The sequence below is a fragment of the Chiloscyllium plagiosum genome, unplaced genomic scaffold (assembly GCF_037043375.1).
Source record: "Chiloscyllium plagiosum isolate Xiang-an unplaced genomic scaffold, Cpla_swu_hap1 HiC_scaffold_7, whole genome shotgun sequence".
NCBI lineage: Eukaryota > Metazoa > Chordata > Chondrichthyes > Orectolobiformes > Hemiscylliidae > Chiloscyllium > Chiloscyllium plagiosum.
Genome location: NW_028270145.1, coordinates 98,911,646 through 99,055,824, shown reverse-complemented (window position 1 = coordinate 99,055,824; position 144,179 = coordinate 98,911,646). Strand labels below are relative to the sequence as shown.

The 144,179-nt window shown below is 42.1% G+C and overlaps 1 protein-coding gene and 1 long non-coding RNA gene across 3 annotated transcripts in view; both read left to right on the top strand.

Annotated features, from left to right (window-relative positions):
- Positions 1 to 28,702: 28,702 nt before the first annotated feature.
- Positions 28,703 to 91,523, top strand: mrasa (muscle RAS oncogene homolog a). Of its 2 annotated transcripts, XM_043694239.2 has the most exons (7): positions 28,703 to 29,232; positions 34,758 to 34,899; positions 47,651 to 47,855; positions 70,619 to 70,772; positions 82,192 to 82,291; positions 85,646 to 85,725; positions 88,279 to 91,523. In XM_043694239.2, exons 3-7 carry the CDS (start codon positions 47,663 to 47,665, stop codon positions 88,373 to 88,375), a joined length of 624 nt encoding a protein of 207 aa, XP_043550174.1. In that variant the 5' UTR covers positions 28,703 to 29,232; positions 34,758 to 34,899; positions 47,651 to 47,662; the 3' UTR covers positions 88,376 to 91,523. The 2 variants fall into 2 exon arrangements, with proteins under 2 accessions (XP_043550174.1, XP_043550173.1); XM_043694238.2 differs by lacking the exon at positions 34,758 to 34,899 and having other exon boundaries at positions 28,708 to 29,232.
- Positions 91,524 to 127,891: 36,368 nt separating this feature from the next.
- Positions 127,892 to 144,179, top strand: part of LOC148149672 (uncharacterized) — a 24,600-nt gene continuing 8,312 nt past the window's right edge. Inside the window, exon 1 of the long non-coding RNA XR_015757555.1 lies at positions 127,892 to 127,921. This is a non-coding gene — a long non-coding RNA (uncharacterized LOC148149672). The remainder of the gene's footprint in view (positions 127,922 to 144,179) is intronic.

Sequence of the window (144,179 nt, the reverse complement as noted above, 5' to 3'; positions counted from 1 at the left end):
ATGCTTACTCATTCTAGCATAAACTTTCTATTATAAGAGTTTGCCCACAACTGGTGTTTAACCAGTCTACAGTTATCTGGTTTACCCTTCTCTTCTCCCTTGAGTAAATGTGTTCCATCAATTACTCTGCAGCTCCATGACCTAATATATTTAAAAGTTGTTTAAAACAATGTAGTCATAAGTATTCATAGCTCTTCAATGACTCCTTCCAACAACCAAGATGGTATGCAATGCATACCCAGAAATCTGTCAATTTTAAGTGGTTTGGTTCCACATTTAGAGTCATAGAGATGTACAGCAGAGTAACTTGTTGCCTGGTAGACAATAAGAAAATAAACTTACTCTGGAAGGTGTCTGCAAAACTCCGTCTATCTAATTATTATATATGGTCTACAGTGGGGACATATATCTCTCAGTAATTTCTACTCATTCTGAGGAGAAATATCTTCACCCAGAGAATAGTGAAATTGTGGAATTTGCTGCCATAGAATGTAATTGAAGCCAATACATTGAATATTTCACAAAGGAGATAGCCATAGTTCTTTGTGCTGAACGATCAAATGGATATGGGTTGAAAACAGGAACAGGGTACTGAATTGGATTATCTGCCATGATTATATTGAATGGTAGAGCAGGCTCAAAGGGCGGAATGGTCTACTCTTGCTCCAATTTTATATGCTTTTTCACAGAATCAGTGCAGAACTGCTGATGTCCTATCTATCATCATATATATAGCTACTTCATCACTCTGCATTGAGTTTGGCTTTTTTTTATTGAAAAGTAAATCATTTCTGGGGTTAGACTTGTCATCTACCATTGAGTAAAGTGTGGCCTCCTTGATCAATCCAACATCAACCATGAAAGGACATCACACTAATATAAGCTCCAATATAATATATGAATAAAGATTATTGTAGTATAATTCCTCTATTATTAAATGTCCAAGTCTCAAGCAGGTCAAATATATTTGTTATCCAGTTTTAGATAGAGTCATAGAGATGTACAGCATGGAAACAGACATTTCAGTCCAACCCATCCATGTCGACCAGATATCCCAACCCAATCTAGTCCCACCTGCCAGCACCCGGACCATATCCCTCCAAACCCTTCCTATTCATAGACCCATCCAAATGCCTTTTAAATATTACAATTGTACCAGCTTCCACCACTTCCTCTGGCAGCTCATTCCATACACATACCACCCTCTGTGTGAAAAAGCTGTCCCGTAAGTCTCTTTTATATCTTTTCCCTCTTAACCTAAACCTATGCCCTCTAGTTCTGGACTCCCCCAACCCAGGGAAAAGACTTTGTCTATTTATCCTATTTATGCCCCTCATAATTTAATAAACCTCTATAAGGTCACCCCTTAGCCTCCGACGCTCCAGGGAAAACAGCCCTAACCTGTTCAGCCTCTCCCTATAGCTCTAATCCTCCAAACCTGGCAACATCCTTATAAATCTTTTCTTAACCCTTTCAAGTTTCACAACATCTTTCCGATAGGAAGGAGACCAGAATTGCATGCAATATTCCAGCAGTGGCCAAACCAATGTCCTGAACAGCCGAAACATTACCTCTCAATTCCTGTACTCAATACTCTGACCAATAAAGGAAAGCATACCAAATGCCTTTTTCACTATCCTGTCTACCTGCGACTCCACTTTCAAGGAGCTATGAACCTGCACTCCAAGGTCTCTTTATTCAGCAACACTCCCTGGGACCTTACCATTAAGTGTATAAGTCCTGCTAAGATTTACTTTCCCAAAATGCAGCACCTCACATTTGCAGTTGATAAATTCTGCTTCTGAGGATCTGAGCACATAATCTATTCTTTTGACTTTGATGTGATTCTACAGTATGAGGTGTGGTGTCATTCAGATCATTTGCTGAATGCCAGATATTTCATTCACAACAGTGAATATCAAAGATCCTGATGGGCTACACTTTAGTCCTGAGGATCTGATTGCCTCAGTCGGTTCCTTGTTTCTCAATGATCAAGTTTTGACATGAAACGACACCTTTTTTTCCTAATCTATTCTCAGTGCTCAACTTTGATGTTGTGGATTGATTGGTCTTGCGCCGTTTCTCTGAACTGTCTCCAAGACCTGAACTTTTTGAATAAGATAATTCTTTGAAAAGGTTCATGCTGAGCAGTATTGATCTCCATTCAATTTGATGATTCACACAGTTGTTGAGTGGAGAAACAATTAGTCTTGAATGAGGTTTCAATGGAACCAAAGATGACATACCTGTCCTCTGATATTTAGTTCAATGAGGGCAGAGCAGTAGATGTGATCTATATGGACTTCAGTAAGGCGTTCGACAAGGATCCCCATGGGAGACTGATTAGCAAGGTTAGATCTCATGGAATACAGGGAGAACTAGCCATTTGGATACAGAACTGGCTCAAAAGTAGAAGACAGAGGGTGGTGCTGGAGGGTTGTTTTTCAGACTGGAGGCCTGTGATCAGTGGAGTGCCACAAGGATCGCTGCTGGGCCCTCTACTTTTTGTCATTTACATAAATGATTTGGATGCGAGCGTAAGAGGTACAGTTAGTAAGTTTGCAGATGACACCAAAATAAGAGGTATAGTGGACAGCGAAGAGGGTTACCTCAGATTACAACAGGAACTGGACCAGATGGGCCAATGGGCTGAGAAGTGGCAAATGGAGTTTAATTCAGATAAATGTGAGGTGCTGCATTTTGGGAAAGCAAATCTTAGCAGGACTTATACACTTAATGGTAAGGTCCTAAGGAGTGTTGCTGAACAAAGAGACCTTGGAAAGATATTGTGAAACTTGAAAGGTTCAGAAAAGATTTGCAAGGATGTTGCCAAGATTGGTGGATCAGAGCTACAGGGAGAGGCTGAACAGGCTGGGGCTGTTTTCCCTGGAGTGTCGGGGGCTGAGGGGTGACCTTATAGGGGTTTACAAAATTATGAGGGGCATGGATAGCCTAAATAGACAAAACCTTTTCCCTGGGATCGGGGAGTCCAGAACGAGAGGACATAGGTTTAGGGTGAGAGGAGAAAGATATAAAAGAGACCTAAGGGGCAACTTTTTCACGCAGAGGGTGGTACGTGTATGGAATGAACTGCCAGAGGATGTGGTGGAGGCTGGTACAATTGCAACATTTAAGAGTCATTTGGATGGGTATATGAATAGGAAGGGTGCGGAGGGATGTGGGCCAGGTGCTGGCAGGTGGGACTAGATTGGGTTGGGATATCTGGTCGGCATGAACGGGTTGGACTGAAGGGTCTGTTTCCATGCTGTACATCTCTATGACTCTATGACTCTAAGTGGGTTCATAACCAGAAGATGCAACTTTTTGACAGTGTTGGTATCAGTGAATACGAGCAGTGGTATGGAATCAAATTCCAGTTCTCACTGAAGAAGCAAATAGTTTTCAAAAATAAGTGAGATAAAACATGGAACATAGAACATTATAGTGCAGTACAGACCCTTTGGCCCTCGATGTTTCACTGACTTGTGAAACCAATCTGAAGCCCACTTAACCGACACTATTCCATCATCATCCATATATTTATCATGGATGATCATTTAAATGCCCTTAAAGTTAGCAAGTCTATTACTGCTGAAGGCAGGGCAATCCATGCCCTTACTACTCTCTGAGTAAAGAACCTACCTCTGACATCTGTCCTATATCTATCACCCCTCAATTTAAAGCTACCACTTTAATAATATGACCACTTTAAGAAGTCAGACATTCAGTCAGCATCTACCTTCAGTTCAGTTGAGGGCTCATGGCCACTTTTTCAGGGTAACAGGACAGTAAATGCAGTGGTGTCAATGACAACCACATTTTTAAAATAACATTTTCAGAAGATTCTGTGGTCTGAAAACCAATTCCTTTCACATCGTTCAGCCTCTCATCTCACCATCAGGAATTCCAGTCAGTTCATCTGGAATTTACAGAATTTCCCATCAAAATATTGTGGTTTCAAGCCTTCAGCATATTCTCCTGGTGTCAGGAACATAGCAATAGCTAGAAGGAAACTTCATTCGCTCATTGCGTGGATTTCTGATTTCAGTTCCTCTTGCTTAGGATGAGTGACTTCAATTATGTGGAGAGACTGACGGAATGGGGGATTCTGTATTCCTCCAGAATATTCAGGGAAATTTAATAGAATTATGTGGGATCATGATAAGTGTAAATAAGAAGAATATTTCTTCTTATCCTTCACTGGCGGAGAGGGCTAGTAACCAATGGGAACAGATTTAAGGCAATTATCTAAAGGATTAGAGGGCAGAGTATGGGGGATTTTTAATGCAGTGTTTTGCCATGAATTTGAAAGCACTGTCTAATGGGCCAATAGGAAAAGATTCAAAGTGTTTTCCAAAAGGGAACTAAATAAATATACGAAAATGTTTTAAAATGTTTGAGAAAACACAAGTGATGTAGGATTAATCAGTTAGAACTTTCTGAAAGCCAGCATAGATACAAATTTGCCATCTCCTGTGCTGTATCATTTCCTGTATATATATTACTGAATAAATTGCTGGATTATCTTAATTACAAATAGATGGGCTAATTTAAATCCCTTTTTAATGACTATCATAGATTTAAGATACAATCATGCTTTTCATTGTAAGACATATATAATCACCTGTTAAGAATGAAATAAAGGTAATTTGGTGCTTATATGTGGAAATGAATTGATGGAAAAGCTATTAAGATAAATACTAAGTACTTGACAGGTCAATAATTTGCTGATACTTAGGCGCCAAGAACCACATTTAAACATCTGTCTAGATTCCAAAAACCTTTCCCTTAATAGTCCAGTTATCATGTGTTATCTGCTGAGCCCCTTGTTTTTGGAATTTGTCAATGAAAGAGACCACAATCAATTAGACATCAACATTATTACAACAGTTAAACAAATGAGTACACCTAATAACTAAATGTACTCCAGAAATTATTCAAAGTCAACCCATAATCACAATGTAAATCTTAGCTTCTATCTTTATCTATGTCCTGAATTTTGTTAATACATGTTGGGCTGAATTTTGACCAAGAAAATTGGTGAGTTTGGGTCAGATAAAAGGGTTAAAATCTGAAAAATCTGTTTCTGACAAAAACCGACCTAAAATTAACTGAGACCATAATTTAGGCAGGAGTCAAAGGAACTGGGTTGAAACTTTAAATATCATAATGATGCTGGAAGCATCAGATCCCTTCAGGTTTTCAACCTGTTATGGTCAATATTCAATTTTCATCACATAGCTTTAACCCTGAGCCTTCCATGGACATAAGAATGGTTTTAAAAGGTTCACTGCTGGCCTAAAATGACTGCTTTGATCACCTGACAAATCCAGGTGATCAACTCCACTTTGAAATGAACTAACAACATAGATACTAGAATTTGAAAAAGAACAACATACTAACACCAGCCTTGACATCAGAAAGAGAGAAGGCAACATGGATTGATACCAGCGAAGAAACTGAAAGTTCTCTCTCCCTTTCTATCTCAATCACCAAAATCAGCATCAGTTTGCCTGAAGATGCAACCTTCAGTTTTTGACACTGCTGTGGAAACAGGACAACAGTTCAACAATTGCTCTTTTAACTTTTCATTCTCATAGACCAATCAAGACTTAATAACTGCAATTGCATTTGCATTAACCTTCCAGTCTGTACTAGACACCAATGCACTCAACAAACTGTCTTGTTTATTTTTGTATGTTCATTACATGTGTTCATGTGTATTTACTTTCCAGTTTTTTGAGGAAAGTTGTAATTCATAAAAGTCCACTGTTTCACTTATGAAACCTTGGAATTGGCTCGCCTTCATTTTTGATCTGGTTATCTAAGTTTAACTGAAGTGGGACACCCACGTGCTATAAGAAAATGTAACAAGACTGACTGAGAGGGAGTTTAAAAAGGAAGGAAGCCAACCTTGCTTGTTTGTAACACGTTATCTAACTGTTGACTTTATTGAAGCAAGGATTTAGTGGATTCATGTGGCATTCACACCAATCTTCCACAGCAAAATCCCTGCATGAGAAACCTGCATGGTTGGGCACCCCTGCAAAACATTCTTCCACCCTGCTCCCCCACTTCTGGGCTTCGATTCTCCCACTCTAGGTTTGGGAGCTGCTCTTCCCAAGACTGCAAGAAACTACAGAGTCACGAACACAGACCCAGCACATCACACAAACTAGCCGTCCAGCCATTGACTCCATCTATACTCCCCACTGCCTCAGGAAAGCAGCCAACATAATCAAAGATCCCTCCCACCCCAGTTATACCCTCTTCCACCCTCTTCCATCAGACAGAAAATATAAAAGTTTGCACTCACGTAACATTAGATTCAAGAACAGCTTCTTCCCTGCTGTTATCAGACTTTTGAACCGACCTCTCAAAGTTAATGTTGATCTTTCTCTGCAGCTTCTCTGTACCTGTATCATTGTATTTTGGACTTTGCTCTCAGGGGAGGGGGGTGGGGGTGGTGTGGTAGACGGTCACTCAGTGGTTAGCAGTGCTGCCTTACAGCGCCAGGGACCCGGCTTCGATTCCAGCCTTGGGTGAGTCTCTGTGTGAAGTTTGCACGTTCTCCCCGTGTCTGCGTGGGTTTCCTCTGGGTGCTCCAGTTTCCTCCCACAGTCCAAAGATGAGCAAGTTAGATGAATTGACCATGCTAAATTGTCTATAATATTCAGGGATGCATAGGTTAGGTGCATTAGTCAGGGGTAAATGTAGGGTAATGGGTCTGGGTGGGATACCCTTTGAAGGGGCAGTGTGGACTTGTCGGGTCAAAGGACTTGTTTCCACGCTGTACAAATTCTAATTCTCCTACCCTGATGCACATTGTGTAGCATGATCTACCAGTACAGCATGCAAAACAACACTGTATCTTGGTACATGTGACAATAATAAATCAATCAACCACCCAACCCTGCAAAATCTCATTTTTTGCTCAAGGCCCTCTATCAAACTTCCAATTTCCCTCCAAACATGATGCCTCCAACCACATCCTCCCTCAATTTAGATCTTACCCCACTTCTCCACCTCAGCCTTGCTCCTTTCCTTCCCTGCCCTGCCCCACATGTTCATCAGTCCAACTAACCATCCCCAACTCCTTCCCTATCCAAACAAGCTGGCCTCAGTCAGGGAACTGACTGGTTCAAAATCTACTAGGTGTGGAGGAATCCCAAACTGTGGATATCCTGCAATTACTATTTTATTACTATTTTAATCCAGACGGAATGTAATTTAGTGACTCACAAAGAAATTCCCATCTCCTGTCAGTGGGGTTTCCACAACTTTCTAACTAACTCATGGTGTCTGCATGTCAGGTAAGTAAAACAAAATTCCCCATTAACTCTATAATTATGTGTCTGAAGAACAAGTACACTAGGTGCAAATAAACTCTGACATTACAATGAGTTATCTTAGATAAACCTTGCAGGGAGGATTCCTCTGCTCATAAAATCATAAAGGCATTTGAGTTTGCTTCAGTTTACACCAGAACATGAGAAATATGAAGAGTAAGCCATTCAGCCCCTCAATTCACCATTCAACAACATCATGGTTGACTTGTCCCAGGCCTCAACTCCTGCTTTCTACTGCTCATCATAGCCACCAACTTCCTGCCATTTAAAAATCTTTCTCCATCTTGAAATACTCTCTGTGACCTAGTCTGCATAACATCTCTGGACAGAGGATTCCAGACACTCAGAGCAAATCTTTCTCCCTAAGATGTACATTGAAATCAATCTAAAGGTAATGCAAGGTAAATAGATCACTACATTTTGATGGGTTTAATCACAGCATTCATCCAATTGATTAATTTAACCCTTTTCTTCTATTCAACTTTCCTCTGTTCTCCCAGGACAAGAAGCAGCATATTTAATGTTGTTGTATGTTATATGTATGTTGCCATGCAGTATTGACTCTGTGTAGAAATGTAAACATTAAAGTATGCAGGTGGAAATTGGGCAGCACTGCTCAATGCAGTTGTGCGTAGTTGGACTATGACATAAGATTAATGGCATTTATGTAATGCAGAATGATTACTTAAAGACATGTCTGCCAATGCCTCAGGGTGCTGTTGCTAGGGAAACTACAGTATTTATTTTGCAGAATGATTGCCACAGAGCAATGTTGTCCGTGCCTTGGACACTTTGATCGGTTTATGTATTAAAAATGCATGAACCGAGCACTCTCGTAGTGAGATGGGCAAAGGGACACAAAATTCAATTTGTGGCTCAACTCAATTTTATTCAGAAAATATTCCTTATTAAAGCACTATTTGAGCATTTTCCAAATTCCACAATATTTACTCTTGACCTAGCTCTAGCCATCTGGAAAAGGATATTACCCACAATGATAAACATGTTTGAGCTGGACCATTGGGATCTCCTTCCTCTCCGTTGTGGGGTTGATTCTCTCCCACAAAGGTGCATCTTACAGGGGTTGGGAACCTTCCTCTCTATCCCACATCTCTCAAGGTGGTCGGAGCTCTTCTCATTGGCCAGGTCAAGTCTTCGCTGCATCTTCACCAAGTCTTTACGAGGCTGTCACTGTGGGGCTGGCATCCACATGTTTTCTTATCCTTCCTTGGCCCGGCCTTCCAGAATGTTCTGTGGCCATCAGCCAATGGAGTCCTGAGCTAGGTCCAAATTGTCCAATGGAGTTGCACCAGCACCCTTCACTTTTTCCATGCCAGGAGGGGTCAAGTACACCTACTGAGGTAGTCAAATGCTCAAAAATCTGATCGACACTTCCGTCAGGCTGGTTGTAAATGATTCCTTGAGGAGAAAGTGAGGTCTGCAGATGCTGGAGATCAGAGCTGGAAATGTGTTGCTGGAAAAGCGCAGCAGGTCAGGCAGCATCCAGGGAACAGGAGAATCGACGTTTCGGGCATAAGCCCTTCTTCAGGAATGGGGAAAGTTTGTCCAGCAGGCTAAGATAAAAGGTAGGGAGGAGGGACTTGGGGGAGGGGCGTCGGAAATGTGATAGGTGGAAAGAGGTCAAGGTGAGGGTGATAGGTCAGACTGGGGTGGGGGCGGAGAGGTCGGGAAGAAGATCTCAGGTTAGGAAGGCGGTGCTGAATTTGATGGATTTGACTGAGACAGGGTGGGGGGAGGGGAAATGAGGAAACTGGTGAAATCCGAGTTCATCCCTTGTGGTTGGAGGGTTCCTAGCCGGAAGATGAGGCGTTCTTCCTCCAACCGTCGTTTTGTTGTGGTCTGACGATGGAGGAGTCCAAAGACCTGCATATCCTTGGTGGAGTGGGAGGGGGAATTGAAATGTTGAGCTACAGGGTGGTTGGGTTGGTTGGTCCGGGTGTCCCAGAGGTGTTCTCTGAAACGCTCCGCAAGTAGCCGGCCTGTCTCCCCAATATAGAGGAGGCCACATCGGGTGCAGAGGATGCAATAGATGATATGTGTGGAGGTGCAGGTGAATCTGTGGCGGATATGGAAGTTTCCTTTGGGGCCTTGGAGGGAGGTGAGGGGGGAGGTGTGGGCGCAAGTCTTGCACCTCCTGCGGTTGCAGGGGAAGGTGCCGGGAGTGGAGGTTGGGTTGGTGGGGGGTGTGGATCTGACGAGGGAGTCACGGAGGGAGTGGTCTTTACGGAATGCTGATAGGGGAGGGGAGGGAAATATATCCCTGGTGGTGGGGTCCATTTGGAGGTAGCGGAAATGACGGCGGATGATGCGCTGTACATGGAGATTGGTGGGGTGGTAGGTGAGGACCAGTGGGGTTCTGTCCTGGTGGCGGTTGGAGGGGCGGGGTTCCAGGGCGGAGGAGCGGGAAGTGGAAGAGATGCGGTGGAGGGCATCGTCGACCACGTCGGGGGGGAAAATTGCGGTCCTTGAAGAAGGAGGCCATCTGGGTTGTGCGTTTTTGGAACTGGTCCTCCTGGGAGCAGATGCGGCGGAGTCGAAGGAATTGGGAGAATGGGATGGCGTTTTTACAGGGGGTAGGATGGGAGGAGGTGTAGTCCAGGTAGCTGTGGGAGTCGGTTGGTTTGTAGTAGATGTCCGTGTTGATTCGGTCGCCTGAGATAGAAATAGAAAGGTCGAGGAAGGGGAGGGAGGAATCTGAGACTGTCCAGGTGAATTTGAGGTCGGGGTGGAAGGTGTTGGTGAAGTGGATGAACTGTTCAACTTCCTCGTGGGAGCACGAGGCGGCGCCGATACAGTCATCAATGTAGCGGAGGAAAAGGTGGGGGGTGGGGCCTGTGTAGTTGCGGAAGATGGATTGTTCCACATATCCTACGAAGAGGCAGGCATAGCTGGGTGTAAATGATTCCTCTTTGATCTTCGTTTCCACTATTCTCAGCTGATAGCTGTTGGCTGCTTTTTAATTTAGTTTTGCCAGTTTTCTATGAGGCCTGCTTTCTCCAGCTGTCGGCAATTTAAAATGGCCAGTTTTGGACCTGTGGTCCCTTGAGCACAGTCCTTCCTGTTAATCTCATGAAGTGTCGATCAGAAATGGGGTCACAGGCTCAGACCTCTGTGCACACACTCATAACGTCTCAGAGGGATAGCCTAACTTCCCTCCAACAACTAGCCCAAAACCGACACAAGGCTCACTGCTCTATACTTCCCTGGCTTGTCCTTAACATCTTTCTTAAAGAGTGGCACCACATTAGCCAACCTCCAGTCTTCTGGCACCTCACCTGTGATAGTCATTAATACAGATATCTCAGTAAGAGGCCCAGCAATCACTTCCCTAGCTTCCCACAGAGTTCTAGGGCACACTTGATCAGGTCCTGGGGATTTATCCACTTTTGTGAGTTTCAAGACATCCAGCACTTCCTCCTCTGCAATATGGACATTTTTCAAGATGTGGCCATCTATTTCCCTACATTCTATATCTTCCATGTCCTTTTCACAGTAAAAACTGATGGAAAATAATTGTTTAGTATCTCTCCCATCTCCTGTGGCTCCACACAACGGCCTCCTTGCTGATCTTTGAGGGGCCCTATTCTCTCCCTTGTTGCCCTTTTGTCCTTAATATATTTGTAAAAATCCTTTGGATTCTCCTTAATTCTATTTGCCAAAGCTATCTCATGTCCCCTTTTTACCCTCCTGATTTCCCTCTTAAGAACACTCCTACTGCCTGTAAACTCTTCTGAGGATTCACTCGATCTATCTTATCTATATCTGACATATTCTTCCTTCTTTTTCTTAACCAAACACACAATTTCTTTAGTCATCTAACATTCCCTACATCTAACATCCTTTCCTTTCACCCTGACAGGAATATACTGTCTCTGAATTCTCGTTATCTTATTTCTAAAGGCTTTCCATTTTCCAGCTATCCCCTTTACCCGCGAACATCTGACCCAATCAGCTTTTATAGAACACAGAACAATACAGCACAGAACAGGCCCTTCGGCCCACGATGTTGTGCCGAACATTTGTCCGAGCTTAAGCACCTATCCATGTACCAATCCAATTGCCGCTTAAAGGTTATCAATGATTCTGACTCTGCCACTCCCACAGGCAGCGCATTTCATGCCCCCACCACTCTTTGGGTAAAGAACCTACCCCTGACATCCCCCCTATACCTTCCACCCTTCACCTTAAATTTATGTCCCCTTGTAACACTCTGTTGTATCCGGGGAAAAAGTCTCTGACTGTCTACTCTATCTATTCTCCTGATCATCTTATAAACCTCTATCAAGTCACCCCTCATCCTTCGCCGTTCCAATGAGAAAAGGCTCAACCCCTTTCCAGGTAACATCCTAGTAAATCTCCTCTGCACCCTCTCCAAAGCTTGCATATCTTTCCTAAAATGAGACGACCAGAACTGCACACAGTACTCCAAATGTGGCCTTACCAAGGTCCTATATAGCTGCAACATCACCTCACGACTCTTGAATTCAATCCCTCTGCTAATGAACGCTAATACACCATAGGCCTTCTTACAGACTCTATCCACCTGAGTGGCAACTTTCAAAGATCTATGAACATAGACCCCAAGATCCCTCTGCTCCTCCATCTTACTAAGAACCCTACCGTTAACCCTGTATTCCGCATTCTTATTTGTCCTTCCAAAATGGACAACCTCACACTTGACAGGGTTGAACGCCATCTGCCACTCCTCAGCCCAGCTCTGCATCATATCTAAGTCCCTTTGCAGCCGACAACAGCCCTCCTCACTATCCACAACTCCACCAACCTTCTTATCACCTGCAAATTTACTGACCCACCCTTCGACTCCCTCTGCCAAGTCATTAATAAAAATTACAAACAGCAGAGGACCCAGAACTGATCCCTGCGGAACTCCACTTGTAACTGGGCTCCAGGCTGAATATTTACCATCTACCACCACTCTCTGACTTCAACCGGTTAGCCAGTTCTCTATCCAACTGGCCAAACTTCCCACTATCTCATGCCTCCTGACATTCTGCACAAGCCTACCATGGGGAATCTTATCAAATGCCTTATTAAAATCCATGTACACTACATCCACTGCTCTACCCTCATCCACATGCTTGGTCACCTCCTCAAAGAATTCAATAAGACTTGTAAGGCAAGACCTATCCCCCACAAATCCGTGCTGGCTGTCCCTAATCAAGCAGTGTCTTTCCAGATACTCATAAATCCTATCCATCAGTACCCTTTCCATTACTTTGCCTACCACCGAAGTAAGACTAACTGGCCTGTAATTCCCAGGCTTATCCCTATTCCCTTTTTTGAATAGGGGTACAACATTCGCCACTCTCCAGTCCCCTAGCACCACCCCCATTGACAGTGAAGATGAAAAGATTATTGCCAACGGTTCTGCAATTTCCTCTCTTGCTTCCCACATAATCCTAGGGTATAGCCCGTCAGGCCCGGGGGACTTGTCTATCCTCAAGCTTTTCAAAATGCCCAACACATCTTCCTTCCTAACAAGTATCTCCCCTAGCTTACCAGTCCGTTTCATACTCTCCTCTTCAACAATACGGTCCCTCTCATTTGTAAATACTGAAGAAAAGTACTCATTCAAGACCTCTCCTATCTCTTCCGACTCAATACACAGTCTCCCACTACTCTCCTTGATCGGACCTACCCTCGTTCTCATCATTCTCATGTTTCTCACATATGCATAAAAGGCTATCCTTGATCCTACCCGCCAAAGATTTTTCATGCCCTCTCTTAGCTCTCCTAATCCCTTTCTTCAGCTCCCTTCTGGCAATCCTGTATCCCTCCAATGCTCTGTCTGAACCTTGTTTCCTCAACCTTATGTAAGCCTCCTTCTTCCTCCTGACAAGACATTCAACCTCCCTCGTCAACCAAGGTTCCCTCACACGACCATCTCTTTCCTGCCTGACAAGTACATACATATCAAGGACACGTCGTATCTGTTTCTTGAAAAAGTTTCACATTTCAACGACATCCTTCCCTGGCAGCCTATGCTCCCAATTTATGCTCCTCAGATCCTGTCTTGCAGCATCGTATTTACCCTTCCCCCAATTGTAAAACCTACCCTGTTGCACGCACTTATCTCTCTCCATTACCAAGGTGAAAGTCACAGAATTGTGGTCACCATCACCAAACTGCTCACCCACTAACAAGCCCATCACTTGTCCCGGTTCGTTACCAAGTACCAAATCCAATATGGCCTCTCCTCTGGTCAGACAATCTACATACTGAGTTAGAAAAGCTTCCTGGACATACTGCACAAACACCGCCGCGTCCATTCTACTTGATCTAAAGAGCTTCCAATCAATATTTGGGAAGTTGAAATCGCCCATGACTACTACCATGTGGCTTCTGCACCTTTCCAAAATCTGTTTCCCAATCTGTTTCTCCACATCTCTGCTGCTACTGGGGGGCCTATAGTAAACACCCAACAAAGTGACTGCTTCTTTCCTATTTCTGACTTCAGCCCATACTACCTCCAAAGGCAGACCCCCCTCGAACTGCCTTTCTGTAGCCATTATACCATTTCTAATTAGCAATGCCACCCCCCCCCTCCTTTTTTTTAACCACCCCCCCTAATCTTACTGAAACATCTGTAACCAGGAACCTCCAACAACCATTCCTGTCCCTCTTCTATCCACGTTTCCGTAATGGCCACAACATCGTAGTCCCAAGTACCGATCCACGCCTTAAGTTCACCCACCTTATTTCTGATACTCCTTGCGTTGAAGTATACACACTTGAGCCCATCTCTGTGTCCGCAAGTATTCCCTGTCAGTGCTACCTTCTCCACAGCCTCCCTACATTCTTGGACATCCTGACAAACAGCTAACCTACTTGCTGGACTACAAGTCCGGATCCCATCCCCCTGCCAAATTAGTTTAAAGCCCCCTGAAGATAGCTAGAAAACCTACCTCCCAGGATATTGGTGCCCTTCTGGTTCAGATGCATCCCGTCCTGCTTGTACAGGTCCCACCTTCCCCAGAATGCGGTCCAATTGTCAAAATACCTGAAACCCTCCCTCCTACACCATCCTTGCAGCCACGTGTTCAACTGCACTCTCTCCCTATTCCTTGCCTCACTGTCACGTGGCACCGGCAACAACCCAGAGATGGCGATTCTGTCCGTCCTAGCTTTTAGCTTCCAGCCTAACTCCCTGAGCTCCTGAATGACCACCCCACCCCTCTCCCTCCCTATGTTGTTGGTGCCAATGTGCACCACGACTTCTGGCTGCACACCCTCCCCCTTAAGGATTCTGAAGACACGGTCTCAGACGTCTCGGACCCTGGCACCCGGGAGGCAACAAACCATCCGAGAGTCTCACCCATGTCCACAGAACCGCCTGTCTGTCCCTCTAACTATCGAGTCTCCTAGAACTAGCGCTCTCCTCCTCTCCCCCTTTCCCTTCTGGGCCTCAGAGCTGGACCTCGTGCCAGAGACCCGGTCACTGCAGCTTACCCCTGCTAGGCCATCCCCCCCAACAGTATCCAAAGCGGTATACTTATTGTTTAGGGGAACGACCACAGGGGATCCCTGCACTGCCTCCCCTTCCCACCTCTAACTGTTACCCAGCTACCTCTGTTCTCTGGCGTAACTATGTCCCTGTAGCTTCTATCTATCACCCTCTCAGCCTCTCGAATAATCCTCAGTTCATCCAACTCCAGCTCCAGCTCCAGTTCCCTAATGCGGTCTGTGAGGAGCTGGAGCTGGAGCTGGCTGCACTTCCTGCAGGTGAAGTCGGCAGGAGCATCGGTGGTCACCCCTACCTCAAACATCCTGCAGGAGAAACATTCCACTGCCTGCGCTGCCATAACTCTACACTTAGTCTCCAAAACAAGAACACTAAGTAGCTTACCTGGTCAGCCGATGAGTCCTTTTTTTTAGGTTAGAGGAGGAGGGAGGGTGGGAGACACGACACGTGTAGTGTCTCGGGTTCCTTCTCCACTCAAACTTCTTACCTTCCCAGAAGCCTCTGTTGACGACTTCCGGGTTCCCGCTGCTAGTTGAAAAAAAACACAGACTGCGAAAAGAAAAACGTTAATTCAAACTGGTCTCCGCTTACCTTCCGGCTCCCCTCTCTGTGCGCTCGCTGTAGCACTGAGTTCTTTTAAAAGTTTTAAAAGTTCTTATCTAATATCGTCAAAGTTAGCCTTCCTCCATTTTGGACCTTCAACTTTTAGATCTGGTCTATCCTTTTCCATCACTATTTTAAAACGAATAGAATTATGGTCACTGGCCCCAAAGTGCTCCACCACTGACACCTTAGTCACCTGCCCTGTCTTATTTCCCAAGAGTAGGTCAGATTTTGCACCTTCTCTAGTAGGTATATCCACATACTGAATCAGAAAATTTTCTTGTACACACTTAACAAATTCCTCTCCATCTAAACCCTTAACACTATGGCATCCCAATCTATGCTTGGAAAGTTAAAATCCCCTTCCATAACCACCCTATTATTCTTACAGATAACTGAGATCTCCTTACAAATTTGTTTCTCAATTTCTCTCTGAGTATTCGGGGGTCTGTAATACAATCCTTTTCTTATTTCTCAGTTCCACCCAAATAATTTCCCTGGATGTATTTCCAGGAATATCCTCCCTCAGTACAGCTGTAATGTTATCCCTTATCAAAAACGCCTCTCTTGCCTTCCTTTCTGTCCTTCCTGTAGCATTTTTATCCTGGACAATTAAGCTGCCAGTCCTGTCCACCTCAGAGCCATGTTTCTATAATTGCTGTGATATCCCAGTCCCATGTTCCTAACCATGCCCTGAGTTCATCTGCCTTCCCTGTTAGGCCTCTTGCATTGAAATAAATGCAGTTTAATTTATTAGTCCTACCTTGTTTACCCTGATTGCCCTGACTGTTTGACTCGCTTCTTTTCTCAACTGTACCAGTCTCAGATTGATCTCTTTCCTCACTATCTCCCTGGGTCCCCCACCTTACTAGTTTAAATCCTCCCGAGCAGCTCCAGCAAATTTCCCTGCCAGTATATTAGTCCCCTTCCAATTTAGGTGCAAACCATCCTTCTTGTACAGGTCACTTCTACCACAGAAGAAATTCCAATGATCCAAAAATGTGAATCCTTCCCCCATACACCAGCTCCTCAGCTATGCATTCATCTGCTCTATCCTCCTATTCCTACCCTCACTAGCTCACAGCACTGGGAGTAATCTAGATATTACTATTCTCTAGGAAGTCCTTTTTAAATTCCTGTCTAACTCTCTGTATTCTCCCTTCAGAATCTCATCCTTTTCCCTTCCTATGTTGTTGGTCCCAATGTATACAATACCACCTGCTGGTCCTTCTCCTCCTTGAGAATATTCTGCACCCTCTCTGAGACATCCTTGATCCTGGTACCAGGGAAGCAACACACCATCCTGATTTTTTGCTGCTGGCCACAGAAACGTCTGTCTGTGCCTCTTAGAAGAGAGTCCCCTAACACTCTTGGAACCTGACATACCTTTCATTGCATTAGAGCCAGTCTCGATACCAGAAACTTGGCTGTTCGTGCTACAGGAGAAAGTGAGGTCTGCAGATGCTGGAGATCAGAGCTGAAAATGTGTTGCTGGAAAAGGGCAGCAGGTCAGGCAGCATCCAGGGAACGGGAGAATCGACGTTTCGGGCATAAGCCCTTCTTCAGGGCTTCGTGCTACATTCCACTGAGAAGCCATCATACCCTACATTTTCCAAAACAGCATACTTGTTTGAAATGGAGATAGCCACAGAAGACTCTTACACTACCTGCCTACCTCTTTTACCTTTCCTGGAGTTAACCCATCTATGTGACTGTATCTGCAACTTTTCCCCATTCCTACAACTGCCATCCATCACATCCCCTTGCTCTTGCCTTTAACTGTCTCTCTAACTGATCCATTCGATCAGATAGAATTCACAACCAATGGCATTTATTGCAGATAAAATCCTCAGTAACCCATAAACTCTCCCTAAACTCCCTCATCCGGCAACAAGAGCATATCACTCTAATCAGGGCCATTTTTGCTTCTTTCAATCTGCAGGCTCAGAAAATGGCATTGTCTTATTCCTCTACAAAACACTGCTCCAATCTAATTTAATATTTATTGCTTATATTTTTAAGGTTAATCAAGAGACATATCTCAATAAAGCATATACTTAAGAAAGAACCCACTCTACTCACTACTGCAGACTTACTGTAAGACCATACTTAAAAATATTCACTTATGTTCTGTGCTGTGACCTCTCCCAAACAGGTTCCTCTAAGATCAGTTGTGAATTTCACTGTTTGTTAGTTTTCCCAGACGCACTCCGATGTCCAACAATACATGAAATCAAACAGCAAAGACAGTAACTGCACAGGCTCACTGCAATGTCAGTTAGCAGTGTGGGTTTCTTTCTCTCTCTTTCATTTATCCTAGGATTCTCTGGGAAGCAAGGGAGGAGATTGCAGAGCCAGTGGCCTTGATTGTTATGTCCTCGTTGTCTACAGGAATAGTGCCCAGTAGACTGGAGAATAGAAAATGTGGTTCCCTTGTTCAAGAAGGGGAGTAGGGATAACCCTAGCAACTATAAGCCGGTGAGTCTCACTTCTGTTATGGGCAAAGTCTTAGAGAGAATTGTAAGGGATAGGATTTATGAACATCTGGATAGGAATAATGTGATCAAGGATAGTCAGCATGGTTTTGTGAAGGGCAGGTCGTGCCTCACAAACCTTATTGAATTCTTTGAGAAGGTGACTAAGGAGGTGGACGAGGGGAAAGCGGTAGATGTGGTATATATGGATTTTAGTAAGGGGTTTGATAAGGTTCCCCATGGTAGGCGACTGCAAAAAATACGGAGGTATGGCATTGAGGGTGAGTTGGAGGTTTGGATTAGGAATTGGCTGGCTGGAAGAAGACAGAGGGTAGTAGTTGATGGTAAAGTTTCATCTTGGAGTGCAGTTACTAGCGGTGTTCTGCAAGGATCTGTTTTGGGACTATTGCTGTTTGTCACTTTTATAAATGACCTGGAGGAGGGGCTAGAAGGTTGGGTGAGCAAGTTTGTGGATGATACGAAAGTCGGTGGAGTTGTTGACAGTGAGGAAGGATGTGGCAGGTTACAGCGGGATATAGATAAGCTGCAGAGCTGGGCAGAAAGGTGGCAAATGGAGTTCAATGTAGCTAAGTGTGAGGTGATTCACTTTGGTAAGAGTAACAAAAAGATGGGGTACTGGGCTAATGGTCGGATACTTGGTAGTGCGGATGAGCAGAGGGATCTTGGTGTCCATGTACACAGATCTCTGAAAGTTGCCACCCAGGTAAATAGTGCGGTGAAGAAGGCATATGGCGTACTGGCTTTTATTGGTAGAGGAATTGAGTTCCGGAGTCCTGAGGTCATGTTGCAGTTGTATAAGACTCTGGTGCGGCCGCATCTGGAGTATTGTGTGCAGTCTTGGTCGCCATACTATAGGAAGGATGTGGAGGCACTGGAACGGGTGCACAGGAGGTTTACCAGGATGTTGCCTGGTATGGTAGGAAGATCGTATGAGGAAAGGCTGAGGCACTTGGGGTTGTTTTCATTGGAGAAAAGAAGGTTTAGGGGTGACTTGATAGAGGTGTACAAGATGATTAGGGGTTTAGATAGGGTTGACCATGAGAACCTTTTTCCACGTATGGAGTCAGCTATTACGAGGGGGCATAGCTTTAAATTAAGGGGTGGTAGTTATAGGACAGATGTTAGGGGTAGATTCTTTACTCAGCGAGTCGTGAGTTCATGGAATGCCCTGCCAGTAGCAGTGGTGGACTCTCCCTCTTTATGGGCATTTAAGCGGGCATTGGATAGGCATATGGAGGATAGTGGGCTAGTGTAAGTTAGGTGGGCTTGGATTGGCGCAACATCGAGGGCCAAAGGGCCTGTACTGCACTGTATTCTTCTATGTTCTATGTTCTATGTTTGCTCTCTCTCTCTCTCCTGCACTGACCTCACCATGTGCTTCTTTTGTCTGTTCTTCTCCCTTTTAAAACTGCTGTAGTTTTGACTTTTTTTCTCTCCAAAATTCCAAAACACTGCAGCAGCATATAAAACAGTAGTTGCTGCTCTTGGAATTCGAGGAAATCACCTCCAGCACCTAAAATACCTCAAAAAAGGAGCACCCTGTAACAGCCAGAAATTTTTCCCATCCCCCATCTTGAATTACCAGATGGGATACCAACCTCTATGGAGTTATTTCAAGTATCTTGTACATATAACTTTATATGTAAATTGATAATTGACCATCATTTAGTGGCTCACTCTCAAGCCTCTTTGGAGATGAGCAGCACTTGATAGAGTAAAAGTCAGTCCACACAGCAAGTTACATCATCCTGTTAAGATGCAGCTCAGATTCATTTACATCTTGGCTCCTGCTGTAGGAGCACAGAGTCCATAGTTAGTTTCTGGATGAGTTCCTTCTTCCAGCGGATGAATCTAACTGTCAAGACAGTGAGGTAGATCAAAGTAAACAATATGAACAACATAGTACTGCTGGGTGGCGACAAATCACGTTTCCCAATTCAAATTCCAAAGTGTTCATCTCGGCTCCCTCGTGTAGATACCCTGTGAAATCGTTAAAGATGATCTTCCTATGGATGTGCTCAGTATTATCTAACATCGTGGAATGTGTTAAGGATAGTTCTGGATCTCACTATGCCCCACAGGAACTTGACAGAGCAGCCTCCTAGGTTGCCCCCCATTATCCCACTTGGGATCACACACCCACTGTGGAGAGGCTTGACACCGTCACACTTCGGAGTGTGTATCCACTTGAGGTTACGTAGGGCTGCAGTGTGTCATCTCCCCCACTAAATCTACCACAGCTTGAGTCTAGCAGCAAGGGACCGAGTCTCTGCTCTTGTTCCTGTGGTGGTGCTTGCTGGTGGAGAGTTCTACAGTCTCTACCAAAATGGCCTGTATCCCCATAATTGTAGCATTTCACTTGTGGCAGTGGCTGCTTCCTCAGGCCTCCCTGACTCTTATCTCTCACTGAGGGATGGATGTATGGAAGCAGATGGCTCCAATAATAACTCGCCTTGTTTCTGCCCTCTTTGTAACTCCAAGCGGGAACCAGAATTTGGGGCTTTTACTGCGTGTTTGTTTCCCTTGCCTGATTTGGCGTGCTCTGATTCACGAACCCTTTCTTCCCATGCCCGGGCCATCCTCTCTATCATCCATTGGTCCATACAGATGCTGTCTGTGGGATCAAACGTTTCACAGCCTTTCCTCACTGCCACAGTGACAAGCGTTTGCGTGCAATTGCCAGGTTTTGTGGTGTCATCACAGTCTGATCTAGGTTACCAAAAACCCCTGTGAACTGTGTCCACAGGTGCATCACAAATGCAGTTGAGTGGCTCTCCCTTTTGCTGCCCAGACTGATTTAATCCCTCCACAGAGTCTTCCCTACAGTCTCTACCAATTGTGTCACTGCAAACTGAGTTGTGTAAGAAACTGGATTATTGTTCTGACAGGTTGTAGTCAATAAGTTCATTGGGGCAGGATAAAATCCAGGAGGATGCTGAAGGATCTACTCCACCTGGAAAAGGAGGTGGGTGACCCCAATCTTCAGATGAGACAGAAATAGCATTCCAGCGATTTGAAACCTCTTCAAAAATGGCTGCATATTTCCATCACTGTCAAAATAGATTTGAAATTCTAGAAAATGTCCCCCAGAAAAGATTTCAGGAGGGTGAATAGGATTAATGACTAATCCATTCACAGAAAGTCACCCAGGTGCAGACTACACTTTACATGTAATCGCCTCAGAAAATAAACTGGTGCTGAGAAAGGAATCCAGCCCAACCATCACTTGATCAAGTCAAAACCATCCACCCAGAATGTGGATATATTTGTGCCATTACACTAGTAGAGAGAGAGGATCAGGAGACGAGCTACCCCCAACCCTTTTTGTGTATTACACACTCCAGACCAGAGACAGAAGCAACCTAAAAATGTTGAGGTGGCAAGACCTTTGTGTAGGCCTCTGTCTCTCTCTATCCCCCCATTTCACAAGCTTGAATCCTTTCTCCTCATTCAGTACCAGAGATTTTAAAGAACTCAACAATAAGTTGTTTGCCTACATTGTTAAGTCACCTTGATGCCATAACCAGATGGACCACTGAGCTCAGTCTCAACCTATTCAAGATATCAACCTGTCAGAACTGTAACATTTTAATCTTTATTCGGGTGTAAAGTATCCTTTGATCCAACCTCCCACTGTAACCTATTGCTGTATGTGTGTGTGAACTTCGAGTGTGTATCCATGTGAAGTTTAGAATATTTTTATTGCTTTTACCTGGTCCAGTGGATGTACATTAAATACAATTCTCTTTTCATCTCAGAAAGTTCAAGATAATCTTAGTCTTTTATAGTCATATGACATAAACATTCCTTGAAATGGAAAGCAGTTTTTGAAGAAAACGTGTTGCTGTCTGTGGTCAAACAATAAATGGGGAAAACAGGGGAGTGATTTGATCCAGAAACTTCAGTCCAATTTGTCTGCACCTACCAGACATCCCAATTTGACCTCATCCCATTTACCAGCATTTGGCCCATATCATGTGAAACCCTTCCTATTCATATACCCATCCAGGTGTCTTTTAAATGTTGTAATTCTACCAGCCTCTACCACTTCCTTTGACAGCTCATTCCACTCTGCATGAAAAAAGTTGCCCCTCAGATCCTTTTTAAATCTTTGCCTCTTGCCTTAAACCTGTGTCCTCTAGTTTTGAAATCACTGGGCATAGTGGTCTAATACTACTCCTCTGGTTCTTAAAGCAAATGAGTGTATATAAAGGGTAAAATTTATTCGAACAGAATTTGTTGGCATAGGAAGAATAATTCTATCTGTAAAGGGGAGGTGATGACCTAGTGGTATTATCACTGGACTGTTAATCCAGAGACGAAAATGTGTTGCTGGAAAAGCGCAGCAGGTCAGGCAGCATCCAAGGAACAGGAGAATCGACGTTTCGGGCACAAGCCCTTCTTCAGGAAGCCCCTTCTTCCTGAAGAAGGGCTTGTGCCCGAAACGTCGATTCTCCTATTCCTTGGATGCTGCCTGACCTGCTGCGCTTTTCCAGCAACACATTTTCAGCTCTGATCTCCAGCATCTACAGTCCTCACTTTCTCCTGTTAACTCAGAGAATCAGCTAATGTTCTGGAGACCTGGGTTTGAGTCCTGCCATGGCAGATGAAGGAATTTGAATTCAATAATAAAAGAACTATGTGGAATTAAGAGTCTAATAATGACTGCAACTCCGTTATCGATTGTCAGGAAAGACCCATCTGGTTCACTAATGTTCTTTAGGGAAGGAACAGCCATTCTTTCCTGGTCTGGCCTAGAGCAATGTGGTTGACTCTGACCTTCCCTGTGGGAAATCTTTATTCTAAAGATAGAATAATCCTATCTTCAAAGGGGAGGTGATGACCTTTCTACCACTAGGTCATCACCTCCCCATTAAAGATAGGATTATTCTTCCTACGCCAATAAATCCTAGCTTAGCTAGGGACGTCTTCATCCTGTCAATGAATTTAAAAATCTATCAGGCTGCAAAGATTGAGCCTTTTCTTTGCATTTATCATGATGAAGGGTTTTGCTGATGGATAATGGAGCATCCTGTATTAGCACTGCTAAATCAAGTACAGCATTGCTTTTTTTTATACCAATAACAGTCTACCAGAAAACCTTCAGTTAAGCATCCTGACAAAGGTAGATGTTTCAAGAAACATATGTTACCATGTTTCTGCTCTTCAACACTGAGATCACTAAGTGTGATTGCTTCGCACTCCACAAGCTGTTTCCTATGGAACACACAATGGCCCTTTAAAAATGGTTCATTTTAATTTCATTTCTCCTCCTCTGACTGTCTGTGCCCATCAAATGGAAGGGAAGGTCATGAACTTCTTCATTATTGGCCTCCTACATCAGCATCGAAACACTCCTAGGTCAAACAGTCAGATGTTGATCAACATCCCCTGTATAACTCTGTGTGCATTAACTAAAGCCTTCCTTAGAGGTGCATGCCCTACTGCACAATTATGGCAATTCATGACGCATGCTAGCCATCATTATCTTAAGACAGAAACATAGAAACTAGGAGCATGAATAGGCCATTCAGCCCATCATGCCTGCTCTGCTACTCTATATGATCATGGCTGATGTGGTATTTCAATGCTCTATTTCTCCCCATGTGACTTGATGCCTTTATCTAAACTCTTTAAAAAAATTATCTTTCTATATGTTCAGTGATTTGGCCTCTACAGCCTTCTGTGGTTGAGAATACCAGAGGTTCATGTTATTCTGATACATTATTCTTTATCTCAGTCCTAAATAACCTCCCCCGTATCCTGAGACTGGGTTCCCCAGCTGTAGACTCCCAAACCAAGGGAAGCATACTCCCTGCATTTAGTCTGTCCAGCCCTGACAGGATTTTATATATTTCAATTAGATCCTCTCTCATCATTCTAAACTCTAATGAATACAAATCCTGTCAATATCTCCTTATTGGACATTCCTGCCAGAGGGAATCTCTGCTGCATTCCCTCTATTGCAACTATATCCTTTCTTAGGTATAGAATCAGTAATAGTGAAGCCAATTTTTCAAACCAGTATCCTTCCTTATTATTGTGTTGATTTCTCCCTTTATTAATAAAGTAGGTGGCTTTCCTCTGAGCGCTCAGGTTTCATTCCTCACTCCAAAGACAGACTGGCCATGCTAAATTGCTCCATAGTGTTCAGGGATGGACAGACTAGGTGAGTTACATATGGTAAATGTGGGGTAACGGTGATAGGGTGACATGCTCTTCAAAGGGTCAGAGCAGACTCAATGGGCTGAATGGCCTCTATTTGAACTGTGAGGATTCTATGATATTAACAATTTTACTCCAGCCCCTTTCCCTTTCTGTCTCTTATTCATAAATTATGAATATCCCCAGATGTTCAATTCCCATCATTACTAACCCTGCAGCCATATCTGTAATCAAACAATATCATAAACTTTTATATCTGTTTGTTCTTCTAATTCGTCTACCTTATTGCAAATGCTCTGTGCTTCTTCACAATATTACTATATATCTCAATTACTGAATGTCACCTCTCACTGTGGAACAGCACAGTGTCTCAGTGGTTAGCATTACTGCCTTACTGTGTCAGGGACCTGCATTTGATTACAGAATGTGTGCATGGAGCTTATGCATTGTTTGCATGGATTTCCACCAGGTGCTCCGGTTTCCTGTCCAAAAATGTGCAGGTTAAGTGGATTGGTGATGCTAAATTATGCGGGTTTGTCTAGTGATGTGCAGACTAGGTGAATTAGCCATGGGAAATGCTGGGTTATGGGGATTGGGTGGGGACTGTGTCTGGGGCAGATGCTCTTTGGAGGGTCAGTGCAGGATTCGATGGACTAAATGGCTTCTTTCCACACTGTAGGGATTCTGTGATTTCTAAAATATTTTCTTCTGTGAAGATGACAAAAGTCACACATTCATGATGCAACCACAAATGACATGTTAATTAAAGGTTGTTTTCTGCAGCTTGGCGATATTCCATGTGGTGTCCTCCAAACATAGAAACATTTTCTTTAAAAAAATGTCCATTTAATCCAACAATAAACCTATGAACTCTACGGCACTTTAAATGCCAAAACATGATGCAGTCAGCACTGATTTGCCAGAGTGCCAGCATTTGAGTTCATTTGATTTGATTTATTATTGTTACATGTACCTAGGTACAATGAAAAGTTTTGTTTTGCGTGCTATACAGGCAGATCATACCATACAAAGTGCACAGAGTAATAGAACAGAGCAATGAATACAATGTGACAGCTGCAGAAGAGGTGGATAAAGAGCCAGATCAACATTAAATTTAAAATTTAAGAGATCCAGTGAGAAATCTGATGAGAGTGGGGAAAAAGCTACTGTGGGTCCTTGATAAGTATACACCTATCAGGCAGAGAGGTTGTTGTCAAGAGATGGAGCCGTGGTTTACTAAAGAAGTTGAAGCTCTTGTCAAGAGGAAGAGGAAGGGCTATGTGAGGATGAGGCATGAAGGCTCAGTTAGGGGGCTTGAGAGTTATAAGTTAACCAGAAAAGATCTAAAGAGAGGGTGAAGAAGAGCCAGGAGGGGACATGAGAAGGTGTTGGCAGATAGGATCAAGGCCTTCTATAGGTATATCAGGAATGAAAGAATGACTAGAGTAAGATTAGAGCCAATCAAAGAAAGTAGTGGAAAGTTGTCTGTGGAATCTGAGGACATAGAGGAAGCGCTTAATGAATACTTTTCATCAGTATTCACATTGGAAAAAGGCAATATTAATGAGAATATAGAGATACAGGCTAAACAATTAGATGGGATTGAGGTTGAGGTTTTAGCAATTTTGGAAGATCTCACAATAGATAAGACCCCTGAGCCAGGTGGGATTTATCCTCAGATTCTTTGGGAATCCAGGGAGGAGATTGCAGAGCCTTTGACTTCGATCTTTATGTCATCATTGTTGACAGGAGTAATGCCAGAAGACTGGAGAATAGCAAATGTTGTTCTCTTGTTTAAGAAGGTGAGTTGGAACAACCCTGGCAATTATAGGCCAATGAGCCTTACTTCGGTTTTGGGTAAGATGTTGAAAAAGGTTGTAAGAGATAGGATTTGTAATCATCTGGAAAGGAATGATTTGACTAGGGATAGGCAACACAGTTTTGTGAAGGGTAGGTCGGGCCACACTAGCCTCATTGAGTTCTTCAAGAAGGTGACAAAAACAGATGGATGAAGGTAAAGCAGTTGATGTGGTGTATATAGACTTCAGTAAGGCATTTGATAAGGTTCTAGTACTGAAAATGTGTTGCTGGAAAAGCGCAGCAGGTCAGGCAGCATCCAGGGAACAGGAGAATCGACATTTCGGGCATAAGCCCTTCTTAAGGTTCTAGTAGTCTATTGCAGTTTCAGGTTTGAAGGTGATTTAGCAGTTTGGATCAGAAATTGGCTAGGTGAGAGAAGATAGAGGGTGATGGTTGATGAGAAATGTTCATCCTGGAGCTCAGTTACCAGTGGTGTGCCGCAAGGATCTGTTTTGGGGCCACTGCTGTTTGTCATTTTTATAAATGATCAGGATGTGGGTGTCGAAGGATGGATTAGTAAATTTGCAGATGACACTAAGGTAGGCAGAATTGTGGATAGTGCCAAAGGATGTTTTGGGTTACAGAGGGAAATAGATAAAGTGCAGAGCTGGGCTGAGAAGTGGCAAATGGAGTTTAATGCAGAAAAGTGTGAGGTAGTTCACTTGAGAAGAAATAACAGGAATGCAGAGTACTGGGCTAATGGTAAAATATTTGGCAGTGTAGATGAACAGAGAGAACTCGGTGCCCAGGTGCATAAATCCCTGAAAGTTGCCACCCAGGTTGATAGGATTGTTAAGAAGGCATATGTGTATTCATGTTTATTGGTCGGGGGATTGAGTTTCAGAACCATGAGGTCATCCTTCAGCTGTACAAGACACTGGTAAGGCCGCACCAGGAGTATTGCATGCAATCTGATCACTGCATTATAGGAAGGATGTGGAAGCTTTGGAAAGGTTTCAGAGGAGATTTACTAGGATGTTGCATGGTATTGAAGGAAGGTTTTACCAGGAAAGGCTGAGGGGACTGAGGCTGTTTTTGTTGGAGAGAAGAAGATTGAGAGGTGACTTCATCAAGACGTATAAGATACTCAGAGGGTTAGATAGGGTGAACAGTGAGAGCCGTTTTCCTCAAATGGTGAAGGCTAACATGAGGGGACATAGCTTTAAACTGAGGGGTGATAGATTTAGGACAGATATCAGGGGTAGTTTCTTTACTTAGAGAGTAGCAGGGGTATGGAACGGCCTATCTGCAACAGTAGCAGACTCACCAATGTTAAGGGCATTTAAATGGGCATTAGACATACCTATGGATAATAATAGAACGGTGTAAGTTAGATGGACTTCAGATTAATTTCACAGGTTGGCGCAACATGGCAGGCCAAAGGGCCTGTATTGCGCTGTAACGTTCTATGTTCTCAGCTGTTTTGAATCTGTTGGTACATGTATTTAAGCTGTTGTATCTTCTGCCCAATGGAAGAGAGTGGAAGAGATTATAACCGGGGTGGGGAGGGGCCTTTGATTATTTTGGCTGCCTTCCCAATGCAGTGAACGGCATAGGTGGAGTCAACGGATGTAAGGTTGGCTTGCGTGATGGACCGGGCTGTGTTAACAACTTTCAGTAGTTTCTTACAGAGCTAAGCGGAGCAGTTGCCGTGCCAAGCCATAATGCATCTGGATTGAATGCTTTCTGTGGTGCAATCTGTAAAAATTAGAAAGAGTCTTTAAAAACATGCCAAATTTCCTTCACCTCCTGAAGAAGTAGAGATGTTATTGTTGTCATGTTTTGTGACCATAGTATCAACGTAGGTGGACCAGGACAGATTGTTGGTGATCATCACTTTTAGAAACTTGACCCTCTCGACCATCTCCACCTCAGCTCTATTGAAAGTAGACAGGGTCGTGCCATCCATCTTCCTGCCTGACGTCAATGTTTTTTTGTTTTGCTGACATTGACGGAGAGATTGTTATCTTTACACCATGCCACCAAGCACTTTTTCCTGAATTCTTTCCTGTATTCTGTCTTGTCATTGATTGAGATCCAACATACAACAATGGTGCCATCACCAAACTTGTTGATGCAGCTAGGACGAAACTTGGCCACATTGCCATTTGTGTATAGGGAGTATAGGAAGGGACTGAATAGTAGTGGCATATGGAAGTAAATGATGAAAACAGGTTGCACTCCCTTGGTTACAAAGGATCAGGCTGACCCACATTGGTGGCTGTTTAATCTGGGAGCACTATTAACCCAATATTGTTTTAGTGGTAGGAAAGGAACAGGAGAGGCAGGCAGATAGACCACACAGAAATATATTTTTCTAACCCTGCTGGGCCTATTCAATATTAGGCGAAAATGTGGGCAGTTTTAGTCACACATAACACCAGAAATGGGAAGCTCCAAGTACATTGACACGCAGTCTGAGAGTCAGAACAGGAATGATTGACCACACTTGCTGATATGGACTTTACAAGTTCCATCATCTATTACAGTTTCAACAGCTTGACGGGAGGAGTCGGTGTCATTCCAACATTAAATCATTTGATATATATTGGCGGGGAGAGTTTTCAATAGCAGTGGCTGTAAAAGATTCGTTGTGAGTGTCTCTATCTGTCTGTCTGTTCACCTGACTGTGCTGTAGATCATTCCATTTCTTCTGTGTGAGTCTGTAGTGTCAGCAGAACCCCCCTCCCTCCCGGCTGAGCCAGTAGCGGAGTACGGGGCGGTGGGCAGACCTGCCTTCCCCTGTTCCCCACCAGCCATCCCCTTTTCGGAGGCTGGAGGCCAGACTCGGCTCCTCCCATCGTCTGTTGGCTGAGGGCGCCCCGTTTCCCGAGCCCCCGGCTGAAAGGCAGTATTTCATCCGGGGAGCGCTCCCTTACCCTGCCCTGCTATTTTTAGCATCAGACGCCGGAATATAAAGCAGTGGACTAGAGTGTAAAGTCAGGGGCAGGTCTGTGCAGTGATCGGAGGGGGAGGAGAGACAGACAGCGAGAGGGAGGGAGGGAGGGAGGGAGAGAGAGAAAGGGAGGGCAGGCAGACTCTGCAATAAAAAGGAAGGAGGGACATACACAGCGGTCGGTACTGCTTTCTTTTTTATATATGAGCGGTAACGCAGATCGCTTGTGGAGCTTTGTGTGTGTGAATGGCAGGGGTTCGCTAAGAGACCAGCCCTGGGGAGGGGGAGGCACTCCAACCTTGACATGTTGACCAGCGCTGTGTAAAAAGAGGCAGCAGCAGCAGCAGCAGCGACTTGGGGGTAAGTTCCTGGGCAAGGACCGTCTTGTTCGTGTCGTGTCAGTTTGGATTTAAACCTTCCTTAAAGTAAAACAGCTCTCCAGATTTATGCCTTAACTTGAACCCCCACCACCAGCACCAGCCAATGTTATTTCATTTCCAAAGTAACAATATTCCACTCGAACCTGACACTCCTTTCACAATAAGTCTGCCCTCGAATGCAATCCGAACATATTGTGTAATTATAATTGTACATTTTCAAACCTCATCAGTCCACTCGATGTTGCGTCTACCTCAGGGTAATGTGCTGTCTTATAGTTTATTTAATTTAGAATTATGGATTTTAATGTTATGATGCGTTCTCTTGGTAACAATGCCGTGATAGTTGTTTTCAGAACATTTTATAACGTTGATATTATTGTGTCTTTTGGCCTTTGTGATTATGATACTTTTAAATACTGAGGTAACTTGTTATTAGCTGAATGTGAGGCTTGCTGGTTATGGAGCAGGTACACTTCAGTTTCTGGTGATTCCTGTATGAATGTTCTCAGGCCTCACCTGTAGGCTCCACGAAAACAATTTATTTTCACTTGATATTTTTGTGATTATTCAGTTGTTCTTTATTAAACTTTATTGCTACTGATTGTTTCTTGAGACCTTCAATCTTTCATCCTCGCCCAATGCCCATTCACCCCAGTACATCGGCCCAAAAGAGACTGGTTCACACTAAATTTGAAAAAGCTGCTGAGCATTTACTCAAGGATGGTGACCCGACATTAGCTTTTAATAGAGAATTGGATATTAGATGCGGGTGACTGAGACTGTCGGTGAAGAACACATTCTGAAATGTTGTCCAATGACCCAACATTTTTTCAGAACTTGCCCCAAATCAGTATCGATCTCCTTCTCTATCCAGCTTCCTCTTGAAATTGTAGGAATATTGTCAGGTGAGGAGGAGAGGGCTGTCCAATGAATGGAACTGTCAGAGTATTACAAATTGCAAAGTGAAACTCTGCTACTTGATGTGATTGGAAGTGTGAACACAGTAAAAACGAGTGACAAGATAGTAATATAACATTGGGGTTCAGAAAACTGACCTGGCAATCACAGCATTTATCTCATGGTTAACAACTTGACTAGATTATTCCCTTGTCCCTTAGATTCTTTAGATGTCTTATAATTCACTTGAGTCATAGAGTCATAGTTATACAGCACAGAAACAGACCTTTTGGTCCAACTCGTCAATGCCTGTCAGATATTCTGAACTGATCTAGTCCCATTTACCAGCATTTAGCAAACATCCTTCTAAACCCTTCCTATTCATATACCCATCCAGATTACTTTTAAATATTGCGATTGTACCAGCCTCCACCACTTCCTCTAGCTACTCATTCCATACACGCACCACCATCTATGTGAAAAAATTACCCCATGGGTCCCTTTCAAATCTTTCCCTTCTCACCTTAAACCTATACTTTCTAGTTTTGGATTCCCCTACTTTGGAGAAAAGACTTTGTCTATTTATCTTATGCATGCCCCTCAGACTCTGACATTCCAGGGAAAATAGCCCTACCCTATTCAGTCTCTACCTACAGCTCAAATCCTCCAGTCCCAGCTACATCCTTGTAAATCTTTTCTGAACCCTTTCAAGTTTAACAACATCTTTCCTATAGTAGGGAGACCAGAATTGTGCACAGTATTCCAACCATTGCCTAACCAATGTCCGATACAGGTGCAACATAGCTTCCCAACTCCTGTACTCAATGCACTGACCAATGGAGGCAAGTGTACCAAATACCTTCTTCACCATCCTGTCTATCTGAGACTCCACTTTCAAGGAACTATGCCCCTGCACCCCCAGGTATCTTTGTTCAGCAACACTTCCCAGGGCCCTACCATTAACTGTATAAGTTCTGCCCTGTTTTGTCTTAACAAAATGCAACACTTCACATTTATCTAAATTAAACTCCATCTATCACTCCTCGGCACATTGGCTCATCTGATCAAGATACCTTTCTACTGTGAGACAATCTTCTTCGCTATCTACAAAACACCAATTTTGGTGTCATCTACAAACTTACTAACCACATTTATAGAAATGATGAAAAGTATGGGACCCAGCACCAATCCTTGAAGCACACCATTGGTCATAGGCCTCCGGTCTGAAAAATAACACTCCACCACTACCCACTGTCTCCTACCTTCAAGCTAATTTTGTATCCATTTGGCTGGCTCTCCCTGGGTTCCACGTGATGTAACCATGTCAACCAACCTACCATGCCGAACCTTGTTGATGTCCGTATAGACAATATCCACCACTCTGCCTTCACCAATCTTCTTTGTCACATCTTCACAAAACTCAGTCAAGTTGGTGAAACATGGTTTCCCACCGACAAACCCATATTAAGTATCCCTAGTCAGTCCTTGCCTTTCCAAATGCCTTTTAAATCCTATCCTTCAGAGTCATAGAGATGTGCAGCATGGAAATAGACTCTTCGGTCCAACTCGTCCATGCTGCCCAGATATCCTAAACTGATCTAATCCTATTTGCCAGCATTTGACCCATATCCCTCTAAACCCTTCCTATTCATGTACCCATCTAGATGCCTTTTAAATGTTGTAATCATACCCGCCTCTGGCAGCTCATTCCATGCTCGCACCACCCCCTGGTTGAAACGTTGCTCCTCAAGACCCTTTTGAGTCTTTCCCCTCTCACCTTAAATCTGTATCCTCGAGTTTTGGATTCCCCTTGCCTGTGAAAAAGACCTTGGCTCTTCACCCTATTCATGCCCCTTGTGATTTATAAATGTCTATAAAGTCACCCCCTCAGCCTCTGGCACTCCAAGTAAAAAAGCCCCAACATATTCAGCCTCTTTCTGTAGCTCAATCCCATCAATCCCAGCCACATCCTGTTATGACACTTCAAGTGCCCATCTATACATTTTAAACGTTGTGAGATTTTCTGCCTCAACTACCTTCCCAAACAGTGCATTCCAGATCCCCACCAAATCTTGAATGAAAAATTAATTCATCAAATCCATTTTAAACTTTCTGCCCCTCAACTTGAAATTATGTTCCCTTGATATTGACCCTTCCACAAAGGGGAGCAACTGTTTTCTATCCACCGTGTCCATGGGTTCCTGTATCCTGTATCAGGTCCACCCCCAATTTCCTCTGACCCAAAGAAAACAACCCAAGCTTAACCATTCTCTCTCCATTTTTGAAATGCTACCTAACAGGCAACATCCCAGTGAATCTCCTTTGTGCTCCATCCAGTGCAATCACATCCTTCCTATAGTGCAGTGACCAGAACTGCACACAGTACTCCAGCTGTGGCCTAACCAAAGTTTTGTAAAGCACCAAACTAACCTCCCTGCTCTTATAACCTATGCCACAACTGATAAAGACAAGGGTCCTTTTTGTTTTCTTAACCTGTCCTGCCACCTTTAGGATTTGTGGATGAGAATCCCAAGATCTCCCTGTTCCTCTGAGCTTCCTAGTCTCCTGTCATTCATCGAGTACTCTCTTGTCTTGTTACTTCTTCCAAAGTGTATCACCTCACATTTTTCAGGGGTGAATTTCAGCTGCTGCAGATCTACCTATCTGACCAATCTGTGGATATCATCCTGTGACCGAACACCTTCCTCCTCACAGTCAACAATCCAACCAATCTTTGTGACATCCGCACACTTACTTATCATCCACTCCCCACATTCTCATCTACATCATTTCTGAATATGGGACTCAGCTGTGATCCCTATGGTATACCACTGCACACCAGGCTCCAGGCGCACAAACAGCTTTCCATCACCACCACCCTCTGCCTCCTCTCACTGAACCAATTTTGGAGTCACCTTGCCAGGTTCTCATTCTTTATGCCAAGTGTAGTTAGGTAGGAGAGAGAGGTTTAACAATTAGTTTAACTTCAATCTAGAGAAATTAACCCAGCACCAAATTAGGTCAGGGAACAGTAATGCATCAATTGAACATCTGATTAAGTAGATACTGTCCTGTAGAAGTTAATGAAGGATATTCTCAATCAGACTTTACCTTCTTAGCTCTTGCTTTTGCTTTGAAACAGAAAATGAGTAGTATTTTTAAAATGTATAAATTTTGCATGAATATATTACAGTGTTTTATTACGTTTGTATATCCTTGTATGTAGTGAGGAAGTGGTGGGTTTTGTAGTAATGTCATTGTTTGAAAATCTAGTGGTCCAGGTTGATATGCTGGGAACAGGGCTTCATATTCCATCTTCCATTGGAAGCTGATGGAATTTAAAGTCAAATAGTTAGATGAAATCTCAATAATACTGTCATTCTTATTGTTGTGAAAACTCATCAGGTTCTCTCATGCCCTTTAGGGAATGAAATCAGCCATCCTTACCAAGTCTGGTCTAAATGAGACTCCAGATGCACACCAACTCTTAACTGCCCTCTGAAATAGCCTTATGAAACCACTCAGTTCAAGCACAATTTGGGATGCGCAACAAATGCTGGCTTCGCTGGCAGTGCCACATCCCAGGAAATCATGTTTTTTAAATCCTGAGGTGCAGCATTCACTAAATTAACCTTTCTCTCCAATCTTTCATGATTCTCTGATTGTGCAATTTGTCTTGTTAAATTTCACAATGCAATTATTTCTGTATTAATCTGTGCACAGTGCACCCTTTCTTATGCAGTGAACTAAGACGGAGAGTAATGAATTTACATACAGCTAACTTGAATGCAGTAGGACTCTCAGAACCAGAATCAATTTATATCAAGAGCCAACTGTCCATTTATAGAAAATTAGTTTTCTCCATACAGATTGACATGTGCCTATTTCATGGGTTTGCATTTGGCTGCAAATAGAAGTCAGTGAATTATTGACCTTAGATCTCAGAAACCAGGCCACACTCATGGAAGGGTAGGGACATAGAAATAGGTGTAGACCATTCATTGTCTTGAGCTTGCTGTGCTGTTAAATAGGAACATGTCCAGTTGAATACTTCAGTGCCTTTTACACATAACCCTTTATGCCAGAAATCAGATCTCTCTTTAAATAAACTCAGAAACCCAACAGTGTGGAAACACGCCCTTCAGCCCAATAAGTCCACACCAACCCACCGAAGAGTAACCCGCCTAGGCCCATTCCCCCTAACTAATGCACCTAACCCCCACACCCCTGAGCACTATGGTCAATTTAGCATGGCCAATTCACCTAACTTGCACATCTTTGGACTGTGGGAGGAAACCGGAGCAAACCCGTACAAAGACGGGGAGAATGTGCAAATTCCACACAGAAGAGTCGCCCAAGGCTGGAATCAAACCCAGGTCCCTGGTGCTATAAGGCAACAATGCTAAGCACTGTGCCATTCAGAGACTGAGTTTCCACAGTCCTCTGGCGTAGAAAATTCCAAAGATTCATCACCCCTTTAGTTAAAAAAAAGTTCTCCTCATCTTGGTTCTAAATGACATGCTGTTTATTTTGAAATTGTGCTTGCTCTCCAACCAGGAAAATATCTTCCCTGCATCCACCCTGTTCTTCCCTTTATATGTTTTGTAGGTTTCAATGAGATCACCTCTCAATTGTTCGAACATGCACCCAGTTTGCCCAATGTCTTTTCATAGGACAGTCCCACTGTCCTGGAAACAAGATTGGTCAATCCCTGTTGCACTCACTCTATGGCAATAATACCCTTCTTGAGGTAAGGGGACCACAAATGCACATAGCTTTGCTGCTTTGTTCCATGTTGTATCTCATCTGATTACTGTCGCAACAGCACTTTTCTTTGTAAGAAAGAAATAATTCTGATCTTGATGACAGAGTAGCAAAAATGTGAGATTTTTGGCAATTAGTATTTAAGCAGGGGAAGAGCAGGAAGTTGACCTTTTCCGAGAATTGTTGCAAGGAAGTTGGTTGGGGGTTGGGGTAGTTGGTGAAGCTGGAAGCTTCAGCTTTGTCGATCGAATGGATCCGCAGCTGCTTTCTCAGCAGCTTGCATGATTTTTTTTTTCTCTCATTGTGTTTTCCATGGCAACGTTTCTATAACTTTGTTTTTAAGCAAGATTTAACTGTCATAAGAAATTTTCTACTCTCTAAATATGGTGCTGTGAATCATTTCAGACATGAAACGAGGCTTCAAGGCTGATGAGACAATTCTCAGCTGTTTCATAACACAAGTTGTTTTTGCTTGACCAGTGTCAGATTTCGCTGTTCAAAACTATGACAGAGTGTTGAGTCATTGAGAGCTAAAGTATACAGTAGTGTGCGAGTACAAAGGCTTAACAAAATAATGAAACAACAGTTCATGAAAGAAAAACAATAGTCGCATTGTTCAGGAAGAAGAAATCTATTGAATAATTCCCAGCATCTACTGAGTTTCTCTACACTAAAGTTCTGCAAATTCTGTTGCATCGCTTTGACGAAGGTGGGATGCCAAAATGAAAGGTCAGCTAATTTCAAAACACATCTTACCCATATGACACACAAGCAAAATACTAGAGATGTTGGAAGTCTAAAATCAAATCAGAAAGTGCTGGAGAAATTTGGTAGGTCAGGCAGCATCTGTGGAGAGATAAACTGATGTAATGTTTCCGGGCTATTGCCCTTGATCGAAACCCTACCCTTAATTTTGTGACAGCAACATGACATTCAACAAGAATCCTGCCTGAACAAAAGGACAGGGAATATGACATCCAGGTAACTTTATTTTTTAGACAAGAAAAATGGAAAAAAATGTAGTTAATTCTAGTTAAAGTTGGATTTTATTTATTATGGATGATCAAAACATTGTTGATTAATGTACAGAAACACAGAAGTGTGTATCTTGGCTACTCTTTATATTTAGGTGAAAGTGAAGACTGCAGATGCTGGAGATTGGAGTCGAAGAGTGTGTTGCTGGAAAAGCACAGCCGGTCAGGCAGCTTCCAAGGAGCAGGAGAGTCGATGTTTCCAGCATAAACCCTTCATCCTGATTTTCCTGCTCCATGGATGCTGCCTGACTGGCTGTGCTGTCTATATCTTATTGGCAATAATTCATTTTGCAGTATTTAAATCACAAAGGACAAATCAAAAATGATTGATTTTATTGCTTATGAAGAGGAGTGAAAGTAATTTCATGGTTTTACATGAATTTTGTTTGGCAACTTAGATATAGCTTACCAGTCCTCAGATGGTGAGAGGACAGAGCTTTAAATTGAGGGGTGATCAATTTAGGACAGCTAGGGGTAGTTGCTTCACTCATAGAGTAGTAGGGGTGTGGAACGGCCTGCCTGCAACAGAAGTAGACTCGCCAACATTAAGGGCATTTAAATGGGCAATGGACATACATATGGGTGTTAATGGAATGGTGTAGGTTAGATGGGCATCAGATTATTCGGCATAACATCGAGGGCCGAAAGGCCTGTACTGCGCTGTAAAGTTCTATGTTCTAATCATAGTAACTGTGTAATATTATGCTCACTGCATTCCCATGCAGCTGATTTTCTTTACTATATTCACCCAAGTTCACTTTGTATTTGTCCAGCCCTTGAGCCTTCTGCTTACTTCTACACAAAACAGGAAACAAGCCATAGAAAAGAATGACTTCCATTTTGGGATTTATCTCCTATTTTGTTCTTGATATTGAATCCACTAATTCCCCAAAACAAAGACAGAGCAGATGCGATCATTGCATACTTTCTCTTTGTCCCCAGAGGTCTTCCAAATGTGATGTCCTCTCTAAATGTTTGAGGTTGTACTATTTAAATTCGTGTTATTGTATTGGGCTGCTGCTTTAAAGAGAAGGGAGTGAAGAATAAATTTGATACTGGATTCTAAACCTGAACATCGCCACCATTCAATCTCTCTCTTGTCTTTTAAAAATTCTAAACTCTCTTTCACTTAATATTTGGCCATCTTGTTTATTAACTGTTTTATACAACATAATGTCAAAAGTGTGCCTGATAAAACACTTCTGATCGGCCCCAGATCACTTATTAAAGGTGCTATATCAATGCAAGCCAAAGTGTATGAGGTTGACTTTGGTATCCATAAGTGTAGCCCTGGAAAATCTTCCTTGGTATTTGACTTTTCTGATTGTCTGTTATTTTTGACCACTACACTCTCAATATTTCAGGGATGCACCTTATCTCGTCCCTTTGTAATTAGGATGGCCTGATATTAGATGTTATTTTTGAGATAAGCTGAGGCATTGCATGGAACATCCAAGCTGGCCAAATCAGCTGAGATATTAGTTTTATGGATATGGTGCAAAGCGCCGATTCAAATTGTGTCCTTTTGTCACATTACAAATGGTTGATCACTGACCATATTTATAAAGGTGCATATGATTTGCACAACTCAATTTAAATTTGTATTGAAATAAGCAGTCTAGTTGAGTAACAGGTCTTTTCAACCTATGCATTTTGAAATGCTGTATCTCTTCAAAGGGTTGCAGCAAGACCTATCAATGGTTGAGCTTGTGTCACTGCAGTGATGTTACTGAAATTCTCACTGGTATCATGAATGTGTCACATGAGTGAAGTGCTATCTGTGTACTAATGTTTTTAATACGTAAAAATAATGAGTCATTTCTGTAATGCACCAGTTCTATAAAATCTATGGATTTCTAGTCAAAGTTGACGATTGTATGCAAAGGTAGAAGGTTAATATTATTATGTAGATGGTCTGTCTGGTTTTTGTTTGTGCTTTTGATGTCGGGGGATCTGTTAGATGGACAGCTGGTTTATAATTGAGAGTGAGGCTAACAGTGTAGGTTCAATTCCTACACTAATTGCCATGAAGGTCTCTCCTTCTCAATCTCTCCTCTCACCTAAGGCATGGTGACCCTTAGGTTAAACCACCAACACCAGCTGTCTCCCTCTCTTTAATGAGAAAGTAGCTCAATGATCCGATGGGACTACAGCAACTTTAACTTTCCTTGTTGATGTCCACTTATTATCCAGAAAACTACCCACATTTTTACTCTTGCCTCGGACAGTATGATTGCTAGTTAGTCTATTTAGTGAGGACGTGAGGGAAAATTGTGTGATGAATCAAGTCGTATATTAATCCCCAATTCTTAAATCTCAGTTACTTAATCTGATGAAACAATGGCTCACTTTTATACAGCCCTTCTTTAATAGGAAGGTGTCCCAAGCCATGTCAGAAGTCTTCGGAAATTAGGGATATTGAGATGATATTGAAAATGTAATTGATCTAAAATGTTTGTATGTGTGTACAGTCATTCCTTCCAATTCAACCAAACTTTTGTTCGATAACACCTCTTCAGTCAAGGTCATAATGGAGACAATGGTTCAGAGTGCCAAGCACAGAAAAGGTGGAGAGGGAGAGTGATGCTCAAAAGGATAGTATCAGAGAAACTGAGTTTCTAAATAAAGGGCTCATAACACTAAACTAGATTATGGAATTGAAGAGGAGTGAAATATTTCAGGAATTCAAACAGAAATTGAAAATTTTGAAACACTGGGGGAATTAAAGCAATTGCAGATCAGCCTGGTCATAAATATTGGACCAAGCATAATTTGGTGTAGAATTGAACTTGATTTGTAGAGCTTTGGATGATTTAAATTTTGTGCAGATAAGAGCCAGAAACTTATTGCAGTAATTGAGTTCAAAGGTAACAATGACAAAGATAAAGGCTTTATACAGATGTGAAGATATGGGAGAGGAACCACATAATATTGTGAGCTCAAAGTAGACAGTCTTTGTAATGGAGGAGATATGGGTCCGGAAATTTCACAACGGATCAATTGAGGCATGGTTGGAAGGTGGGAGTCCACACATAAATTCCATGTGTAATTCAGAAATTAATATTTTAAAGCGTTTATCCATAATTTCCTCCATGGAGCTATAGAGCCTGAATTACCCTAAAGCGCTTATCACCTTATTTATGAAAGTGAAGCACAGAAGGAGAATCTCAAGATCATGGCACCCATTCTCTTTGAATAAGCCCTTCACAAGGTCATGTCCCCTGCCTTTCCCCAGTTCTCCTCAATTTTTCAAATACTTATTCACCTCCATTTTGAAAGTTACTATGAATTCTGCTTCTTTTTTCATTAATGGTAAGGAATTCTGTTTCCTAATTACTAATCACTATCTACTTCTGTAATTGAAACATTCAGAGGTCAGTTAATTCAGTTGGCTGGTTTGCAATACAGGCTGATGCTGACAGTGTGAGTTCAATTCCTGTTTCCATGGACAAGATGGTCAAGAAGGCATAAGGCTTTCATTGGTCAAGGCATAGAATATAAAATTAGTAAGTCGTACTGCACTATATGGAACTTCAGTTAGGCCACATTTGGAATATTGTGTACAGTTCTGGTGGCCACACTACTAGAAGGATGGTAAGGCTTTGGAGAAGGTACAGAAATGTTTAGCAGGATGTTGTCTAGTTTGGAGGGTATTTGCTGTGAGGAGAGATTGGACAAACTTGATTTGCTTTCACTTCAATGCTGAAGGATGAGGGGAGCCCTAATGCAAAATAATGAAAGGCATGGATAGAATGGATAGTCAAAGTCGTTTTTTACCCCCAGGTTGAAATGTCAGTTACTAGGGGACATGGGTTTAAGCTTAAAAGGAGATGTGAAAGGCATGTTTTTACACAGAGAATGGTAAGTTCCTGGAATGCGCTGCCTGAGGAGGTGGTAGATGCAGTAAAGATAGCAATGTTTAAGAGGCATTTTGATCGATACATTAGTAGGCAGGGCTACAGACTGTGTAAAAGCAAAAAGCTTTTAGTTTAGAAAGGCATCATGCGTCAGTGCAGTCTTGGTGGCCAAAGGGCCTGTTCCTGTGCTGTACTGTTCTTTGTTCCAGCTGAGATGATGAGGGACTGTCCTTCTCAACCTCTTCCCTTGCCTGACATGTGGTGACCCTCAGATTAAGCCACTGCTAATTGTCTTTCTCTTTTATGAGAGAGTGCAGCCCTGTCAGACTATGGCAACTTTACCCAAACAAAACCACACAGTTCTTTCCATTTTTGCAACTTGCCTCCTCTCTTTCATCTAAGTTCCTAACACCCCAATTTTCTTTTTACCTGAAGTAATTTTGAGCCCTCCTTAGATTCCATTTTAACTTCCAGCGCCCACGTTTTCAAATCCAAAATCTGTTGTCTCTCAGCACAAATCCAGGAGGACTGATAGCTCCGTGTTGGCAGGAAGGAGGCTGATGCCACCAGAGCTGAGAGAACATTCCACCACGCAAATTAAGTGCTGGGATGTGTTGGTTTCCATACTACTGCCAGTAGTGGGAGGAACGGAGAGGGAAGCCTATGGCTGACTTAACGCACAAATCCATTGCTAAAATCACAGCTACTCAGCATGACCCACCAGGGAATCCTCACAAAAATTATGGCCTTGGTCTTATTGATCTCTCTTGGCAACTCTGACCTACTGTTATTTGGTATTGCGGGATTCTGCAACTTTATTATTTTAATTAGGCCTCCACCTACTGAAATCCTGTTGATGAAAATATTGAGAAGCTAATCACATAGGCCTTTTATTAAATGACAGTGCTAAACACAATGTAGGTGCCGCTGGCAAGTTCTGTATTTGTTGCCCATTTCTAATTGCACTTAAAGGTGGTAATAAGATTAGATTCCCTACAGTGTGGAAACAGGCCCTTCAGCCCAACCAGTCCACACCAACCAGTCCACACCAACCCTCCGAAGAGTAACCCACCCAGACCCATCTCCCTCTGACTAATGCACCTAACATTATGGGCAATTTAACATGGCCAATTCACCTGACTTGCACATCTTTGGACTGTGGGAGGAAACCAGAGCACCTGGAGGAAACCCATGCAGACACAGGGAGAATATGCTAACTCCACACAGACAGTCACCCGAGGCTGGAATGAGAATACATTTTTGAACTGCTGCAGTCCGTGTAATGGAGGGTCACCACAGTGCTGTGAGAACACAGTTCCAGGATTTTAACCCAGTGACAGTAATGGAAGGTTGATTTGGTTCCAAATCAGGACAGTACATGGTATGGAGAGGAACTTGCTTCCATGTATCTGTTGGTTATCTTTCGAAGTAATGCATCTTGTACATAATACACGGTATGTACTGGTGGTGCAGGGAGTGAATACTTAACATAATGGATAGCGTACCAATCAAGTTTATCTTGTTCATTTGTGGGGTGTGGGCATCCCTGGCTGGCCAGCATTTGTTGCCCATCCCTGGTTGATGGTGTTGAGCTGCCTTCTTGAACCGCTGTATCCACCTGCTCTGGGATGACACACAAAGACCTTAGGGAGGGAATTCCAGGTTTTTGGTGCAACAACAGTGAAGAAATGGCGATATATTTACAAGTCAGGATGGTGAGTGATTTGGAGGGGAATTTGAAGGTGGTGGTGTTCCCATGTATCTACTGCCCTTGTCCTTCTAGATGGAAATGGTTGTGGGTTTGGAAGGTGCTGTCTGAGGATCTTTCCCCCTCAAAGTGGGTTGCTTTGTCCTGAATGGTGATTTATGTCTTCCAGATGATGGATAGGCTTTGGGGAGTCAGGAGGTGAGTTACACACTGCAAGCTTAGAATCTAATCTCTCTGCTCTTCTCATTTATCATTCTCTTTAACCAATTGTTCCCTATTTCTGCATTTATATAAAACATTCAGGTTGCAGTTCCCTACATTCAAGTTTATTGAGTAGTAGTTTTGACATTGTGAAGGATATACATCATTATTCCAGTCCCTTCTGTTTGAAAATATCTGTTAAATATTACGCTGTCCCTTAACCAATTTCTTGACACTGCTTTGCATGTGCAATTCTATTAATAAGTTCTTTCATATGTTACTTACCAGACATACATTGAACATTCACGTTCACTATGCTATTTGAATTTCCTTTTGCCAAATGATTCTATTCTTCTGTGCTAAATGTGCAAGGTAAAATATTTAAAAGGGACTTGAGGGGCAACTTTTTCACACAGAAGTTGGTGCATGTAAAGAATAAGCTGTCAGAGGAAGTGATGGAGGTGGATATAGTTACAAATCTTAGAGTCATAGAGATGTACAGCATGGAAACAGACCCTTTGGTCCAACTCGTCCATGCTGACCAGATATCCCAACCCAATCTAGTCCCACCTACCAGCACCCGGCCCATATCCCTCCAAACCCTTCCTATTCATATACCCATCCAAATGCCTCTTAAATGTTGCAATTGTAACAGCCTCCACCACTTCCTCTGGCAGCTCATTCCATACACATACCACCTTCTGCGTGAAAAAGTAGTCCCATAGGTCTCTTTTATATCTTTCCCCTCTCACCCTAAACCTATGCCCTCTAGTTCTGGACTCCCTGACCCCAAGGAAAAGACTTTGCCTATTTACCCTATCCATGCCCCTCATAATTTTGTAAACCTCTATAAGGTCACCCCTCAGGCTCCAACGCTCCAGGGAAAACAGCCCCAGCCTGTTCAGCCTCTCCCTATAGCTTAAATCCTCCAACCCTGGCAACATCCTTGTAAATCTTTTCTGAACCCTTTCAAGTTTCACAACATCTTTCCGATAGGAAGGAGACCAGAATTGCACGCAATATTCCAACAGTGGCCTAACCAATGTCCTGTACAGCCGCAACTTGACCTCCCAACTCCTATACTCAATACTCTGACCAATAAAGGAAAACATACCAAATGCCTTCTTCACTATCCTATCTACCTGCGACTCCACTTTCAAGGAGCTATGAACCTGCACTCCAAGGTCTCTTTGTTCAGCAACACTCCCTAGGACCATACCATTAAGTGTATAAGTCCTGCTAAGATTTGCTTTCCCAAAATGCAGCACCTCACCTTTATCTGAATTAAACTCCATCTGCCACTTCTCAGTCCATTGGCCCATCTGGTCAAGTTTCCTGATGAAGGGCTTTTGCCCGAAACGTCGATTTCGAAGCACCTTGGATGCTGCCTGAACTGCTGTGCTCTTCCAGCACAACTAATCCAGAATCTGGTTTCCAGCATCTGCGGTCATTGTTTTTACCCCATCTGGTTAAGATCCTGTTGAAATCTGAGGTAACCCTCTTCGCTGTCCACTACACCTCCAATTTTGGTGTCATCTGCAAACTTACTAACTGTACCTCTTATGCTCCCATCCAAATCATTTATGTAAATGACAAAAAGTAGAGGACCCAACACTGATCCTTGTGGCACTCCACTGGTCACAGGCCTCCAGTTTGAAAAACAACCCTCCACCACCTTATGTCTTCTACCTTTGAGCCAGTTTGGACAAGTACATGAGTAGGTAATATAGAGGGATATGAGCCAAACGGAGGCAAATGGGACTAGTTAAGTTTAGGAAATCTGGTCGGCATGGACGAGTTGGACTGAAGGGGCTGCTTCTGTTCTATATGACTATGATTCTAATTGTCATTTCCTCTCTTAAAGAACTTGAATAAATCTATCTGCAGGAATGTGTCTTTTACAAATGCATTGTAAAAATTCTCTGTAAAATGTGCCTTTCTGAACGAATATTATCTTTTTCACTTAATACGGTCTTTGGAGACTTACCAATTTCTGATGTTAGATTGAAGAGCTGAATATTTTGGTGCTAGATTTTCCAGCTGAGGTATGACCAATCTTTAGACTGAGTCAAATCATCTGCAGAACTTTGCATCGGGGGGTGGAAGTGAATGTTGTGCTGCAAGCTGAGTTAGTAGGGTTTGAGAGCAAAGCAAATCACTTAAAACATAGATCACAAGCAAGGTTACTGAATAATGGGTTCCAGTGTGCACCACATATTTGCAGAGCACAAAGTTGTGTATTCATTTTTATCCATGAAACTTTGCCACCTTGATCTTACACGTAAAAGTCTCTCTTGCGTGCACGGTGGCACAGTGGTTAGCACTACTGCCTCACAGTGCCAGACACACCGGTTCAATTCCCGCCTCAGGCAACTGTCTATGTGGAGTTTGCACATTCTCCCCATGTCTGCATGGGTTTCCTCTGGGTGCTCCAGTTTCCTCCCACATCACAAGGATGTGCAGGTTAGGTGAATTGGCCATGCCAAATCGCCCATAGTGTTAGGTGTAGGGGAATGGGTCTGGGTGGGTTGCTCTTTGAAGGGTCGGATTGGACTTGTTGGGCTGAACGGCCTGTTTCCACACTGTACGTAATCTAAGAATCTAATGGAAGAATTATTCACATGGACATACATGGAATAGTGTAGGTGGGATGGGCTTCAGATTAGTATGACAGTGCGGTGCAACATCGAGGGCCAAAGGGCCTGTACTGCGCTGTAATGTTCTATGTTCTATGGTGCACTCTGTTCTAAAAATACCGCTTTCAGAAATGCCACTTGAGTGACCTATGGCCTGGTGGTATCATGTATCCTCAGCAAGCTTCCCAGTCTCCAAATTCTTCAATCACAGCTGGCTCATCTAGGGGGAAGGGAAAGTAGATATTTATCAATTTGTGTACCAGTTGGCAGTGTTCTTGAGAACAAATTTGCTTCCTCCCTGCCAAATCATTGAATTGTGAGATTTAAATGAGTCAGAGAATCAGAACTTGTAAAGTGAGGAAGGAAATGAAGAAATTTCTCAGTGTGATCTCATGGTAAATAGAGGTTTGTGGAAGGGAGAACCAGGAACTACAGTGTGACCAGTTGGAATGGAACTTTGTTATAGAGTCAGTCACACCAGCAGGAACAATTGCCTCAACTCTCCTTTCCTGCCCACTTCCTTTACCCCATTACTAATAAAAAAATCTGTCTGTCTCCTTCTTAAATTTACTTAATGACCGGGCATTCACCACAATCTGAGGTAGTGATACCCTTTGAGAGCGCTTTCACAGCTCTGTTTTCAATCTGCCACCCCTGAGCCGAAAACTGTGACCTCTCATTCTGGTATCTGAATGCTTACTTCTATTAACTTAGCAATGATTGGAAATGAGAAAAAATGTAACCTATAACCTTTTTCTGTAAAAGTGCAGTCTTAAATCCTCAGCAAGTGCATTCGCAGATCTACTATATGGTCTGAAATGTTAATAGATCTCTTACTCGTGGAGGAACAATATAACACTTCCATCAAAATAGCACAATTTTTTTGCCTAGCTCACAAAGACACTATTATCCTGAAGTTATCTAATGTACTTCAGACTGCTCAGCAATACTTGTGTTTCTCTCAAAGTTGATCTGAATGCCAATTTTCACCAGACCCATGAATGTGATACTTGTGAGCTTCTGAAGTACTACAGTAATCTGCTTTGTTTAAGTTTTTCTTTATCATTAATTTAAATTTAAAGGCCAGAAAAGTGCAGGGTGGTAGTTGTTGGTATTTAATGGCATTCAGCAATTCCAAAGAAATTTGCTCGTCGAATCATTTCTTCAGGCCCATCTACCCCAACCACTGTATAATTCCTCAAAGTTTTCAGAAGAGCAGATTCACCCACCAATCAGCGCCAGTCACTTGACTTTTAAATAAGGACTTGCTTTTTGAATTCAAGTGTCCAAATTCAAACAGTACCCTGTTCAAATAGATTTGCAATCTATCTGAATCATAAGACGCAAATACTTTTCTAACACTTCCCCAGTGTCACTAACTTTGTGCATTGTCTTGTGTACAGAAATGGTTCAACAGTATTTCACAGCTTGATAGTTAAATATTTTTCCAATATTTCAGTCTCTAAAAGCTGCAACTCTTCAACAAGGAAGTACCCAATGAATGGCAGGACACTAGTAAGCTCAGAGGAATGGAGGGATCTTGGGATGCTAGTCCTCAAATTCCTAAAAGTGACAGGACAAGTAAACAGAGTGATTAAGAAGGTGTGCAGGACTGTTGCCTTTATCAGTCAAGGTATTAGAGCAGGGAGCTTATGCTGGAGCTGTACAGGAGTTTGGTGAGGCTGCATCTGGAGTACTACATTTCTGGTCACCACACTATGGGTACAAAGTAATTGCTCTGGAGGGAATGCAGATGTGGTTCACCAGGAAGTTGTCTGGGATCAGAGAATCCCTACACTGTGGAAGTAAGCCATTTGGCCCATTGAGTCCACACTGACTCTCTGAAGAGTGTCCCACCCAGATCCATCCCCCATCTCATCCCTGTAACTCTGCATTTCCCATGGCTAATCCATTAACCTAAAGATCACTGGACACTATGGGCAATTTTGCATGTCCTATCTGCCTTATCCTGCACATCTTTGGACTGTGGGAGGAAGCCAGAGCACCCAGGGGAAAACCCACACAAACACTAAGAGACTGTGCAAAGTCTATACAGTCTCCCAAGGCTCAAATCAAACCCAGGTGCTGTGAGGCAGCAGTGCTAACCACTGAGCCACCATGCCACCCACAGTCAGGATGGAGCAGTTTAGCTATTGAAGAGAAGCTGGATACGCTCAGGTGTGCCACAAGGGAATTTCCTTGTGAACTGAAATGAGAAGGGTTAGGCAAAAGCTTGATATGGGGAAGCTTGTCTCCACAGAAAGTGGTTGAGGCCAAAACATTAAATATTTTCAAGCAGGAGTTAGATACAGTTCCAGGGGCTAAAAGGTGTGGGGAGAGAGTGGGAACAAGGTACCGAGTTGGATGATCAACTATGATCATCTTGTATGGTGGAGCAGGCAAAGGCCAAATGTCCTACTCCTGCTCCGATATATTTCAGTGTTGTAAAGTGGCAGAAAGAGGTGAAGCATCATTGCTGTTTAGAGAAGAAATTCTGGAGCCTGTGGTAAGGCACAGCAGTGGTCAGATATGGCCAATTCACCTAACCTGCGCATTTTTGGACTGTGGGAGAAAACCAGAGCACCTGGAGGAAACCCACACAGACACAGGGAGAGTGTGCAAACTCCACACAGACAGTTGCCCGAGGCAGGAATTGACACTGTGAGGCAGCAGTGCTAATCACTGAGCCACTGTGCTGCCCATGGAGGGATTTGGGTCGGGTGCTGGCAGGTGGGACTAGATTGGGTTGGAATGTCTGGTCAGCACGGATGAGTTGGACCGAAGGGTCTGTTTCCGTGCTGTACATCTCTATGACTCTATGAGAAAGCAGGCTGCCATTTATCTGGAGCTTGAAGAGTTCAGTGAGGAGTAGATTGTAAAATTATAAATGGGAGGAGGTGAGAACTTGAATGTTGAAACTTCAGGTTGTAAACTTCAGAGTTATGGCATTGTAAAGTAGAGAGTTGGAAAGTTTTAAGTAGAGAATTCTAAAGTTTTTAAAGGCCTGATCAGTTTAAATATATGATCACCAGTGGTGGAAGAATGGAAATAGAGGATACTGGAAAACTGGTTGAACTTACACAGATGGGGAAGGAAGAAGCCATGGAGGGGCAAAGATGAGAATTTAAGTGTGAGATGATAAGTACCCCTCCTTTCAGCATCATATTTTCTCCTTGCTCTCTGTAACGTTTGAATGCTTTTGCGATTGTCAATAAACTATCTAAGGCAAATTGCTTCAAGAGTTTTTAAATAAGAGCAATTATGGATTTAACATTGTTTTCTATCCTTCTTTATTTTGCAGATTAAATAGAACATGGCAACAAGTGCTGTTCCAAGTGATAATCTCCCCACATACAAACTTGTGGTGGTGGGTGATGGTGGTGTTGGAAAAAGTGCTCTCACCATCCAATTCTTTCAAAAGATTTTTGTGCCAGATTATGACCCAACAATTGAAGACTCTTACTTGAAACACACAGAAATCGATGGGCAGTGGGCCATTCTGGATGGTAAGTTTAATTAGATGGGTTATTTATTTATCCCAGTAACAAGTACAGTTTTCCACATTCCAAAAGGATTGTTGCTAAGCAATGGAATGTATTATGTACAGCAACATTTAACCTAATTGTTTTTTATAGAATCCCTACAGTGAGGAAGCAAGCCATTTGGCCCATTGATTCCACACTGACCCTGTTAAGAGCATCCCACTCAGATTCACCCAATCCATGTAACCCTGCATTTCCCATGGGCAATCCACCACAAGTGCACATAGAGTCATAGAGATGTACAGCATGGAAACAGACTCTTCGGTCAAACCCGTCCACACCGACCAGATATCCCAACCCAATCTAATCCCACCTGCCAGCACCCGGCCCATATCCCTCCAAACCCTTCCTATTCATATACCCATCCAAATGCCTCTTAAATGTTGCAATTGTACTAGTCTCCACCATATCCTCTGGCAGCTCATTCCATACACGTACTATTCTCTGCGTGAAAACGTTGCCCCTTAGGTCTCTTTTATATCTTTCCCCTCTCACCCTAAACTTATGCCCTCTAGTTCTGGACTCCCTGACCCCAGGGAAAAGACTTTGTCTATTTATCCTATCCATGCCCCTTATAATTTTGTAAACCCACACAAACACGGGGAGAACGTGCAAACTCCACATGGCCAGACAATCACCAAAGGGTAGAATCGAACCCAGGATCCTGGTGCTTGGGGACGGGGTGCAGGGGGCAAAAGTGCTAACCACTGAGCCACTGTGATGTCCTAACGTTTTATTTTAGAACTTTACCCAAAAGCAAACGAACATTGAGCAATGGTCCTGTTCATGGATGTTATACCAAGCATTGCAAATAAAGTATCAAAATGTTTCCCCTTTCATACCATCACACCCATCCCCACCTGACACCCAACATTCAAATCAATCATTATTGCAGAGAGTAAATAAGAATTGTCAAAAGTTGCTAATTTAAAACCCTGGATGTCTCAGGCATTTTACAGTTTCTGTTTTAGGAGCAACAGCTTGTATTTATATTGTGTTTTGTAACATCACAAAGCTCTGAGTTTCACAGGAGCTTTATTTTACATGATGCCACTGAGCTAAAAAAAGAGACTTGGGACAGATGGGCAAAGGTTTGGTCAGAGATTTATGGAGGCTTTAATGAGTATTTTAAGGGAGGAAAGAGAAGTAAAGAGGCTTCGGCAGAATGTTCCCATACTTGAGGTTTATGCAGTTACCAGCACCACATTAAACCCATCTGGTTCACTAATGTCCTTTTACTGAAATGAATCTGCTCTCCATACAGACTCTGGCCTACATGTGGCTGACTAACAATGATGTGGTTGATACTTAAACACCCTCTGCCAGCCACTCAGTTCAAGGGCAGTTAGGAATGGGTTGAAAATCAAATAGATAGTGATGTCAATGATTCAGACATTCCATGAAAGAATAAAGAAAGCAATTTCAGATGGAATGCTTACCTTTATCTCCGTCATATAGGATTTCATTTGCAACCTTACTAAGGTCTGTTTTAGCACTGTGGGAACCGAATGGAGTGATTTAAACTTAGAGTTCCAGGAATGTAAATGTGCATTTGAGGGACAACAATATGCCTAATGGCTTGGGAGAGAAGCACAAAACCAGAAGATAACTGAATACCCAGAACAAACCAGCACAATTTGGAAGAACAGTACCTCATTTTCCACTTGGGAACTCTGCAGCCTTCTGGACTCAATGTAGAGTTCGATAATTTTAGAGATTGAGGCGCCTTCTTATGTGTCCTTACCCCAACCCTCACACTAGGCCTTACTATCACATGCTTGCCATTACACACTACCCATTGCCAGCCATGAATAGTCCCCACTAGTAGCTATTCATCCTCCCAGGCTGATCACTATCCACTCCTTTGGCTGTCCAACTGTTCTTCCTCTTTGATCTCTATGTCCATCTATCGTTTGCTCCTCACCCCCTCCCCCACCCTACTTTCTACAATAAAAAAACAACTTTTTCCGAGCTACCATCTGAGAAAGGGTCACTCGACCCTAAGTGTTAACTCTGGTTTCTCTCCACAGATGCTACCATACCTGCTGAGCTTTTCCAGCAATTTCTGCTTTTGTTTCCTGATGAAGGATTTATGCTCAAAATGTCGACTCTCCTGCTCCTCACATGCTGCCTGACCTGCTGTGCTTTTCCAGCGTCACACTTTTTGATTTTGTTTCGAGTGTAGAAGATAATTGGAATTGAAAAATCCCAATGAAATTCAGACAATATTAAGATCCCATTTCTTACATCTAGAACATGGTAAAAGGAGCAAAAAGTTTTTTAAAAAGGGGCTGGTGAATCAACATGACAGGGGGCTGTAATTATTATGGTTTTATGGATCTTAGCAGTGACAAGACTCCTTTAAATCTTTACTTTTTTAAAAATAAGATCTTTTTAATGTAGATGTTAAAAACTGAAGTGTGTTTAAAGTCAAACTCAAGTGTTTTCATTTTCTCATTTTATGGCATAGTTTTCAGTGAGATTCATGACAGCAAGTCAACTTCAGCTTTCCTCATGCAATCTTCTACCTTTCAGCTCATTAAATATGTAACCGCCTCTCCACGCCCATTCCATAGAATTGTACATCCGGAGAAGTGTAAATGTTCGCCACTGCCAGGGTTTTGCAATGTTGTTGTGCAATGTTGGCAACATATTTAAACACCAGCTTCATGGCACTTCAGATTGTACAAGCCTGAAACTGCCCTTCACACTGTGATCCTGTAATCTTATCCTGAAGGAAAAGCAAGCTGACTTCTCGTTTCAACCGCAGGGAGGTGCTGGTGGACAGAACTATGTCTTTTTTCTCCCCCCCTCTACTGACGGACATAGAAGATTGCACCACCAGACCCAGCCAACTCGCACTGAGATAACAGTCTGAGTCAGTGAAGTGTCCAGGCCAAAACACAGGGCGTAGCAATGCAGGGAGAAGGTTAATGATTTTCTGCTGTCCACAAGAGAAGTGCCACCATCTTCACTCCACTACTCCGCCTCTCAGGATCACCAGTCATTCTAATTCTGCCACTGTGTGCCCCCTCTCACCAAGATGAGTTTATCTCTCATTATTGCATCCGTCATGTTACTCAATAGCAGTCATTTACCACATCCTCCTAATCTACTCACACTTCCTTTCCTCTGTGCTTCCTGTTCAAACAATGGGAATTCCTTGTCTCTTCTTCTGTTCTGCCTCACACTAATTTCTCTTCCATCCACTTCTATCACATTCAACCCCTCTTTTTGTTTCACTGCAGGAAAGATCGGCCCATCCCCAGACTGGAATCAAACAGACCACTTGACCGACCGTGGCAATACCATCTAACTAATCATGGTCCCCTTTCACCACATAAAGAACTGGCCCCCTTTGACATTCAGCCATCATTCATTTGAAGCACACGCAGTGTGTTTACCTTGTGAGTAGTAGGCCCATGCTGTCAGTGTGATATTGATGTTGCCCAGTATCTTACACTAACATGTTCAACGCATTGACTGGCCAGTGCTGTCTACTACTCCCTCTGTGCTGAAAGGCAATGCATGCCATAAAGCCTGACAGCTTTCAAGCAAGCACAAAGTGAACGAGCCCTAGGAAGATTAGCTAAGAGCCTGTGGAGATGCATGTGTGTCCCTGGGACTAATGCGAACTGGAAGAAGCCTGTAAATCATAGGTCTCCCTGAACTCGCAAGTGAAATTGTCAAAGTCTGAGGTGCTGTGTGAGTTGATCTGAAAGCAGCAATGCTGATGTATGGTGATGTTCATGTGTGTGAAAGAGGAGCTTGAAGGGGCATTGTAGTGAAGAAAGAGTTTGCTGAAATACTACAGCAGGCTGCCAATGGATAACCAGGTAGATGTTTAAGGAAGGACAGGAGAATTGTGAAATGCATAGCGCAATTGGCAAATATTGCAATGCAAGTACGTGGAAATAAGATAGTCACTGCTCATCGACAAAATTCGGAACTTATCATTTAAACCCTGGCCGAGAAACTGATTTTTTCCATTCTTGCCATATTTTCCTGACATTCTCGCCATTGGCTCAAACAGGTTTAAAATTCCAGCTGAAGATTCTAGCGTTTGTACCCTGCCCCTGACTGTCAACATATTAATTTGTGTATTAATGCCTATTTGACTTACATAACAATCCAAAACATGTCAAATTATATTTCTAATCAGCTGTAATCAAATTTGTTTTGCTGAAACAAGCACAACACTCCCCTAAGTGCGTTCTTGATACATTTAGAAAGTTTAAGTTTGCTTCCACACAATTTTCTGTTGGATTGGAAGCTGAAAATTGTATCATGATGCCTGCATTTCTTTTTGAATGAAATAACATTGCAGACTTTAAATCAGACACAGTGTGTAGAAGATGCCAAATATATGGTGACATGAGTACAATGCAATGCATCCCTTTGGACACAATTTATCAATGTGCAATTCTACCAGTCTTCCACTCCTGCCTTATTAAACCTTTTCTTTCTCAAGAAATTATGGAACATAATGGTGGAATATGATTTTCGGATGAATTTTACAAGTAAGATGTCCATCTACTATGTGTCTTTGCTCTCAAACCCAGGTTTACAGAGGGATTTTATTTTTCCTACCAGCTTCCCTTGCCTGCTCACTTGGACTTGCAGTGAGTAGAACCTTGATGGAGGCTATGCTAAGCTTTTGTAACCAGAGCTAATATATTTGTCCCAATAGTAGAACATAGAACATAGAACAATACAGCACAGAACAGGCCCTTCGGCCCACGATGTTGTGCCGAACATTTGTCCTAGCTTAAGCACTCATCCATGTACCTATCCAATTGCCACTTAAAGCTCGCCAATGATTCTGACTCTGCCACTCCCACAGGCAGCGCATTCCATGCCCCCACCACTCTCTGGGTAAAGAACCTACCCCTGACATCTCCCCTATACCTTCCACCCTTCACCTTAAATTTATGTCCCCTTGTAACACTCTGTTGTACCCAGGGAAAAAGTTTCTGATTGTCTACTCTATCTATTCCCCTGATCATCTTATACACCTCTATCAAGTCACCCCTCATTCTTCTCCGTTCCAATGAGAAAAGGCCTAGCACGCTCAACCTATCCTCGTACGACCTATTCTCCATTCCAGGCAACATCCTGGTAAATCTTCTTTGCACCGTCTCCAAAGCTTCCACATCTTTCCTAAAGTGAGGCAACCAGAACTGCACACAGTACTCCAAATGTGGCCTAACCAAACTCCTGTACAGCTGTAACATCACTTCATGACTCTTGAATTCATTCCCTCTGCTAGTGAACGCTAATACACCATAGGCCTTCTTACAAGCTCTATCCACCTGAGTGGCAACTTTCAAAGATCTATGAACATAGACCCCAAGATCCCTCTGCCCCTCCACCTTACTATGAACCCTACCGTTAACCCTGTATTCCACATTCTTATTTGTCTTTCCAAAATGGACAACCTCACACTTGGCAGGGTTGAACTCCATCTGCCACTCCTCAGCCCAGCTCTGCATCATATCTAAGTCCCTTTGCAGCTGACAACAGCCCTCCTCACTATCCACAACTCCACCAATCTTCGTATCATCCGCAAATTTACTGACCCACCCTTCGACCCCCTCTTCCAAGTCATTAATAAAAATTACAAACAGCAGAGGACCCAGAACTGATCGCTGTGGAACTCCACTTGTAACTGGGCTCCAGGCTGAATATTTACCATCTACCACCACTCTCTGACTTCGACCAGTTAGCCAGTTTTCTATCCAACTGGCCAAATTTCCCACTATCCCATGCCTCCTGACTTTCCGCATAAGCCTACCATGGGGAACCTTATCAAATGCCTTACTAAAATCCATGTATACTACATCCACTGCTCTACCCTCATCCACATGCTTGGTCACCTCCTCAAAGAATTCAATAAGACTTGTAAGGCAAGACCTACCCTTCACAAATCCGTGCTGGCTGTCCCTAATCAAGCAGTGTCTTTCCAGATACTCATAAATCCTATCCCTCAGTACCCTTTCCATTACTTTGCCTACCACTGAAGTAAGACTAACTGGCCTGTAATTCCCGGGGTTATCCCTATTCCCTTTTTTGAACAGGGGCACAACATTCGCCACTCTCCAGTTCCCTAGTACCACCCCTGTTGACAGTGAAGACGAGAAGGTTATTGCCAACGGCTCTGCAATTTCCTCTCTTGCTTCCCACATAATCCTAGGATATATCCCGTAAGGCCTGGGGGACTTGTCTAGCCTCAAGTTATTCAAAATGTCCAACACATCTTCCTTCCTAACAAGTATCTCCTCTAGCTTACCAGTCCATTTCACACTCTCCTCTTCAATAATACGGTCCCTCTTGTTTGTAAATACTGAAGAAAAGTACTCATTCAAGACCTCACTTATCTCTTCCGACTCAATACACAGTCTCCCACTACTGTCCTTGATCGGACCTACCCTCGTTCTCGTCATTCTCATGTTTCTCACATATGCATAAAATGCCTTGGGGTTATCCTTGATCCTATCCGCCAAAGATTTTTCATGCCCTCTCTTAGCTCTCCTAATCCCTTTCTTCAGCTCCCTTCTGGCAATCCTGTATCCCTCCAATGCTCTGTCTGAACCTTGTTTCCTCAACCTTATGTAAGCCTCCTTCTTCCTCTTTCCAAGACATTCAACCTCCCTCGTCAACCAGGGTTCCCTCACACGACCATCTCTTTCCTACTTGACAGGTGCATACATATCAAGGACACGTCGTATCTGTTCCTTGAAAAAGTTCCACATTTCCACGACATCCTTCCCTGACAGCCTATGCTCCCAACTTATGCTCCTCAGATCCTGTCTTACAGCATCGTATTTACCCTTCCCCCAATTGTAAAACCTACCCTGTTGCACGCACCTATCTCTCTCCATAACCAAGGTGAAAGTCACAGAATTGTGGTCACCATCACCAAAATGCTCACCCACTAACAAGCCCATCACTTGTCCCAGTTCATTATCAAGTCTAGGCTTGATTTGTACAAAGCCACTAGAAATAAAAGAACAAAGTTCTCACCTCATGAACTATACAAATCAAATACAAAACCTTAAAACCTGAACTCCATCCATTCTCAACAAGCTATTTTATGCATATGGTATTTTCACTTTTAGTAATTTTGAGGACTGATGTAATTTTCATGCAAAGTATGGCAGTAATTCAGCCATTTTCAATATTGTTCTTTGATATGGTAAATGGAAGATTTAATTCAGGAAGTATTGTGTTATTCACCATTTGGACTATCTAACCCTGCTTGTGTAACAAAGTCTGTAAGGAATTGAAATGTTGAGCTTGTCTCCTGGCAACCTGCACAGCCGTGTTTGTGCTTTGACTAAAAGCAGAAGAAATAACAGGAACAGATCATTCTACATGACTACTCAGTAACATCATGGCTGATGGTGCTGTTTAAAAGTGAAACGGCAGACGAGATGGTTGAATGGTCTCTTCTATTGTATCAATCTGTGATTCTACTTTTCCAATCTATATCCCAAATTGTCTTAATCCCTTGAGAATCACGTATGTATAAGGGCATTTGACAAAACAAACAAAGCCAACTAAAATTGTTAATCTTGAAGGACCAAATGACCTATTCCTTTCCATATTTCTGAAGTTCTGTTGACTTGAAAGTTAGCAGAGGATGGCTGGGTGCCTTTCTTCCCAGTGGTCAGGGTTTAATTCCTATCCAATTCAAAATGAATATTGAGGTATCTTCTTGTACTCCTGGTTGCTATGGGTCCGTAGCACAGCACGACTTTTCATTCAGTATTGTTTGGAGACATAACAGAGTGAGAGGCTTTTCTTAATTCATTGGTTATATAGTTAAAAGGTTGCTGCATAATCTGAGATTAGTAGAAATCTGTACAAAATACTAAAGGTTGTGTAGTGGAAAAGCGCAGCAGGTCAGGCAGCATCCAAGGAACAGGAGAATCTTCATTTCGGGCATAAGCCCTTCTTCAGGAATGAAGAAGGGCTTATGCCCGGAACGTCGATTCTCCTGTTCCTTGGATGCTGCCTGACCTGCTGCGCTTTTCCAGCAACACATTTTCAGCTCTGATCTCCAGCATCTGCAGCCCTCACTTTCTCACTAAAGGCCTAGTTGGATCGATGGTCTCATCTTCTCATTGACTGGCAATGGACTGAAGGGTTAATACCCTACTCTTCCTCTTGCCTTCCTAAACAGAAAAGGTTGTAGGACTATTGGTAAATCACGGCAGAGTGTGAGTAATTGAATAGCTCTCTCAAAGGGCTAACATGATCCAAATAAGACCAATGGCCCACTTCTGGGTCATGTGATTCTCTATAAAGGTGGAATCACCTCATTGCTCACACTTAACCTTAATCCAGTACTGACAGAAGTTATGCTGCAGTCATTTTACCCACAAACTTGATTTTCCAATTGTACACTTCTCAATTTGGCTCTTTGTTTGTAATCATGGCTTCTAAAATTTAACATTGGCACAGTGGTTAGCACTGCTGCCTCACAACGTCAGAAACATGGGTCCCATTCCAACCCTGAGTGGCTGTCTGTATGGAGTAGGCACATTCTCCCTGTACCTGCAGGGTTTCTGCCAGGTGCTCCCACAGTCAGGTTAGGTGGATTGACCATACTAAATTATCTTGTAGTATCTAGAGGTGTGCAGACTAGCTGGATTTGCCAAGGTAAATGCAGGGTTATGGGAATAGGGTAGGGGTCTATGCCTGGGTGAGATGCTGTTGTTGAATGAATGGGTTGAACAGCCTCTTTCCACTCGATAGGGATTCTATGATGTATTGCAGATTTTATCCAGTCCTCATCTTTACATGGGTGTTGACAGACCCATTTTAACATGACAGCAGCACCGCTTTTACTGCAGCTTCTAGTATTGATTTAGAAACTCCAAAGGTGAGATATGGTTTCTTAACTTGATGATCATGAGTTACCATCCAGTATTCATTCACTAGCTTTAAGTACCATCCTGACCTCCTTGGTTTGCACTCTGCAGTTATAATGATGGTGAATATTTATAAACCCCTGCTTAAGCCTCAACTGGAGGATTGTGTCTAAGTCTGGGCATCTTGCTTGAGGGTGGATGTGAAGGTGTTCAAGGGAGTGCAGAAAAATATTGCAAGAATGGCACAGTCATTGGCACAGCTGGCTCACAGCACCAGGGATCTGTGTTCGATTCCAGCCTTGAGCGATTACCTTGTATCTGTTTGGAGTTTGCACATGCTCCTTCTGACTGCGTGGGTTTCCTCCGGGTGCTCCAGTTTCCTCCACAATCCAAAGATGTACAGGTTAGGCAGGTTGGCCATGCTAAATTGCCCATAGTGTCCACAGATGTGCAGCCTATGTGGATTAGCCATGGGAAATGTAGGGTTACAGGGATAGGGTTGGTCTGGGTGGGATGCTTTAAAAGGATAGCACAGTGGCTCAGTGGCTAGCACTGCTGCCTCATAGCACCAGGGACCCGGGTTCCATTCCAGCCTCTGGTCTGTCTGTGTGGAGTTTGCATGTTCTCCTCATGTCTGTGTGGGTTTGCTCTGGTTCCCTCCCGCAATCCAAAGATTGTGTAGGTTAGGTGCATGAGTCAGGGATCAATGTAGAGTAATGGGGTAGGGGAATGGTTTTGGGTGGGACACTCTTCAAAGGGTTGGTATGGACTTGTTGGGCTGAAGGGCCTGTTTCCAAACTGTAGGGGTTCTAATTAAAAAATGTTGTGAAAGGCTGTACACCTGTAAGAGAGACTTCAGTTATGCGAAATCATCAAAGAAACTGGATTTGATAGGGCTGCTCAAATCCATCAAGAGTCTGGACAGAGTACATGAATGAGGGGGTGAGAACCAGAGAGCACCAGATTAAAATATTGGCACGCAAATCAAAGACTACATGTTGAAAAATGTTTTAACACTGAGTAATTACAGCCTGCAATAAAATGAACACAGAAAATGCTGGAGAAGCTCAGCAGGTCTGGCAGCATCTGTGGAGAGAGCAACAGAGTTAACATTTTGAGACAAGTATGACTTATAGAATAGGAGAATCCATACAGTGTGGAAACGGGCCCTTCAACCCAACAAGTCCACACTGACCCTCTGAAGAGTAACCCACGCAGACCTATTCCCTACTCTACATTTACACTGACTAATGCACCTAACCAACACATCCCTGAACACGATGGGCAATTCAGTATGGCCAGTTCACCTAACCTATATGTCTTTGGGCGGGAACCAGAGCACCTGGAGGAAACCCACACAGACACAGACAATGTGCAAACTCCGCACAGACAGTCACCCAAGGCTGGAATTGAACCTGGGTCCCTGGTGCTGTGAGGCAGCAGTGCTAACCGCTGAGGCACCGTACTGCCCCCATTCCTTCAGCACTGAGTTTGCAATGCATTACCTGAGAGTGTGATGGAAGTTGGTTCAATGAAGGCTTTTGAAAGAGAATTAGATAATTATCTGAATGAAAAACAGCATTACAGGGAAAGTGTTGAATTAGCAGAGTTGTTTTCGCCAGAAAGCTATGGGCTGAATGTCCTCCTGTACTATAACATTTTTAAATGACTCTGAACAACCTACAGAGATGTGGTGAAAGAATATTTGTGTTGTATCTCCTATCACCTCCTTGTGTTAATTCCATCCAAGGGTAATGGCTAATCAAAGTAAATGACTGGAGGGTGATAATCCTATTCTTATCTAAATATTGATTGAATCATTTATTATCACATGTATTCAATGGAAAATACAGTGAAGAAATTATACTATCACTATCCATCAGTGCCATTTTCATCCATTTGACATAAAATATAAAGGAAGATAACTTAAAGAGAGTCCGACATTTTCTTTGCCGCAGCCAGAGTCCTGCTCTGGACTTCACCAGCCCATCTCACTCCAGGCTACACCAAAGATTCACCAAAGATCCTCAGACAGCACCTTCTAAACCTGCAACCACTTCCAGTTAGAAGGACACAGATATATAGGAATGCCACCATCTTCAAATTCCTCTTCGCCATCCTGACTCGGAAATACATTGCCACTCCTTCACTGTCGCTGGGTCAAAATCCTAGAATTCCAACCCCCCCCCCCCACCCCCACCCCGCCCATGGCTTTGTGGGTCAACCCACAGCAGGTGGATTGCAGTGATTCAAGAAGGTACCTCACCACCACCTTTTCAAGGGCAACTGAGGATGGGCCATAAATGCTGGCCCAGCATGCAGCACCCACATAATGAATTAAAGAAAGCACCAGCCCATGTCATTCCACCACAGTGTCCCGTTCCAGGCTTCACCAGCCCATCCCGCTCTAGGCTACCCCAGCCCATGCCATGCCATCATTATTTATTTGTTGTCTGATGCAATTTCTTAGTTCACCTGCAAGTGAACCCAAAACCTTTTTCCATAATTGCTGCAGAATAGCTAGAATGGTAAATTGAATATCACACTGCGAAATGTCACTATGTTCCTCCAAGATTTGGTTTGAGGTGTAGTGTAACCACAAAAAAAAGTCATCTCAGGCCTTAGATTAGAAGCAAGCTCTCAAATTAGGTATTCCTACTAGCGAGGTGCACACACGAACTGTTTTCATAACAGCATATTCTCTTGGTTTTGCAAAGCTCGTAAGTTTTGCTTTGAATATGTGTGTGTACAATAGATCATCTTAAGGTATGTTATTTGAAAAGTTCTGGCCTTGGTCTTTCTAGAACCAGTTTGATTCCTACCACTGGTATAAGTGTTGAGTATTCTTAAGTTTCCTTCCTCTGAGTTTTATCAGCGCCAGGGCAGCTGGCATCTGAAAGCTGCAAAGGAAGGCTTTGTTTAATGACCTCATGGTAGTAGTGAAGGCACATTAGTAAAGTAATTGCCATGGGAGTTTGGGAGTGAATACCTTTCTAACATTACTTCCGTGTTCTTGTTTATATTGGCCACATAATGACTCAAGCAAAACAAACCAATTTTTTAAAGTAAATTTATGAGACATCGCTTCAGCCTCACTGTTGCTGATATTCGTGCCTGAGTTCACATGCACATTGTTGAGACCATCATTATTTTTCTTTTCTCTTTTGGGTTCAACTGAGAGTTGCATTTGAGAATTGAACTTGTTTTTAAAAAGCAGGAGAGAACAAAAGACTAATGTTTTACTTTTGGGACCTGGTCTGGAAAGATAATGCAGGTTAATTACTGCTGTATGAATGCTGTGTGAATGCTGTAGGTGATTCAACACCAAGGTGTTGTTACGCCCAGGGACTGGCAGCTGGTTGGATGTTGAATTGGTCAATAAGGGAGATTAGTGCTGACTAGCCAACCATAAGGAATGTTGAAAAAGAAAGAGAAAACAAAGAGTAAACTGGCTCTGACTGGGTTTTGGAGAGGAAGCAAGTTTTGCTTTAGAAGCTGCTGGGCTGGGTTTATTTTGTTTTGGTTTTGCTCGCTCTAGTTATTCCCCAATTATAGACTTTTTGGAAATTCTGAGAAAAGAATTCCAGTCAGAAGAAAAAAGTGCAAGTCTTCAGGTAGTCTGTAAAGCAGTTTGCATTGACAGGTGGCTTTGGAATTCAAACAAGATACTCAGTCCCATATGCCTATGATACAATCCATCTCAAAGGATTTCATAACAGCTTGGTATTCATCATTGAAATGGTTATCAAACAGCCAATTATGATTATTTATTTACTTTTCAAATTGATACCTTTAACTGTGTCTGTCAGTATGGAAGTGAGGTTATATTTAATGATTATTGGACTTTAGCTCATAGATATTAGACTGGTCTGTTGTTCATCTGTGTTCTGCTAAAGTTACATTATTAATAATAAATTGTTAATTTTTGCTTAAGCTATAAACTTAGCATTCAAGATCCAATATTAGTGAAGTCTGGTTAGGAACAATTCAGCAATTTTAATTGAATGTTTTAAGATGACTGTGTTGTGAATCCAGTGATAGTAAGGCTGATTAGGTTTGGCTGCTACCCCTGTGTTGTGACACTGTCAGCTGTCAGCAATATTGTTCACGCACATGAAGTCAACTTCCACTTGTATGCCAAGTGTACCCCTGTAATGCACCTTGACCTCCGTAACTGTTGAAAAATGTGTTGCTGGAAAAGCGCAGCGGGTCAGGCATTCCTGAAGAAGGGCTTATGCTCGAAACGTCGATTCTTCTGCTCCTTGGATGCTGCCTGACCTGCTGTGCTTTTCCAGCAACACATTTTTCAGCTCTGATCTCCAGCATCTGCAGTCCTCACTTCCTCCGTAACTGTTGACATTCTATAGCTACTTAGTTGACATTGTTACAGATGAGCCAGCCAAAACCTCTCGATTTGTTACTGACATCAGTTCTGTAGCCTTATCCACTGACTGCATCCTCACCATACTCTCAAACTGGACCATGTGTATGTAACTTGCATGCCTGTTCACGTTTTGAGCTGAGGTTGTCTGCATCATCTACACCACTTATTTCCACCTTCGCAATTTTGCTTACGTCTGCCCCAGCCTCAGTTAATGTGCTTCTGCACCCAATATCAGCATCAATATTGCTTCCCAGTTTGACATCTGCAGTGGTTTCCCTAATACAATCCGCAACATGTGCGAAGCGGTTTTGCACACATGCTATGCAAAATCCTGCTCAATATCACCCTGTTCTCCTTGACCTCCAGATTTCTCAAATCCCTTTGCACTGAAATCGAAATCCTTAATCCTTTTTTATAATCGCTCATGGCCTCACCCTTTCTAATTCAGTGTTCTTCTTGAGTACTAGCTTGCAGCTCATACCATCTATTCTCCAGGGCTGACCATCTATATGTATACACTTCCATTCTATAGAAATTATGAGCATTCCTTTCTAATCTCTGCAACTCCCTCTTTCTGAAAACCTGTCACATCCATTCCTGCCTTTGTAAGTCTATTTTATTAGCCAGGCTATTATTCATGCCTCTTACCCAGTCCTCTCTGAAAAGTACAATGGAGCACTTAGTACACTAAAGTTACTATATTGATAAAGTATTGCCAAAATCTTATTTTTCTGCCCAGTATTAACCAACACTCGCTCCTGTAAAACAAATAGGCACCATTTTGGTTAAATAAAAAATGAGAAGATTTTGTTCCATTCGACTTTTCACCACCACCCATGTCTCAAAAGGTTTTACAACAAATGAGCTACTTTGAAATGTAGTCCCTGTTGGAATGCAGGAAATGCAACTGCTAATATGCCATAAACACTGTTGGCAATGATTAGATAATCTGTTTTGGTTTTGTTGATTGAAGGGTAAACATTAGTTATGACATCAGGGATGATTCAACTGCTCTTCTTTATAATAGTGCTGTTTGGCTTTATTGCTTCCCACAGAGATGAATTCCCTCATGCTACACTGGAGTGTTAGCTTTTATTTTTCTGCTTAGATCGTAATGTATCTTGATTATGTGTTAAACATCCAGTCATCCTAACCAGACTTGCAATATTGCAAGTGTTGTTTCTAGATGTGTTTTTAAAATATTTGTTGCATCATTTTGTCGCAAGTATCAGCTGAAAAGTATTGAGGTCGAATATAGAAGTTTGTTTTAAACTTGAAGATATTTAATTTTCTACAAATTCCTAGACAATTTTATATTCAAGAAACTCTTTGTGAGAGCTGTACTTCAGGGAACTAGGGTCAATCAGTTGGGTGTTGTACAATGTTAAATCATCACGTGCGTCAAGGTTAATTAGCCCAATGACTGCAGTAATTAGCTTGCAGCAGTGCAACTGCTTTAAAAATGTGCTGTCTCAGTCTAAAGTCTAGGCCTGACTTGTTAAACCTGATCAAACTGCATTGACGCTGTCCTGAAGGAAGAAATCAGCTCAAGTTAGACTTTGTGCACTTGATTTACAAGAATAGCCTTGCCCCAAAGACATGCCTCTGCACCGAGTCTAACCTCAGCAAATCTAAATGCATTATTAAAGCAACAGAGACAATTTGCCTCAGCTGGTACAAGTCAAGTGTAAAACGTTAAGACATGGTCTAGTGTGTGTCAGGAGCACACACTGCAATGTTGCTTCTACGCAATCTACAAAGACAGTCCTTATTCTACTAGAGCAGAGATCTGGCTTATAGGCCTCAGCCTGTTTGTCATGTCAGAATGTCCAAAAGTGGGTACTAAGAAGCTGCTTCAATTAAGGAATTGGCTTCTTTATCTCAGCATCCTACCCATGTCTTAACAGCATGGTTAGTGTCCAAGATTATCTGTATCAAGTATGATTAACTCACTGACACCTACACTGTCAAAGCACTTAATGTTTACTGTACAATCAGGATATCTGTGGCTTAATTTACAGAATTTTAATGCTAATTTGTGGCAGATGACTTGAAATATACAGTAAAATTACTTCTGTTGATATATAAGAGGAAATCCATTGAGTTTTTTCTATTTTCAATGACTATCACAGCATCAAGAGAGTGGGATAGGAAATGGCAATGAGATTGTTTCAGATGAGTGAAAAAGCTCTTCTGCTTTACAAAAACAATATGTTCACATTTTTTGTTCCTTCTTGCCTCTTGGACACCCGGACCAACCAACCCAACCACCCTGTAGCTCAACATTTCAATTCCCCCTCCCACTCCACCAAGGATATGCAGGTCTTTGGACTCCTCCATCGTCAAACCACAACAAAACGACGGTTGGAGGAAGAACGCCTCATCTTCCGGCTAGGAACCCTCCAACCACAAGGGATGAACTCGGATTTCACCAGTTTCCTCATTTCCCCTCCCCCCACCCTGTCTCAGTCAAATCCATCAAATTCAGCACCGCCTTCCTAACCTGCAATCTTCTTCCCGACCTCTCCGCCCCCACCCCAGTCTGACCTATCACCCTCACCTTGACCTCTTTCCACCTATCACATTTCCAACGCCCCTCCCCCAAGTCCCTCCTCCCTACCTTTTATCTTAGCCTGCTGGACAAACTTTCCTCATTCCTGAAGAAGGGCTTATGCCCGAAACGTCGATTCTCCTGTTCCCTGGATGCTGCCTGACCTGCTGCGCTTTTCCAGCAACACATTTCCAGCTCTGCCTCTTGGATCAGGCCATTCAGCCCATCAAGTCCACACTGACTCTCCAAAAAGCATCCCACCCAGACCTACCCCATACCCTATCCCCATAACTGCGCATTTACCCTGGCTAATCCATCTAACTGACACATCCATGAACACTGTGGGCAATTTGGCATGACCAGTCCACCTGACCTGCAGATCTTTGGACTGTGGGAGGAAACCAGAGCACCCAGAGGAAACCAATGCAGACACAGGGAGAATGTGCAAATTCCACACAGATAGTCACTCAAGACTGGAATTGAACCCAGGTCCCTTGTGCTGTGAGGCAGCCATGCTAGCCAATGTGCATCCCTCTGCCATATGCAATTTAGGAAGTGGTCCATGACCGTACCACCCTCAGCCACAGATTGCATTGCCTGGCTCCAGTCCAAATATAACTAGGGAGGGAGAGTTGATAAATTAAGACTCTGGGAGGTGTGGAAATATTTACAGAACTGAATCCAGTTTCTGATTGAAGTGAGTCCTGTAATCTACCTTTTTATAGTAATGTTAAGGGTTGATTGCAATTGTCTCACTGAAATCATGGCTGTTGGGCTTGTTTTTCTGACCAGGAATTGAGGCACTTTTGCCCGATTTGAACATAAACTTTATGCAATACATAATAACCTTGACTGTCAGCATCTTTCACAAAATGAAATGTTGCAAAAAATACTCCTGTTTAGTGTTCTGAATTACTTCTAAAGACAGAGTGTGGAGCAGATATGCGACATTTTTGTTTTGAAAATTGTTTTCCAGAATGAATTTTTTTTTCCAAAATTGCTTTAATTAGCTGGGCTGGTTGAAGAATAAATATTGTTCATTATATCATCATGCAGTTGAATCATAGAGTCATGAGAGGATAAATGGACTTCTGTTAACAGGTCCTCCAACAGGCTGCACCCTCGGTACCACACTGCAGTGTGAACTTGGTTTTTGATTTGAGGTTCTGGAGTGACAGGTATCTGACTGAGCCACACCTGAGCCTGGAGGAGAGCATTTTGTGGTTCTCCTGTTTGACAATACTGTGAACACTTGGCTGACCTCCTTCTGCGAAGGGCAAAGTGGTTGGCTGAGGGAGGAAGACACGTCATCTGTTGACTGATCAATGAACTTCTGTGCTATTCCATGGTGCAGCTGTGATTGCATGAATGTCCATGACCCCCTGTTTATGCTCGCTTTTTTGGGCAATGTGTCAAGCTTGCTGTCACCTGATTTGATGCTTTTTTTTGGGAATTACCACTATAGACAATACAATTTGCTCCTTGTCTGATAATTTGTTCTATCTGCTGTCCAATTCTGCCAACTTAGAATCCGTATAGTGCAGTAGCAGACCATTTGGGCCATCAAGTCCTATCCCCTGAAACCCTGCATTTCCTGCGGTTAACCCATCTAGCCTAAACATCCCTGGACACTGCGGGCAATTTAGCATGGCCGGTTCACGTAACCGACACATTTTTTGACTGTGGGAAGAATCCCATTCGGGCATGGGGAGAATGTGCAAACTCTACACAAACAGTCACCCGAGGTTGGAATCGAACCCAGGCCTCTGGCATTGTGAGATAGTAGTGTTAACCACTATGCCACATGTAACTGTCAACTCATAAACTGTTGGCAGGTCAAATAGATTCCAATTTTCAGCTGCTTTTAAAGTTGACTGTATGGCAATAATACTAGACATGTACACTTAAATAATATTGCAAAATTGTTTTAGTATTCTGTTTGTATTTTCCCTTTATCCATTCAGCTTCCTCATTCTTTATTAGTTTTATATTCAATGTTTAACATCTATGTGAATTGAATGAAATGGTTTGTTTCATTTGTTCATTTTTTTCAAGAATCTAATATTACCATGATCCTACAAGTTCCCATTTCTGAGGACTGTACTGAACAAGTTGCATATTGTACATGTGACCATGGAAACCTTGGAAGTGTGACATTAGCTTGGCCCCACACACATGCTGTTTTGCAGACTTGTACACACATTGATGTTTCCAATAAAGAGCTGGTGAAATATTTGCAAGATGAAATGAGGCTACTATTATATTCAGACTTGCTTTGGGAACAATAAAACTAGGGGTTAATGCTCAGTCATTTGTGGAAAGAAATGCTGAATAACTTGGCTCCTGTAAGATCTCACTCTAATTATAGACCAAGGCCCCTACCTGGACTCTGTAATTAGTCAAAATAAGGCCATTGAAGAGAGTTTTTTCCAATGTATGAAGACTCAAGGTTGCCTTCTGTTCCTGATGAGTCAATGAGCAGTCTGATATGTCAGTAGCACTTGTTTCTATTTTAAGAATATTGCTTTAAAAACTAAGAATAGTGTTTGAAGTGGTTAGCACTGCTGCCTTCCAGTGCCAGGGACCTGGATTCAATTCCACCCTCCAGTGTCTGTCTATGTGGAGTCTGCAAATTCTCCCCGTGTCTACATTGGGTTCCTCTAAGTGCTCCCGTTTCCTCCCACAGTGCAAAGATGTGCCAGTTAGGTGGATTGGCCATGCTAAACTGCCCATAGTGTGCCCAGGGATGTGTGGGCTGAGTGAGTTAGCCATGGAAAATGCAGGGTTACCGGGAGAGAGTAAGGAGGGATGGATCTAGGTGGGATGCTCTTTGGAGGGTCGGTGTGGACTCGATGGGCCAAATGGCCTGCTTCCACACTGTAAAGATTCTATGATTCCAAGAAGGAACTAGTCATTATGCAGGTTCAATTTTTACCAGTGTGAAAGCTCATCAGATTGCTATGCTATGTCCCTTTACAAGTAACCAAAACATTGGGGCAAAACCTGCAGAATGAGCACATTGCCAAAGGAATTTATTTGAAACAATGAACTTTCCTTGTAAAGGAGCTTGACCAGGAAGCTATTCTTGTTGGTATTTGCAAAAATGAAGGATCTCCTGTGCTGATAACCTCCTTCAGCTGAGGTAACAAACCTAAACATTAAACAAGAATAAATGGGCAATGACCTTGCTGGGATTATATTATAGGCCTCCCAACAGTCAGAGGTAAAAGAGGAGCACATCTGTAGGTAAATCACAAAAGGTGTGAGAGAAACAGGTTTATAGTTGGAGGGGACTTCAGCGTTGCTAATATTTACTGGGATTGCCTTAGTGTGAAAGGATTACAGAGTGTGGAATTTTTAAAGTGCATCTAAGAGAGCTTTTTGTGCCAGTACTTAGGTAGTCTTACTTGAGATGGGACAGTGCTAGACCTAATTATAGGGAATGAAGCTGGTCCAGTGGAGGAGTATTTTGGGGATAGTGACCATAACTCAGTAAGTTTCAAAGTCATTATAGAAAGGGATAAGGATAGGGCAAAAGTTAAGTGTCTAAACTGCGGGAAGGCTGATTCCAATATCATTAGACAGGATTTGGCAAACACAGACTAGGAACAGCTACTTGCAGGTAAGTCTACACTCAAAGTGGGAGTCTTTTCAAAGTGGTATAATGAGAATTCAAGGCCAGCGTGTGAAGGGCAAGGGCATGGGCATCAAGTCCAAGGAACCCTCGGTGTCAAGGCGTATCAAGAGTTTGATAGAGAGAAAAGAGGAAGCATATGTCAGGTACCTCTCATTAAAACAGGGGAGGCCCTTCAAACATATAGAGAGTCGAGGAGATTGATTTTAAAAAATAAATTAGGAGGGCAAAAAGGAGCCATGAAATATCTTTGGCAGATGGGATCAAGGAAAACTCCCAAGGCATTTTTCATAAATACGTTAAGAGTAAGAGAATTACTAGGGAAAGAGTGGACCTATTAGAGACTATTAGCGAGCAAGCTGTATGGGAAGCCAGTGGACATGTGTGAGGCCTTAAATTAATACTTCTCATTGTATTCACAAGGGGGAAAGACATTGTGGCTGGTGATTTCACTTGGGTTGGTGAGGGTCTAGACCATGTCAAGATTAATAAGGAGGAGGTATTAGACGTTTTAATCAGTGTACAGTTGCATAAATCCCCAGGACCTGATGAGATATAGGAAAAAGTGAGGACTGGAGATCAGAGTCAAAGAGTGTGGTGATGGAAAAGCACAGCCGGCCAGGCGGCATCCGAGGAGCAGGAGGATTAACGTTTTGAGCATAAGTCCTTCATCAGGACCACACTCTTTGACCCTGATGAGATGTATCCCAGGCTGCTATGGGAGGCAAGGGACGAGATTGCTGGGGCCCTGGCAGAGATAGTTAATACTTCACTGGCCAGGTGAAGAGACAGATGACTGGAGGATAGCTACTATGATTCATTTGTTGAAGAAATGCAACAGGGTGAACCGAAGGGCCTGGGCTATGCTGTGAGACTCTATCTACGATTCAAGAGGGCACTTGGCTAAGTTTCGAACGGCTACATTTGTGTAGAATTTCTGCAAAATAATTCTTGATGGCAAGGGAATTCCCACCATTTAAGCCTTTCCACCAAACGTGTGGAGCATATTTTGTGGAGGTTGGATGTAGAGAACATTAGTTTCAAACGTACAGAAAGTTAAAGGCTATGGAGTCCATACATTCATTTCTTAATCTCCAATAGCTTCCAAGTATGGCTTCTTGCAAGGTGTAGCTGACGGAGGAATTGTCATCTTATATCTCATGCTATAAACCTTAGTGGGAAATGATTTGAGCTAGCTCCCAATGCTGCAGCCATTTACTCCTGTAATATTTATATCATTTTTTAATACACTCTAAAAATGTCAGTTAGATTATTTTTAAATGGGAATTGATGTAAGAAGCAAGTGGTAACTGGCAAATTGGATTCATCCGACAAGGTCTCTTGCTTTGACAATGATAACAATTCTTTGAACCTGCATAAATAATCCTGTCTACATCTAAACAGATCAGTAAGTAATATTAGGTTTGGTTCAATTAATATTCACGGGAAGGGATTGAGCTATAGTCAGTAAGTCACAATTTTTGTAGGGAATCTACCTTCTTTTTGCCAACAGATAGAATACTGTTATGAAGGGGAGTTTGACCCCTCTCTGATAATAAAAACCGAAACGCCCAGAGAGGAGCACCTCACCTCTTAATCTGATAAAGAACTGTGACATGGTGTATAAACTATCTCTCACCCTCTCTGTATTGCTTTCTGAGGAAAAGAATTCCACAGACTTGTAACCCTCTGTGAGAAAGAATGGTTTCCTCTTCTCCATCTTAAATACAAAAGCCCTGGTTTTAAGTGTCTCCCAGATTTCCTCTCTCCTCCAATAGGAAGCTTCATTTCAGTGTTTGCCCCATCAACTCCCCTCAAGGTCTTCCTGGTTTCAAAAACAACATCACATCCATTAGTGGAGGATCTGCTAGTATTGTATTAATGCGATTTACATTTAGTTTCTCCTTAGTATGTTTAATATTGCCTTAATCCCTTGAGGAGCCTAGGTTTGAGCATGAGATACTTACAAAAGAAATGCATTTTTAAAATCAAAATCTGTCTCCAAATGAGAGACCTTTTGGTCTGAAGGTCAGGCAGTCCTGAAGGGAAGAGTTGGATTTCACCGAAAAATAAAGTGTATGTGTGGTCAGTTTGTGAGAATTTAACCATTACCATTTCACACAAAGGGCATTCAGAAGTCCTTTTTTTCTGCACCTCCCAACCTCTCCAAGAAAGCCTCTTGAAACTAGGCCAATCAAATCTGAGGTTGATTGTTGGAAATCTTAGGTGGGTAGATGGTGTTGACATTGAGATCAGTCACCAATGTAACTGAATGGCAGCAAGACTCTTGAGGGACTGAATGGCCATCCTCTGTTCCTAGCTGTGCAATTCCTAGGGAAAGTCATTTTCATTTCGGCTCTTCAATGACAGGCCCTCATGGCAGCTTCAGCATTCATGAGCTCTCTCCTACAATAAGCAAGATGGCATTGCAGTGAAATGTCATGCTCTTCATTATTGGTTTTACAGTCATCACAGAGCGTCTGTGGATCCATCTACGTAGAACTCAGGACAGCTGTGTTTGTCTGGACTAGTTCCAACATTCAAGGCCATATATAATGTGAAGGAGAGAATGTCTGAATCCAAAACTCTCCACTTATGAAATCCAGTTGTAAAAAGGAAATATGGCATTCATTAGAACGGATTGATGTTTTTCTAGTTTTGCAGTCCTTGATTCAAAATTATGTAGATTTATTCGCATTGAAACTAGGCATGATGTAATTCCCAAAGCATGTTCAAATATTTACATTTCCGGTCGAACTTTAATGATGTGCCACTGTTATTTTTGGGATGAAAGCATATTGGGATGAAAGAAATCTTGATGATTCAAGAAAGTTCGTTTCTGTTTCTCTCCGGGGCGAAAATGTTTGCCACTAGACTGTATTTTGAGAGTGTCTGCATTGTAATAAATGAAGAATTTTCAAGATTTTGCTTAAGAGTAAAGTTGATTTTCATCAAACTTATATTTGGCTTTTTCCTAAATTTACCTAATTATTTGCATCTTTTGCTTTTGAACTCTATGTTAACATCAATCAGGCTACCATAACAGAGCAGAGGCCTTATTATATAAAGCAGTTGCGCTGCATTTCTAATTTTGCAGCTGAGAAAAATACTTCGTTCTTTCAGCAAACCGCAATGGTTGGCGCACCACTGAGAGTTCAACCCAAGGCAGTGGATTTGAAATATAAAAAGTCCAAGAGTGTCACATTCACAAATTGCTGCGACTCCAGTTGTTGTCTGTGATTTTTCAATAACAGCTTTTGTGTTCTCTCGCTCTTACCATAGTGCTTGATACAGCGGGTCAAGAGGAGTTCAGTGCTATGAGAGAGCAGTACATGAGGACGGGGGATGGGTTCCTCATCGTCTATTCAGTCACTGACAAGGCCAGCTTTGAACATGTGGACAGGTTTCACCAGCTGATATTACGGGTCAAAGATAGGTGAGTGCCCACACAACTGCTGCTGTTTAAATGAGCTGTGTTTCCTCAAAAACTCTAATCAATTCTCTCTTTCTCTCTCTCTCTCCTTTCTTCCTCCCTTTTGTTTTCTCTTTTTCTCTTGCTCTCTCTTCCTTTCTTTCTTTTCTCACATCACTACCTGAGAACTACTGCTTGACTTGAGTTCGGATTTGAAAGACAGAACAACCTCAGTTATCCGAACATCAATTATCCAAATTTCAGATTATCTGAACAAGATGTCAAAGTCCCTACACATGCATTTTAATTGAAGTAGGAAAATGCTATTCCTCATCCATTTAATGCATCATTTTGTAAATTTGATCAGGAATATAAATGCGAGTATACTTTAATTAATAATTAACTTCAAATATATACTCGAAACGTGATGTTATTAAGTCTTACACTTTTTATAAAAAGGCTCTCTGATACTTTTTCTTCCCGAAAACAAAGAATTGTGACTGTGAATGTACAAGAACGACATATGTGCAAGCTCGAGCTATGCGCTCCAACAGCAAGATTCTCTCTCAACATTGACTCGCTCCATTTTGCAAACTCAACAATCTTTTTCCTCAGCTCATTCTTCGGAGAGTTAAGTCAAAAAAATGCGCTCGCACTTTTCGTTTCTGTTGCTTTTTGGATGGTGGGACGCCACCAAACGAAAAGATGCCAGCTGCTGTCAAGGACCAGAATAAAACCAAGGAAAATGGTCAGCGAAAAATTTCACAGACTTCAGTCAAACTCTAGCCAAGAAGTGATTTTATTTATAAAATATCATGAATTTTCAAGCAATATCCAGTGTTTGTACACATTTTATCGATTTAATGAAATAAAAACTCTGTAAACATGCTTTTTTACGTAATTATGTTCAGTATGGCTTCCTTTGTTTACGATCAGATCAGTTATCTAAACAATAGTTATCCGAATAAAATACTCCCTGCCCGTCTCATTCGGATAATCAAGGTTGTTCTGTATTCATTTTTTTTAGTTCTGTATTCCTTTACTCTATCGTGCTAAAAAAAAGTATTAAATTTTAAACTGATTAGCTCCTCCTTTAATATTCTTCTTCCTTGGGTCACCAGACCTGAAATATTAACTCTGATTTCTCTTCACAGATGCTGCCAGACTTGTTGAGTTTTTCCAGCAATTTCTGTTTTTGTTTCTGATTTACAGCATCGGCAGTTCGTTTGGTTTTAATACAATATATAACATGTTAAGTTATGCTTAAGACGTGCATGGTAACCACACCCATAAATGGATTATAAGAAAGGAGAGCAGGGGTCAGTCTTTTGGACACTGAGCCTGCTCTGCATTCAATAAGATCATGATTGATCTCAAAAGCAATTATATTTATACAATATCTTTATGAGTTAGTATTGAGTTTGACACCTTCAAATTGTGGACCCACATCCATTTCTTCTTCTCTTTTAGCTTTACTTGTTACATTCTCTGTCACCATGTCTGGCGTGTCTCCCCTCCTCCCCCTACCCAAGTGGTACTGGTTATTCTTTCCAGTCTGGCAGTTCGACAATCCCATTGATCTGCCATTCTCACATTCCCATCACTTAATTTGAACTATCAACATCTCTTCTCGCCCTTCACGCACCCTTCCAACCCCCACGCCCCATCCCCCCACCCAGCCCTCTCCCCCCACCAACATTTGGATAAATGTTGCCCCCTCCACACTTCACTTCATCTCTGTTAAAGAGTCATCCACACTCAAAACATTAGCTTGCTGTCTCTCCATGGATGCTGCCTGACCTGCTGTGACCTCCAGCATTTTTTGGTTTTCAGTACAGATTCCAGCATCTGCAGTAATTTGCTCATTCTGTATATCTGTCTTTACTCAGCTTCAATGTCTAACCACTGATTCACTTCAGCCTGCCAGTACTACATCACTGGGATCATCACCAAAGGTTTGATGGCTATATCCTTTTTTTTGTCTTTTTGCAGCTTCAACCAGTTTCAGTTGTCTCAGAAATTTAGGTTTCACATTAGGTTCCCTCAGAAACAGTAAGTTCCCCATTCTCCACTGGATATGTCATTTAAAAATGCAAACTTTGAATCCATCGTAGGATGAAAACTATGTTAGTCAGAAACCTCAGGAATGTTTTTTTTATTATATACAATCTTTTGGAGACAATGTCAGATTTTTGAATCTGGCTTTTACTGTGCAGAGAATTTATAAATTTATTGGCAGTGTTAATATTAAGATCTAAACGCAACATGCTTCAGTGATGTTCCTGAACCAGCATTTTTAAAGTAGTCATTAATCTGATTATTTTAAATGAGCTAACGTCTTCATGCTAAATACCAGACAGAAATGTTATGAGAATGTGTCAAGTGTTCTCATCTATTATTAATATGAACATCTTTAATCTGTTTTTCTTATTGAGCACTTTAATAAAAGAACAGCAAGTACTGATGTAGAATTGTAAAAGTAGCCAGCATGGAATGGACTTTTTTTTTTGTAGAGTTGCAATCAGAAACATAAAATGATAAGAGAACCAATTGCGCTTATTACTGCAGCTTTCTTGCTCTGTCTAGTCCAGTAACTCCCCCAGGCTAGTACTCCGAATGATGCCACTCGTCTTCTTGCCTGCTGTTATTAGACTGCTGAATGAACCTTTCTAACTTCAAATAATGTTGATGTTGCTTTGTGCACATCCTGCACAGTCATAAAAGAGAGCATAGAACAGTATAGGCCCTTCAGCCATCGATGTTGTGCCTACCTTTTATCCTACTCTAAGATCAAACTAACCTACATATGCTTCATTTTATTATCATCCATGTGTCAATCCAAGAGTCGCTTAAATGTTCCACATGTATCTGATTCTATTACCACCGCTTGCAGTGCATTCTACGCATCCATCACTCTCTGTGTAAAGAACTGACCTTTGACATCTCCCCAAACCTTCCTTCAGTCACCTTAAAATTATACCCCTCTGACTATTCACTCTATCTATGCCTCTCATCATCTTGTACATTTCTATCAAGTCGCCTCTCACCCTTCTTTGCTTCAATGAGAAAAGTCTTAGCTCCCTCAACCTTTCCTCAGAAGATATGCCCTCCAGTCCAGGCCGTATCCTGGTAAATCTCCTCTGCACCCTCTCTAATGCTTCCACATCCAACCTATAATAAGGCGAACAGAACTGAACACAATATTCCAAGTGTGGTCTAACCAGCAGCATAACCTCGCAACTCTTAAACTCAGTCCTCTGATAATGAAAGCCAACACACCATACGTCTTCTTAACAACCCAAACAACTTGGGTGGCAACTTTGAGGGATCTATGGACATGGACCAAGATCCCTCAGTTCCTCCACAGTGCCAGGAATCCTGCCTTTAACCTTATGCCTCGCTTTGTCGAAGCACCCTATGATCTGTATGACCATGTTTTCTATGATCTGCCTGTACTGCTCGCAAAACAAATTTTTTCACTGTACTTAAGTGCATGTGACAACAACAAATCAAATCATCTTGTCAAAATATGGATAATTAGCAGGGATGGGGGTGGGGGGGGAGGTAGGAACAGAAGCAGGAAGTTTAGTCTAAATACAGATCTGGAATTAGTCTTCACCTGACAAGGTCCAGGTAGATTGAGGATTATCAAAGTCACATTTATTTCCAATATTTGTGATTTTAACTTGTATATATTTGGATTTGAATGTCTTGACACCACCCTAATGGTCAGCTTATATGGCAGATGGAGTTCAATCTGGATAAATGCAAGGTATTGCATTTTAGTTCAACAAACAAGGGTCGGGCTTACACAATTAATTGTAGGGCCTTGGGTACTGTTGTAAAACAGAGGGATCTAGAGGGTGCAGATACATAATTCTTTGAATTTTGTGTCCTTTATAGACAGGGTGGTTAAAAAGGCTTTTGGAACACATGCCTTCATTGCTCAACCCTTTGAGTATAGGAGTTGAGAAGTCATGTATAGGATATTGATGATGCCTCTTCTGGAATACTGTGTCCAATTCTGGTTGCCCAGTTATGGGAAGGATATTATCAAGCTGGAGAGGGTTCAGAAGAGAATTACCAGGATGTTTCTGGGTATACAAGGTTTGAGTTATAAAGAAAGGCTGGGACCTTTTCCCTGGAGCTTAGAAAGTTAAGAGGCAATCTGATAGAAGTTTATAAAATAATGAGAGATAGATAGCATTGATGATAATTGTCTTTTCACAAAGATAGGGAATTTCAAGACTTAGATTAGATTATATTCCCTACAGATTAGATTCCCTACAGTGTGGAAACAGACCCTTCAGCCCAACAAGTCCACACAGACCCTCTGAAGAGCAACCCACCCAGACCCACTCCCCTACATTTACCCCTGACTAACGCACCTAACACTATGGGCAATTTAGCATGGCCAATTCACCTAACCTGCACACCTTTGGACTCTGCATATCTTGTGGCACATGTTTCAGGTGAGAGGAGAGAGATTTTAAAAAGACATAAAGGGCATATTTTTTACACACAGGGTGGTTTGCATGTGGAATGAACTTCCTGAGAAAGTGGTCGACGCGGGTACAATTACAACATTTAAAAGACATTTGGATGGATGAATAGGAAAGGTTTGAAGGGATAGTGGCCAGGAGAAGGTAGGTGTTTAGTTTGAGATTATGTTCAATATGGACTGGTTTGACGGAAGGGTCTGTTTTCATATTTTCTTTTAGAGTCATAGACTCATCCAGTACAGCGAAAGGCCCTAGGGTCCACCGTGCCTATGCAGACCTACAAACACCAATCTACATTCATGGCATTTAGCCGTACTTGGTCCATAGCCTAATATGCCCTGGCATTTGAAGTGCTCATCCAGAGCTTTTTAAATGTCGCAAGGGTACCTGCCTCCACAACCTGCTTAAGCAGCACATTCCATATTTCCAAGCAGCACCCTGTGAGTGGGAAAAAAATTCTCAGATCTCTTCTAAACCATTAGTCCTCATGTTAAACTTTTGCTCTCTGTGTCTGCCTTGGGAAAAGATTCTCACCTCTGTGTCCTCTGTAATGCAGTCATTTCCTTCTGATAATGTGGTGACCAGAATTACACACAATACTCCATCTGTGACCTAACCAGGTTTTATAAAGTTATAACAAGACTTCCTTCCTCCTATATTCATTGCCCTAGCATATGCCTTCTTCATCATCCTTTCTAGCTGTGGTCTATGGATCTTTATTCCTCAGTACTCCTTGGGGACCTTCCATTCATTGTGTATATCCTTCCATTATTAGACATCCCAAAATGTATCACCTCATACTTTTAAGGACTAAATGCCATCTACCATGGCTCTGCCCAATTTACCAGCTGATCAATATCAGACTGCAGCCTAAGACCATCCTTCTCATTATCAACAACAGCATCAATCTTTCTGCAATTTGCAAGCTCACTAATTATACCTTTACATTCACATCCAAGTCATTAATGTATGTAACAAACCGCAAGGGTCCCTATGATAAAGTACTGATCACAGACTTCCAATAGCAAAAACATCCCTCCATCATCAATCTTTGCTTCCTATTTTCAAGCCAATTTTGGATCCAGTTTACGAACTTGCCTTGGTTCTCATAGGCTCTTGTCTTTTGGGCTGGCCCTCCATATGGGACCTTGTCAAAGATTTTGATAAAGACCATGCAAACCACATCAACTGCAACTTTTTGCTTATTTAATTTTGATGTTTATTTTCGATCTCTGCACGTGACTCCAGTCATTTTTCAAAGGAAAAGCAACCCCACCAAGGCATATATTTGTTTTTTACATCCCCAAGATGTGTCAGAGATGGCAATTATTACCCATCAATAGTTGTTATTCAGAGCTGCCACTACAAATTGCTGCTGTCAGCATGTTGATACAGTTAGTGGATTTCTGGGCTATTGCAGAGGCCAGCAAAGAGCCAGTCAAATTGGCAGTCAGTTCTGGTCAGACTGAGCAAGAGGCAGACATTTCCTTCCTCGAAGGACGTTAATGAGCTAAAATGGTTTTTACGACAATCTGAGAGATTTGGGGTTTATTTTAAATAGCTTTTCATTACTCCTCTTTCTTTCTGAATTCAAATGCTGAAACTTCCATAGTGGGGTTTGTGTTAATCTTCTGTGGATTACTAGCCCTGTAGCTCTCTATCGAACAGCTGTATGGAGTCTCTTTTGCACGCAGAGTGTAGCCAAAGAACATGACTCGCCATTACCTTCCTGAGAGTAACTGGGAATGAGCAGATCTTCCTGCTGAGCTTCCTAAGGAGGTCTATATTCCAAAACTGGAGTGGGCAGAACCTTTGCTACTTTACTGAATAATGTCCAGTTTATTAAAAGTTTTCTCTCTGGACCTTCAGTCAGTAATCAAAATGGACTGATTTCTAATATGCCTGTTCCTGTCTCTTTCCTTTGTCTAAACTCATCTATTGGACGATAACACAAGTTGAGTATTGGACGTGCGGAGTATGTTGAATCTGACCCTGCAACATTATAAAGTAACTAGTCCTTCCAGTATGCACCTAAAATAAAGAGTAATATCTCACTATATCACTCCTCAGCCTGTCCAGTTGCTCATTGAAAGTGAATTACTTTTGAAGTGAAGTCACTGTTGGAAACTTGATTCTTGTGAATTTGCAATGTGGTTTCAGGATCTTGAATGAAAGGTTTAAATGAAATAGATGCAATTCTAGCCTTTATTGCCGATCCCTTGTTGCAGAAGATAAGCTTTCTTCTTGAATTACAATGAAGGCACTTCCACAATGTTGTTGCAAGGCCAATAATCCAGAGAACCCTTGATTAATTATGAGAAAATTAATGTAATCTTCGTCTTCTTAGAAAACTTTAATGTTGTGCCCTGATTAGGTGCAGCAGTCATATTGGACACTTGCAAAATCATACATCACTCCACAGATGCTGCCAGAGTTGCTGAGATTCTCCACATTTGTTACCATTAACAGATGCTTTGTAAAAGCTTTTTTGTCCAGTCTAGGATCTTGGTTATTTGAGAGGAGTGATTTTGATCAGCTCTGTTTTTTGGCAAATCAGGGCTGGCTCCCTGACTTGTTACACTCTCATAGGCCCACCCTCCTGATCAGACCCTGCCAATGACTCCATCAATCAGGACAAGATCTGGATGATCCAGTATCAGGACCTCAGCATCGCAAATATGTGTTTGCTCAATGTGTTTTGTTTCCATTTTCACCATGAATATGATTTCTCACCCAGATTTGTTTCCAGGATAAATCTATTTTCAAAACATTCTGCCTTCAACATCCCTCATGGAGTTTCAGAAATTTCTTGTGACTGGAGTTCATCACCTCAGTTAATGAAAACCATTCCCAACCTCTTCACCTTTTAGTATCAAGTATTTTTGCTTGCTGTGTATTTGTAGGAATTTGGAACAAGTACAAGCTTGCATTCTCTTGACCCTGTATATTTTAAGACTTGTAAGTATAGATTTATAGCGGCTCACATCATTCTCTCAACATGCCAGCAAGTCTTGACACGCATTGCAATCGAATTTTGGTAAAGTTGTTTTTAAGTTCCACTTGTGTGTTACTAAAATTAGCTGTTTCAGCAGTATACCAAAAAACTCCCTCAGATCTTTCTTTTTCTGAGAAATGTGGTCAATCCAAAGATGGCACCAAGTGAAAGACTTGATTTTGTGACTTTTGGCTTTGAGTCACAGGCCTGTGGGTTTGAGCACCATTCCAAAGTCTTGAAAATGAAGTAGGAAATCAGCCATCGTCTTACTAGAATGCAGAACATGTTTAAGAGGCCATATGTTCCCTGCCATTTTTTCTTGAGGAGATGCTGTTGCCAGTCATGGAAAGATCGAGAATGAGGGCAGGTACTTCAAAGAAAATTGCAAAAGAAGCAGTTTTAATCTGTAAAAAAGCTATTTCACATAGTTAGTAGTTAATAGTCTGAAATGCGCCTAGAAATGTGCTGAAGGCAAGTTCAGTTAAAGCATTTCAGAAGGCATTAGAGTTTTCGATAGAAACTATGTGTGTGGTTACTGGAGTAAAAGTACCATTCTAAGTCAATGTTCATTGGGAAAGCTAGTGCAGATTTGATGTGCTGAATGGCCTGTTTCTACACTGCAAGGATTCTGCAAATTATTCCGTGATAGGTGGAGATTGAAATGCAGTTACAACTGCAATTCATCCGATATCAACTTGATATGATTGAGGCTGGAGCTTCAATGCAGTACCAAAGGGATGCAACACAGTTGTGAGGTGCTTACTTTCAGGCAAACATTAAACTGAGGTTCTGTCTAGCTTCAATAAAAATGGTAATTGCTGGAGAAACACAGGTCAGGCAGCATCTGTACAGAGACAACAGAGTTAACGCTTCGAGTCCAGTGACTCTTCTTCAGAACTGGTTTTATTTTATATTATTTTAGACAAACTTACCTTCTCGGGTGAACCTAAAAGATCATGTACTAACCATTGTTTACTCCTTAACCAACATCACAAAAACAGATTATCCGGTCATTTGACACTTGTAGGCAGTGTTGTACATATATGCTACTAATAGTTCTGAATGAATTAATCTTGAAGTTGCATTAGCTGCACCCAATCTGATGTCTCACAGTTTTTGGGTAGATGCAGTTGTGTTTTGTGTAGTCTTCATAAGGCACAGATGTATTCTGTACAGTTGCTGAGAGTCCAATAATTATGCCTGATGGTAATTCGTGTTGCACTTCTTGTTATCATACAATGATCTACCTTGTTAACTGATACAAGTGTCTGCCCTGTTTAGATTCACCTGAACAGAAGGTTTTAATCTTTACCATTGTCTAACATCTACCATTGATAAGTAGCAGGCCTAAAACAAAGACTAATGGCAGCAAGCTACCTCAAACAACTCTTACTCTGTGCAAAATACAGGCAGAGGTGTAGATAACATGAAGTGGCAATGGTAAGTACCACAGCTACCTGCTGTGCACAAGGCATCTGCTACAGGAACAACACTTCATTTGTATTTTATTGGTCATTTAGAATTTTGCCATATTGTGTAAGTTGTGAAGAGCTCTTTGTGTAACTGCAAGTTTGTTTGTTCTTCAGATACCACTTCTGCCCAGAACCCACCCAGTGAGTCCCCACTTATCTGATGGGTCAGTGAATAAATACCCTGATGTGACATTAAATTATACCCACCTGAAAGGTTGCATGTTTAATGTTCGAACTGTGCTGAGCTGGCAGTTAATAATTACTCATTGTGTTTCAATCTCAGCCTTCCATGGAAGAATTCGAAAAAAATAATTTAAGAACCAGGTGCAGGAGTAAAGAAAATGTCTGTCTAACTTGTTCTACACTCAGTTGGATCATGGCTGATGTTCAACCTCAGTCCACTTCTCTGCTTTTGAACCATAACTCTTGGGTCTCTTTAGAGTACAAAACATTTTATCTTGAATATACTCAACAACTGACCATCTCACGCTCTCTCAGGTCTAGAATTCCAAAGATTTGCAACTCTCCAAGTAAAGAAATGTTTCTTTGTTTTTCCTGTCCTAACCTGTCCAGTCAACGGAAGTGTTACAATCAAGTGAACTGAGCTAACACTGTTCACAATGGAGTAGGATAAACTTGACTGTTGATGTTCCACATGATCAAATAGACAGCACTCATTTGTCCAAGATTGCACATTGAGCAAGATAAGGAATGATATGAAGAAGAGTAATACCAGACTCAAAGCGTCAAATCTTTCTTTCTCCACAGATACTGCCATTCTTGCTGAGTTTCTCCAGCATTCTCTGTGTTTGTTTCAGATTTCCAACATATCCGTATTTTATTTTAAAGATGAGGAATGTACCACGTTTCATGCAACTTCAGGTGAAGAGGAGAGTGAGGAGAAATTCTGGAACTAATTGAAGGCATAAATACAATTAAAATTTTCGATGAAAACCAAAGGATACATTAAAGCTGCTCATTTAAATTTGGTTTAAATTATATTGGTAACCAGTAGGGCATGGTTCTTTGTAACGCAGCTGGTGGCATCAGTGAGAAGCAGAGTGGTAACCAACTCGAGCTTCTGCCTGCTCATCTTTGTGTTCGATGATGTCAGCAGTTTGTAAGGATTTGCTTGCTTTGATGAAGCATGATTTCACAACTGACTAAATTGCTTTGGTAATTTGGGAGCACTGCAGAAGTGCTTTGGCATTCATGTCATCAGTCCCAGTGATATGAATTCTGTTCGACCAGCAGTTTCTCACAAGATAAATGCACCCTGACAGTGTGGTAACAGAGTACGGCAATAAAAAATGGAACTCAATATATTTCCTGGATTTTGCCAGTAAAAGAAATCCAATGCAAGGTTTAAAAAAGGCTGGGCAGATTAATTGGAAATGGCATTCAATTTAGCTTTTTGGTTTTAGTTTGAAGGACAAAATACCCCTTTTGAGAACATATACTGTTTAACTTGCCATATCTTACACGCTAGTCAATAATTTGTTGTCTCCCGTCCAAATAGAAAGTTTGTTCCGGTAATTAAAAACAAATGACTGACTGTTTGTTTGTTTGTCTGTCTGTTTTATACAATCCTATGTTTTCCAGCTGGTTATTGCTGTGGAATTGGATGGTTTTTTTGATAGGCACATTATTGATCCCTCCATTTTGATTGTTGCCCTTCTTCTCCCTCATGCTGAGCCTGGTGCTTATTATGGCTCCACGTGTGGTGTCTGGTGCCTCATTGGGTATTCTTGCATATCTATTATTGGCTTAAGAATGGAAGAGAAAATTTGCAGGTTAAATTGGTATTGATAGAGTGTGGCGCTAGAAAAAGCACAGCAGGTCGGGCAGCATCTGAGGAGCCGGAAAGTTGATGTTTCAGGCAGGATTCTTCATCAGGACTCATCAGTCGACTCTCCTGCTCTTCAAATGCCGTCTGACCTGTTGTGCTTTTTCCAACGCCACACTCTGTCGACTCTGACTCTCCAGCATCTACGGTCCTCACTACCTCCCAATTGATATTAATGGTCAGCCAAGATCATGTTCTCACCCATTTTCCAAACATCCAACTTCATGCCTGGATCATTAAACAGCAGGACTTCCAGCAGTCATTTCTGTCTGACAGAAGTAAAAAACAATCATGACTCCAACAATAGCACCCAACGGTACTGCTTTAACACTGATCACCCTCCTGGTGTGTAAGACTCTGTAGGACTGCACGTGGTGAATTTATTAATCCAGCTATTTTTTGGAAGCAGTGCTGAAACTGTTTCATCAATTAAAGTGGATCGAGATCCCAGAATGAGTTTTACCTGAGTATTTTTTTCCCTCACCTTGTTTTGGATAGTTTGATGCTTTCTGCTTGTGATCAGTGGAAGTCAGTTTGTTTCTTTGTGACTCTTCCTTCTTTCCAAGATTCATCAAGGAAATGATGTTGCTGCTTTGATTTAATCTCTTCCTTTGTTTTATGATTACAGAGAGTCTTTCCCCATGATTCTGGTCGCCAATAAGGTTGATCTAATGCATTTGCGAAAAGTCACAAGTGAACAAGGACGAGAAATGGCTGCTAAGTACAATGTAAGTATTACAGTTTATCAAAGGGAACTTCATTTCTGAATTCTTCCTAACTTGATTAAAAACTGTCAAGTTAGTGTTTTATTGGTAACAAATTGCTAACATTCCATTTTGCATGAGAGGTCATTTTGGTCATAAAGCCCAAGTGATATATTTTCCAGCCCAAACCTTCTAATGTTTTTTAAACAGTTATTAAAAGGAGAGAGAGCTCTTGACACTTTGCATGATAGATTAGCACTCCAACATTTAACTTGCATTGGATATAATGGTAGAAAATAACAGAAGATAGAGACTTTGCCTGTTCCTCGGTGATCGGATGCTGAAATTCTAATTCATTTCTACAAACGTGACTGTTGCAAGATCTCATGGCTGGTCTTCTGCATTCCAATCTCTGCTAAATTAAATTAACCCAAAACATTGTTGCTTGTGTCATAATTCTCACCAGGTAATGTTCACCATCATCTCTGTACTCCCTCCTCTCCCTTGACTCCTGATCAAACAATAGCTAGATTTTCAATTCATCATCCTTGTTCTCAGACACCACATGACCTCTCTCCCTGTTGTTTCTGCAATCTCCTCCAGTGACACGACCTTCCAAGATATATGTGCCCATCTACTTTCAGTCTTTTAGAGCATCCTCCAGTTTATTTGCTTCACCACTGGGGGCTGTGCCTTCAGCCACTTAGGATCCAAGCTCTGGTATACCACTGCTACATCTATGTCTCTCTGCTTTCCTTGCTAAAGACAGACATTCCTTTTACAACCTCCCTCTTTAAACAAGCTTTGGGTTGTCTAACATCTTGTTATTTGGGGCGGCACGGTGGCTCAGTGGTTAGCACTGCTGCCTCACAGCACTAGGGTTCCAGTTTCAATTCCAGCCTCGGGCGACTGTCTGTATGGAGATTGCACATTCTCCCTTTGTCTGCGTGAGTTTCTTCTGGATGTTCCAGTTTCCTCCCACAGTCCAAAAGATATGCAGATCAGGTGAATTGGCCACGCTAAGTTGTCCCAGAGTGTTTGGTACATTAGTCAGAGGGAAATGGGTCTGGGTGGGTTACTCTTCGGAGGGTCGGTGTGGACTAGTTGGGCCGAAGGGCCTGTTTCCACACTATAGGGAATCTAATCTATTTGTATGGTTGGTCTTTTTGTTTGTATTGGTACTATGGAGCATCTGGGGACATGTAAGTTACTGTTGCAATACCGATTTCAGAAGCAGCACTTATTCCTAAGTGTAGCTGTATACATATCTTTGAAACACCAATGTTGGTCCACACCTTTGAACCTAAAGCACCAGCAGCTGCAAACGTAAGCAGTGTTGCCATTTAGTTGTGAATTTTTAGGCTAACTGAGCCCTAAAACTGCCTGTTCAGGAGAAAACCATGTCTTGCCAGCAGTGGGGAAGATCCACTGACAATGTAATTGGTGATTTTTCAGATCACTGCTTAAGCTGTACATTGTTCGAGTGTTGCCGTCGCTTCTCCGAGTCTGCCCCACAGCTAGAAATGGGGTGAACTTAGAACATTGGCACCTTCGTCATCATCGAAATGATCCACCCACTCACAGTTCTAACTTACTGAACAAAGGATCACTTAATTATTGCTGTGCAATAGATTCAGTTTCTCCTATGTGTGAGTTTCATGCAAGTTTCGTCATATCAAAGTATCATTGTTGCTATGGCCACCAATTTATTTCAGTACATGCTATTTGTAGCTGCCTCGCTCAGTGCTTTCACTTGCACTCCTCCTCCCTCGCTGAATGCAAAATCCATTTTGTGGTCACCAAAGTTTGCACTTGACTAAATTTAGCCAGCCTTCTTGTTTATTTCACTAATTGCGTGCATGAATAGTAAGCAGCAATATTCTAATCCCTCAGGTATCCCAATCTATACAGAGGTGCTGCTTCATGTGTAAGAAAAATACATTGCCTCTTTGCTTTCAGTGAATCTGTGCACTTGCAAATGTGAGGAGTGACACTTAAAATTTTGAGCCCTTCACCATTTCAGGCACAGTGTCAGAATCAAGCACTTCCGGATCGAGACACAGCATGCCCTACATACAAAGTATTATATTCTTGGCTTCGCACTAACAATGTGCCTTATGTGTTTTGTCTTTTCCCATTACCCACAGCAGTTTCTCCACATAAAATTGCCACTTACACCAGGCACCATGATGATTATGTCAACAATGAATTTTGTGCAGCAAAATGGAGCTGACAGTTCTGCTAAGGGTAGTAGAAGTGATCTGTCTCAGGAAATGTCCTCTGCCTATTTCTCCACACCTCACTGCCTTGTGCTTTTCTCAGTAGGGTCCTCCCATCTTGATTTGTATTGATTTGTTTTGATTTATTACTGTCATATGTACCAAGGTATAGTGAAAAATGTTGTGTTCTTCACAGGCAGATTGTACTATACGAGTACATCAGGGTTACAGGCAAAATGCAAAATATGGTGTTAAAGCTGCAGAGAGAGATCAACAGTAACATTAAAGAGGTCCATGTCTGATAAGAGCAGGGGAAGAAGTTGTGCTTGAATCCGTTTGTGTGGAAATCGAACACCATCATTCTCTTTTACCCTCTTGGCATCCATCTCTGTAATTTTCCATTAGTCATCTCCTTCAGCATGAAGAGCCTGATGAAGAGCTTATGCTCGAAACGTCGACTCTCCTGCTCCTTGCGTGCTGCCTGACCGCCTGTGCTTTTCCAGCGACACTTTTTGACTCTGATCTCCAACATCTGCAGTCCTGACTTTCTCCAATCTACTCGCTCAGGGAGTTACAAAATAGTCATCCCTGAGTCTTGAATAGCCTCCTTGAACCCCGTATGAGCCGTTTGGTAAATAGGCTTTGCATTCCCCAGACTCCTTAACTTTCAAGGATGCAGTCACAAGACTCTCCTGGAAAGAATTGTGACGGAATATGCTGTTAAACTGCCTTTGGCCTGCAGTCATTTTCTTTTGTAGATTCCCCTATGTAGCAAAATGTGCACTGCCTCCTGCAGCTATCGGAATGTTGCTACTAGAATGACCAGTAACACATATTACTGCCCACTTCAGATCAGGAAATTGCCCACTCCCACTATGGTGGGGGTTGTATTGACAAATTTGAGAGTTGCTCTGTGTTGGGGGCCCATGTTCCTTGTGAACTGAATCGTAATAGAATTTCTATTTTGAATGTTGCCAGTGATCATGAATGGCTTCAGACAGCTTGTGTGCAGATTAATCATGAAGTTAATACTATCCTCCTTCTGAATTTTTGACTCGCCACTCCAGACAACTGAGAAACCGTGATATGTGGCTTTAAATTCCTTTTTTGCTTTGTTACTCACCACTAATTTAAAATAAAACATTTTATTTTTCTCAAGATACCTTACATAGAAACCAGTGCCAAGGATCCTCCTCTGAATGTTGACAAAGCCTTTCATGACCTTGTTCGAGTCATAAGGTAAGTTCTTGCAAGTTGTTCAATCTGCAGTCATTTTCATCTTTTCTGTACCCAGTGACATTTGCCAGAACCTTTCAAATGCAGAGAGACAGTTCAATGTGTAAATGAAAAGATAGCATCTGTAAGTGTGTGGATGGTGTTTTCAAATTTGACAGAATTATTGAGAGAAAGCTGGCATTAAATTCAGACTTTTATACTTTTCCTCTGGTCTCAACCAAAAAAAATCAATTTTCTGTTTCCTTTTTGGAGTTTGTTCCTTTTAAACATTTTTCAGCCTAAAGTCTGTGAAGCAAAAGGAAGAGGCTGTTTGACCCAATGTGTCCATGCTGGTTGACAGCATACTCCGCCTATCTGCTCTAAGCCCATACAGGTAGTTCTATAACGCTATGGTTGCATCCTTGTGCAACCCCACAGTATAGAAAAATCACACATTAAAAACAGAGCTTAAAATGTTGGCGATGTAATTGTGTCACAGCCAACACACGTTTTAAAAGCTCACGCTGTAGAAACAGCATTCCCAATTCATCAATTGCATTACAGGGAATTAACATTGATGAAACATGCATTATAACAAGAACAACCTGCTGTCAAACCTCTGCAAATATTTGTTCAACGTGGTGAGAGTTTCTGCCTTTACCTCAGTTTTTCAGTGAGTTCAAGTCCTCACCACCATCTGGTTGTAAAAATGTCTCTTCATATGCCCTCAAACCTCTACCGCTTACTTAAAATTCACTCCCCTTGGTTTGTGAATGCTCTGCTAAAGCCCCTCACAGTGTTACACCCTATATAAACTGAAAGCGTTGTCTACTAACACTGGCCACAGACAAGTAAAAGCATTTGATAACCATAATGTCTGTGTGCTCCTTTTTTTGGAAAAGCTAGTATTATGGATACATTGTTGCTATGATAATAAGTGCTTTCATAATTTGACTTGACTAATTCAAAAATTATAGAGAATCAAGCACAGAATAAATCCACTGTTGTACCCTGCTTACCCTATTACATGGATTTTACAGCACAGAGTGAGGGTCTTTCAACTGGACAAGTCTATGCCACTCATATGATGGTTTGCAGATTGGTATGATAGGTCAGCGCAACATCAAGGGCCAAAGGGCCTGTACTGCGCTGTAATGTTCTATGTTAATTGTTGTAAAAACCTGTCTTGTTCACTGAAGTCCTTTTAGAGAAGGAAATCCTTTCCTGGTCTGGCCTACATGTGGTCCCAATCAGTGATAATGTCAGAAGACGAGTAATCCAGAACTCTAGGCTAATGTTCGGAGGAGATCAGTTTGAATCCAATCATGGCAGATGATCAAATTTAAATTTGATAAAAAGCGAGCCTATTGGTAACTACATAACCACTGTCAATTGTTGTAAAAAACAATCTGATTCACTATTGTCCTTTAGTTAAGGAAATCTTTCATCCTTATCTGCTTTTGAAGTGACCCACAGAATTATGGTTGACTCTTAGCTATCTTTGGACATACACAGATTGGCAATAAATGTTGGCCTAGCCGATAAACCATGTACAAACAAAAAAGACCAACAACGACATATCAGGTGAAAGTGAGGACTGCCGATGCTGGAGATTAGAGTCGAGAGTGTGGTGCTAGAAAAGCACAGTACGTCAGGCAGCATCCAAGGAGCAGGAGCATTGATATTTCAGGCAAAAGCCCATTCCTGATGAAAGGCTTTTGCCTGAAACATCGATTCTCCTGTTCCTCGGATGCTGCCTGACCTGCTGTGCTTTTCCAGCACCACACCCGCAACAACATTAGATTAGATTACTTACAGCGTGGAAACAGACCCTTTGAGCCAACAAGTCCACACTGATCCCCGAAGCGCAACCCACCCCCCTACATTTACCCCTTCACGTAACACTATAGGCAATTTAGCATGGCCAATTCACCTCACCTGCACATTTTTGGACTGTGGGAGGAAACTGGAGCACCCGGAGGAAACCCACGCAGACACGGGGAGAATGTGCAAACTCCACACAGACAGTTGCCTGAGGTGGGAATTGAACACAGGTCTCTGGCGCTGTGAGGCAGCAGTGCTAACCACTGAGCCACATATTGCCTAGTAACTAAAAGGGTGAAGAAAGCCAGTCAGTTCAAGGGCAATCAAAGATGGACAAGAACAGCTGGACTTGCCAGTGACACCAAATAACCATTTGAAGATTTTTTTTCATGATCCTTTCCACCTGCTTGCTTTAACTCTCTTTGCGCATCCTTCTGCTGGTCTTTTTACCCGAATATCCTTGTAAATGTATCTTTGCTACATTTCAAATACACCATGTTGTAGTTAAGTACAAATGTAAGCTATTCTCTGTGAAGAAATTTCTCTCAAATTATCTATTTGACGTGTTAAACATCATCCTTTCTTTTGTGTCATAAACAAGACCAGGAGACAATATTTCTTGTCTCTGGTCCATGCCATTGCCATCTCTTTACCCAGTAAGAATTCACCTATTGACCTGAAATATGAGAATAGAGAAAGGATTTTCAAATCCAGGACATTAACTAAAGATGCGTTGTTTCTGATTACAAACAGGCAACAAATACCAGAGAAGAGCCAGAAAAAGAAGAAAGCAAAATGGCGTGGAGACAGGACAACTGGCTCTAACAAACTGCAGTGCTCAGTCATGTGACAGCTTCTTTGCCTTCTTGAACGCTGCTATTGGTCAATTCAATAGAAACGTTGAACCTAATGCTAAGTTATGTACCGCCTGTGTGCTACACAAGGATCTTTCGGACTATGTGCTCAGTAAACTGTAGCAGTGTTATGTGTGGGACGGAGGGGGAGAGGGGTGTGGGGCAAAACCCCCACCCCCCACTCTTCCACTGAACAGGTTTGCACTCTCGGAAGACACTGAAGTCGCCTTGTGGAACGCAAAGGCACCTCGGTCTAACTCCACTCAAACCGGATTTGGCAGAGAAGTGACTTTTTTTTTTAAAAACTATCATTCTTGCCTCTCACTTTAAGTTGTGTACCAGACTGAACTGCTGCACTGAGCTGTTATGACTCGAAGCTCACCGAGCGACATGACCCCCTCATGTCGGTTTCTAAGTTGCAGGGCAATGTCAGAAAAAGCTGTCTGTTGGAGAAAGGAAGGTGACTGGAATTGGAATGTCGATGAGAGAAATTAAATCCATCTGCAGTTGCCTCCTGGACATGGCTTCAAACGTCGTCCTTAAATTTATTAACTGCAGTTTTCCCTCTTCCTTAAGCCCATCCACAATTGTTTTTTGAAATATAAAGAAAAGATTCACATTATTCGCCCCATTCAGATGTAGCTGCCTGTGGTCCGCATTTTGTCTCAACACACAGAAATGGAAGGACTCTCCCCAGAAGTCTAAAGGGTTTGAAGCAGTTCTTTTAACTTGATGTTACTTTTTGTAATTGTTTAAAATATGTGCACTTTTTTTTGGGGTTTCAAACCCATTTTATACTCTGTCTCTCAGTTGTTAAAACTGCACTGCGATTTGATTTGTTTAGAGAAAGTGTTTGCATCAATGGCACCATTTTCTGGTACCAGATGTGTGATAGCGTGTTGTTGTAATTGAGTAAGAAGGAAATATTCCCTTTCCCAAGAAAGCAAACAAAACTGAAAATAGTCATTGTCCTGGTGAATGTGCCCTCAGGCTTGCAGTTCTCAGTTGACAGAGAAAGGAAACAGTGGGACTCAGGCTCGGGTCTACCTTACCACTTGGAGTTGAGCTGCTGAAGACCAAGCAAGTTGGAATTATCCATCGTAACGTGGTCACTGCGCAGATGGGAGGGGAATTGTAAATTGTGTGGTAAGCTCTGTTCCAGTTGCTGCAATGTGAAGCCAATGTTAGTCGGAAAGTCTGAAAACTGCCAGGAAACTGTGGCAACCAACATGCACCTCGAAAAAGCCAACTCCCTCCCTGTCTACATGATTTTTACAGTAACATCTAAGTGGGAAGTGTTGACTTAGCCTTATGAAGCTTTTCAGCATCTTTTATGAAGTTCGTAGCACATGTTAGGTCCATAGCTTGTTTTTTTTTCTCAATGAATATTAGTTGAACTATCTCAGTGAATATTCAGTTGCCATTACAAATGTCTCTACTGGCAGCTTAGGGCATTACACTACACTTGATGTTATGCTGTACAAGACTCCTGCTAGTGGCAACTTTTGCCCTTGAAGTCATTGACATCCAGTTGAGAAGTCCGGTAATTGCTACTGAACTGGCTTGACCAACTGTAGAATTACAAAATGTTGTCATCCTAGTTTCTTACATGGGTTAAGTTCCAGTCTCCACCATTAAACACATAGTTTCTACCAGTTGGGAGGTGGGAAAATTCACGCTAGTGCCACTAGCTTTCAATTAACTTTTGGCTTAATAACTGTCTCTGCACTTTGTACAAAAGGAGCGCACTGATTGCTATACAACTGACTTGTCCATTAATTGCCAATCTCAGTTCAGATATGAAATGCAAAACCGGGGAACATGCCAAAGTGCTTCTGTCAATTAAGCATTTTGAAGTGTGGATACTGTTGTGAAATAAACATGACAGCTAATTTGCACCCATCTTCTTTTCAATTAATACACAGAATCTTTTACAATCACCATGAAGGGTGTATGTTGAATATTCATCTAAACAATGACAATGCTGATAGTATAACAATCCCACAGTAATGCACTGTGTGGTCATCTGATCTTAGGTGTTCGGATCACTGGAGTAGGTCATGTACCTGTGACCTACATGGTGAGGTGAAAGTGCAATCTCTGAGCCAAAGCTGCCACCCTACTGACCTTTCACCTCTTACAGCAATTCAAATCCAGCTCCGACAAAGAAGAGAAAGATCTCTTTGCATCGTCTGAAAGGATTTTGATTGAAATAAGTTTGAACAGGCTAATCATCAGCACAAAGTCGCCACCAACATAGCAGTCATTGGCAATCTCACTCAAGGGTACCTACAGTACGACTGTCATGAGAATATAGAATGGTAGTTTACACAATGCTATCCTGAAGTTGGGGCTAAGTAGTATTGTTGGGCCACAGTGAAGTTGTCTTGCTCATATGGGAAATGGATCCTTCAACTCGGTTGGCATTTTGCTGCCAAATTAATTTATTAAAACTCATTATGTTGTGGCACATCATTGTTAATAGTCACTGTATTATAGATAGTAGGAATGCAGATGGTGTGATTACAACCAAGCTTCTCCTTGTATTTTGTAACTGCTTTGTTACCAAGTCGCATAAACTGTTGGCAACAGCTAGTTGTTGGTTGCAATATACCAGTGAATTCAGTAAGTGACACAGTGCTGTCTTCAGAGCATCAGTATCTTTAAAGTGCAATTTGGTATCTATATTCATTCATTAAATTGTTTACACGACAGTATAAAGGGATGACAACATCCCTTCAGTATTTGGTACCAGGGAGGAGAAAAGGGCTTGGAACTTTGGACTGCACCTTAACCCTATGAGTACCACACTAGTGGCAAACGTCACAGATCATATTTCCAACTCTTTGCCTCCATTACCATAACTGTTCCTCATAGCAGACTGTTGTTCTAGTGACAAGTAAACTGGTGATGTTTTAAGGGTTAAACATGGCATTGTGTGGCATTTGTAAGGTGAACTTGAACAGTTACCAAGACAACAGCCATCTGAATCTGTGGCTGTTACTGTACTTCACGTTAATTGGAGACTTAGAGGTTTTGTGTGGTAAATCGTATACTGTGACCTTAATTGCAAAAAAAATGAGGAAAAAAGGTTTTGAACAAGCGATGTAATATTTTAATAAAATTCTAACTGGAAAACTGCAATCTGTGAAATTTGGTGGAGTAAAATTTGCGCATGCAGAGCTGGGTTGACTGTAACAACCAATTTTCATTTCTCACATTTTCTGGATTTTGATGAGAGATGGAATTTAACCAAATAACACCATGCCCAACAGTCTAAACTGAATGGACTTTAGTTCTGCTGTTGGTACGAGCTGGAGTGCAAATGGCTGAAACATTTATATATATATATTTGAGAAGGGAGTAAATGCTGCTCTGATTTGGAGAAATACCTTTGTACACCAACTTGGACATAATGATCGGCCATGGATTGTGTCATATCCAAAGTAGTTGCCTTCTGTTTTGATCATCAAAACTCTGTCCTGGTCCACCCGCATCGACAGGATAGTCAAGAAATACAACAATGTTTCTACCTTGGCTAAGGTAAACTAAGGAAATTCAGCTGTCCACAAGGACTCACCAATTTTTATAGATGTAGCATAGAAAGCATCTATCTGGATGCATCACAGCATTGTATGGCATTTGCTTTTCCAAGACTGCAAGAAACTACAGAGACTGGTGAATGCAGCCCAGCCCATCACGCAAACTAACCTGCCATCCATTGAATCCATCTTTACTGCCCAATGCCTTGACAAAGCAACCAACATAATTAAAGACCTTTCTCACCCCGGTTATACTCTCATCCACTTTCTTCCATCAGGCAGAAGATACAAATGTTTGAATACATGTACAAACAGATTCCAGAATAGCATCTTCCCTGCTGTTATCAGATTTTTGACCAGAGCTCTCAAATGTTAATTCTGATCTCTCTCTCTCTCTCAATACCTATGGTTGTTTCATTGTATTTTGCACTCTGTTCAGCTACCCTGATGTACATTCTATGGTATGATCTGCTCTTCTAGCATGCAAAACAACACTTTTCACTGTATCTTAGTACATGTGACAACAATAAATTAAACTCAAAACTCAAACATGGAACAATCAGCCAGTTCTAGCAGTTGATATGAACAAAGACACTAAGGGGTGCAGATGCATAGTTCCTTGAAAGTAGAGTCACGGGTATGCAGAATGATAAAGGTCTTTGGTGCGCTTGCCTTCATTGGTCAGTGCATTGAGTATAGGAGATGGGAGGTCATATTGCAGCTGTTCAAGACATTGGTGAAGGCACCTTTGGAATTGAGCATTCAATTCTGGCCTCCCTGCTATAGGAAAGATATTGTTAAACATGAAAGGGTTCAGAAAAGATTTACAAAGATATTGCCTGGATTGGAGAATTTGAGATATAGGAAGAGGCTAAATAGGCTGGGGCACTTTTCCCTGGAGTGTTGGAGGCCATAGGGTGATCATAAAATATGTTTACAATATCATGAGGGGCATGGAGAGGGTGAAAAGCCAAGATATTTTTTCCCAGGGTGGAGGAGTGCAAACATGGAAGACATAGGTTTAATGTGAGAGGGAAAAGATTTTAAAAAGACCTGAAAGGCAACTTTTCCACATAGAGTGTGGTGCGTGTATGGAATGAGCTGCCAGAGTAGGTGGTGGAAGCTGGTACAATTACAGTGTTTAAGATACATCTAGATAGGTATTTGAATGGGAAGAGTTAAGAGGGATATGGATCGAATGCTGACAAATGGGACTAGATTTATTTAGGATTATCTGGTCAAGGTGGACCAAAGGATCTATTTCCGTGCTATATAACTTGATTACTGTATAGGAATAAAAATTGGGAAAATGAAATGGGGTGCTTCACCCTTATTTTCCATGATGGCACAGAGATGACATCCACAACCTCGTGCCTAAAAAAGGTGAAGCTCCATTGGTCTTTTTTTTATGTTTTTTTTGGCACCAAGTATCGACTGGCTGGAAATGGTTGACATTTTCATAGCATTTGTCAGGTCTGCCCTCATTCAACTGTTGAGTGAGCGCGAGTAACAATTCATTTTGTTTGAAGTAGATATTGGGACTCAGCTTACTCAGTGGGGGCTTCAACCTTTTGTTTGCCCTTTTGTCATTGTTATCCAGTTATGCCCACTATATTCCAGGCAAAGTGCCAGTGCTGCCACCTGACTCTGTCACATCAGCTACTCTATTACACATTACTTGGGAAACTAAACCAGATTCCGGATTAACAGAACTGTGCAGCTGCAGATTCTCGTTTCAACTACAATTAAAACAATGGACCAAGTGGTGGTAACACAGTCACAGTTGCCAGGTTGCTATTACAACCGTAGCACTTCTGATTGTACCATTGACCCACTTAAATTATGTTAATCCATTCCTTCTTAAGCTTCAGCACTAACTGCGAGCAACATTAAGGAGGAAATTCCTTCCGGTCTGCTGCTTTGTCCCGCATCTGCAAACGTTTGTTTGCGAATGATGCAAGAATCAGTTTTACTTTCAAACAGTTTCTCATTTAAGGTACCTTTTGTGTTGATATTGAAAGGAAATAGCTGGCGACTAGCAAAAATATTGCATCATGTGATTTTTAAAAATTGAGTATGTTAGTGAATCAGTTAAGGCAAAATCTTAAATTCTTTCAGGTTAATGAGAGCATGTTAGTTCATTTCAGTAGAGCATATTGCATTGAGAACATGGATCCGTTACCAGAACAGGAATGCTAGTTAAGGTAATTAGTGTTTGTTTATCAAGATAGTTTACTGTTTGCTTTTAAAATTATAGTTAATTGAGTTGACATACTAACAGGCGAAAGTGAGGACACAAATGCTGGAGATTAGAGTCGAGAGTGTGGTGCTGGAAAAGGAATTGGCGGGTGGGGAAATGAGGAAACTGGTAAAATCCAGCTTGATGCCGTGTGGTTGGAGTGTCCCGAGGCAGAAGATGAGGTATTCTTCCTCCAGATGTGGGGTGGTTAGGGTGTGGCGATGGAGGAGGCCCAGGACCTGCATGTCCTTGGCGGAGTGGGAGGGTGAGTTGAAGTGTTTAGCCACTGGGCGGTGGGGTTGGTTGATGTGGATGTCCCGGAGGTGTTCTCTGAAGTGCTCCACAAGTAGGCATCCTGTTTCCCCAATGTAAGGAAGACTGCATCAGGAGCAATGCATATTGTAAATTACTCTGAAGCACTCTGCGAGTACCCCCACCTCCATCCACCTATCGCACTCTCAGCTGCCTTCCCCCCAGCCCCACCCCCCTCCCAGTTATTTCTCCACCCCCTCTGATCACAGCCTCATTTCTGATGAAGGGATTTTGCCTGAAACATCGATTCTCCTGTTCCTTGGATGCTGCCTGACCTGCTGTGTTTTTCTAGCACCACACTCTTGACATACTGACAGTCTGGCCCATTTTCATCAGCCCTGTATCGTGTAGCAATGTGAATGGAATCGATTCACATGCAAGTTAGTAGTTACTAGACCAAAAGGAGAGAGAACATTAAGAGAAGTGAACAGTTAAATAAGGAGAAAAATTTCCTTTCACTCCACTGACTCAGCAATGTTGGATCTAAAGTATCAATAATCTGTGCCTCTCTTGTGGCTGGTATAAAGACATTACAGCTTAAATAAAACAAAAAATAAAATGCACAATGCTGAAGCCATGTCGTGAGGTTGATGGTTCAATGTCTCCGATTCCCTTCAGGAAAGGCAGTTAGGAAGTGAAAAGCTTTGTTCACAAACTCGCTATGCACCAATGTGGTGTCAGAATGGAATGCATCCCCTCCTTCATGTGTCTAAATAGACCATTGAACATGACTAATAACCTCATGTCTCCTGTTGTCTGGAATTCTCAGGAGCCCTTACAAAAAAGGCGTACACGGTCATATTTTTCTTGTGCAACAGGTCCAGGATAATTAACTCATTAGCTCATTGGCAGTGTTCCTGCATCACGTCCAAAAAGTCTTGCAGGAGCATGGTTTCATTTATTTTAGTCAGTCAGTTTACATTCTAAAAGTGACGTTTCTAAAAAAAAACCGAATTATTATTGTTTAAATTCTGTCAGCACATCCCTCTTTTAAAAGGTACAAGTGTGTTATTTCCACTGCATGGTGCATACATAAAGAAAGTGATTCAAAAAGAGATAGAGTTGGCCTGGGCTCTCTCTGAATGGGTCAAATTTGGAAGAATTCATGCAGGGAGGTAGTCACACCATAGGAGTGACTACCAAGAGAGGTTGGAAGATAATGCAGGAGTCTCCTGTGGCTATCCCCCTCTCAAACATACCGTTTCGGATACTGCTGAGGTTGGTGGGGGGGTGGGGGGAGGAATAGCCTCTCAGTGGAAAATAGCACTGGCAGCCAGGTCTTTGGCACCATTATGGGCTTTGCTGTTAAGCATGATATGTCAAGATCCAACTGTGACAGGGGACTCTTTAGTGAGGAGCACAAACAGGCATTTCTGCTGCCGCAATAGGGATGGTGTGTTGCCTCCTTGATGTTAGGGTCAAGGACATCTCAGAATAGTTGCAGCAAATTCTCAAAAGAGAGTGTGAACAAAGGAGGAGGACAGCATTTTTGATTAGGGAAAACACCACAACTGTATTTAGACAGGATGTTTCTAGGGGATCGTCTAGTAAAGCTCTATGGGTGAAACTGAGAAATAAGAAGAGGATGATCACCTTGATGGGATTGTACAGCCTCCCCCCCCCACCCCCCACCACCACACACACCCCGCTCCGGCCCCAATAGTCAATGGGAGTTCAGGAGCAAACAGGAAGATTGCAGATAACTATAAGAATAATAGTAGGGTATTTTCACTTTCTAAACATAGTCTGGGACTCCCATAGTATTAAGGGCTTGGCTGATGAGGAATTTGTTAAGTGTGTTCAAAAGTAATTTCTTTCAAGAAAATATGTAGATGGCCCCACTAAAAAAGGAGCAAAACTCAACCTGCTCTTGGGAAATAAGGCAAGTGACTGAGGTGTTAGTGGGGGTGTACTTTGAGACCAGTGACCATAATTCAATTAGTTTCGAAATAGTTGTGGAAAAGGGTAAGTCTTGTATAAAAGTTAAAGTATAGAAGAGAAAGAGCTGAAAATGTGTTGCTGGAAAAGCGCAGCAGGTCAGGCAGCATCCAAGGAGCTGGAGAATCGATGTTTTGGGCATGAGCTCTTCTTCAGGCTTATGTCCGAAACGTCGATTCTCCTGTTCCTGTTCCCTGGATGCTGCCTGACCTGCTGCTCTTTTCCAGCAACACATTTTCAGCTCTGATCTCCAGCATCTGCAGACCTCACTTTCTCCTACAGAAGAGAAAGGCCAATTTTTACAGTATTCAGAATTTTCAGAAGTTGATGGAGGTAGGCTGTTTGCAGATAAAGGGATGACTAGGAAGTGGGAGGCTTTCAAAAGTAAGATAATGTGGGTTCAGTGTGAAAGGGAAGGCTGTCAGGAGCAGGGAACACTGGATGACTAGAGATATTGAAGCTCTAATCAAGAAAAAAGTATATGTCAAGTCTAGACAGCAGGGATCAAGGGAGTCCCTTACGGAGTATAGGGAGAATAGGAGTTCACAAGATGGAAATCAGGAGGGCATAGAAACATAGAAGATAGGAGCAGGAGGGGGCCATTCGGCCCTTCAAGCTTGCTGTGCCATTCATCACATTGATTGTCCAACGTGATCATAGTTGATTATCCAACTCAATAGCCTAATTCTGTTTTCTCCCCATAACCTTTTTTTTAATAGATATTTTATTGAAAATTTAATATATTTTTACAAGTTTACAAATAAAAAAAACCCAAGTATAAACATTGATATACAATTAAATCTTAGATAAATAATAACCAAAGTTTAACAAAAGAAAATACCGAGAGTAAAAAAACAAAATTCAACTAACTACTAATCTAACCTACAGCTAACCAGAATGTATAATTAAGTCTCTTACATTATTCAAATAGAAGAAAAAAAAACGGATGGATAACACAGAAATTGGATCGTGAGATACATGCTCGGAATGTATTAACATCAAATCGTAACAAGACCCGTATTCGGGCGGGATTCCTCTCCCAAGGGGCCCCGGACCAGCCAGGTTCGCCATCTCAATTAAGTAAAAGCCCATGTTAGGATGGCCGAAATATCTTTATTTATGTAATTCAAGAAGAGCTGCCATATTTTATGGAATAATGCAGTCTTTTGGTGCACCATATTTGTAAGGAAATCAAGGGGAATACATTCCATGATTAATCTGTGCCAATTTGAAAGTCCAGGGGGGCCCTCAGCCACCCAGTTTACCAAAATATGTTTCCTTGCACAGAAAGAGAGAATAGAAAATAATCCCTTCCCATGCATATCCAGGGAGGGTAAGTTCGAAAAGCCCAAAAGGAGAGATACAAGGTCCACTCTAATTTCCGTTCCTAAGATTTCTGTCAGAGCACTTGCTACTTTAGTCCAATATCTACAGATCTTATGACAGGTCCATAAGCAATGTACAAGAGTGCCCACCTCTATTTTACATTTGGGACACATTGGAGATGCTCCTGCCTTTAATTTTGCCAATCGGTCCGGTGCTATATGGGCCCGATGAAGTACCTTCAACTGAATGGCCTGAGTTCTGTTGCAGATGGTGATTCTTCTGGCATTTTCCCAAATGTTTCTATAGAGATTTCTAGTCCCAAATCCTGATCCCATGTTTTAAGCAGATTGTCCATATCTCCCGATACTTCACCATGTAATAAATGATAAATAGTACTGACGGAAGATACCCCCATTGGCCATAGCACTCTACGTTCTCTATCTGATTTATAAAGACTATCTAATAACGTGGTCTTCTTCTGAATGTAATCTCGAATTTGGAAGTATCAAAAGAGGTCTCCATTAGCTAATCCAAATTTCTGATGCAGCTGTTCAAAAGACATCAGGACCCCTTCTTTAAACAGATCCCCTAAGCATGAGATACCCCTGGATCTCCAGAGTTTGAAAGTGGCATCTGTAAGCCCCGGTTGGAATCCCCATGCTCCCACTATCGGAGCATAGGGGATGTTTTATGCGAGTTGCCCTCATTTTGCCGCATTATATTCTAAGCTTTAATTGTGTTTAGTATTATAGGGTTTTTACAGTGGTCCGTAATGATTTTCCTCTTGTCTGAAAATAAAAGGTTCATAAGTGGGCATTTTACTTGAGAAGCCTCGATGTCCAGCCAGATTGATTGCGGGTCAGATAAGACCCAATCAGCTATGTAACTTAATAGGGAACTTAACTGATATTTCCTAAAATCTGGGAAATCCAATCCTCCCCTTGCCTGTGGAAGCTGTAGCTTCTTCAGCTTAATGAGGGGTCATCTCTGATTCCAGATAAAGGAACCCAACCAGTCATATAATTTACGTAGTGCCAGTCTCAGCAGCATCACCGGAAGCATTCCCATAGGTTATAGGAGACGGGGCAGGACATTCATTTTAATTAGTGCTATTCTACCCAGCCAGGACTTTGGAAGGTCTCCCCATCGCTGAAGGTCCTGCCTTATCCTTTCCAGTAAATGCACAAAGTTAGCCTTGTATAACTGACCAAATACTGGGGTAATAAAAATGCCTAAATATAAGAAACCCTCCAGGGACCACGAAAAGGAAAAGTAGGATCCGTCCAATAAGTGAGATATACTAGCAAGGCCACTCATTGGCATAGCCTCCGATTTTGAGAAATTAATTTTGTAGCCTGAAAATACACTAAATGCATTAATAACTTGGATTAAGTGAGGCATGGACATCAAAGGATTACTGAGAAATAGAAGAACATCATCTGCAATAAGGGTAATTTTATGTTTACCTGTACCAATCCTCGGGGCCATTATATTAGGGTCAGCCCGTATAGCTTCTGCTAGTGGTTCAATTATTAGCGTAAATAACAATGGCGAGAGAAGACATCCCTGACGGCAGCCCCTATCCACACTGAAGCTATCCGAGCCTAATCCATTGGTAATCACAACTGCCTTGGGATTACTATATAATGTTGAGACCCATTTGATAAACACCTTTCCAATGCCAAACGTTTCCAATGTGTAAAACAAATATGACCATTCAACCCTGTTGAATGCCTTTTCCGCGTCTAATGAGACTACTACTCCTGGAATCTTTCCCTGATGGCAGGCTTGAATCACATTCAAAACCCTTCTAACATTATTAGATGATCTACAGCCCTTAATAAACCCCGTCTGATCCTCCTTTATAATATGTGGCAATACCCTTTCCCGCCTCAATGCTAACGTTTTAGAGGGGATTTTAAAATCTACATTTAGCAAGGATATTGGTCTGTATGACACGCAATCTTCTGGGTCCTTTCCTTTTTTGAGGATAAGAGAGATATTTGCCTTTTTCAGTGAAGGCGGGAGACAGCCCTGACTGTATGAATAGTAATACATGCCCATAAGTGGACCAACCAATATTCCTGTAAATTCTTTATAGAATTCAGCTTGAAAGCCATCTGGGCCAGGTGCCTTACCGCTCTGAAGTTGCCTGATTGCGTCAAGTATTTCTTGGATTGTTAGGGGAACATTCAAGACCGATACCTGTTCTGGAGTTAGGTCTGGAAAGGTCAGGATTTTAAAAAATGATTGCATCCCTCCTAGTCCTGTCTTCACAATCCTGCGATTTATATAAATCAGAATAACATTTTCTAAAGATTGCATTAATCCTTTTATGATCATGAGTCAAAATACCCGTACTTTCCTTGATAGATGTGATAGTTTGAGGGGCCTTCTTTTTCTTTGCAAGAAATGCTAAGTATCTACTGGGTTTATTGCCAAATTCATATAACCTTTGTTTTGCAAATAATATTTCCCTCTTAGCCGTTTGGGTAAGAGTGGTGTTTAGAGCTGTCCTAAGGGCCATAATCCTTTGTAATTTGATAATAGAAGGTCTGTCAGCATATACTATTTCAGCCGCTTTTAAGCGAGCATCGAGCAGACGCTGTTGTTTTCCCTTTAATTTTTTCTGGGTCGCTGAGTATGAGATGATTAAACCTCGCGTGTAAGCTTTGATGGTCTCCCACATCATTGATGGGTTGATAGCCGTACCTGAATTAATTTCTAAAAAAGTTTTAAATTCTTGAGAGAAGTACTTTACAAATTTACTATCTTTCATCAGGAAAGGGTCCATACGCCAGTGCTGGAGGGATGTCTCATTGTTCCTCACCTTGATTCCATATATACAGCAGCATGATCGGAAATTGCTATACTGCCTACTTTACAGGATGGTATGTAATTTTTAAAAATCGAGGGGGTAAAAAACATATCGATTCTGGTATGACATTTATGTGGATTGGAGTAAAAAGAAAAATCTCTGCCCTGTGGATGAAGGCATCTCCATACATCTACTAATCCTAATTCTTTGTTCAGATCCACCAATTGTCTAGATCTGGGAGATACTCCTGCAGTACTCTTGGGAATCCTATCTATTTCTGGATCCATAATACAAGTAAAATCTCCCCCTATAATTGTATGACGAGCACCAAGAGCCATCAATTTTGAGAAGGCCTCTGTTATAAATTTAAAAGGATGTGCCAGGGGCAATACAAATTTAAAATCCCATATTACTCTCCATTTATAAGGGCTTTAATCAGAATATATCATCCAGATTCGTTTTTTATCTGATTTAGGATTTTGAAAGGGAAATTCTTCCAAATAGGAATAACAACTGCCCTCCTTTTTGAGCTAAAAGAAGAAAAAAAGGCCAGATCAAATCCACCCTGTCGTAATATCAAGTGTTCTTTATCCTCTTATAGGAGAGCTACATCAACCCTTTCTTTCTTGAGGTTTGATAATATTTTCTTCCTTTTGACTGGTGAATTACTTCCCTTGACATTCCAGGTGCACCACTTAACTGACTGATCAACCATAATCGTCCGGGCAAATCCGAAACCCCTCGGGAGGGGAAACCCTATCCAGAACATCCCGAGCATAGAGGATATAAAGTTCACAAAAATAAAGGCTCTTTAATACACTCACATCGATATAATAAAAATTATTTCTAAATAAAAAAAAACATATTTAAATGGAGATTTTCCCCCTTGTTCCCAGGGGATATCACTTCCTTTCCAAAAGTCCATCATATCCTCTCCCAACCAGCGCCCCACCCTTGACCCAGGCGCTCCTCGCTAGGATGAAGAAAATTCAAATATACTACAGAGCTAGAGTTAAAATTGAGCACCCTAAACCTCCCCCCCACCCCGCCCCACACCCACACCAACACCTGGATATATTTGGTAATGTTAATACCATTAACCATATAACTATAAAATTACAGCCTCAACAAGTAATAATTAAATATAATAATACAAAATAACGGGGAAAACAACCCCGCTCCTAAAGATAGAGATAAAATACGATAAGGTAACCACCTCCCCCCACCAACATTAACTAGACCCCCCGGCCTATATATATATAGAATTTTTAAAAAGTGGGGGGAGAAAATCATTAAGTAGCGAACAAATAAATAAATCCCTCTCCCCACCCCCCAAGATAATATTAAACAGTAAGGTAAAAAAGGGATTAATATATTAAAAAAAGGGAGATATAAACCGGAGTGGGGGGAGAGCAAAACAATATCAATTAACTCTTAACAATTATCTAAGAGAGTCCAAAAATTCCTTGGCCTTTTCCGGCGATCCAAAGTTATACACAGACCCTTCATGGTTAAAGGGTAGCGTCACTGGGTAGCGCAAGGAGTACTGAATATTTAAGTCCCTTAAACACTTCTTCGCTTCATCAAATGCCTTCCTCTTTCGGACCAGAGCAGGGGAAAAGTCCTGGAATAACATAATCTTGGATCCTTTATAAATCATGGCTTTGCCATCTTTTCCAAGATTTCTGGAAGCTTCTAAGAGCATCTGCCTCTCCTCATAGCTCTGCAGCCAGAACAGGACCGGGCAGGGGCGCTGGATCGAGCTGGGCTTGCATATTGCAACCCGGTAGGCCCATTCCACCCTTACCTGGCCTGATCCAGCCTCCAGATTTAAAAGCTGTGGAAGCCACTGTTCAAGGAATGCTGTAAGCTGGCCTTCTTCTTCCCGCTCGGGAATGCCCAGCAAACGAATATTTTTTTGACGACCTCAAAAATCGATGTGATTCTCTAAGGTCCGGACTCGCTGTTCGAGAGTCAGGACCCCATCCACGGCCGATTCTACAGCAGCTTTGGAGGTCATGGCCTTTAGCTCCGCCCCTCTGACTCAGTGCTCAATTTCCTTGATGTCTCGGTCGTGCTTTTGCAGCGCGGCCGAGAGTGAGTCCCATCGGCTTCGGGACTCTTCAATGAAGGCATTGATCTTCGCATCGAGTTTGGAGATTATTTCCACAAGGCTCGGCACCATAGGTAAGTCCCCCGGGGCGGCTGCGGACGTCTCTGCTACAGCTGGAGAGGGTGGGGGAAGGGTTCCTGCCTGCTGAGAGCTGTGGGCTCCCTTCCCTTTAGTCATTTTTACTGGAGATTAAATTGTTTAAATTCAATACTAAGCAACTAATTACATTAAGTAAAAACTATTTTAAATGATTTGGTGAGTGTGATGGGGGTGGGTGACCCACTTTGCCCAAGTCCTGGGAGGAGCACGATAGACTCAGACCTGCTGTTTCATCGCCGTCTTGGATCCCCCTCCCCATAACCTTTGGTCCCATTCATCCCAACTGCTATATCTAGCCTCCTCTTGAATATATCAATCTTTTGGCATCAACTACTTCCTGCAGTAATGAATTCCACAGGCTTTGGGTGAAGAAATGTCTCCTCATCTCCATTGTAAATGGTCCACCCATGAATCCTCAGACTGCCACCCCTAGTTCTGGATACACCAATCATTGGAAACATCCTCCCTGCATCTACCCTGTCTAGTCCTGTTAGAAGTTTATAAGTCTCTATGAGATCCCTCCTCATTCATCTAAACTCCATTGAAAGCAACCCTAAACTAGTCAACCTCTCCTCATATGTCAGACCCACCATCCTTGGAATCAGCCTGGTAAACCTTCGCTGCACTTTCTCAAGAGCAAGAGCATCCTTCCTCAGAAAAGGAGACCAAAACTGCACCCAATATTAAGGTGTGGCCTCACCAAAGCCCAGTACAACTGCAACAACTCATCCCTGCTCCTGTATTCAAAACCTCACACAATGAAGGCCAAAGTACCATTTGCCTTTGTTTAAAAAAGTGGACATGAGATGGCTTTGGCAGTTAAGGAGAATTAGAATCCAAAGAGATTCTACAAGTAACTACAGAGCAACCTCAATTATCCAAAGGACACAGGCAGGGAGTATTTTGTTCAGTTAATCGAATTCTGGATAATCGAATGCTGGATAACATAGTCTAGCCAAGCACTGAGACATTGCGATCTTGCCAGATAATCGGCTAATCGAATAATCGAATGCTGGATTATCGAGGTTCCTCTGTATGTTTAGTAAATTTGTGTATGACACCAAAATTGGTGGTATAATGGAAAGTTAAGAAGGTTATCTCTGATTACAATTGAGTCAACGAGCTGAGGAGTATCATATGAAGTTTAATTTGAATAAATACGAGGTATTGCATTTTAGTAAACAAACAAGGGCAGGACTTAAAAAAATAGAACTAAGACCTTGGATAATGTTGTAGAACAGAGAGACTAGGGGTTTAGGTACATAATTCTTTGAAGTTTGCATTATATGGAGAAATTGTGATAAAGGTATTGTTTAGTACACTTGCCTTCATTGCTCTGACCTTTGAGTATAGAAGTTGGGGTATCAGGTTGTACAGGATGTTGATGAGGCCTCATCTCAAGAATTGTGTCCAGTTCCAATTTCCCTGTTATAGGAAGAATGTTATTAAGCTAGAGTGGATTCAGAAAAGGTTTATCAGGATGTTTGCCGGAATGGAGAGTTTGATTTATAAAGGAGAGGCTAGATAGGCTGAGACTTTTTTCACTGGAGCGTAAGATGTTGAGGGGTGACTTCATAAGATTTATAAAATTATGAGGGGTAGAGATAAGGTGAATGCCAGGTATCTTTTCCCTAAGGTGGGGGATTTCAAGACTAGGGGGTATATTTTTAAGGTGAGGGGAGAAGGGTTTTAAAAAGACATGAGGGGCAACTTTTTCACACAGAGAGTGTTTCGTATGTGGAATGAACTTCCAGAGGAAGTGATAGATGCAAATGCAGTTACAACATTTAAAAGATATTTGGATAAATACATGAATAAGAAATGTTAGCAGATGGATATAGATCCTTAGGGATTAGGTGATAGGTGGGTTTGGATCGACTGAGGCTTGGAGGGCCAAAGGGGTGTTCCTGGGCTGTAAATTTTCTTTGTTCTTTGTTTGGAGGGATACGGTCCAAGCATAGGCAGGTGAGATTAGTTGAATTTGAGAACATGGTCAGCGTGGATTGGTCGGACTGAATTTCCATATTGTATGACTCCATGACACCAGCGGGTGCTGCCAACTCTAGCCTGCAAAAATACCCACTGAAGTGGCAGTATCTGAGCTGATGGGGATTGCAGGAGGCAGCCTTGTTGGTTCATCCTCTGAGGGATCTTTGGCTTCTTCTTCAGAGGTGGAGGAGATGTCTTGTAGGACTGCCTTCTAGATTGTGGAAACTGTGCATATTCTGCTGGAACCTATAGGACAGAAGAGAAAGTGTCATGAGAAATGGTTTGAGTGTGTTAAGCATGTATTTACAATGGCAGTAATGGGAGAACAACACAGCAATGGATTATGGTTCTTACTTCGTTTGCAGGCCAGGTTCTCCAGTTTCCTCCCAAAATCCAAAGATGTGCAGGTTAAGTAGATTAGTCATGGGAAATGCAGGGTTAAAGGGAGAGGATAGACAGCTGCGTTTGGGAGGGATGCTTTTCAGAGGGTCTGTGCAGACTCAATGGGCCAATTTTATGATTCATTGATTGTATGAATGGATAGGAAGCTGCTGTTCCCCTTAGTTAAAAGGTCAAAAACAACAGCCATAATTTACAGGTCAAAACCCTGAGGTTTTAGAGGGGATTTGAGGGAAATAGTGTTCACCTAGAGGGTGCTGGGAATCTGGAATGCACTGCCTGGGAGGGTTGTAGAGAAGGGAGATCTCACAGCACCTTAAAAGGTACCTGGATGAGCACTTGAAGTAATACCTCCAAGAAGATGGCCAAGTGCTGGAGCGTGAGACTGATGTAGATTTAGAGTAGTTTTTTCAGTGCAGACATGATGAGCCAAAAAGACTCTTCTGTACTGTATGATTCTATGGAGGTTTTGGCATCACCACATGACAGTCAGGGCCACGATCATCTCCGAATATTGAGTGAGAAGCCAAATATCAGGGACCCCACTGAAGGAGGGATTGAGTGGGATAAAGTAGCCGATGGTGCAGGTGGGAGAAAGGAGGTGAGGTGACCTGTGTGAATGAGTAGGAGGTGCTGAGGCCATGCATAGTTAGTAGTGTGATGGGATTTGGGTGGGTGACAGTGAGCAGGGAAGATGTTGCATACAGTAGTGAGCTTTGGTGGGAGATGCAATCGGTAGCAGAGATGGAGTGAGTGTGAAGCAGCAAAGGGAAGATGGTGACACTTACTCTCATGGTACAGAAAAGATGATGAGTGCCCCCAATGAATGAGGAGGAAATGCAGGGGGCAGGGATGCTTAGTCATCTGGGAGGATGTGGTGGGTCGAGAGTTAAGTGGATGTGAAGCATGCTATGAGGAGAGTTATAATCCATGAGCCTTGGTGAGATGAATGTGCAGTGGCAGAGTTAGAGTGAGTGGTGACTCTCTGATTGTGAGGTAGCAGAGAGAGGATTGTGGCTCTTACCCATGCGGAGAACAGAAGATCATTAACCTTCTTATTGCACTGCCGATATGTTGTGATTCAACTTGGACATTGCACTGAGCTGGGTTCAGGTATCTGAGTCCAGGGATATGGCTTTGATGGTCAGCAGAAATAAGCAATGCCCTTCTCTCCACCACCCCATCCACCAGGAGATCTAACCTGCAACTAAGGGCCATTTCTTTTGGGATAATGTTGAAGGTCCACAGCGTAAAGAGTTGTTCAAATGTCTGAAATGGTGTGGAACTGGCTTCTAATAAGACACCAACAATGTGAATGACACAGAATCTTGGTTGCAGCAATCACACCTGTCTCTCATTAGACGTAGGAATAGAAGTAGGCCATTCAGTCCATCAAGTCTGCTCTGCCATTCATCAAGATAAAGGCCCACTTGATAATCCTCAACTTCACTTTCCTGTCTTTTCCTCATAATCCTTGATTCCCCAACTGATTCAAAATCCATCTAATTTTGACTTGAATGTCGTTAATGACCCAGCTTAGACGACCTTCAGTAGGCAAGATTTCATTACCATCTGAGGGAAGAAATTCTTAAATATTCCAGTCCTTATTCTGGGATTATGCCCTCTGGTTCTCGACTCTTCCACATGGGGAAGTAACCTTCTGCATCTACCCAGTCAAGTCCTCTAAGAATCTTGTAAGGGCTGGCTCCAATGCCTATTGAGTGGTTCCATGAAGTTGGTGGCATAAGAAATGCAACGAAGAGCAGAAGATTATATTAGAAAAGTCACGATTGGTTATGATGGGTTGGATGTCATGAATCTTATTTGAATAACACTTTGCCAAATAGCAAAGGGAAAACTGAGCCCTGTGAACCCATTACTGTGTATTTTGATTGGGCTCATTATTCCATAGTAATTGAACAAAGATTTGCTCCAAAAATTAAGGCATGGAAAAACCACTGGAACGCAAAGACCTTTGACAGTTCCCCCAAACGAAACTAATAAATTGGAAGCCAGAACCAAATGTAAATATCAATTCATACAAACAAGCAGTTTAAATAAGTGACCAATTCATTTCTTTTAATGTAAACTCTAATGATTTTCAAATGATTAAGAATAAAAGTAATGTCCATTTTCAAAAACTGTGTATAAAAACCAAATATACTTTAACTTTCTGTTGAGTTTACTTCAGCGCTACACCTCCTGCCCATCAGTGAGGCATGGACATTCTGTAGATTATTTCTGTTGAAAGTATTAATATTGCCTTACAAGTTAGAGTACAGATTTTACCCTATGATTCAACTATCACATAGCTGGATACATAAATAAGTGGAAGTCTGACCTTTTAAAGGCCTAAATTGAATAGTTAGGGCTGGAATTACATCGCATTTTAACATATCAAAAAACGTCCTTGTATACTGTGTATATTTCCAAGCAAGGGATTTAAAACGTGGACAGATTGCTGTTATCTGCATCACTGGACTGAACATTTGAGGTGCTGTATTGATTGTGATGGCTCAGCTTCATAATTGATTGGCTGATCAGTTGAAATTTATACCATGTTGGCTAAAATTATGTTAATGAATCACAAGTTTCCAACAAATGTACAGGCTGAAATCTTCCTTAGCAATAGTTGATAGTCTGTAATAAAATATTCTATCTACTTTTTACCCACATCAGATCTTTACAAATTTCTGTTCCCAGAGTCTGAAAAATTGTCTACATTGTATTGAGATCAAGACAAATAGACACATCAAGTTAAAGACAGATCTATTTGTAACTATAAGAATGCTATAGGTACAGGCAGTACAAGCTCATAGTTGCAGAGCTGGTCTTTGATAACCCAATACTACATGGAACTGTAAGTCTGCCTTCTCTGGAGAGCTGTGACCTGAATGATGGAGGAGGTTAATGGAATTACTGCTTCTGGTATGCAGTTGAAAATGGATAAGCACAACCTCAAAGGCTTGTGTTTTCAGACACCGAAGATATGAATATAATGGAAGGGTAAACCTTAATCGATTAAACTACTGACCCCCCTGTACCAGCGCGACAGTGGAAGTGCTTAGATATTCAATCTCACGTACACCTGAGCCCACACCCTCTTGAGCTATTGCTTCTATCTCCAGAGAGTGGCAATTGATTTTTTTACATGAGCTATTTTCAAATGAGGTCATGACGGAGGCTTTTATTCTGTTCGGTTCTTTATTTTTCCAGCTTTAGAGCAGGTTTATCCATTCTTATGTCCATGTTAATACAACCTAACCTTAACATTCAAATCCATATGCAAGGATTAAATGGGGCTGCTATCTTTTAAATTACTCACTGTCCACAATGCAGCACAATCCTCATAAACCTGTTAACACGTCTATATTTATTGTCTCATTTGTATAAAAATAGAACATTTTTAAAAATAGACAGCTTCAAAAACAGCTGCATTTCTGTTTGGACAAATGTGATGGTGAGGGGGGGTAGTTTAACTTGCAGGGTGCTATCGATGAGCTCGATCAAAGTGCGTTGAAATGAGAATGAATCATTTTCCTGGAGTTAACATTCAGAACATTCAGTGTTAGGGAGTATTTATGTAGAACTTTTTTCTCTGCAAAATAAATGATGAAGGGAAATGTAAACAGTGTGCATAGATCTTTACAGACCTACCTTCCTTGAGGACAGTACAGATGAACTAGACAGTGAACCCTGTTACGACAAGAGTTTGTTTTGACTTTCAGATACTTTGGACGAGGATCCAAGTGAAAGATGTATGCTTAAATAAATTCCACAGAAATCTGGGTAATGATGGCTAACTGGATTAAACACAGATGAAGATATAGGAAACTAAGAGAACTAATAGAAATATTGGCAGGGAGAGAAATAAACACAGTTCCATAGGGAATATCATAAAAGAGATGTCTATTCCTTTTAATCGAAATACATAAGTGTTCAGGATATCAAATTTCTTGACAACACAAAACGACAGAAAGAATTATAAAAAGAGGCCAGGATTTACAGAAAATTATGCATAATTTCACATTGAACAGATTACATTTAGTGTTAATAAACAGGGCAAAAAAGGAAGATATTTGAGTAGGCACAAGGAAATTGATAGAGAAATGTGACAGTAACAAGGTACACACTGGGGGAGGGGATGAGTAACCTAGGTGAAGCAAATGGCAGCTGAGAGCCACACAATGGGATTTGTGGTCTCATGCAACAAGTCATTGTACACAATGTTTAATAATATTCAGTCGCAGGCGGACTCGGAGGAGGTCCTGTTTCTAGAATCCAAAATGTATATTAAACAGAATCCATGCTGAATTTCGGATTTTTCTGTGAAGCCTTAGCCACAGATGAAACTTTCTGATGAAAACCTTCTGATGAAATCAGTTCCTGCGAACTGTTTAAAAAGAAGATGGTGCCTTCTATTGCAAGTAAACCCATTTGTGTGTCACTTGGTTGCTCTGTATTGTCCTCCAAAATTAAGATTTTTTTTTAACCCTTGGTTTGTATTGAGCTTTATTAGTTCCATAGAACATAGAACATAGAAGAATACAGCGCAGTACAGGCCCTTTGGCCCTCGATGTTGCGCCAATCCAAGCCCACCTAACCTACACTAGCCCACTATCCTCCATATGCCTATCCAATGCCCGCTTAAATGCCCATAAAGAGGGAGAGTCCACCACTGCTACTGGCAGGGCATTTCATGAACTCACGACTCACTGAGTAAAGAACCTACCCCTAACATCTGTCCTATACCTACCACCCCTTAATTTAAAGCTATGCCCCCTCGTAATAGCTGACTCCATACGTGGAAAAAGGTTCTCACGGTCAACCCTATCTAAACCCCTAATCATCTTGTACACCTCTATCAAGTCACCCCTAAACCTTCTTTTCTCCAATGAAAACAACCCCAAGTGCCTCAGCCTTTCCTCATACGATCTTCCTACCATACCAGGCAACATCCTGGTAAACCTCCTCTGCACCCGTTCCAGTGCCTCCACATCCTTCCTATAGTATGGCGACCAAAACTGCACACAATACTCCAGATGCGGCTGCACCAGAATCTTATACAACTGCAACATGATCTCAGGACTCCGGAACTCAATTCCTCTACCAATAAAAGCCAGTACGCCATATGCCTTCTTCACCGTACTATTTACCTGGGTAGCAACTTTCAAAGATCTGTGTACATGGACACCAAGATCCCTCTGCTCATCCACACTACCAAGTATCCGACCATTAGCCCAGTACCCCATCTTTTTGTTACTCTTACCAAAGTGAATCACCTCACACTTAGCTACATTGAACTCCATTTGCCACCTTTCTGCCCAGTTCTGCAGCTTATCTATATCCCGCTGTAACCTGCCACATCCTTCCTCACTGTCAACAACTCCTCCGACTTTCGTATCATCCGCAAACTTGCTCACCCAACCTTCTAGCCCCTCCTCCAGGTCATTTATAAAAATGACAAACAGCAATGCTTCCAAAACAGATCCTTGCGGAACACCACTCGTAACGGCACTCCAAGATGAACCTTTACCATCAACTACTACCCTCTGTCTTCTTCCAGCCAGCCAATTCCTAATCCAAACCTCTAACTCACCCTCAATGCCATACCTCCGTATTTTTTGAAGTAGCCTACCATGGGGAACCTTATCAAACACCTTACTAAAATCCATATACACCACATCTACCGCTTTCCCCTCGTCCACCTCCTTAGTCACCTTCTCAAAGAATTCAATAAGGTTTGTGAGGCACGACCTGCCCTTCACAAACCATGCTGACTATCCTTGATCACATTATTCCTATCCAGATGTTCATAAATCCTATCCCTTACAATTCTCTCTAAGACTTTGCCCACAACAGAAGTGAGACTCACCGGCCTATAGTTACTAGGGTTATCCTTACTCCCCTTCTTGAACAAGAGAACCACATTTGCTAGCCTCCAGTCTTCTGGCACTACTCTTGTAGACAACGAGGACATAAAAATCAAGGCCAATGGCTCTGCAATCTCCTCCATTGCTTCCCAGAGAATCCTAGGATAAATGCCATCAGGCCCAGGGGACTTATCTATTTTCATCCTTTCCAGAATTTCCAACACTTCTTCCCTACATACCTCAAAGCCATTCATTCTACTTAATTGTGACTCAGTATTCACATCGGCAACGATGTCCTGTTCCTGAGTGAATACTGACGAAAAGTATTCATTCAGTGTCTCCCCAATCTCTTTAGCCTCCACACGCAACTTCCCACTACTATCCTTGACTGGACCTATTCCTACCCTGGTCATTCTTTTATTCCTGACATACCTATAGAAAGCCTTAGAGTTTTCCCTAATCGTACAACTAAGGACCTTTCATGTCCCCTCCTTGCTGCTCTTAGCTCTCTCTTCAGGTCCTTCCTGGCTACCTTATAACTCTCAATCGCCCCAATTGAACCTTCACGCCTCATCTTTACATAGGCCGCCCTCTTCCATTTAACAAGGGATTCCAATTCCTTATTAAACCACGGCTCCCTCACACGACCCTTTCTTCCCTGCCTGACAGGTACATACTTATCAAGGACACTCAATAGTTGCTCCTTGAACAAGCTCCACATATCAATTACGCCCTTGCCTTGAAGCCTACTTTTCCAAGCCACGCATCCTAAGTCATGCCTCACCGCATCATAATTTTCCTGCCCCCAGCTATAACTCTTGCCCTGCAGTGCACACTTATCCCTCTCCATCACTAGAGTAAAAGTCACCAAATTGTGGTCACTGTCCCCAAAGTGCTCACCTATGTCTAATTCTAACACCTGGCCTGGTTCGTTACCCAGAACCAAATCCAGTATGGCCTCACCTCTTGTTGGCCTATCTACATATTGTGTCAGGAAACCCTCCTGCACACATTGGACAAACACCAACCCATCTAACGAACTAGAGCTATAGCTTTCCCAATCAATATCAGGAAAGTTAAAGTCCCCCATAACAACCACCCTATTACTTTCACTCTTCTCCTGAATCATCCTCGCAATCCTTTCTTCTACATTTCTAGGACTATTAGGAGGCCTGTAAAAAACTCCTAACAGGGTGACCTCACCTTTCCTATTCCTAACCTCAGCCCAAACTACCTCAGATGGCGAGTCTTCATCCATCGTCCTTTCCACCGCTGTAATACGATCTTTGACAAGCAATGCCACACCTCCCCCTCTTTTACTCCCACCTCTGACCCTACGAAAACATTTAAACCCTGGAACCTGCAACAGCCAATCCTGTCCCTGTTCTACCCATGTCTCCGTAATAGCCACAACATCAAAGTCCCAGGTACGAACCCACGCTGCAAATTCACCTACCTTATTTCGTATACTTCTTGCATTGAAGTATACACACTTCAAGCCACTTTCCTGTTTACAGGCACCCTCCTTTGAGATTGATGCCATGTTCCTAACCTCCCTACACTCCAGGTCCTGCACCCTAAAGCTACAGTCTAGGTTCCCATGCCCCTGCAGAGTTAGTTTAAACCCCCCCCCCCCCCCCCCCCAAGAGCACTAGCAAACCTCCCCCCAAGGATACTGGTGCCCCTCAGGTTCAGGTGTAGACCATCCTGTTTATAGAGGTCCCACCTTCCCCAGAAAGAACCCCAGTTATCCAAATACCGGAATCCCTCCCTCCTGCACCATCCCTGTAGCCACACATTTAGCTGTTCTCTCTCCCTATTCCTCGACTCTCTATCACGTGGCACGGGTAACAAACCAGAGACAACAACTCTGTTCATTCTAACTCTGAGCTTCCAACCTAGCTCCCTGAAAGCCTGCCTAACATCCTCAGCCCACCTCCTACTTATGTCATTGGTGCCAATGTGGACCACGACTTCGGGCTGCTCCCCTCCCCCTTAAGAACCCGGAAAACACGATCAGAGACATCACGTACCCTTGCACCTGGGAGGCAACATACCAAATGTGAGTCTCTCTTGCCCCCACAAAACCGCCTATCTCTGCCCCGAACTATCGAGTCCCCAATTACTATTGCTCTGCTCTTCTCCGCCCTTCCCTTCTGAGCAACGGTGACAGGCTCTGTGCCAGAGGCCTGAGCCCCATTGCTTACCCCTGGTAAGTTGTCCCCCCCACAAGTATCCAAAACGGTATACTTGTTCTTGAGGGGAACGGCCGCATGGGGTCCCTGCACTGGCTGCTTCCTCCCAGTCCCCCTCACTGTCACCCATCTCTCTGCAATCTTTGGAGTTACTACTTCCCTAAAGCTCCGATCTATGACCCCCTCTGCCTCCCGAACGATCCTAAGTTCATCCAACTCCAGCTCCAGTTCCCGAACACGGTCTTGGAGGAGCTGGAGATGGGTGCACTTCCTGCTGTTCCAATTGCTGCTGGCATTTAAAAAAGAGCACCTAAAAAGATGAGAGTGGGCATTACTTTGCACTTTCTGAACATGCTGGAGATAATTCCTGTGCATGCTCCTTGGTGACCTTTCCATGTCAGTAAACCTATTAAATTACCAGCTCCATTGGAGACCCCATTGCCAAACCCAGCAGAAGGTATCATTTGAGCCGCTAAACTGGCTACATACAGAATATGAACCATCTTGACCAAAACCAAGAGAGGTCATTTTAATATAAATCGCCCATGGAAACTGGCCGGGTCGGATTTGTGATCCCTTTTGCACACATTCAGGGAGCATGTGAGAGAGATTATTGCTATTGTCCCCATTGGAATGGGTTCAAGTGAAATAAGTTCAAAAAGCTCGGACCAGATTCACTAAAAAAGCACTGTTTATTGTTAGCCTGTGCATGATGGTAAGGTTCTAGAGCAACATGTTTCAAGCTGAACTGGGTCCAACCTCTTAGCTGTGAATGAATACATGAATATTGGGGTCACAGTGTATTCACAGATTACCTCAGAGACCTGTCTACATATTTATTAAATCCTCACTCACATTTTATTATCCTTCAGGGTTTAAGCCTCTTTAGGGTCCCAGACTTCTCATAAAAATACTGAAAACATTACATCATTTTAGAGTTCTTGCTGAGATTGTGTTTTTTTGTCTTCAAAACCCATCTGAATAAACACGATAGAAGCTTCGTGTGTAACAATACTCTTAAAGAGGAATAGGCTTTGGACAATAAAGCATTAAGCTGGGCTATCTTTTGAGGTTAATGCAATGGCATCATTACAAAGAGGAGTAAGGGTGTTCCCTCCTGTGTATGTCATTAAAATAAGGTATCATTATCAACAGCTGTTAGTGGGACCATAGTGTGCACAAATGATTGTGTCTCTAACATTGCAAAGTGACTGCACTTCAAAGGATTGAAAAGCACTGTGGGACGTCTCAAAGTAGTGAAAGGCGATTCAACAATGTAAACATTTTCTATTGAGTAATTGGAAATGGCTTTTTGTACTTATTATTTTTATTCTAGATTTTTTCATTAGTTTGCAATATGCAGATTTGAAACAATATTTTAAGAGTCAAGTTTTAGCTCCCTATTTGCAGTATGTTTGCTTTTCAGTGACTGGAATTAATCATCCTGCATTACTCACTAATTCTCTAGAAAGTAGATCAAATTAAGGCACTTGGAGGATTTCTGAAACAGAAAGAAATAAAACAAAACAAAGACAGATAAAAAGGACTTATCTTTGGTATCAACATTTGTGGGAGATTAGGGAACAACAAAGCATTGAGGCGCAAAATGCAGAAACTCAAAGTTTTAGGTAAGTGGTGTCAGTGTGAGAAAATTAAATTTGAAATGAGTACTAGCTATTTTAGAAGCACCACAAAGCTAACATTTCCAGATAATGTAGTTCATACTGAAAGGAAATCGGAAATCAGTCACCAGCACCTCCTCATCAAAGCTTCCAGATCTGAAGGCTTTCTTTATCGTGCCATAGTACCTAGCCAGCATGATGGGCAGTGTTTTAACCTAGCGCCTATGTAAATCCAGGCCATCTGTCGAGATAATGCTGTCATTTTTAGTCAAACTAGCTTCTTCCTTCAATTTCTTTTGCTTCTGTCTCACAATGACATAGCACAGAGGACGGGTAATTACCATTAGAATGCTGAATTCATGCTAAAAGGAACAGTTGATGCAAATAGCACTTTTAAGGGGAAACTAGGTGAACTCATAGGGGGGAAAGGAATGGAAGGTCATGCTTATTACCTCAAATGAAGATGTTTTCATGGAGATTGAGCACAAACAATGGAATAAATGTATTGAGCCAAATAGTCTGATTCTTTGCTGCATTTTCTACGTAACTTGAGCTAACCAACAGATCACTTATACCAGCACTTTCATTCGCCTTTCTCAGCAAGTATCAATCGCTGCATGCCAGGGCTACCCTACTTTCTAGCATGCTGTGTTTCCAAGTAGTGGTCATTCTTTAATCCATTCAACATGTCAACAAAGGTGAATATGGACCTGAGGATCACCATGTCTCATGTAAGGTTAAGAAGGTGGGACCTTCATGGTAACCTCAGCTAGTGCAAGGATTATAACAATGCTATTGGCATCTCTCTACATCATAAACCAGCCAACTGAGCCAGCAGCATCAGCCTACATTTTGTGCCCATGTCGCTGAGTGGGGCTTGAATCTGTGATGTAAGAGCTCCACATGGATCAGTAGCAAGACTGGAACACATTTAACAAGCAATATTTCCCTGTTGTGTAATCTGGATATTAAATAACAGTATTGGGTAGTCCTTTCTTGGCATGTTCCTTAAGTGGGATTTGCTTTCAGGCCACGTGAAAACTGCTTGGCAGACATGGTGCACTGCTGACATGGATGGGTGCCTAAAATATAGCTCTATTGCATCCGCCTCATACAACAGCATCCCCTCTTCATCGCAGAACAGACAGAAGAGCTGTAGGTTTGCATGTCCCATTACTTTTCCATGGTTTCCAAGTTTTATTTCCACGACTACTTGTGTAGATATGAAATTTTGTCATTTTTAGAGTTTGAATTTCAAAATAGTGGCAAAAGGGTGTTGGTCACATTAGTGAAGGTCAGAGAGTCTTTCTGGATATGTGGCCTAATCCAGAATGTGTCAGAGAGCAGGTGACTGCAAAATACATTGAGTGTTAATGAAATATTGGTTATACCATGGGGTTTATGATTAGGTCTCAAGCTCTGAAAGTCCCTCTCTACACCTCACCGTCTCCACAACACTCTTGCTTTTTAGCTCTTTTGAAAACCATTAACCCAAGAGTATGGACTGAGCAAGTTGGAAGGTGAGTGTATTTGTGAAAGAGCATGTTGGATGTCCATGAGAGGAGAACGATTTTAAAAGGACCTGAAGGATAATCTTTTCACACAGAGAGTGGTGTGCGTATGGTACGATCTGTCAGAGGAAGTGGTGGAGATGGGTCCAATTACAACATTAAAAGGCAATTGGGTGGATATTGAATAGGAAGCGTTTAGAGAGAAATAAGCCAAACACTGGCAAGTGGGATTAGATTAAATTAGGATATCTGGTCGGTATGGATGAGTTGGACTGAAGGATCTGTTTCTGTATTCTATGATTCTAGGATCCAAGTTTTGCTCACCTCCCATATTGCCTCCTTTATTGTTGCTAATGTTGATCTGTAAAATACACTCCTGTAAAATACTATAGAGTCATGGAGTCATAGAGAAGTACAGCATGGAAACAGACCCGTCGGTCCAACCCGGCCATGCTGACCAGATATCCCAACCCAATCTAGTCCCACCTGCCAGCACCCGGCCCATATCCCTCCAAACCCTTCCTATTCATATACCCATCCAAATGCCTCTTAAATGTTGCAATTGTAACAGCCTCCACCACTTCCTCTGGCAGCTCATTCCATACACGTACCACCCTCTGTATGAAAAAGTTGCCCCTTAGGTCTCTTTTATATCTTTCCCCTCTCACCCTAAACCTATGCCCTCTAGTTCTGGACTCCCCAACCCCAGGGAAAAGACTTTGCCTATTTACCCTATCCATGCCCCTCATAATTTTGTAAACCTCTATAAGGTCACCCCTCAGCCTCTGACGCTCCAGGGAAAACAGCCCCAGCCTGTTCAGCCTCTCCCTGCAGCTCAAATCCTCCAACCCTGGTAACATCCTTGTAAATCTTTTCTGAACCCTTTCAAGTTTCACAACATCTTTCCGATAGGAAGGAGATCAGAATTGTATGCAATATTCCAACAGCAGTACTTAAGTCGAATTTGTTATTATAATGAGAATATGGATGAGTTAATTTGAGGACCAGTCACTATTTGTATTAAAATGTAAGTAGAAATGAATAGGAGCTTTAGGACAAATTCTCTACAAGAAGCTTTGGCAATACTTGTTGAAGCATTCATTCAAAGAAAGTGCAGTGAAAAATAATATCACTTTCTCGTCTCTTGGCATTTGCAATCCCGCAGATCCAATTTAAGACTAATTTCTTTTGTCATCTATTGCATCAGTGACACTGTGAAACTATCTGTGACAACAATGTGTTTGATAAGCCCAATTGTTTAACTGGGCAAATTTTCGAACAGAAAAGGTTAACTGAATTGAAGCAGAAAACACAAGCTGTTAAATATTCAGCAACAATGTCAGACGAAATGTTCTGAACTAACAGTTTCCAAAAAAACTGGAGCCAGTTGGGCAGCTGTGTCTCCATGGCAACATTAGCAAAGCCCGTGTTTATACAAGTAGACTGGGCTTAGGCTTTGTTTCTGTTAGCAGTTTTTAAAAATTGACCTTGCAATCAAAGAGTGGGGCAAAAACCCCTCATCAAAATGAACTGTTTGTTTTATGGGTTTGAAGTGTCACATTAACTGAATATTTCTGCACTAATATGCTTTCAATTTTGATTTTAGCAATCTTTGCTCTTGGATGTCTGGAACTTGTCAACTTGGCATATTATGAAAACCTCGACGGTGCCTCCAAATTGTGGTTCTCATGTTCCCATGGCACAATTGTTTAACAATTTTGCAGTACCATCGTAATTCTCAATCATTAAACTGATACACAAAGCCCACAGAACAGTGTACTACCCCCATCACAGCAGTCAAACAAAAAAAGTCACAGCAGCTTGCAATTGACAAACTTTCTACACTTTCAAAGACATTCTTACTTTGCTATGGTATTAATCTTTATTATAGCTGTCTGTGGAATGGATGAGTTGAAGACCATTGCAACAAGAGCCTTTGAAACACTGCATTTAAAAGGTTATTGTTGTGTGGCACCAGCAATGGAGCTACTTACAATGTAGCCCTGATCGAGTATTTCATTTGTCCTGTAGTTCATGATTGAGTATTTCAGTTGTCCTTTGAGATTTGCAATAATTATTTAGCTTCACAGCAAACCACGAAATCAGTGATAGTTACTGAGGCTTGACCTCCCCGATTCCCTTCCCAATTTGCTTCCCTCGCAAAATAAAGGAAGGCAAGGCAAGAAGAGTACCTCCAGCCCAACATGTTGATTCCTTCTATAGATCAAATACAATCCACTATCTCCTGGGCCATAGCCCACTTGCTTCACATATTCTGGGAAAGTTTGTTCCTCTGATGGTACCTGACAAACTTAGTAGCATTTAACCTTTTCCAAGGCATGATGAGGTCAATTCACCAATCCTAATATGGCCTGTTGGAGCCTGACATGACTGATGATAGGGCTACAATATTACAAATGGCTACAATGGCAGATCATAGAATCCCTACAGCACAGTGGGGTGGCATAGTGGCCCAGTGGTTAGCACTGCTGCCTCACAGCATCAGGGTCCCGGTTTTGATTCCTGCCTCAGGTGGCTATCTATGTGGAGTTTCCACATTCTCCCTACGTCTGCATAGGCTTCCTCTGGGTGCTCTGGTTTCCTCCCACAAACCGAAGATGTGCAGGTTAGGTGAATTGGCCACGCTAAATTGCCTGTAGTATTCAGGGATGTGTTAGTTAGGGGTAAATGTAGAGTAATAGGGTAGGGAAATGGGTTTGGGTGGCATACCCTTCAGAGGGTTGGTGTGGACTTGTTTCCACATATAGGGATTCTATGCCAATCAAGTTTCCTAAACTAAATTATTCCCATTTGGCCCGTATACCTTTCCTATTCATGTACTTATCCAAACATCTTTATTAAATGCTGTAACAGTATCCACATCTATTACTTCCTCTGGCAGTTCATTCCACATATGAAACACCTTCCATGTGAAAATGTTGCCCCTCAGGTCCCTTTTCTATGTAATATTTGGGTCTCTGTATCTATCGTTACCTGCCTAAGTTTTAATCTGTTTCTAATTAATATTTACCTGGCTCCTTCTTTCAAAAAGTACTAATTGGTGCAGATTTAACCACACTAATCATTCCATAACCTTGCTCTTCTCAGTTGGGGATAAAAGAAAAATCCTTCAAATCTCTATATCTTCCTGGGGTTGGATAATTTGTCATTGTCATCTTCCACTTGCTCAGTCCAAGTTAAAATAGACCATAAGACTAGAAGAAGATGTGAAGGTTTAATTGCAGAAGTAGGCTAATGAGACCATCGAGTCTGCTTCACCATTCAGTGAGATCACGGCTGATCTGATAATCCTTGACTCTACTTTCTTTCCTGGACCCAGAAGCCTTGGCTCCTTGTTGATTAAAGTTGTCTATCTCAGCCCTGAATGTACTTAATGTCTCAGTCTCATCAGCCCTCTGCAGTAAAGAATTCCACAGATTCACTACCCTCTAGGAGAAAAAATATTCTACCTCATACCTGTCACAAATGGGTGACACCTTTAGTTTAAGAAGGTCTGTCAAGAAAATTATTCTGAAATGATGCTCTTGGAAGAAGAAAGAAAATATGGAACATTTGACACTTGGAATCAGTGTCTAAACAGATGGTAGATATGGGAGAAATATGCATTGTATTTCAATGACACTGCCTACAGAACTAGTGCTGTAGTCTCATTGACAATTATACCTGAAATTGGAGCAACAAAAGGTCTTGCAGTAGCAGCAACTAGATATATACAAACATTATGGCCAACAAGAATTTAACTTTTAGATGTGGTTCAAGAGGTCACCACTTGGAAGGTCCACAGTGGCAATAAACTTGACCATGCTTCTCCAAAGATCATTGAAGAGTGTTGAAAGAAGAGAACAGGAAAAATTTTGAGATTTGGATTCTTATGCTTAGTGAATAGACTCACATAAATGTGTTTTTTTAAAAGACAAACAGAATTACTAATTTAGGTAGAGATAGATTATTTATTTAAGCAATTGGCATTGGAGACAGTAGAGAAGGTTACTAGGTTGATCCCCGGATATGGAGGGATAGTCATATCAGGAGAGGTTGATTAAATTGGAATTTAGAAGAATGGGAAGTGACCTTATTGAAACACACAAGATCCTCAGGGAACGTAACAGGGGAGATGCAGAAAGGCTGCTTCACTTTGTGGAAGAGTCGAGGACCGGGGGTAAAACCTCATAATAAGAGGGTGCCCATCTAACACAGAGATTAGGAGGAATTCTTTCCTCAGATGGTAGTGAATTTGTGGAATTCTTTACTGCAGAGGTTGGGTCATTAAGTACATTCACTGCTAAGATGAACAGATTTTTAATCAGCAAGTGAATTAAGGTTATTGGGAAGAGGCAGGAAAGTGGGGCTGAGGGTTATCAGATCAGGTATGATTTTAATGAAAGGCAGAGCATACTGTATGAGCTGAATGGTCTACTTCTGCTCCTTCATGTTATGGTCTTATGGTCTTCTAAAGGATGTAACTGCAGAGCATTTAGAAGTACTTAATAAGATCTAATACAGTCAGTCTGGATCCATGATGGGGAAATCATGCCTGACAAATTTATTATAGTTATTTGAGATATAATAAGTATGATAGAAAAGGAAAACTAGTAGATGTAATACATTTGAATTTTCTAAAAGGTTTTCAATAAAGCATTGCATAATAGGTCACTTAGTAATATAAGAGTCTATGGTGTTGAGAGCAGCATATTAACATGAATAGAGGATTGGCTAGCTGAAAGAAGACAGAGAGTTGGCATAAAGGGATCATTATTAATGAGAGGAATAACACAGAGATCAAGGCTGGAGCCACATTTATTTACTATCATTGTTATGAATGACTTGGATGTTAGAAGTGAATGTAATATCACCAGGTTTGAGGATGGCATAAAACTATGTGGCAAGACAAGGAGTGAGGATGACACAAGGATTCTAGAGAGGTTAAAAATCACACAACACCAGGTTATGGTCCAACAGGTTTAATTGGAAGCACAATAGCTTTCGGAGCGCCATTCCTTTATTAGGTGATTGTCCAACACCAGCATCTCCACCAGGAGAGGGGTATGGACACATTAAGTGAGTTGGCAAAAACTTATCAGATATAGTACAATGCACGGTTATGCACTTTGTCAAGAGGAATATAAGAGTTGATTATTATTTAAATGTAGAAAGACTGCAAAATGTCCAGGGAGATTTGGAGGTCCTTGTGCATGGATCACAAAAAGTTAGCATTCGGTTTCAAAAGGGAAGGAAAATGGATTGATGGTCTTTTGTACAAAGTGAATAGAATTCAAAAATAGAGAGGCCTTGCTGAAACCATGCAAAGCACCATTTAGACACAACTGGAATACTGTGAACAGTTTTGGTTCCCTTATCTTAAGAAAGACAAACCGACATTGGAGGTAGTTCAGAAAAGTTTCACTGGGTTGACCCCACATATGGAGGGATTTACTGATGAAAAGAGGTTGTGTAGATTTGGTCCGTACACACTGTAAGTTAGAAGGACATGCAGCAGCCTTAATGAAACATACAAGTTCATTAGGGAGCATGACAAGATAGATGCAGAGAGGTTGCTTCCCCTTATGGGAGAGCCTAGGATCTGAAGTCATAATCTTAGAATACAGGGTTCCCTATTTAAGATGTTCACTTAAGACAGAGATGAGTAGAATTTTGTTTCTCTCAGAGAGTAATTAATCTGGGGAATTCTTTACCATAAGGGGCTGTCAACACTAGGTAATTTCAAAATTCAAGACTGAATTTTGAATCAGTAAAGGAATCACAAGGATTACAGGGGGGAAGGCAGGAATGTGGATTTAAGGATTATTGGATCAGACATGATCTCATTGAATGGTTGAGCAGATTCAATGGGTTCAATGGCTGACTTCCACTCCAATGTTTTAGTCTGATAGTGTTCATTCCTAGCACTGGCCTCATATTGAGTTTACTCCAAAGCAGTTAGTTTATAAAATGGATATGAGTGACAGAAAGCTTACATTGCTTTTTCTCTTGACTCTTATTCTGATGGAGGTGAGTACGGAACCAGATGACTGTATTCTCTGGCTCCATGTGCACTAATGACTCCTTTGAGTACAGTACATTGCTGGATGTTGACAGATTCATGATATACACTGACCTCTCTGCACATTCGATACAACAAGGCAAACAGTGCAATTTTGTATATCTTTTTAAATTTGTTTTTAAGAAAGTGTCTTTCTTCAATTTTCTGAAAGAGACGTTGGATAGGAAAACAATTTCTTTCTGTTCCCCTGGGATGCAAAATAACAACCCGGCATGTAATTTTAAGTGCTGTTATTGTTTGACAAACTTCAATTTTCATTATATTGACTTAATGCATTTGGCTGTAACCATGAAACCGTATCTTATTTTCGTGATATTTTGAAATCTGACAGCCATATTCAAAACAGGAATAATTTTCTTCTTCACTGGGGATTTCCTCATAATGGTAACAATAAGAAAGAAAATCAAAATCGAAAGCACTGTGGAATTTAGACTCCTAAAGTGAAGCAGGTGTTCCATTTCTAAACAGGACTGTTGTGATCAACCAGAACACACAGGCTGTTTTTCCTTCAGGAGCTGCGAAAGTAATAGAAATGAACATTTCTCATACAACAGATTTTTCAACGAACATCTTCAATCTCCAAACTGGAGTTTCTGTTGCACCTCCAGGTTGGATAACAGCTTCTTGGTGGGTTGGAGTGAAAACAGCCTTAGGTCCAGCATTCATGGATGCCAGACCATCCGTTCAACGTAGTCGTTCCAGAATAAGATCACTTCATCGTTCCGAACCTGCGACAGCTATACTTGTCCTCTAATGCCCTTATTTTGAAAAGGATGACAAAAGACTGAGGAAGTTGAAGCTGTTTTCGTGAGAGAGAAGAAGGCCGAGAGCTGACTTAATTGAGACATATTAAGATAATCAGAGGGTTAAATAGGGTGGATAGTGATAGCCTTTTTCCTCGGATGGTGAAGGCTAGCACGAGGGGACATAGCTTTAAATTGAGGGGTGATAGATACAGGACAGATGTCGGATGTAGTTTTTTTTACTCAGAGAGTAGTAGGGGTGTGGAATGCACTGCCTGCAACAGTAGTTGACTTGCTAATTTTAAGCGCATTTAAATGGTCATTTGATAAACATATAGATGAAAACAAAATAGTGTAGGTTAGATGGGCTTCAGATTGGTTCCACAGGTCGGCGCAACATCAAGGGCCTGTACTGCGCTGTAATGTTTTATGTTCTACGTTATCGCGTTAGTCTCCATGTCGACCATAAAATTTGTTTGAAACAAGTTTGGAAGCTTTCAATAGGCCTTTGTTTCCCAATTCTTTTTGAGGCTCTAACTCCTCCATCCTCCTGTGTTGTTGAGTTGTTAACCTGTGACTTTGGCTAATGCAATGGTATTGAAGCATTTGCATTAGTCCTGTAATGACTGCAAGATGTACATTAGAACATAGAACATAGAAGAATACAGCGCAGTACAGGCCCTTCGGCCCTCGATGTTGCGCCGATCCAAGCCCACCTAACCTACACTAGCCCACTATCCTCCATATGCCTATCCAATGCCCTCTTAAATGCCCATAATGAGGGAGAGTCCACCACTGCTACTGGCAGGGCATTCCATGAACTCACGACTCGCTGAGTAAAGAACCTACCCCTAACATCTGTCCTATACCTACCCCCCCTTAATTTAAAGCTATGCCCCATTGTGGGTGGAATTTTCTCTTCCCTCATGCACTGAGAGTGATGGTAAGGAAATATGGTAGGAATGAACAACTCTGATTCTCAACATGAGACTAATATTTTTCATTTGCCCCTCAAGCTTTAAATGGCAATTTCTGAATCTCACCATAGAGTAGTGACTACCTTATTTCATGCACTTGTATCTCATTCAAACCCTAACTGACCTTATTACATGCCGTTTCCAATCCTCCACTTCACTACTGAGAAATTAAACAGCCCCAATTCTGATTGGGTAAAACAGAGCGAGTACTTGAGGCAGAATCTCTCAGATTACCTGCTCCAGCTGTCAATAAACTGCTTCTTCAGCTGTCCTTGTGTGCTCCGTGATCATATCCTTTTTCAACTATAATTTACGTAATTAAAAATCACACAACATCAGGTTATAGTCCAACAGGTTTAATTGGAAGCACACTAGCTTTCGGAGCGCCACTCCTTCATCAGGTGATTGTGACAACCATCTAATGAAGGAGCGCCGCTCCGAAAGCTAGTGTGCTTCCAATTAAACCTGTTGGACTGTAACCAGGTGTTGTGTGATTTTTAACTTTGTACACCCCAGTCCAACACTGGCATCTCCAAATCATAACTCACGTAAGAAGGCATGAGTGAATCCATACCCTTTGGAGAAGGAAATCTGCTATCCTTATCTGGTCTGAGTGCTAGATGTGACTCCAGACTCACAGCAATGTGGTTGACTCTGAACTGTCATCTGGACAGTTAGGGATGAGCAATAAATGCTGGCCTGGCCAGTGTTGCTCACATCCCAGGAAGAAAGTTCTGAAAAAACACCAAATTCACTTCATAATCAGACAAAATCATTTCAGCCTTCAACACTCCCTTTGGAACTCAGGGGCAAGTTGTATAGTTATAGAGTCATAGAGTCATAAAAATGAACAGCATGGAAACAGACCCTTCAATCCAAATCGTCCATGCCGACCAGATATCCTGAATTAATCTAGTCCCATTTGCCAGCACTTGGCCCATATCCCTCTAAATCCTTCCTATTTATATAACCAACCAAATGCCTTTTAAATGTGATAATTGTACCAGCTTCTGCCACTTCCTCTGACAGCTCATTCCATAAACGCACCACCCTCTGTGTGAAAAAGTTGCCCCCGGGTTCCTGTTTTATCTGTCCCCTCTCACCCTAAACCTTTGCCCTCTAGTTCTGGACTCCCCCACCCCAGGGAAAAGACCTTGTCTATTTATCCTATCCATGTCCCTCATGATTTTATAAACCTCTATAAGGTCACCTCTCAGCCTCCAACGCTCTAGGGAAAACAGCCTCAACCTATTCAGCCTCTCCCCATAGTTCAAACCCTCCATCTCTGGCAGCATCCTTGTAAATCTTTTCTGAACTCTTTCAAGTTTCACAACATACTTCCGATAGGAAGGAGACCAGAATTTCATGCAATATTCCAACAGTGGCCTAACTAATGTCCTGCGTACAGCCATAAGATGACCTCCCAACTCCTGAACTCAATACTCTGACCAATAAAGGAAAGCATACTAAATGCCTTCTTCACTATCCTATCTACCTGCGACTCCACTTTCAAAGAGCTATGAACCTGCACTCCAAGATCTCTTTGTTCAGCAACACTCCCTAGGACATTACCATTAAGTGTATAAGTCCAGCTAAGATTTGCTTTCCCAAAATGCAGCACCTCGCATTTCTCTGAATTAAACTCCATCCGCCACTTCTCAGGCCATTGGGCCATCTAGTCAAGATCCTGTTGTATTCTGAGGTATCCCTCTTCACTGTCCACTGCACCTCCAATTTTGGTGTCATCTGCAAACTTACTAAATTTACCGCTTATGCTCATATCCAAATCATTTATATAAATGACGAAATGTAGTGGACCCAGTACCTTGTGGCACTCCACTGGTCACAGGCCTCCAGTCTGAAAAACAACCCTCCACCACCACCCTCTGTCTTCTACCTTTGAGCCAGTTCTGTATCCAAATGGTGCAGTCTCCCTGTATTCCATGAGATCTAACTTTGTTAAACAGTCTCCCATGGGGAATCTTGTCAAACATCTTAATGAAGTCCATATAGATCACGTTTACTGCTCTGTCCTCACCAATCCTTTTGTTACCTACTGGATGGTTTGATTTAAGGTTCAAGTCCTCCACGCTGTACTGAGGTTCGAGTTTTCTGTGTTTAAGTGAGCTTCAAGTTCTCTGTGTCTATTGGGATTCGAGTTTTCTGTGTTGAAGTGGAATTCGGGTTCTCTGCGTTTGGGTGGGATTCAAGCCCCTGTGAGGAGTAAAGTGAGACAGGGGTTAAAGTCCCTGAGTGGTGAAATTTGAGGCTCTTGTTCTGGGGTAAGAGATTGGCTTGGACTGTGGCACCATGTGGTCCGCTGCGAGGGCTTTCTCTTTTTATATGTGTAATTCCAATGAGAGGATGCAAACAACAAATGATAAAGAGTTGAAATTAAGGCTGAACTACTTGGGTTGGAAAGGGAAAGTTTCAACGTAAATTGTGCCATGCTGAGATTGTTGTTTAAAAATGTTGGTTTGTTAAAATACTGGTTCAGAAAATCCTTTTAAGTAACTGTTTTGCCTTGTTTGAATCAGGATCTCAATTCAGTGTGTTTTGTGGGCTATGTAATGGTGTAGATTTTGTTTTCACATTGAAATTGTTCAGCATTATGTCCTTTTTAAATTTATAAAGCTTGTAACCTTAAAACAAATTGATTGAGTGCTTTTTGCCCGAGTTGTTTGAAAATATACAATGCCTGCTTCAAAAAATCATTTGGGTCAGTGGTCATGCTGTGGCCAAATGAAAGTATTGCATGAAAATATCTTTGCTGCTGCTATGTTTTTAATACAGAGTGTTCACAAAAAGAAGAGTGCATTTTGAGTTTGATGTTTTGTTAAGATTTTAGAGAATATTAGAACTTGATGCTGAGCTGTTTCAGTTCTGTTAGTTATTGGTAAGACTTCATAGCCCCCCTTCATATTTCAAATTCAAAGAATGTTGAGATCTCTATCCAAGCTGCCACTCTAATTCTGGCTGTTTTATTTGGGAAGTTTTGTTTGGAGAATGTATTTTAAAATATTCAGCATTGGTTTCCAACAAATATTTGGGATTTAAATCTGAATTGAAACTGCCTCTTCAATTGCTAAAGCACAGGAAACATTTTATTGTTTTCTTGCTGTTCCAGACTTTTGAAATACTTATCCTGACAGCCACCACATTCGCCAAGTATCAATTTGTTAAAAGAAAATAATTTTTGAATAACTTGAATGGGGTCCCCCGAGAGTTTGATTTTAGGATTGTTGTTTATAATTGACTGAATTGTTTAGGCAGTACAATTTAGATGTTTATGGATTGTATAAAACCTGATAACGGATGGGTGGCATTATGGCTCAGTGGCCATGCTAAATTGTCCATAGTGTTAGGTGCATTAGTCAGAGAGAGTTGGGTTACTCTTCGGAGGGTTGGTGTGAACCTGTTGGGCCGAAGGGCCTGTTTCTACACTGTAGGGAATCTAATTTAATCATAAGTAGTGAACAGAGTAACAGAGTTCAAGAATTGAAAATATATTGAAATAAGCAGACACAATTTAGTGTAGTTAAATGTGCAACTGTCTTCATACTGATAATCACCTTGGCAAGAAAGGAATGAGAAAGGAAATGCAAAGATACTTTCAGCAGCTAACATCTTCTCTCGGGTTTCTCCATTCATAGGTAAAGCATGCCTTCGGACCATCACCCACCCCACCACTACCTGATCCAACGGATTCCATCAGCTCTCCAGTCATGAGCATGAAAAGTGAAGTTAACGACAGTGAAGAGGAGGTAGGTACGTTTGTTGTCAGTGGCTTTCCTACGGACATTAACCTAAATGAGCTTTACCTTGTCTTTCGATCATTTAAGTGATATGAAGGTTCACTGATCAAGCTAACATCACAACAGCCAGTTCACTTTGTTACATTGAACAGCAGAGCGGGAGCAGAAGCAGCAAAGAATGCTGCATTCACCTAACCTGCAGTTGCAGCTGCTGCATGAACAGATGCGCTGGTATCCTCAGCTGAAGCATCTCTGTAAGGGCGGAAGTCTTGTCAGTTTTGTGAAACATTTAACTGCCCTTATCCAAGAATTCAGATTTCTCTGTGGAGTGATGTACAAGGATAGATTGAATTTTTGTATTCAGGATGGACTATACTGAAGGGGATTTTGGAGAACTGGTTCATTTCCACTTGACTTGGAGGGGATGGACTGATCACTAAGAACTGTGGATTTAAGAACTTAACTTGATTTTTTTTGCACATGGAGGAATTCTTCAAACTGTAATTACTATAATCGACTTGTAATTTTTGTTGTTATAATCATTGTGTGCTGTGTGTCAATAACGTGCTGAAATACTGGCTGTCAGAGTCTTATGAAAGCTGGTAATGCCATTTGTTATCATGAAATGATAAAAGGAGGGAATGAGAATGTGTATGGGATATAAGCAGGCAGGGAAAAAGTTAAGTTCTGAGTTTTGTAAGGCAGGAGGTTCAGCTGAGTGCAAGCAGGTTAAGAGTTAAGTTCTGAGTTTTGTGTAACAAGAGGATCAGCTGAGCATGACTCAGATCAGATAAGAACTTACAGTTAACAATGGGGTGCCGGAGGCAAGGGTAATGGGTTAACAAGGTGGAAAAGCAGTTATTATGTAGAGCCATTTAACAATATTGGAAGCATTCAGTATGTTAGTCAAGAAGGTGAAAAATGTTTATTATGTGAAGTCCGTTATTCATAATGTAACAGTAGATGGCTTAATCTTTACTATTGACACTTGCTGATTGTAACAGTCACCCAAATATTATGTATGTTGCCTTAACTGGATGCTCCTCCCTGTAAAATGACTATATAGTTCACTGAGAAACTGCTGTTCCAGAGAAGACAATGAACTCATGTCCCTGGGCAGTCGTTTTCTCTCCTTTCAGGGTCTGGAATAAAGATGGAGGTAAAACTGCACAGTGTCTCTGAGCACTTTGCTTCACCTGAGAGGGTGGGGGTGGGGTGGGGGAGAGGGAAACAGAACGACAATACCAGGACCTTACCATTAAGTGTATAAGTCCTAACCTGATTTGCCTTTCCCAAATACAGCACCTCACATTTATCTAAATTAAACCCATCTTCTGCAAAGTCAGCTATCATAATGTTTTTGCACTCACATGTATTTTATAGCTGAACTTACTTTCTGAGCCCTCACTTATTTCAGTTCTTAATTGGAGGCTGGCAGTGTCTGTCTACTTCACATTTCATTCTTAGCATTTGCTGACCTCAGCTCTGACTTCCAGCAGCTACATAATTTGCATTGGTTTTGTAAAAAGAGGGCCAGGCAGGCAGATTGTGATATTGGACAGCATTGTATGGTTAATCTATCAGTCAGACTGATGCCATCATGTGACATGTGCATCACATGCCACACCAACATCATACCTGCAACATGTGCCAGCAGTTCCCACAGTAAACCTACCATATATGTTAATTGTGCTGTGTGAATGACAAGGGGGTGCAGTCCTTAACGTTATAAAGGGAGACTTTAAGCAGGGATACTACCATAAGCAGTCAAGATTTAAAATGTCAAAGGATAATTTTTAGATTTATATACCTTGAGAAAATATGTGAATTTTATAATTATGGACAAATGTTAATATTCGACAAATAGCTTTTCAAGGTCTACGAGAGAGATCAGAAGTAGTAATCAAGTTAGTGGGAGATTGGCACTAGGTAGAAATATTCATTTAACAAGCCAGTGCAGGCAAGATGGGCTGAGGGTCCTCCTTCTGCACAAGAACAATTCTCAATAGACTAGAATAGAATAGAATAGCCTTTATTGTCAAGGTTAGAGTGGTGCTGGAAAAGCACAGCAGGTCAGACAGCATCCGAGGAGCAGGAAAATTAATGTTTCAGGCAAGAGACCTTCATCAGGAATGAGGCAGTGAGCCTCCGGGGTGGGGAGATAAATCGGAGGTGTGGGGGTGGGGGAAAGGTGGGAGGGGTGGGAGGGGAGGTGGTGGGGCTGAGGAGAAGGTAGCTAAGAGTACGATAGGCAATAGGTGGATGGAAGTGGGGATGAAGGTGATAGGTCGGAGAGGAGGGTGGAGCAGATAGGTGGGAAGGAAGATTGGCTGTATGACAGGTCATGAGGATGGTGTTGAGCTGGAAGGTTGGAACTGGGGTAAGGTGGGGGGAGGGTAAATGAGGAAACTTTTGAAGTCCACATTGATGCCCTGGGGTTGAAGTGTTCTGAGGCAGAAGATGAGGCGTTCTTCCTCCAGGTGTCTGGTGGTGAGGGAGCAGCAATGGAGGAGGCCCAGGACCTGCATGTCCTTGGCAGAGTGGGAGGGTGAGTTGAAATGTTCAGCTATGGGGTGCGGGTGTTCCAGACATGTTCCCTAAAGCGATCTCCGAGAAGGTGTCCTGTCTCTCCAATGTAAAGGAGACCGCATCGGGAGCAACGGATACAATAAATAACATTTGTGGAAGTGCAGGTGAACCTTTGATGGATGTGGAAGGCTCCTTTGGGGCCTTGGATGGAGGTGGGATGGAAGGTGTGGAAGCAGATTTTGCAACTCCTGCAGTGAGAGAAGAAGGTGCTAGGATGGGAGGGTGGATTGTTGGGGGACGTAGACCTGACTAGGTAGTCACAGAGGGAACGGTCTTTGCAGAAAGTGGATAGGTGTGGGTAGGGAAACATATCCCTGGTGGTGGGGTCCGTTTGAAGGTGGCAGAAATGTCGGCGGATGATGCAGTTTATGCGGAGGTTGATAGGGTGGAAAATGAGGACCCTGGGAGTTTTGTCCTTGGAGGGGTGAGGTTTGAGGGCGGAAGTGCGGGTTGTGGATGAGATGTGTTGGAGGGCATCTTCAACCATGTGGGAGGGGAAATTACAATATTTAAAGAAGGAGGCTGTCTGGTGTATTCTGTGGTGGAACTGGTCCTCCTTGGAGCAGATACAGCGGAGGCGAAGGAATTGGGAATACATTTTGTCATGTGCACTCTCAAATGAATGAAAAGTTCATAATGCCTCCTCTTGGCACCACCTTAAGTACAGGGTACCTAGATACTTTAACTATTGTTACAGAATTGAAATAGTTAAAAAAGAAAGACTAGCATGGGAATACAGAGTTTAAAAGTTCAGAATAAGAACAAAAAGTATCTTTAAAACACTCAAATAATAGTCTTTTTTCACTGAGTCCATGTCCGCCTGTGTTCAGAACATGAGGCCACACTACTCCACACACTGGCCTCTATTCAGGACCTGTCCCCCAGGGCTGGCCTTTGCTCACTCTGCTCCAGCTGCAGCTCCAGTCGCAAATAGGCTTGCGCTCGCTCTGCTCCTACTCTGGGCTCCCAGCTTGGCCTGCACTCACTCTTCTCCCCGTTTTGGGTTCCCCGCTTGTCCTGCATTCACACCACTCCCCACTCTGGGCTCCAGTATCCGGCCATTCCATTCCCTCCAGGCAAGGGGGGAAGAAAAACTGCAGCAAGAGTCATAAAAAGAGAAAAGAAAAGGAGCTTGCGAGCAGAGGAGCTCCAGCTGAAGGATCTCACACTGTCGCCATCTTAACTGGCATGTTAATACACTGTTAAGAGTCTAATTGTACTTTATTCAGCAATTATAATGTTCATAAAGGCTAAGCATCTGAAAGTCCTCATCAATTTGACTGACTTGCACATATTTGCCTATGGGAGCAGGATGCACCATCCATGGTCAACTAAGGAAGCTAATGCTGCAATTTCTAATGTAGATAGGAAATTGTTGAATGAGCGAGATCCAGTTGGTACAGGTTTAAAGTTTTCTGCAAAAGAAGGAAATGTGAAGTAAGAGAAAGCTTTTCACACAGCAAGTAGTCAGGCTCTGGAATGCACTGCCTGGAATTCTAATGTTCAATTAAGGTATTTATTTTTTTTAATAGAAACTTCATGCAGTGGTACAGGGAAAGGACATTAAAGAAATTGGCATTAAGTTAAAGTGTTTGTCCACGGGGCAGTGGGGTTGCTTTGTGTGTGTGTTCCTCCCCCTCACCTCCATCCAAGGCCCTAAAGGAGCCTTCCACATCCATCAGAATTTTACCTACACTTCCACATATGTCATTTACTGTATCCGTTGCTTCCAATGTAATGTTTCGACACTGGGAAGACAGGACGCCTATTTGTGTAATGCTTCAGAGAATATCTCTGGGGCATACGCACGAAGCAAACCCACCGCCTCATGGCCAAACACTTAAACTCCCCCTCCCATTCAGCCAAGAACATGCAGGTCCTGAGCCTCCTCAATCACCAAACCCCAACCACCTGACACCTAGAGGAAGAACACCTCATCTTCCTCCTTGGGACCATCCAACCACACAGGATTAATGTGGACTTCACCAGTTTCCTCATTTCCCCTCCCCCACCTTATCCCAGATTTAACCTTCTAACTCGGCACCGCCCTCATGACCTATCCTACCTGTCCATCTTCCTTCCCACCTATCCGCTCCACCCTCCTCTCCAGCCTATCACCATTACCCCCACCTTCATCTACCTACCGCACTCTCACCTACCTTTCCCCCAGCCTCACCCTCCCTCCCATTTATCTCCTATTCAATCTCGAGTCATTTCTGTCATTCAATTAGATCATAACTGTTCTGTGTAATTTTCACCACTGATAATGCTATTAATTGTTATTCACTGAGTCTCCCCCAATTAAACTAAGTGTCCTTTTAATCTGAACTTGCTACATACAGGGATTAAAGAATGACTTTTAAAATCATTTTTCTTCTCATTTGTTTCCATTTACCAACTTCCTGCCTACCCTTCTTTATTTGCGACTGAGGAGTTTACTGTCTTTGTTTATCAGCATGGATCTTTTGGCTCATGAGTCCATTGCTGGATGACCAAGTGGTTCTTCATGATATTTTGTATTGTCCAGCTATTCAACCTGGGAAGGCATCTAAATCAAACTTGTTACACTTCTCTCCCCCACAGACATAAACACACATCCCTTTAGCAGAGTTTTCCAATGAATGATCTGGAATCAGTTACCTTGCTTCATTTCCACCTTTTATGCTCTTTCTATCAGCTTATGTTCAGCTAACTAAGCTTCGCTGGAAGATTGAACCTAGAACCTTAGTATTTTCTCTGGACAAAATCCATATTATGCCTTTGGGAGCACAAACTGATGACAACGAAAGATCATTCCATTCTTCTTTGTTTTCCCTTCATTTAATTTTAGTTTCATTGTTGAACCACATACCTCAGATTAACAGAAGTTCAAAGATGTTCCAATTAAGAGCAGAGTTGAATTGCAGTCATATTTACTAGGAATGGAGCCAGGCAGCACAGAACCAAACAAATTTCTGATCTGCTGTTAGAAGGACAGGCAATCACTTTTGCTTTGGTACAGAGAATCTATGTTGCCAGTTGTGTGAGGATGGTGCACCTGCTGTTAATCAAGGAACACCAGTTTCCATTTGTAGGGTCAGATAAAATACTCAGTCACATCAGACGAGAAAGATTTACCCCCTTCTGTTTCCCAAAAGAGCAATGAGAAACACTTGTTTCCTCAGATACGGCTTCACTGAATTATTTTAACATTCAACGATTATCTGACTGCTTTTGCATGGACAACACAGAACTTTGTTTTTCGTCAGCTTACTACAGACTGAACATGTGGTCTTACACCTCCATATTCAGTCGGTCACAGCCTCTGTGGTCATGATGAAATGGTCATGATAAAAATTTTGTTTCCTCAATTTCTTTCTCTTGCAGCATATTAAGGGTGATTACCAGTCAGGAGATTGGCAAGTCCCAGACTTTGGCAAACTGAAGTGGAGATTTTTTTAATTCATACTTATTCACAGGATGAGGGTGCCGCTTGCCAAACCAGCATTCAATGCCCATCCCTAATTGCCCAGAAAGCAGATAGAATCAACCACATTACTCTGGGTCTAGAGTTACATGTAGGCCAGACTGGGTAAGGATGGCAGTTTCTTTCCCTAAAGGACATTACTGAACCGGATGGGTTTTTCCAACAATTGACAATGAATTCACGATCATCATTAGACTCTTACTTCTAGATTCTGGTAGGAATGTTCAGTTACTAAGCTACATATAAACCAAGGCGGTGTCATCACCATGCATCTGTATAGATCAGAGTTAAGAATCTTGCACCACTTTAACACCATGACCATCTTTACTTGCACTGTGTAAAGTTGTGTTGCTGAGATTGTCAACTGGGTCGACAGCGATATCCTTAAGTATTGAAAAAAATAGCTGAAATACGTTGATTCTTCTGCAGTCTATGATTTGATTTGCTCTATCCCAAGCTGTATTCACACTATATATTCAGTTTTCTCTCAGATTCCACTGAAGCCAGATTCAATCAGTTTTATTCCAGATTCCATCGGGATCTGATTGATTACAAGCCACCTAACATTTTTTTGCCTGAATGAAAAGTTTGCAAAGCTCCCTCTACCTAAGTGTAACTGCAGCATTTGTTGTGCAAGTGAAGATTTGTATAGCATTTCAGTGGCTAAATGAAATAAGTATTGTTAAGTCAGCATTTAAAAAGATTAACATATGCAAAAATTCCCTTTCTGTAATGAACCTTACGAAGAAAATACATTGACTTGATTCAATGGCTCTGCTATTAGGAAAAATATACCATGCATCTACTGGAAATATCTCAGAACATTTTTCAAAGTAATATTGAAAAAACATCACAGATTTTAAAAATACTGCAGTAAGTAATGTGCATTAGTCTGATTGCAGCTCCTCCTAACCTCTAAGCTTTTCACTGTATTTGATTAGTAGAAAATGCAGGTTGGCTACTTCATCCCATTAGACAAGCACTCATGTTATATCTTCTCACTAGATTACATTTGCATTAAAATTATTAATCATTCTAAATGCCGCTGTAATCACATTTCAATTTTCTATAACATTACTTATTTTTAAAAAGAGTTAAAAATAACCCCGAATTATTCTACTTTTATCAATAAATTATAATCATGCATGATGCCTAATTGTGACTTAGACATTGGGAAACATGTTTTGCTCAGCAGCAGTTTGCTGTCTGAAAACATTCTAATAAACTAATGTAACCTTTTAAATTCAATGTGATCGTTGGCACATTTTGAAGTGTTTTTTTTCTTTTGCTCTTTGCAAACAATGTGCGACTAAATGCTTTCCATTTTTAAAGCGTAATGACTTCCAATTCATAGAACATAGAACATAGAAGAATACAGCGCAGTACAGGCCCTTTGGCCCTCGATGTTGCGCCGATCCAAGCCCACCTAACCTACACTAGCCCACTATCCTCCATATGCCTATCCAATGCCCGTTTAAATGCCCATAATGAGGGAGAGTCCAACACTGCTACTGGCAGGGCATTCCATGAACTCACGACTCGCTGAGTAAAGAACCTACCCCTAACATCTGTCCTATACCTACCACCCCTTAATTTAAAGCTATGCCCCCTCGTAATAGCTGACTCCATACGTGGAAAAAGGTTCTCACGGTCAACCCTATCTAAACCCCTAATCATCTTGTACACCTCTATCAAGTCACCCCTAAACCTTCTTTTCTCCAATGAAAACAACCCCAAGTGCCTCAGCCTTTCCTCATACGATCTTCCTACCATACCAGGCAACATCCTGGTAAACCTCCTCTGCACCCGTTCCAGTGCCTCTACATCCTTCCTATAGTATGGCGACCAAAACTGCACACAATACTCCAGATGCGGCCGCACCAGAGTCTTATACAACTGCAACATGACCTCAGGACTCCGGAACTCAATTCCTCTACCAATAAAAGCCATTACGCCATATGCTTTCTTCACCGCACTATTTACCTGGGTGGCAACTTTCAAAGATCTGTGTACATGGACACCAAGATCCCTCTGCTCATCCACACTACCAAGTATCCGACCATTAGCCCAGTACCCCATCTTTTTGTTACTCTTACCAAAGTGAATCACCTCACACTTAGCTACATTGAACTCCATTTGCCAACCTTCTGCCCAGTTCTGCAGCTTATCTATATCCCGCAGTAACCTGCTACATCCTTCCTCACTGTCAACAACTCCTCCGACTTTCGTATCATCCGCAAACTTGCTCACCCAACCTTCTAGCCCCTCCTCCAGATCATTTATAAAAATGACAAACAGCAATGGTCCCAAAACAGATCCTTGCGGAACACCGCTAGTAACGGCACTCCAAGATGAACCTTTACCATTAACTACTACCCTCTGTCTTCTTCCAGCCAGCCAATTCCTAATCCAAACCTCCAACTCACCCTCAATGCCATACCTCCGTATTTTTTGAAGTAGCCTACCATGGGGAACCTTATCAAACGCCTTACTAAAGGCGTTTGATAAGAGGCAAGATAGCTCAGAGGCAAGATAGCTCAGATGAACTTCAGAGCACCCATCAGATTTAGAATGTACCTTAATTCTTAACTTCAAATGAGCACCCCAACTGCTCAAGCAAGAGATATCCATTGTCCCTGACCAGTCTTCCTAATGGCCTTCCTGTTCAGATTACTGAACCCATGCTAATTAGCAATAAACTCTGAGCAATTTTGTGCCCGCATCTTTTCGGAATTGGTTTGAAAATAATTGTCCAAACAAACTGCACTGACAATCCACAAAAGTGACTTGGGACAGAACAGGGATTAAGTTGGATTAGCACCACAGATTGAGCAGAGAATGAATGTTGCTCATCAATTACAAACTCAAAAAAACATTGGAGCAACGTCATAGGGAGGGCCTGGATTTGCTCCTTTGGGGCAGGAAAAATAGATTATGTTCATTCACTTAAAATGTGGGCATCACTGGATCGGCCTGCATTTATTGCTGATCCATAGCTGCCCTTGAGAAGGTGGCGATGCACTGCTTTCTTGAACCACTGCAGTCCACGTGCTGTGGGTTGACCCAGGAAGCCATTAGGGAGGGAGTTCCAGGATGTTGGCCCAACGACGATGAAAGAATGGTGACATATTTCCAGGTCAGGATGGTGAGTGGCCTGGCAGGGAGCTGGCAGGAAGTGACTGCTGATGGGCACTGTATCAGAGTACCAAAACCACCTCTGGAGGGGAGCAACAACTCATGGGGAATTTCAAAGCAGCACCCCATTATACTGGATACAAAAAGAAATTCACCATCCAAATAAGGTCTGCAAGCAGGTGTGGCAACTGGAGGGACAGGCTGATCCTATTTGACTTGAGAACATCTGGCTATATTGGAAGCTAAGTAAGAGAGAAGATGATTCAACATGAAGGTGCCCCATTTTTAATGTAAAATTCAATTCAGTCATCAGGTCAGTAGTGTGGGGATGTAACCCAGCCATGCAGGGTACTGGACCTGCCATAGACCAAATTCCCAGAAGCTAATCTAGCCCCAGTCTCCAGAGAGAATCTGGAAAGATTTAGCTGGCCTTCTTCACCTGGCAGAAACTGAGAGAAAGTGAGGACTGCAGATGCTGGAGAGTCCCAGATCCAACTCTCCAATTTGGCACCGCCCTCTTGACCTATCCTATCTGCCCATTTTCCTTACACCTATCCGCTCCACCCTCCTCACTGACCTATCACTATCACCCCCCACCTGCATCCACCTACTGCCTTCCCAGCTACCTTCCCCCCACTCTACGCTCATCCACCTATTTATCTCTTAGCCCCCATCCCCCCCACATTCCTGATGAAGGGCTTATGCCCAAAACATCGACTCTCCTGCTCATCGGATGCTGCCTGACCTGTTGTGTTTTTCTAGCATCACACCTTTCAATTCTTCTTCAACTGGCCTCAATTAGACTCCTAATGAGTCTGAAATAAAAACTGACAATGCCACAAGATCCTTTGAGAGAGGAACAGAGTTAAAGTTTCAGGTTGATGACGTGATATCAGAGTCCAGCTTTGGAAACAAGCTGGAGCTGGGGAACCATCAGAAGAGGGTATTTTTATCTCCCGCTTGCCTCCAAAATCTATCCCATGGTTTTTGGCTTTCCTATGCTAATGAATGAGAACTAAATGCTGGTCTTTAGCAAGGAGCAGTAGAATGCCATATGAAAGTGCTAACTGTGTAACAAGACAAAGAGTATCCATGAATTGCCAAAAAACAATTGTGGTGTGCAAAGAAGAAAAGATGGGTGGCACGGTGGCACAGTGGTTAGCACTGCTGCCTCACAGCGCCAGAGACCCAGGTTCAGTTCCCACCTTGGGCAACTGTCTGTGAGGAGTTTGCAAATTCTTCCCGTGTCTGCGTGGGTTTCCTCTGGGTGCTCCAGTTTCCTCCCACAGTCCAAAGCTGTGCAGGTTAGGTGAATTGGCCATGCTAAATTGCCCGTAATGTTAGATGAAGGGGTAAATGTAGGGGAATGGGTCTGGGTGGGTTGCTCTTAGGAGGGGCGGTGTGGACTTGTTGGGCCGAAGGGCCTGTTTCCACACTGTAAGTAATCTAACCTAAATAATAAAAAGGCCAAGAACTGGCTTGATGAAAACAGAAATTGCTGGAAAGTCTCAGCAGGCCTGGCAGCATCTGTGGAGAGAAATTAGAGTTGATGTTCTGGGTCCAGTGAACCTGCTTCAGAACTGGGAGAGTTCATGTACAGAATTAGATCAGTTTAGCTAACTTAAAATTTCAACCAGTATTATTAGGAATAGACGTGTGAGAAAGCCTGATAATAAGTTATGGGGATGTTATGGAGAGGAAGACGTTTTAATATCATTAAGTAGTAAGGCAGATGAATTGCATATTGTTTACAGTCCAAGAGCATAGACAGAGCAAAAAAAACTGGCTCAAATTAGGGACTGAATACATCTTAGGATGCTGAATTAACCAGATGTCCTGTCCATTGATAGTCAATAAAAAAAAAATAGAAATCAGGTTCCCCTGAATGCTTTCAACTGCTGTGTGTTTTGGAAGTTGATTTTCAATTTAAATATCGCGATTAACATGTTGTCACCAATACATTGTGTAGGCATGGTTTGGAGATGCCGATGTTGGACTGGGGTGTACAAAATCACACAACACCAGATTATAGTCCAACAGGTTTAATTGGAAGCACTAGCTTTCGAAGCGCAAAACACAAATACAGGTTGTCGGTGGCTTTTTATAGGCCAGAAGCTTTTTCCTTTGTAGCCTGGAGTTAGGGCTGTTGTTACGTGGTAGATATTGTAGGAGCAGCAGTAACCTCTAAAACTTTATGTTTCAAACTTGTAATTTCAAAAAGGCAGCTGGTTTCAATACATTGGGAGTCATGTGACTAAGCCTCCTGGAGGAGGAGAAACAGTTGCCCTCATGATAAAAGTTTGCCTTACAGATAGCCAGACGTACATTGTCCATTCTAGGATTAAGAGGAAAGTCATTAACACACCTTCTCATAAGGATGGGTGGAACTTGCAATTCTATATATAATGGTTTTCTCGTGGAGACAATCATTGCTGCAGTAGATATAAAAACAAAATGTGCTAGAGCAACTCTGTGGGTCTGACAACATCAATGGAGAGGAGAGGAAAATAGAGTTAACAATTTGAATCCAATGACTTTCCTTCAGAATGCATAAATGATTTAGTCTTGAATGTAGAAAGGTTCATCAGCACATTCACAAATTATAACAAAAATTGATGGTGTGGCAAATAGTGAGGATAGGCTTAGATTACAGAAGAATATAGACGGGCTGGTCAGATGGGCTGATCAGTGGCAAATAATTCAATATGAATAAGTGTGAGGAGATGCCATAGGGCAGGACAAAGAAGGAGAGGGAACATATGAGGAACAGTAGGACCCTGGCAGGATCTGAGGGACCTTGGCTTACATGTGTATCTGTCCCTTAAGGTAGATGCTATGCTTAAGATGGCAAATGGAATACTTGCCTTTATTAGCCAAGATAGAGCTTTACAGCAAAAAGGTTATGCTGGAACTGTATAAAATGTTGGCTAGGCCACAGCTAGATTACTGTGTGCAGCCCTGGAATCTACATTACAGGAGCAATATGTTTACACTGGAGAAGGTGCACAGGAGATTTACAAGGATGCTTCCTGGGCTGGAGAGTTTCAATTATGAAGAGAGATTGGATTGAGTAGGTTGTTTTCCTTAGAGCAGACATAAATGATTTTGTCTTGACTTCGTGATACAACTCAAGAGGGGGCCATTTGGTGCATTATGTATGTGTCAGCTCTTTGTATTAGCTATCCAATTAGTACCACTCATCCTAGTTTTCCCAACAGCTCTGTTAGTTGATGCCACCACCATGCCAATTATCCAGTTATTAGTATGAAGGTAATTATCCAATTTCACAGTCATAGAGTCATACAGCAAAGAAAATGACCCTTGTTCCAACTAGTGCACATTAACTATGTTCCCAAACCAAAGCAGTCCAACATGTCTGTGTTTGGAACATATCCCTGCAAACCCTCCCTATCCATGTACTTATCCAAATGCCTTTTAAACATTGTAACTGCTTCCTCTGGCAGTTCATTCCGTGCACAAACCACTCTCTGTGTAAAAACATTGCCCCTTGCGTCCTTTTTAAATCTCTCTCCTCTTACTTTAAAAATATGCCGCTAATTTTGAACTCCCCCGAGGGTAAAGACCCTTGCTCTTCACTTTATCTATGCCGCTAATGATTGTACAAACATGTATTAGGTCACCCTCCTATGCTCCAGTGAAACCTCCTATGCCCTAGCCTATCCGGCCTTTCTTTCTAACTCAAACCCTCCATGCCTGGCAGCATCCTGGTAAATCTTTTCTGAATCCTCTCCAATTTAATAATATCCTCCCTGTAGCAGGGTGACCAGAACTGCACACAGGTGATATCCAAATGGAGAGGCCTTACCAATGTCCTGTACAACCTCAACATGATTAGATTAGATTAGATTAGATTACAGTGTGGAAACAGGCGCTTCGGCCCAACCAGTCCACACCGACCCGCCGAAGCGAAACCCACCCATACCCCTACATTTACCCCTTACCTCACACTACAGGCAATTTAGTATGGCCAATTCACCTGACCCTGCACATCTTTGAATGGTGGGAGGAAACCGGAGCACCCGGAGGAAACCCACGCAGACACGGGGAGAACGTGCAAACTCCACACAGTCAGTCGCCTGAGGTGGGAATTGAACCCGGGTCTCTGGTGCTGTGAGGCAGCAGTGCTAACCAATGTGCCACCGTGCCGCCCTAATGATGTCCCGACTTCTGTACTCAAAGGTCTGAGCAATAAAGGCAAGTGTGCTAAGTGCCTTCTTAATTATCCTGTCTACATGTTATGCAAATTTCAAAGAATTGTGTACCTGAACCCCTTGGTCTCTCTGTTCTACAACACTACCAGAGACTCTACCCTAATTGCATGAGTCCTGCCCTGATTTGTTTTCCCAAATACAATACCTTGCATTTATCCAAATTAAACTGCATCTGCCACTCCCCACCCCATTGACCCAGTTGATCAAGATCTATTTGTAATCTAAGATAACCTTCTTCACCATTCACTATACCAACAATTTTTGTGTCATCTGCAAACTTACAAATTAAGCTTCCTAAATTCTCATCCAAATCCTTTATATAAATGATAAACAAAAATGAACTTAGTACTGATCCCTGTACTGGACACCATTGGTCACAGGCCTCCAGTCCAAAAACAACCCTCCACCACCATCCTCTGTCTCCTACAGTCGAGCCAACTGTCAAATTCATCCTGGATCCCATGCTATTTAACTTTACCAATTAGTCTACTCTATGGAACTTTGGCAAAAGCTTTACTAAATCCTTTTGAACATGACCATAATACCTGCTTCTACCAGCATTTATGATGTTAAAATTGCAGCGAGTGAACATACATACTTTAAAAAAAGCTTAAATTAATGGGACAAGTAATACTCTTAAACTGTCCATGTGTTTAACATTGCCTGCCTCACACATGGTTCTCCAAGGAGAAAGGTGCACAGAAGGGTGTCCCTTCACGCATCAGAAGTTGACTCCATGCTATTCTAATATCCCACAGCTCAATCAGCTGCATCACCCTCAATAGCCTCAGTGGTCTCAACTGTCATTGACTCTGTTGTAGCTGGTTCCATGAAGAAGACAACTATCTCCCTCTGAATGACTCGAATGGTTTGGGCCAATTCGTTTCATTTGGGTACCACCTTGTCCTGCAAGACAGAGGGGAGAATGTCAGGTATTGTGTAGTACTGTGCTTAGTTCGATGTGTTTGACATAGTTGACTAGCTGGAGGTATCCGGAGGCACTAAAAAATGAGCAGCCATCACTCAAAATACAAGTAGTAAACACAGGAGAAAAGTACTTGTGATTGAAGACTAAGCACAAATGAAGCAGTTCAGAAGATTCAGGTGAGAGGAGAAGAATGGGAAGCTGACAGGACCAGAGCATGGAGAGTGAAGCTGCTGGGCCGAGGCGGGAGACAGTTGCAAGGCTGCTGGGTCAAAGCAAGGGAGCACGTCTGTCAGGTGAGAAGGGCAGCCGAATGAAGCCCCGAAGCAAGCGGGGTGCAGGTTAATGAGACTGGCGGGCCAGGAAATGAAGTGAGACTGAAATGGGAAAAGATAGGCTGGGGGTGGCACAGTAGCTCAGTGGTTAGCACTGCTGCCTTACAGCACCAGGGTCCCAAGTTCAATTCCAGCCTCAGACGATTGTCTGTGTGGAGTTTGCACATTCTCCCCGTGTCTGCATGGATTTCCTCTGGGTGCTCTGGTTTCCTCCCACAGTCCAAAGATGTGCAGGTCAGGTGAATTGGCCATGTTAAATTGCCCATAGTGGTAGGTGCATTAGTCAAAGGGAAATGGGTCTGGGTGGGTTACTCTTCAGAGGGTCAGTGTGGACTGGTTGGGCCAAGGGGCCTGTTTCCACGCTGTAGGGAATCTAAAAAAAGAGAGCAGAACATTTTTAATCCTGTCAGTAATAAAATATTCTGCTCACTAGGAAGGATGAAAACGTTAAATTACTGAGGTAATGCATTCTTTACAAATGGGTTTTGAGTCTCTAACGTAAGGCTTCAGAGGTTCAGGAGCTACAACATGTGAAGAAAATGTAGTGCATGCTGTTGTAATGAACATTGAAATAACTCCACAGAGTACTTTATCCCATCATCAAGTCACCTTTGATTTGCACATGTACTCTAGTATTGCCTGTTCAGAATCAGCTGTCAGAATGCCAGAATCACTGACTCTCCTCTTCTTATCTGTCAACCAGTGATTCCTGATTGCACCAGATTAACAGCCCCAATCAGGGAACTCATATTCTATGAGATCTAACTGGCTGACCTCATTAAAATCACTTCAAACACTGTGTCAATTGGATAATTTAATTCTGAAAAATTATATGTTATCACATTTCAAATATTCTCAAATGCTATAAATTAATTGAGGTGTCGTGACTGTGCTACAGATAACGTGCAACTGTTTGGCAGTGATCTTACCAGTCTTCAGAATGCATTTTGGGATGATGGCTTTTTGTGTGTAGAAGTATGGCAGGTTTTTGGAAAAACATTTATTGCAAACTTATTCCTGTTACCTTGTGTCAAGTTAAACACTCTGGTAGCTGGGAAATTGAGGTTTTTCTTTTGTGATATGACTTTATGCTTCAAGTAGATATGATTAAAATCTTCTAATTCCACATCTATGTGTGTCCAAATGCCCTATATGTCACACAAGCCAAAACATAGCCCTCAAAAAGGAGATAGCCTAGTTCTGCCATTTGAGATGGAATTAAGAGTCAATGATGATGATGAATCCATTATTAATTGTCAGGAAAAACCCATCTGGTTCACTAATATCCTTGAGGGAAGGAAACTGCCATCCTTACCTGGTCTGGCCTTCATGTGACTCCAGGCAAACAGCAATATGATTGACTCTAACTGCCCTCTGGGATGACCTACTTTGCGATGCCCTCATCTTGTGAATGAAAAAAAAACTTCAAGAGGAATTCTCAAAAGAAAGATAATATTTTGATCACTGCTTGCAGCAATGGTAGGTATGCAAAAAAGAGGTGGAATATCTATGGTTAGCTATGAATGCTGCTGACCAGGGAGTCTGTTGTTTGGCATGGTGAATTGAGCACATATGAGAATGGTGA

What these genes read in the sequence shown, in the direction of transcription:
- mrasa (XM_043694239.2), top strand. Translation starts at nt 47,663, where the DNA reads ATGGCAACAAGTGCTGTTCCAAGTGATAATCTCCCCACATACAAACTT. An exon ending in GCAGTGGGCCATTCTGGATG is followed by an intron (nt 47,856 to 70,618) that starts GTAAGTTTAATT and finishes CTCTTACCATAG; the next exon opens with TGCTTGATACAGCGGGTCAA. An exon ending in GACCTTGTTCGAGTCATAAG is followed by an intron (nt 85,726 to 88,278) that starts GTAAGTTCTTGC and finishes GATTACAAACAG; the next exon opens with GCAACAAATACCAGAGAAGA.